This window comes from Adiantum capillus-veneris, chromosome 11 (assembly GCF_014529385.1).
Source record: "Adiantum capillus-veneris isolate H3 chromosome 11, ASM1452938v2, whole genome shotgun sequence".
NCBI lineage: Eukaryota > Viridiplantae > Streptophyta > Polypodiopsida > Polypodiales > Pteridaceae > Adiantum > Adiantum capillus-veneris.
In genome coordinates, this window is record NC_140941.1 from 10,054,541 (window position 1) to 10,198,719 (window position 144,179).

At 43.7% G+C, this 144,179-nt stretch overlaps 1 protein-coding gene across 1 annotated transcript; it reads right to left on the reverse strand.

Annotated features, from left to right (window-relative positions):
- Nucleotides 1-61,316: 61,316 nt before the first annotated feature.
- LOC147446875 (uncharacterized) lies at nt 61,317-113,883 on the reverse strand. Its single transcript, XM_086522820.1, has 2 exons — nt 113,132-113,883; nt 61,317-62,182 (listed from the first exon to the last, which is right to left on the reverse strand). Exons 1-2 carry the CDS (start codon nt 113,710-113,712, stop codon nt 61,690-61,692), a joined length of 1,074 nt encoding a protein of 357 aa, XP_086378946.1. The 5' UTR covers nt 113,713-113,883; the 3' UTR covers nt 61,317-61,689.
- Between the last annotated feature and the right edge of the window lie 30,296 nt (nt 113,884-144,179).

The window sequence follows — 144,179 nt, forward strand, 5'->3', positions numbered from 1 at the left end:
AAAAATGCTTGTTCAAAAGGTTTTACCTTTATCTCTCTCTCTCTGGTAAATAAGCCTAGATGGATTAAAAAGCCACCTCTTCTCACAACTTCCACTTTGATGAAAAGAAGCTAAGTAATCACATTACTTGGCTGGTTGATAATTGTTCTATTCACTTTGGTAGCCAATGCTACAACCAAGCCTTGGTATCCCTATGGGATTTTCTTGCTCACCTCTTATGTACAATTTAAACTATTTTGAATATAAATGGTTTCTCAAAACTTTAAAAGATTAAAAAACCTATCATAAGCTCTCTATGTTTAAACATACATACATATATATGGATGATATTTTGAGCATTAATAACCAATCCTTCTTTGAAGAGTTAGACTTCATTTACCCTAACTAACTTTTGATTGAGCCTACGCACGGAGAAGTATTTAATACGCCTTCTAGATTCTTCTCCACCTCTTTACAATTTCTCAATATCATTATTATGTTACACAATCTCTGTAATGGTGACTTTGACTATCGGTTCTTCTGGAAAAGGGACCAACTTAGCATTTCTTTTATAGAATTTGTCAAAAGAAAAGGTAATAGACCACACATATTGGATCTTAATACTTGTATTAGTCTTCTTCATATGATCATGTATTCCTCTTCTAATTGTTTCATTGCTTGGGAAGGCATTAGACTTCTTATTCAAAAAAAATTCCTCAATGGGTTCAAAAGAAATGACCTAATTTTTACCATCATTAAGGCGATCTCATTGAACCACTGGCCTAGTCAAAATTTTAATTGGACTATTCTTATCTCTTTAATTAGGCAATAGGTCCATACACAATGGGCCTACTACTGACCCATTGTGTATGGTGCCTGGGAAAGGGGCAATAGGCCCATACACAATGGGCCTACTACTGACCCATTGTGTATGGTGCCTGGGAAAGGGAGACGTGCGCATGCACACACGCGCGCGCCCACACACACACACACTAGTTCTTTTACTTCGTTCTTTTGAGGTTTTTTTCACCCACAATTGGAACCTTTGTTACAATATGGACACATAACTCCTTGAAAAAGGTATTTTTCACCATCATTCCAATTATTCGCAACTAGGAAAACTGCACCATTACTTGAAACTTAAACCCCATGTGGGACTATGGCCTTGAAGATGGACTATGACCGAGTACGTGGGAACATGTTCCTTGCATAACACCTGCCTTATCACTTATTATCCCTCGATTTGTGAAATGCTCATTAAGGAGCATCATGCTTTGCGCATTGTCACTATTGACTCTCTCTCTTCCTCCTGCGCTATCTCTGTATTGTCTTGCATACTCACTAATACTCCACCTCTAGCCTACCATAACCCCTTTGTGCTGATCGAATGAATCTTCCATGTGGCACATTCACCTGCGAGACCTTCTATATAAGAAGGTGAGGGTTTCTTTGGCCCCTCACTTAGCCTTGTTGTTTGTGTGTGTGTGGGATAATAGTGAGAGAGGGATTTTCCATCTGTCTGCTTACTCTGGTGCTATGGAGTTGGTTGAACATGTGCACCTTCTCAGGTCGGTAAGTTGCCGAGCTTGCTCTATTTTTGCAAGATTATGTTGTTTTTTTTACTTTACATTGGCCAAAAACATGGGCCTTTGTTTTTTTCAATGTTTACTTAGCATAATAAGGTTGGTTTCTCTAAAACACATACTCTTATGGTTTATGTCTTCACTGTCGTAGATATTTCATCACTGTGGCCATGGTTGGCGTATACTTTGTAAAAATTATTGTAAACCCGGTATCGTGGCCATCTTTTGGTGTATAGGGATACCTAGCATTGGGTCGGATCTCGTGCACTTCACATCTGAGCTTAGTAAAGCTTCTGCGGCCTAAATATTGGCTCGTGTTTTTGCATACTGACTCATAGTTTTAAAGCTACAGACTGTGGTTTGTAATGCTGGTGTCAATGTTGTGGGGTAGGATGCACCTAGCAACGGGGATTTATCTACTTACTCATACTAGCTGATCTGATACACTTCGTAAGATGAGAAGGGGGGTAAGTTTGATATACCCCTTATGTCTTCGGACTATACAATGAATTTTAGCGTATTGCTTTTTAGTGAGTGTGTATTGACAACATTGTATAAGAGGGTACCCGGTCAGATGGGCTTTAGTTGCATTTGATATTTGGTTATTGTGGTATTATTGGCATAATGATGGCGTCGCTTTTGACCGTGCGGCACACTTTTATTGTGGATTGGGTGTTGTACTACAAGCGAATAATTTTGCGATATGGCTTTTATATTTTTTAAATGAATGATCTAGTTGTTACCTTGATTGGTTATGAGGTATCACATTGAAGGTTGGCTCAATAGGACGGTAAAAAGGAGTTTTTCTTCGGTATGGCTTTTATATTTTTTAAATGAATGATGTAGTTGTTACCTTGATTGGTTATGAGGTATCACATTGAAGGTTGGCTCAATAGGGCGGTAAAAAGGAGTTTTTCCTCGGTTTTTATGTTCAGTACAATATATGGTGATGTGATACAAGAAAATCTAAGAAATAAATAGTAGAATGTCACCTCATCCATTTTATCTGTTTTTTTTTTCTTAAATTGAACTAGGATAGAAGAAATCAAGGCCACATTGGTGCTTTTGAAATTTGGTGAAAACTTGGGGACTAAATTAGGGACTATGACATTTGGATCGGAAGGGGTGGTGGCCTTCTGATCAGAATGATACATACTTAACTAACTATTTAAGTTTTTTTTAAAAAAAATGGAGTACATAATAACCTTACGTATAATTAAAAAACATTCCTGGATTTTAAAGTCTCAAGTTGCACAATGAACAAAAACTAAAACAAAACACCTTACATCTAACATAACTAGATTTCATGACTACTTTGGACACTGGTTTAAGTTAGAAAGGTTGTAAGATGGACATGGATAACAAAACTGATATTGTCTGTTGACACCTGTAAAACACATTCAAGGCTAATGTATTTGTTGTCTTGTTTGAATGGATGCGTGAGGACTCTATCCTTTCTTGGAATCTCTTTGGCTTTGTTGTTGTCCATCCTTCATGTACCAGACTAATCCTACTTTTTTGTAGCAAACATAACAACAACTCCTTTTTACTTTTACGCTAGAATGAGACCTCATTCTTATTACAATGTAAAAGAATAATTCTAAGACTGAGTTGCTTTTGCGCTACCCCTGGTCACTTGTCTAAAGCCAGCTGTCTTTTGAAATACTATATTGGCTAAATATTTTGGTTTAATTGATCTTTGTTTTGAATCCCCATTTGAGGTTATTGTGCTACCATATACATGTGGTAGTGATGTGTGTAAACACATTAGGATCGTCGGGGCATTTTTTTCCTCTTTAGGAGGTTTCCCCCCCGTGCATTGTATATATGCCCTTATCTCTAGGGCTATCAATCTTTCCATTGCACACTAAGTAATATACTCTCTGTTGTGTGCCTTGAGCTTCCTTCATCTTCTCCAAACTGTGTGTGTTTTCCTACAATCCTAATTCCAACTATTGGTATCAGAGCAAGCTGCATCCTCCTTGGCTTAGTCATCAGCAGCTTCAACACACGCCTGCTCACTTTCTCTGATTTCAGTGAGCTTTGGCGAGCGTTCGTAGGTCCACAAAATTTTTGGGTGTGCTTGTAAAGCTCAGTCTACTCAGATTTTTGATTCGGGCTCATTTTGGCCTCCGTTTCCACTACAGGTAGTAGTACTGCACAAGCTATTTTGTCATTTAGTGCAGAATTTTTGTTAGTGTATTTTTTTGCATAATAGGTGCCTTACAGTCTTCTACCGTTTGTGCTATATATCACATGTTGTTCCCGCTTCATTTCTCCTCTTTTCGGACATTTTTCACATCAGGTGCAACATTTACCATGGCTGACAACAACACAGATGTATTCAAGGTGTTTGCTGCTGAGGACAGATTGGATGGGGACAATTACCCTATGTGGGCTTACATGATGCAACATGTTCTTGTGTCAAAGGGAATTTTGAATATTGTGCAGGGCATTGATGTACGTCTTGGTTCTAAGGATGTAGGCGATGTTGAGGATGTTGCAGGTCTTGCTTCACGGATTGCTGCTATAAGAGTTGTTTTGCCTACGGCAGAACAAGCTCATTGAGATGTAAAGGATGCGCAGGCTCATGCATTGATTGCGCTGTCTGTGAAGCGCACCATTACTCCTCACCTTTGTTCAGCAAAATCTGCAAAATAGACTTGGGATATTCTGGCTGGTCTTTATGCAAGTCGCAATGAGGCTAAAATTGCATTGCTACGTAAAGAGCTGGAGTCGAAGATTATGCATGAGGAAGATGATATGGACACTTTTCTTGCTGGTGTCAAGGATATCAATGAGCAACTTATTTTCGCAGGTGAAGTCATTTTAGACAGTTCCCTTGTGCAGACTGTTCTTGATGCCTTACCAGATTCTTACCAGACTTTTGCTAGTACTTGGAGATTTATGACCCAAGGAAATCCTAAAGTTGTCAAGTTTGATTCATTGTGCACATTGCTGTTGCAAGAGTCACTTTCTAGAAAAAAACAGGACTAGACAACGTGCAGTTGAACAAGCTTTTATTGCTTCTCAAAGAAAGGGTGGTAACAACAATGCAACCACTTCTTATGGTTCTTCTGCGAGTGGAAAATCACTTAATTCTTCTGATGGCAGTAATTCATCTGGAAATTCTCGTGATAAGAGCAAAAAGAAGATGCGTTGCCATTATTGTAAAGCTAATGATCACTTGATCAAGCAGTGTCCTAAGTTGAAGGCCAAAGAGGCTAAGAAGAAAGAGGGTGGCTCCACTACAAATGCAGCCATTGTTGAGTCTTCTATGAAAGGGGACTGTGACACTGATGTGGATGCAGAATGGGCTTTTAGTGCAGAGTGCACTTACAATTCTGCTATCCATGATGTATGCACGTCAGTTGCTGCAGATTCACATGTGTGGTGTTTCGACAGTGGTGCTACAAAGCACATTACCTCTCATCGTGAATTGTTTACCTCTCTCGAGTCTGTCCCTCATGGGAATTCAGCTACTTGTGCCAACAATTCCTCTTATCCGGTTTAGGGAGTTGGAAAGATTGTGCTTACTGCTGCAAATGGCAGTTCTTTCACACTTGTTGATGCAATTTATGAACCTGGTATCAAGAAGAAGCTTTTGTCTGTATCTGCACTTGCTAGACTTGGACTTGTAGTCAAATTTGTGGATGACAGATGTGCAGTCCATGATCTCAATTTTGGTGATGAAATTGTTGCATCTGGCCTTTTGTGCCGTGGGCTGTATAAGCTCACTTTGTATGACAAGTGTGGACAAGATTTTGCAAATGCAGTTGCAGATTCAAGGGCTGTTTCAGATGCAAAATTGTGGCATGCACGTTTTGGGCATGTGAATCTTACCAGTTTGCTACGTTTGCAAAAATATAATATGGTTGCTTCTTTGCCGCCTCTTGAAGCACTTGTCAAACATGTTTGTGAAGGCTGTATTTTGGGTAAGATGCAGCGTTTGAATTTTCCAAAGGATGGTTCAGTTATGGCCACATGCAAGTTATAACTTGTGCATAGTGATGTTTGTGGGCCCATGCAAACTCCATCCTTGGGCAATTACGTTTACTTCGTGACTTTCATTGATGATTACTCCAGGCATGCATGGGTATTTCCACTTAAAGCGAAGTTCGAAGTTTTTATGTGCTTCATGTTAGGAAATATGACGTGCTTAGTAGATAATTGAGTAGATTACTTAATGGAGAGAGATAATTTACACACACAAGAGATTAGAGAGAGAGAGAGAGAGAGAGAGAGAGAGAGAGAGAGAGAGAGAGAGAGAGAGAGAGAGAGAGAGAGAAAGAGAGAGAGAGAGAGAGAGAGAGAGAGAGAGAGTACACATGATATACGTGGTTCACCCAATGTGGACTACGTCCATGGGAAAGCAGACACTCAATGGCTTTAGTACTTCAAAACAAGAAGTAGGTTACAAAGGGATTATACAGTTTTGGAGCTCCCGCCTTGCTTCACTCTCACCAACTCACACCCACCTTGTTGCATCAACTTCACACTTTCAAATGTGTGTAGAAATGGCCTCCTTTTATAGGCCAAAAGGGTTGCCCTCTCTCATGAGAGGCAGCCATGTGTAGCCGCCCTTGTGTAGATTGTTAGGAAATAAGACGTAGCTAAATAGATAATTGAGTAGATTACTTAATGGAGAGAGACAGATTTATATACACGAGATTATAGAGAAGAGAGAGAGAGAGAGAGAGAGAGAGAGAGAGAGAGAGTACACACGATATACGTGGTTCACCCAATGTGGGCTACGTCCACGGGAAAGTAGCCACTCAATGGCTTTAGTACTTCAAAACAAGAAGTAGTTTACAAAGGGATTATACCCTTAATGGAGCTCCCGCCTTGCTTCACTCTCACCACCTCACACTCACCTTGTTGCATCAACTTCACTCACTATGAAATGTGTGTAGAAATGGCCTTCTTTTATAGGCCAAAAGGGCTGCCCTCTCTTATGACAGGCAGCCATGTGTAGCCGCCCTTGTGTGAATAAGTCCAAATCGGACCCTCCAATCCGTCCATGTGTGGCCGCCCTTGAGAAGACAAGTCCGCTTTTGAAACCGGCCATTGACTTCCGACCACCGGCCAACCGACCGGTTGTTTTCCGACCACTTTCCGGCAGCCGTCCGGCCATAATATTCCGGCGAAAAAGAATATTTTGGCGAAAAAAAAGTCTCGGGGGCGGAGGCCCCTGAGGCCTTTAAAGTTGCCCTTGATTCTTGTCCGTGAAAATTTTGGTTTCCGGTGAGTGATTTTTCTTCACACACGATGGCTTCTCCTCATAATGGGGGCCTTACAAATGTGCGCTTTTACCACAGAAAATTACAAGGGTAAATCATGCTCCATACTTAACATAGATAAGTCCAAATCAGACCCTTCGATCCGCCCTTGAGAAGACAAGTCTGCTTTTCAATTCGGCCACCAGCCACACCGGCCATTGACTTCCGACCACCGGCCAATCGGCCAACCGACTGATCGTTTTCCGATCACTTTTCGACCGCCGTCCGGCCATAACATTCCGACGAGTGATTTTATTTTCTGGCAAGTGATTTTTCTTCACACACAATGGCTTCTCCTCATAATGGGGGCGTTACAAATGTGCATTTTTATCACAAAAATGTGCTCCATACTTAACACTTCAAAAAATTTCTGGCTATAGTTGAAAATGTCTCAAAATGTACTATGGACACCCTTTGTTCCGATCGAGGAGAGGAGTATATGTCTCATGAATTCAATGCATTTCTAGCTAGTTGTGGGATAAAACACCAATGTACAGTGCCTTATACGCCTCAACAAAATGGTGTTGCTGAGAGGAAAAACAGGTCACTTATGGAAATGGCATGATGTATGGTCAAAAGTCAACCTTTGCCGCATTCTTTTTGGCTTGAATCCATCATGTGTGCCACTTATGTACTTAACAGGTGTCCTACAAAAGCTTTGCAATCTATTACTCCATATGAAGCATGGCATGATAGAAAGCCTTCTATTGAGCACATGCATGTTTTTGGCTGTTTGGCTGTGCGCTCCTTGCCGCACTGTCGAAGCAAGGGACTTGCCAATACACCGTGTGCGAGCCACAGACGGCTCCAAGCACACAACAAGCCTAAACTAGCAAGCTCAAGAAAACAAAGGGTGTGTCACTCACCGCTCTACGCTCGCCTTCGTGGTGGATTCCTCGCCGCGATGAAGAAGAAGCTGCAGTCGTGCCGCGCTCAACCGCTTCGCCGCCGTCGTGCCTTCGTAATGCTCGATCGCACACACACTCTCCCTCTCTCTCTCTCTCTCACACACACACACAAGGAGGTGAAGAAGAAGAAGAAGATGGAGATGGAGCAAGAGCACTCTTCAATTGCACAAATGAGAGAATGAGTAAAAATTAGGTTTAGTTGGCTTTTATAGGAGCTCACCCCATTCACACTTGGGCGCCCATGCTTAGCCAACTAATCCCTTGAATGTCCAAGTTAAAGTGCGCCTCTCATCGACGATCACTCTACCTTTCCCTATTGGTCCGACAAGCCCGGTACCTGACTCTACCAAATACATAATACACGTCCATCGTAGGTGATGGGGTGTCCGTGTGCCGTGAGGGTTAACATGCCCCCCTTCCTGATGTAGATTCCGTCCTCAGAAGCTATTGAGTTGAAGCTGGGTCGTTGAGGTGGAAGAGCATTTGAGATGAATGTCCTTAGCCTTCTTCAGTCACTGCAAAATCAAACAACATTGGCACAGTAATTGCATTCTCTTAAAAAGCATATGCAGTTTTAGGTAGACACATTGATTGGAAAAAGAATTTCAAACAATTTGTTAGCAATGAACATTAAATTGCAATGTAATCAAATGCATAAACAGATGTAAAGGCAAAAAATTAAACAAGTCTGGGGTCACTAATTTGACGGTCGAAAAGCACTAGAGATCGAATATTAATACCATGGGTAAGCTTCTTAATTTTTTGTGGTCAATTAAGTTGTTTAATCGCGAGAGCCAAGTATTCATGTTCGAGGGCTGACTAGAGGCTATATCTAGAAAACCTTGTAGTTAAGCTACCATAAAAGGAATTTCTCATGAAATCATCGCCTGACTGATTACTTTTTCTTTGACCCCCCAAGGTCTTTTCACACTGATTCAATTATGATGTGTGTGCTTATTTTGTATGCCTTGGGTTTTTTGCTTCTCAAGGAAAAGCGCCCACACTGGGAACCTCTAGGGCTCTAGTACCATAGGCAATACATGTGAGTGAAGTACCAAATCAAGCTGAGATTTCTCTTCCAGCTTAAAATTTTACATTGTGGCACTTTGATTTTTTGTTTGTTCATTTTCATCATTTTAATTTTGTAACTTTGGGGGGTCATATAACACTGTTACATTCCCCAGGCTCATCACATTAGTAAACTCCCTTTATAATACTTAAGCTAAAGGTCAATAGGGTTAAGCCCACTAGAAAGCCCTAGTACATTTCATACAATGCTGCCTAAATCGGATTAAGAACCTAAGTAACCATTGTTTATTAGGAAGGCATTCCCCATGGTATTAAGAGAAGATTTCTAATACCTAGCTTGGTCAAACTAGCTTAGTCGGACTGCTTGATTTTTACACCTAAACAAGTGATTATGACAAAAGATTGCATTGAATTAAATGTTGGATACTAAGCCAATGCGCTGAATATTATGCTACCAATCACAATCAAAGCAGACAAACATGGATGCAAAAAAGATAACGGCAATGCTAATGGACAAGAAACACCTGTTTGTGTTGATGGTCGCGCTTGATTTGAAGGTTCCATGAAGGTCCAAATCCTATCAATAGCAACACGCTCCTGTACACACTAGGAAACAAAAACAATACCTCTAGGAGGCACATCAGTGGGAAAAGAGAACTTTTCTAATCACTCAACTCTAAAACAGAAACACTCCTATCGTACTAATCTTACCTACCCTCCATCACTCAAGTGATGAGGATCAAAGGTGTTTTATGGCATAGGTTTCTGTTTCACTGTACCAGATGTGACATGTGTAGGTCTGAGTCAATGTTTTGACTTTTATTGTGCATACTCGTTTGCTAATTGCTCTTGCTCTTTTTTTTTTTTTTGTGAGTATAAAGCTTTATATGTACATTCCCTAAGATCGGAGATTAAGAGGTCAGGGAAAAAGGTTGAGAGGGAAACAAATGAATGATGACTGTCAGCAAACACTCCCCCCTTCCTTGGGTAGATCATACCGTTTGAAATGAGCTTGTCACCCTTTGAAACCAATTGTTCCAGTTGGTAATAGGTGAGGATTTTTGCCAGTAGTTTTCTATTACCCTAGGTGCCTCGTCAAGTTGCAAGGGTGGTAAGGTACTCTCCCAGGATCGAACTTGAAGTGGTTCATTAGGTGATTCTTGAACACTGGGAGGTGTGGATTCTTTGGTAGCTTCATGGAGGTCCACTACTATAGATGGAGGCGGTGTAGAAGCTTTTACCTCTATGGATGTATTACATGAGGAGCTAGAATCTTCATGGGACTCCCCCCTTCCTGAGCTAGGTGGAACAAATCGTTCTTTCTTTGGTACCCAAACTAGCTCGGGAGCAGGTGTGTAGCATTCTGTGATTTTTTTCTTTCCATGATCATTGATTCGTTTTGGAGCTACGGGATTGGGCTCGCTTGGGTCAGGTGATAGGTAAGAGCACAATCTACGTTTTGGTACCCAGATTTGATCATTTCCTTCATAGTATCCTTGGGCTTCCAATAGTCATTTAGGAATCCAACGCAGCGTTTCTTTACTTTTCTTGGAGCGAGTGGTACGTTTCTTACAAGGCTTCTGTTTTTTTGCATCAACTATGCTCACTACAGAGGTTTTAGGGACCCACTTGTATGTTTTCTTCGTTACCTTAGGATGAGTCTTGTCAGAAGCGATATGCATTGCTTGTAGCATATTTAAGGGTATAGGAATTTCATCCCCCTCAGGTGTTACCCAAGTCGTCCCCCTATTTCCCCAAGTGTCTATGGTTGATGCTAGGTGGACCCAATCCACATTGTCTGATTCCGTCATACCCGGTAACACATCCATATAAGGAGAATCTTGGCCAATGTCTGTATCCTTCTTACAAGTGTAACAATATTGTAGTGGGGCCGAGTGAACCGTGGTGTCAGAGCGATGATCAATAATGGTTTTACTCCCTAAGGGGTGTACCTTACCAGTCACCAAATCCACTCTAAGGACAGAGTCTTGGAATTGCAAATAGACATGATTTTTAGACCAATCGTGAACCATTTGTGCTTCCCTGATGAATGGTCGTCCTAAAATCATTTCATATGACATAAGGTGTTTAGAGAAATCCATTACAATGAACGTATGTCGTACCTTGTGTCCTAGAACTTTGATCTTAAGATCCTTGAGCATCCCCATAGGTTTGGCTATGGTACCATTTGCCATCTTTACCACAATGTTAGTAACACTGAGGCGGGGTTTTCCCATGGATTCCCAACAATCTTTTGTAACGATGCTAACTCCCGCACCACCATCAAGAATTCCCTTTATAGTTAATCCCTTGGTAGTGATGGGTAGGGTCGCATTAGACTCGTCGCCTTCAAAATACTGCCCTAATTCGTTAATGGGTACCTCGATCACAGACTCGTGTCCATCTAAGTCAAGTGATTGCACATGATTTTCCTCATCAATCATAATCGAGTCAGGCCTATTTGGTTGCGCAAACTGCGGTAATCCCGTTCGTAGCTCTCCGTTAAGGAATGCTCGAAGTGCAAGGAATAACTCAGGATCTCCATACAGCTTTGCTATGATCGTGGTTCGGACCTCAGAAGACATGAAGTCCACTAGTTTGGCAACATTCATTGGCGTTTTGCAGGGTGTAGGTCCTTGACTAGGAACTGGTGAGGATGGAATCTCATATTCCTCAATGGGATCAGGTATTCCTTCGTTAAACATCCTTTCCAACAAGAAGGGTGTATGCTCACTTTCTGATGTCCTGTCCTCACTCCCTTCTTGGATGATACTAGATATGGCTAACGGTCTATGGTTCATGTGGGGTGGATGAACTTGCGTGGGAAACACTGTGTCATGAATTTTGACCTGCATGGGTTCTGGTTCTAGTTTCCTTTGAGTCTCCTTCACTAAACCTCTTAGATGTTTCACCTGCTTAATCTCGTCTACAGGGTTTGGGTACGTCCCAATCTTCTTTTTACGATTCTTCCCTTTTTGCCCCTGCGGTTTATCTTGGGGGTCTTGGATTGGATTTGGAAACACTTGTGGTGTTTTCAGAGGCTCTTTATGGTTTTCTCTCATTCGGTTTTCATTTGGTTCCATGTTACGGTTTTCTTTGTCGGTCTTTCCCTTTGTGGTATTGGTTCTAGTCTCCATTGTCTCGACTGAATGTGAATCATCGTCGAGGTCATTCATATACACGGGGTCATCTCCTGTTCCTATGTTTGTTTTGGAACTTGGCTTTGAATTTTCCGTATTCTGCAACTTCTTCCTTCGTGTCTTCTTTTTCTTTGCTTGGATAACTGACGCGGTATCTCTCTCTTCGAGGATATGTCCTGGCCCTTGAAGCATGGACCGTGTAATCGCATAAGCGGGTGTGACGGGTGGCATTGGTGATGTCACACTAGCAATTTCGACCAAATTCAGGGGTGTGATTTTAGGCGCATTTGGGTTATAGGGGCATTGGGCAATCAAGTGATCTATGCCACAACGATTACATGTGAGTATTGGCATTGCAGACGTGCTCCCTTGATTCACTTGCATCTGTGCAGCATTCTTTTGCAGCCTAATAGGGCACTCCGCTACTCGATGTGGTCCACCACACTCGTAGCATTGAAGAGGTGGCCTCCTAGCCTGGGTGTTGATATTTTGACCTCTGGATGCGAGAGCAGCAGCTTGATAAACCGGCTTGACTTGTCCCCAAGAATCTTCCATGTAGTATATAGGACATTCTTCCAATGTATCAAGACCGTAGGCAATACTAGTGTCTATTTCCTCCTCACAGCTATCTGGATAAGCATTTGATGGCTCGCAACCTACTTGGTTCATAGGGGCGACTCTTGGATGCGGGGGCTGCGGTCCTACCACAGGAGGTGGTAACGGTGTAGCTTGTACAACATTTTGAGATCTAGGGACCATGTGTTGCGGTAGTTGCTCAACAGGTGGAGTAGGCATCAATACAGGAGCTCGAGGCGCATCCGTCCAGGCTACAGGTGGTCTATTTGCCATCATACGTTTGATCATTAAACAATCCTTAGCTTGGTGACCATACCTACCACATGCGTTGCAAGTTCCATTAAATTTTACTCTAAACGTAGGGCACTCACTAGTGCTATGTGGACCTAAGCAAATGGAACACCATTGTTGCTCCCTTCTTGGATACATGTGACTATTTTGAGGGGGTCGATTATCCTTAAGAGACTCTTGGATTGCCTTGGTGAGGTCTGTCAAGAATGTCTCAAATACCTTTGGCTCATTGGCAATGGGCTTTGCGGTCATGGGTTCATACTCAATGGCTTGTGAGCTAGTGGATCTCGTGTCAGTAGACACCCTCATGCCTGCTATCATCAAGTTGTCCTCTAATTGGATTGCATTGGCAGTGACATCTTCCCAGGTTGTGATACCTCTAATCACTAGTCCATTATAGATTCCTTCATTCCTCAACCCTCGAATGAATCGATCAAGCAGTTGGTTATTGTTGAAGCGCTCATTTACAGGGCAGCGAGAGTTTAAGTGCTTTAGACGACTAATGAAGTCCCTTACTGACTCTCCTTCCTTACGTTCGGCCTTCTGTAGCTGAGATGCTACACCCCAAAGCACACCTTCTCGTATGTACTCCTTTAGAAACAACCTTCGAAGGGTAGGGTAGATTGTTTTCTCGTCCACCCTTAGGGTCCTATACCAATCTCCAGCCTTCCCACTTAATGTCAAGCTTAAGGCATTGCACTTATGTAGTTCGTTGCGTTCCCCTAAGGAATCACATACTTGTTCAAACACTTCAATGTGTTTTCTAGCATCTTCGTCCCCATTGAATTTTTGCGTGAGTTTGGCAATTTGTACTGCCTTACTTCTAGGCTCTCTATCAGATGCATGACGCATATTTTCCGCGATAGATCGACCTATGGTTTGAGCAAACGCTGCCAAGTCACCTAGGTGAGGAGGTAGGGCCGGTGGAGGTACTCTTGGAATCATATGTGGGAGAGGAACGGGTACCGGTCTTGGCATATGTGTAGATGATGCAGGATATGGAACATAACCGGGCATAGGTCCACTCGGATAAGAGCTAGGGAGTGGCACTCGAGGAGCATAAGCAAGTGGTACAATTGGAGGTGTGGGGGCCATGTGTGCATAAGGGGCTAGAGGCACATATGGTCGAGGCCCCATATTAGGTACTACGACACTAGGTAGTGGCACTGCGCTAACCGTAGATGTCATCGGTACATTCTCTGTCAGGCTTATCCCTGGAGTGAGCACTATGTTTTCCTTGATAGAGGGTTGAGCCAAGTTAGGGAAGCTAAAGTTTTCGCTCGGAGGCTCAGATTGCATAGAGACCCCAGGCGAAATGACGTAAGATGGGTCCATGGGGCTCATTAGAGGAGTCTCCATTTGAGATAGAGTAGGCTGTTGAGCCTTGCTCGTATCCAGAAATCTCATGGGGCCAATAGAGAGTATATTTACCCCTCGGTTTTGCCTTTCTGATTGAATAATGCCATGGATAACATTACAGATCATTTTCTGTTGATCTTCGATGCTCGTGGCACTAGAGGTGGATTGTACAATCTCTATCCATCCTACATGGTAGGCGTGGCCAGAGTGTAGATCCGTCAACACCTCAGTGTGGAGGTCGTATGTCCAATGATCATTAATGAACAATCCTTCTAGAGTCGACGTGTTAACGGTTTCTTGTGAGGTAGAAGCAATGTTGCTCCCCGTGGTTTTACTTGTCATCAACGGTACTCTAGAGGGAACTTCTGAAGGAGGCAGCTCAACAGGGCCTTCTTGGTAAGAAGTTGGCAGGATATCCACATGGACACTCTTTGGGGGTGTGGGGTCCACGTGCGATGTGAAAGGAGAGTCCACTTCCCCACCCCCTTCGTGTGCTTCATTTGCCTCAGGTTCCGAGCGAGTAGCTCTACCTAATGTTTCCATGAAACGGCTAAACATACTAGTACTAGGCTGTGGAGCTTCGGGAGGTGCATGGCCTTCTCTCTCAGTGTTTTGGGTAGGGTATGCTTCCATGATTTCTGAGTCGGAGGAGGAATCACTAGCGGCTATTTTAGGGTCTTGGGTGGTGCTACCTTGTGTCCCCGCTGAGGGTCTAGAGCTTATCGTGGATGGGTAATGGGTGTCCGTATGAACAGAGGCACTACCAATGTGCTCGTGTTCTAGCACCCGCCCAGAGCGTAAGTGCATGTGCTTTTGATACCCTTAGGTGTCAAAAAGCTGCTCTAGGAGGCCTTATGACTAGTTTTTAGCGTGTTTTTTGTTTGTTTTTTTGCTAGATTTTTTAGAGCGTGTCGTGGAATGAGTCGTGTGATAGCTCAAAAGGAGCGTATCGGTCAGAGGGTCGTGCCGTGCTTTACAGCCCTCCGTTTGGTCACTCTATGCCCTCGGAATCCCTAAAACTGTCAATTTCCAGTAGGGAACTAGGCCCAAACTAGAAAGTCTAAGGGTGCAAGTGGGAAGAGAAAGGAGGAGAGTGGAGGACTTGTCCCACATGCTCTCATTCTCTCTTGAGGGAGTAGGGTATATATATAAGAGTGAGTCTAGTATATATCATAGGACTGAGGACTGAGGCCTGGGCTTGGGCTTGGGCTTGGGCTTGGGGGAAAATGATCCCGATCCCGATCTACCTTTTATACAAACCAAACCGTCCGTTTTAAGAGTCACGTTTTTTATTTTTGAAAAATATCGCCACCCACTCGCTCGCGAAAAACGCAGAAATTGCAGCAGAAATTGAAAACGCCGAACTTGAAAATGCAGAAATTGCAGAAATGCTAACCGAGCTTAGTGTAGGGCATATCCCCGGCAGCGGCGCCAAAAATGTGCGCTCCTTGCCGCACTGTCAAAGCAAGGGACTTGCCAATACACCGTGTGCGAGCCACAGACGGCTCCAAGCACACAACAAGCCTAAACTAGCAAGCTCAAGAAAACAAAGGGTGTGTCACTCAATGCTCTACGCTCGCCTTCGTGGTGGATTCCTCGCCGCGATGAAGAAGAAGCTGCAGTCGTGCCGCGCTCAACCGCTTCGCCGCCGTCGTGCCTTCGTAATGCTCGATCGCACACACACACTCTCCCTCTCTCTCTCTCTCTCACACACACACACACACAAGGAGGTGAAGAAGAAGAAGAAGATGGAGATGGAGCAAGAGCACTCTTCAATTGCACAAATGAGAGAATGAGTAAAAATTAGGTTTAGTTGGCTTTTATAGGAGCTCACCCCATTCACACTTGGGCGCCCATGCTTAGCCAACTAATCCCTTGAATGTCCAAGTTAAAGTGCGCCTCTCATCGACGATCACTCTACCTTTCCCTATTGGTCCGACAAGCCCGGTACCTGACTCTACCAAATACATAATACACGTCCATCGTAGGTGATGGGGTGTCCGTGTGCCGTGAGGGTTAACATTGGCATATGCTTTGGTGCCACAAACACAACGCAGAAAATTGGATGATAAGGATGTCAAATGTATTTTTGTTGGCTATAGTGCTAAAAGCAAAGGTTACAGATTGTGTCATCCGCAAATAAAGTGTATTTTGGTTTCACGGGATGTAGTGTTTGTGGAAGATTATGTCCAGTCCTTGCTGTCATGTACTAGAGACAATAATGTAAGCTCACATGACATTTATGACACTTTGTTGCCTCTTTTCAGTGGTGTAAGTTCGAATGTAAATTCCAATGAGACAAATGTACAACCTATGGGGATTTTCAAAAATGTTACAGATCAACCTATTACTGATGCATATGTACATAATGTACTTGATGAGGAAAGGGCTAAAAATGAGCAGGGCTAGAGGTATGCCAAAATGGCTGGTGCAGACATTGTGTGACAGTAAATTTAATGCACCTTTGTCTAGTCGTACTCGTTCAGGCTCTCGCCATGCATCTTATGCATCAGATTGTTATGCTTTGGCTGTGTCTAGCTTACATGATGTTGAGGAACTTCTATCTTTTGATGAAGCACATAATTCAGAAAATTGAATGGCTGCCATGCAATCAGAATATGATGCACTTATAGAAAATCACACATGGACTTTATGTGATTTGCCTCCTGGCAAAAATGCCATTGGTACGAAGTGGGTTTACAAGTTGAAACGCAAGCTGGATGGTGAGATCGATCGCCATTGTTGCAAAGGGTTATGCACAACAAAAAGGCATGAATTATAAAGAGACTTTTGCTCCCACTTATCATATGACTAATGTGCATTTTCTATGTGCATTGGCAACTCATTTTGGTTGGGATGTACATCAATAAGACATTGTTACTGCTTTCTTGAATGGTGACATATTTGAGGAAGTTTATGTAACGCAGTTGGCTTTGTATGGGTTGAAGCAATCTCCTCGTGCTTGGTATGAGAAAGATGACACTCATTTGGTCAAACGAGGCTCTTGTAACAGTCCAACAGAAAGCACATTGTATATAAAGCGTGAGGCTGATGTACTTCTCATTGTGGTTCTTTATGTAGATGATTTTGCTGATTACTGGAACAAATGAGAGACATATTGCTGAATTTAAGGCTGATTTGAATGCTACTTTAAAGATGAAAGATTTGGGGCTATTGCATGATTACTTGGGTATACAGTTTAAGCAGTGTGATGGTGGTATTGACTTGTGTTAGAACAGTTACATTGAGACATTGCTATGTAAGTTTCGACTTGAGGATTGCAAACCTATTGCCACTCCCATGAAAACAAGTTTAAATTTGAGTCTTCATGATGCTGATGATCCTGCAGATGTCACTCTTTACAAATTGCCGTTGGATGCCTCATTTATGTATGCAACATGAGGTGGGATATTCCGTTTGCAGTCATAGGTCAACAGATTTATGCATAGCCCAGGGTCTAAGTATTGGTAGGCTGTCAAGAGGATTTTCTGCTACCTTAGTGGCACTTTACATCTTGGCTTGTTTTATCCCAAGGGGGATCATTGCCGCCAGACTTACATGCTTTTTCGGACTCAGATTGGGCTTGTTGTTTTGACACGCAAGTGTCCACAAGTGGTTTTCATTTCATGCTTGGCAGTTCATGTATATCATGCTTGAGCAAAAAGCAACCTACTGTGGCCACTTCTAGTTGTGAGGTTGAGTACAAGGTAGTCTTCACAGCTAGGGTTGAGTGTGTATGGCTCAGAAGCCTTATGGATGATTTGGGTGTTGGACAGGACACTGCCAACACTATCTACACTGACAGTCAGAGTGCATTGGCAGTTGCAAGGAACCCAGTTTTTTATGCTCGCACAAAGCACATTGAGGTGTATTACCACTATGTCAAGGAGAGGCTCTTAGCAGGAGAGATCAGCTAGCATTATGTGCCAACACAAGACAACCTTGCAAATCTTTTCACAAAGGCATTGTCTCGTGAGAAGCTCGAAGCTTTCCGCAAAGCTTTGGGCTTACTCCCCTTTGCGGACTGAACATGTCCTCAGGGCATGGCGCTTCCCTTTACTCATGTGCCATCTCTGCATCACTCCAAGGGGGATTTGTTACCATATACATGTGGTAGTGATGTGTGTGAACACACTAGGACCGTTGGGGCATTTTTTCCCTCTTTAGGAGGTTTTTTCCCCAGTGCATTGTATATACGCCCATCACTCTAGGGCTATCAATCTTTCCATTGCACACTAAGTAATATACTCTCTGTTGTGTGCCCTGAGCTTCCTTCTTCTTCTCCAAGTTGTGTGTGTTTTCCTGCAACCCTAATTCCAACATAATGTGTTATTCACCCTATCTTGATGACTCGAGTAACTACATCTAATCATCTTGGTTGGATGACCTTGCATCTTGGAATATAGCTCAGATCATGATAAGTCTCTAGTATCTAAGTGTTTGGATTAGTGACTATGCACTTTATGGTTCATTTATTTTTGAATTACATGTTTGGATGGATAGCCCTCCCAACTTGCATATTTGTCAATGACCCCAGTCTAATAACAAAGTTGCCAAATGGAATTTTCCACTATGGTTATTTTTTTCTAGTTATCTTTCCATAAATTTTTGAGCTCCACATTGTATTTTTCTTTTGTTAAAAGGACACACAACACCCAAAATATGAATCATGTCCAAGGAATCAACCCAAGTTTCTCAAATCTATCTCCTTAATCTAGCCTTTAGTTCAACCACACTTTGCACACGTGTGTTGGGTTTTAAGGGCTAATATGCCTTGGTCTGACATCTAAGAGTCTAGTCGTCCATTAACTCACTTTTCTAACCTTTAGTTTATCTCATTCATGACATACACTGAGAATAAGTAAGGAGCTATAAGATTACATTGCTTGCTACAAGAGATCCACTCTCTCTCTCTCTCTCTCTCTCTCTCTCTCTCTCTCTCTCTCTCTCTCTCTGTGTGTGTGTGTGTGTGCGCGCGCGCGCGCGTGCGTCTGTGCACGCACGTGCTTACACATCACACACTCGGACTATCTAGTGGCATCAAAGCCGAAGGATTCTCGCGAGGTGCAGCGAGTTTTCTTACAAGAACACCTCATTTTGATGTTGATTAGGCATTTTTTTGCAGATGTTTTTCAAAACTGTCCGCTACAACGGCTGGAAATGATGTTTTGAACATGTGTGAATCTCACGAGTACCTGCAAATTGTCTCCCTACAGGGTGCTACACTCGGAAGCCTGGCTGCCCTGCAAAATACTCAAAAATAGCACATAGCAAGACATAAACGACTAAATCTACGTACCTGCCGATTCGTACAAATCCATAATCGAGCACAACACAAATGGAGAGAGACAGGGAGCGGGAGAGAGCAAGAGAGCGCGTGCAAGCGCACCTCCTAGAGTGGAGTGCTATGTCAGCACGGTGAGAGAGAAGAGAAGAGAGGAGAGAAGAATACACAGACACTGGGTGCAATCTCCCCCCGTGCAAGAGTGAGGATTTCCCTCTTGCACGTATTTATTTATAGATTTCTTGAATGCCCAAAAATGAGTACAAATTGGCCGGCCGGTCATAAATAGCCAAAGCTCATAAAGAGCACTTGAATAATCAAATATACATAAAATATAGTATCCTTCCGCATAATTCATTATCTGCTAATGCTTTTGCCACCTGTCAGCTGCAGTAAATGGATAAATATCATTTCCATAACATACCTCTCCGTTGGAAAGCAACTGTCCTTAGTTGCGAAGATAAAAATCTACAAACAATACTTGTCAAAAACAATGATTAGAAATCTGTATCAAATAGTAAAAAAATCCATAAAACTAGACCACAGTGCTTATGCCTGCCGTCATCCACATACTACCTATTCTAGCGTCCCATACCACTAGAATAAGCAGTATATGTCATACCCTGATGAATCAGGATATCATTGGTCGCACTCATCATCAATTCCATAATGTCAAGTCTCATCACATAAACACTGCTGTAATAATCACCAGATACCAAATCCCAATCCAATTCCAATTCCACAATATAAGTCCAAATCCAAATCTCTTTCATTATGTACCCGGGTAACAAAATCATACCAGTTATAGTGGTGGCCAGCCACTTCAGCATGATTTTGTGATCGGTGTTGCGTAAATCGGCGAATCTGCACTAATAAATGCTGCCTAAATCGGCGAATCTGCATTTGATATAAGTTCAAAAAGTATGAATCTATAGTTTGTTGTTGTGCTGCCTAAATCGGCGAATTTGCACTAGATGAGCATTGACACACTGCCTAAATCGGCGAATCTGTGTGTATGTGACCAATGGACCAAGCAAGACATAAAAAGAAAAAATTTGCCACCTATTTGACACAAAATTAGAGTATGTTTCATTGACAAGGCACTTACAAACTGTGGCTCGATATCCGAGAGCACCCTAGCTCAAATGAGGAGCTGCATAGCTTGTTGATTAGTTAAAATGCCGACAATGATGAATATTAACATGGAAATAAAATGCAAATACCTGTGGAACAACAATGCCAAGGTCATTTACAGTATGCTCTCAAAGGTAGTTATGTCAAAGAGGTCCAACATAAATGTAAGCTGAGTATGTTAGTTGAAAAAAACTACTTAAAAATTGATTGTAATTAATGTGAGTAGAGTGGAACATATTCTTATTATACTTGACTTAGAGTAGGGTTTGAGCAAACAAAAAAAGAACTTTTGTCTATGGCAGCACAATCACATGGAATCTCTTATGCATGGGATGAAGATATGAAATGAGTTAGCAAAGACACAATGTACATGAAAAGTTTATAACTAGAAACTTTACTCTTGTTGACAGTCAAGTAAAACTACACTTTACTACTAAAATGTACAAAATGTATCTTGTGTAGACACCGGGAAGTCACACACAATTGCATGCTCAGTGAAAAAAATAAATATAAGTACTTTGACAACATGTAACACAACGGAAATAAGTTAAGGCTCTGTTGTTGAATAAGGAGATGTTGGAAAAGGTGTGTGTGTGTGTTTTTTTTGGAGATGGCAACATAAGAAAGTACGTGAAATAAGGATTGGGGTGGGGAATTAAGTAATATTGCATTCAAATTGATAGTTATATAGGGAGGCAGCTTACTTATCAAGGGGAATTTATCTAGAGGGATGTAGTCATAATTCATACCTTGAGGTTCTCTGACTGTAGCAATGTAGTTGAACGTTATCTGCAAAAGTATTACTAAAAGACAAGGCACCAAAAATAATTAAACGACACATTCATATTGACAAAGTTGATAATGGTAAAACGGATGCAAAGCTAGGATTGAAAGTGAAAAAGTGTAACTACAAACAGGTGAATAATGAAGGTTCTAAATGAGAATACCTAGCGGTCAATTGTTAGTGTTGCGAGCCTTATAGAACGATTGAGAAAATTACAACAGGAAGAGTGACAATAACTGACATACATATCTATAAAAGTCTTGAAAACATGATAGCATGCTAATTAGTAGCTTCTTATGAAGTATCGTGTCTCAGTAAGGACTTAGAGTGAATAGAGTAGTGAATGTGGGTGCAATTGTGGATGATTTTACAAAGAATTTATATTAGCTTGGACAAACAAATAATGTCCATCAATATGTTGTGGGACATGGTGTAAATTTGGAGAATAGGAGAAAAGGTGGGACATCCTAGGGAAATGCAGAAGTGTCACATCAAACTCCCTAGGTTTTTCTTATCTAGTTCATAGCCAGTTTCAAAAATCATTGAATTTAAAGAAAACAGTGACCGATACTGTTGATAAAATGAGATGTTGCTTTTGTGTTTTGATTATGTGTTAACCCTCACGGCTCACGGACACCCATCACCTACGACGGACGTGTATTATGTATTTGGTAGAGTCAGGTACCGGGCTTGTCGGTCCAATAGGGAAAGGTAGAGTGATCGCCGATGAGAGGCGCACTCTAACACGAACATGCTAGGGTTAGTTGGCTAAGCATGGGCGCCCAAGTGTGAATGGGGTGAGCTCCTATAAAAGCCAACTAAACCTAATTTTTACTCATTCTCTCATTTGTGCAATAGAAGAGTGCTCTTGCTCCATCTCCATCTTCTTTTTCTTCACCTCCTCGTGTGTGTGTGTGTGTGTGAGAGAGAGAGAGAGAGAGGGAGAGTGTGTGTGCAATCGAGCATTACGAAGGCACGACGGTGGCGAGGCGGTTGAGCGCGGCACGACTGCAGCTTCTTCTTCATCGCGGCGAGGAATCCACCACGAAGGTGAGCGCAGAGCGGTGAGTGACACACCCTTTGTTCTCTTGAGCTTGCTAGTTTAGGCTTGTTGTGTGCTTGGAGCCGTTTGTGGCTCGCACACGGTGTATTGGCAAGTCCCTTGCTTCGACAGTGCGGCAAGGAGCGCACATTTTTGGCGCCGCTGCCGGGGATATGCCGTACACTAAGCTCGGTTAGCACTTTACGCTTTCTTGTGGTGCAATTTCTATCATAGGAAAGGCAGGGAATGAGTGTGTGTAGTTGTGTGGAGATTTCTGTTTTTTGCGTTTTCTACGTTTTCTGGTTTGCACTGCACAGTTAGCATTTCTTGCGTTTTTTGCATTTTCTGGTTCTGTCAAGTTTCAATTTTTGCATTTTCTGCATTTTCTACGTTTTCTGTGTTAAATTTTTTGTCAGAAAAAAAATCAGAAAAAAAAATTTAAAAAAAAATCGGAAAATAAAAACGCGAGTGAGCGGGCGGTTAAATTTTTCGAAAATAAAAAACGTGACTCTTAAAACGGACGGGTTGGTTTGTATAAAAGATAGATCGGGATTATTTCCCCAAGCCCAAGCCCAGGCCCATGCCTCAGTCCTCAATCTTATGATATATACTAGACTCACTCTTATATATATACCCTACTCCCTCAAGAGAGAATGAGAGCATGTGGGACAAGTCCTCCACTCTCCTCCTTTCTCTTCCCACTTGCACCCTTAGACTTTCTAGTTTGGGCCTAGTTCCCTACTGGAAATTGACAGTTTTAGGGATTCCGAGGACATAGAGTGACCAAACGGAGGGCTGTAAAGCATGGCACGACCCTCTGACCGAAATGCTCGTTTCGAGCTATCACACGGCCCATTCCACGACACGCTCTAAAAAATCTAGCAAAAAAACAAACAAAAAACACGCTAAAAACTAGTCACAAGGCCTCCTAGAGCAACTTTTTGACACCTTAGGGTATCAAAAGCACATGCACTTACGCTCTGGGCGGGTGCTAGAACACGAGCATATTGAGGGTGCCTCTGTTCATACGGACACCCATTACCCATCCACGATAAGCTCTAGACCCTCAGCGGGGACACAAGGTAGCACCACCCAAGACCCTAAAATAGCCGCTAGTGATTCCTCCTCCGACTCAGAAATCATGGAAGCATACCCTACCCAAAACACTGAGAGAGAAGGCCATGCACCTCCCGAAGCTCCACAGCCTAGTACTAGTATGTTTAGCCGTTTCATGGAAACATTAGGTAGAGCTACTCGCTCGGAACCTGATGCAAATGAAGCACACGAAGGGGGTGGGGAAGTGGACTCTCCTTTCACATCGCACGTGGACCCCACACCCCCAAAGAGTGTCCATGTGGATATCCTACCAACTTCTTACCAAGAAGGCCCTGTTGAGCTGCCTCCTTCAGAAGTTCCCTCTAGAGTACCGTTGGTGACAAGTAAAACCACGGGGAGCAACATTGCTTCTACCTCACAAGAAACCGTTAACACGTCGACTCTAGAAGGATTGTTCATTAATGATCATTGGACATACGACCTCCACACTGAGGTGTTGACGGATCTACACTCTGGCCACGCCTACCATGTAGGATGGATAGAGATTGTACAATCTACCTCTAGTGCCACGAGCATCGAAGATCAACAGAAAATGATATGTAATGTTATCCATGGCATTATTCAATCGGAAAGGCAAAACCGAGGGGTAAATATACTCTCAACTGGCCCCATGAGATTTCTGGATACGAGCAAGGCTCAACAGCCTACTCTATCACAAATGGAGACTCCTCTAATGAGCCCCATGGACCCATCTTACGTCATTTCACCTGGGGTCTCTATGCAATCTGAGCCTCCGAGCGAAAACTTTAGCTTCGCTAACTTGGCTCAACCCTCTATCAAGGAAAACACAGTGCTCACTCCAGGGATAAGCCTGACTGAGAATGTACCGATGACATCTACGGTTAGCGCAGTGCCACTACCTAGTGTCGTAGTACCTAATATGGGGCCTCGACCATATGTGCCTCTAGCCCCTTATGCACACATGGCCCCCACACCTCCAATAGTACCACTTGTTTACGCTCCTCGAGTGCCGCTCCCTAGCCCTTATCCGAGTGGACCTATGCCCGGTTATGTTCCATATCCTGCATCATCCACACATATGCCAAGACCGGCACCCGTCCCTCTCCCACATATGATTCCAAGAGTACCTCCACCGGCCCTGCCTCCTCACATAGGTGACTTGGCAGCGTTTGCTCAAACCATAGGTCGATCTATCGCGGAAAATATGCGTCATGCATCTGATAGAGAGCCTAGAAGTAAGGCAGTACAAATTGCCAAACTCACGCAAAAATTCAATGGGGAGGAAGATGCTAGGAAACACATTGAAGTGTTTGAACAAGTATGTGATTCCTTAGGGGAACGCAACGAACTACATAAGTGCAATGCCTTAAGCTTGACATTATGTGGGAAGGCTGGAAATTGGTATAGGACCCTAAGGGTGGACGAGAAAACAATCTACCCTACCCTTCGAAGGTTGTTTCTAAAGGAGTACATACGAGAAGGTGTGCTTTGGGGTGTAGCATCTCAGCTACAGAAGGCCGAACGTAAGGAAGGAGAGTCAGTAAGGGACTTCATTAGTCGTCTAAAGCACTTAAACTCTCGCTGCCCTGTAAATGAGAGCTTCAACAATAACCAACTGCTTGATCGATTCATTTGAGGGTTGAGGAATGAAGGAATCTATAATGGACTAGTGATTAGAGGTATCACAACCTGGGAAGATGTCACTGCCAATGCAATCCAATTAGAGGACAACTTGATGATAGCAGGCATGAGGGTGTCTACTGACACGAGATCCACTAGCTCACAAGCCATTGAGTATGAACCCATGACTGCAAAGCCCATTGCCAATGAGCCAAAGGTATTTGAGACATTCTTGACAGACCTCACCAAGGCAATCCAAGAGTCTCTTAAGGATAATCGACCCCCTCAAAATAGTCACATGTATCCAAGAAGGGAGCAACAATGGTGTTCCATTTGCTTAGGTCCACATAGCACTAGTGAGTGCCCTACGTTTAGAGTAAAATTTAATGGAACTTGCAACGCATGTGGTAGGTATGGTCACCAAGCTAAGGATTGTTTAATGATCAAACGTATGATGGCAAATAGACCACCTGTAGCCTGGACGGATGCACCTCGAGCTCCTGTATTGATGCCTGCTCCACCTGTTGAGAGACTACCGCAACACATGGTCCCTGGATCTCAAACTGTTGTACAAGCTACACCGTTACCCCCTACTGTGCTAGGACCGCAGCCCCCGCATCCAAGAGTCGCCCCTATGAACCAAGTGGGTTGCGAGCCATCTAATGCTTATGCAGATGGTTGTGAGGAGGAAATAGACACTAGTATTGTCTACGGACTTGATACATTGGAAGAGTGTCCTATATACTACATGGAAGATTGTTGGGGGCAAGTCAAGCCGGTTTATCAAGCTGCTGCTCTCGCATCCAGAGGTCAAAATATCAACACCCAGGCTAGGAGGCCACCTCTTCAATGCTACGAGTGTGGTGGACCACATCGAGCAGCGGAGTGCCCTATTAGGCTGCAAAAGAATGCTGCATAGATGCAAATGAATCAAGGGAGCACGTCTGCAGTGCCAATACTCACATGTAATCGTTGTGGCATAGATCACTTGATTGCCCAATGCCCCTATAACCCAAATGCGCCTAAAATCACACCCCTGAATTTGGTCGAAATTGCTAGTGTGACATCGCCAATACCACCCGTCGCACCCGCTTATGCGATTACACGGTCCATGCTTCAAGGGCCAGGCCATATCCTCGAAGAGAGAGATACCGCGTCAGTTATCCAAGCAAAGAAAAAGAAGACACGAAGGAAGAAGTCACAGAATACGAAAAATTCAAAGCCAAGTTCCAAAACAAACATAGGAACAGGAGATGACCCCGTGTATATGAATGACCTCGAGGATGATTCAGATTCAGTCGAGACAATGGAGACTAGAACCAATACCACAAAGAGAAAGACCGACAAAGAAAACCGTAACATGGAACCAAATGAAAACCGAATAAGAGAAAATCATAAAGAGCCTCTGAAAACACCACAAGTGTTTCCAAATCCAATCCAAGACCCCCAAGTTAAACCGCAAAAAGGGAAGAATCGTAAAAAGAAGATTGGGACGTACCCAAACCCAGTAGACGAGATTGAGCAGGTGAAACATCTAAGAGGTTTAGTGGAGGAGACTCAAAGGAAACTAGAACCAGAACCCATGCAGGTCAAAATTCATGACACAGTGTTTCCCATGCAAGTTCATCCACCCCACATGAACCATAGACAGTTAGCCATATCTAGTATCATCCAAGAAGGGAGTAAGGACGGGACATCAGAAAGTGAGCATACACCCTTCTTGTTGGAAAGGATGTTTAACGAAGGAATACCTGATCCCATTGAGGAATATGAGATTCCATCCTCACCAGTTCCTAGTCAAGGACCTACACCCTGCAAAACGCCAATGAATGTTGCCAAACTAGTGGACTTCATGTCTTCTGAGGTCCGAACCACGATCATAGCAAAGCTGTATGGAGATCCTGAGTTATTCCTTGCACTTCGAGCATTCCTTAACGGAGAGCTACGAACGGGATTACCGCAGTTTGCGCAACCAAATAGGCCTGACTCGATTATGATTGATGAGGAAAATCATGTGCAATCACTTGACTTAGATGGACACGAGTCTGTGATCGAGGTACCCATTAACGAATTAGGGCAGTATTTTGAAGGCGACGAGTCTAATGCGACCCTACCCATCACTACCAAGGGATTAACTATAAAGGGAATTCTTGATGGTGGTGCGGGAGTTAGCATCGTTACAAAAGATTGTTGGGAATCCATGGGAAAACCCCGCCTCAGTGTTACTAACATTGTGGTAAAGATGGCAAATGGTACCATAGCCAAACCTATGGGGATGCTCAAGGATCTTAAGATCAAAGTTCTAGGACACAAGGTACGACATACGTTCATTGTAATGGATTTCTCTAAACACCTTATGTCATATGAAATGATTTTAGGACGACCATTCATGAGGGAAGCACAAATGGTTCATGATTGGTCTAAAAATCATGTCTATTTGCAATTCCAAGACTCTGTCCTTAGAGTGGATTTGGTGACTGGTAAGGTACACCCCTTAGGGAGTAAAACCATTATTGATCATCGTTCTGACACCACAGTTCACTCGGCCCCACTACAATATTGTTACACTTGTAAGAAGGATACAGACATTGGCCAAGATTCTCCTTATATGGATATCCTACCTGGGATGACTGAGTCGGACAATGTAGACTGGGTCCACCTAGCATCAACCATAGACACTTGGGGAAATAGGGGGACGACCTGGGTAACACCTGAGGGGGATGAAATGCCTATACCCTTAAATATGCTACAAGCAATGCATATCGCTTCCGACAAGACTCATCCTAATGTCACGAAGAAAACATACAAGTGGGTCACTAAAGCTTCTTTAGTGACCATAGCTAGTGCTAAAAAACAGAAGCCTTGTAAGGAACGTACCACTCGCTCCAAGAAAAGTAAGAAAATGTTGCGATGGATCCCTAAACGACTATTGGAAGCCCAAGGCTACTATCAAGGAAATGATCAAATCTGGGTTCCAAAACGTAGGTTGTGCTCTTACCTATCACCTGACCCAAGTGAGCCCAATCCCGTATCTCCAAAACGAATCAATGATCGTGGAAAGAAAAAAATCACAGAATGCTACATACCCGCTCCCGAGCTAGTTTGGGTACCAAAGAAAGAACGATTTGTTCCACCTAGCTCAGGAAGGGGGGAGTCCCATGAAGCTTCTAGCTCCTCATGTAATACATCCATAGAGGTAAAAGCTTCTACACAGCCTCCATCTATAGTAGTGGACCTCCATGAAGCTACAAAAGAATCCACACCTCCCAGTGTTCAAGAATCACCTGATGAACCACTTCAAGTTCGATCCTGGGAGAGTACCTTACCACCCTTGCAGCTTGACGAGGCACCTAGGGTAATAGAAAACTACTGGCAAAAATCCTCACCTATTACCAACTGGAACAATTGGTTTCAAAGGGTGACAAGCTCATTTCAAACGGTATGATCTACCCAAGGAAGGGGGGAGTGTTTGTGGACATCCATCATTCACTTGCTTCCCTCTCAACCTTTTTCCCTGACCTCTTAATCTCCAATCTTAGGGAATGTACATATAAAGCTTTATACTCACAAAAATAAAAACAAAAAATAAGGAGCAAGAGCAATTAGCAAATGAGTATGCACATTAAAAGTCAAAACATTGACTCAGACCTACACATTCACATCTAGTACAGTGAAACAGAAACCTATGCCATAAAACACCTTTGATCCTCATCACTTGAGTGATGGAGGGTAGGTAAGATTAGTACGTTAGGAGTGTTTCTGTTTTAGAGTTGTGTGATTAGCAAAGTTCTCTTTTCCCACTGATGTGCCTCCTAGAGGTATTGTTTGTGTTTCATAGTGTGTACAGGAGCGTGTTACTATTGATAGGATTTGGACCTTCATGGAACCTTTCTCTCGTTCACACTTCAAATCAAGCGCGACCATCGACACAAACAGGTGTTTCTTGTCTATTAGCATTGCCCTTATATTTTTGCATCCATGTTTTGTCTGCTTTGATTGTGATTGGTAGCATAATATTCAGCGCATTGGCTTACTATCAAACATTTAATTCAATGTAATGTTTTGTCATAATCACTTGTCTAGGTGTAAAAATCAAGCAGTCCGACTAAGCTAGTTTGACCAAGCTAGGTATTAGAAATCTTCTCTTAATACCATGGGGAATGCCTTCCTAATAAGCAATGGTTACTTAGGTTCTTAATCCGATTTAGGCAGCATTGTATGAAATGTACTAGGGCTTTCTAGTGGGCTTAACCCTATTGACCTTTAGCTTAAGTATTATAAAGGGAGTTTACTAATGTGATGAGCCTGGGGAGGGTAACAGTGTTATATGACCCCCCAAAGTTACAAAATTTAAATGCTGAAAATGAACAAGCAAAAAATCAAAGTGCCACAATGTAAAATTTTAAGCTGGAAGAGAAATCCCTGCTTAAATTGGTACTTCACTCACATGTATCGCCTATGGTACTAGAGCCCTAGAGGTTCCCAGTGTGGGCGCTTTTCCTTGAGAAGCAAAAAACCCAAGGCATACAAAATAAGCACACACATCAAAATTGAATCAATGTGAAAAGACTTTGGGGGGTCAAAGAAAAAGTAATCAGTCAGGCGATGATTTCATGAGAAATTCCTTTTATGGTAGCTTAACTACAAGGTTTTCTAGATATAGCCTCTAGTCAGCCCTCGAACATGAATACTTGGCTCTCGCGATTAAACAACTTAATTGACCACAGAAAATTAAGAAGCTTACCCATGGTATTAATATTCGATCTCTAGTGCCTTTCGACCGTCAAATTAGCGACCCCAGACTTGTTTAATTTTCTACCTTTACATCTGTTTATGCATTTGATTACATTGCAATTTAATGTTCATTGCTAACAAATTGTTTGAAATTCTTTGACCAATCAATTTGTCTACCTAAAACTGCATATGCTTTTTCAGAGAATGCCATTACTGTGCCAATGTTGTTTGATTTTGCAGTGACTGAAGAAGGCTAAGGACATTCATCTCAAATGCTCTTCCACCTCGACGAACCAGCTTCAACTCAATAGCTTCCGAGGACGGAATCTACATCAGGAAGGGGGGCATGTTAACCCTCACGGCTCACGGACACCCATCACCTACGACGGACGTGTATTATGTATTTGGTAGAGTCAGGTACCGGGCTTGTCGGTCCAATAGGGAAAGGTAGAGTGATCGCCGATGAGAGGCGCACTCTAACACGAACATGCTAGGGTTAGTTGGCTAAGCATGGGCGCCCAAGTGTGAATGGGGTGAGCTCCTATAAAAGCCAACTAAACCTAATTTTTACTCATTCTCTCATTTGTGCAATAGAAGAGTGCTCTTGCTCCATCTCCATCTTCTTCTTCTTCACCTCCTCGTGTGTGTGTGTGTGTGTGTGTGTGTGAGAGAGAGAGAGAGAGAGAGGGAGAGTGTGTGTGCGATCGAGCATTACGAAGGCACGACGGCGGCGAGGCGGTTGAGCGCGGCACGACTGCAGCTTCGTCTTCATCGCGGAGAGGAATCCACCACGAAGGCGAGCGTAGAGCGGTGAGTGACACACCCTTTGTTCTCTTGAGCTTGCTAGTTTAGGCTTGTTGTGTGCTTGGAGCCGTTTGTGGCTCGCACACGGTGTATTGGCAAGTCCCTTGCTTCGACAGTACGGCAAGGAGTGCACATTATGCAAGAAGTAGTTGCACTCAAATGTTAGCAATAGGTTTTAGAGTGCTTATCGAAATACCTCGATTGTTAGTCCATGAACATATTCTTAAGTAAGGGAAGCAGTTATGAGTAGTGTATCCCACACTATTGGGCCAAAATGGAATGAAATAAAATGTTAGATTTAATGTCTTCAAAAGGCCAAAATGATCTACAAATAATCGTAGCAAACTAATACAATGCTTGTGTATTTAATCCATTGTCTGGGTGTAAAAATAAAATGACATAAAGTGAAAAACTACTAAAAGCCTAAATTCTGAGACTGAAATCATCATCTTCGCTGTCAATGCGCCCCGAATATGCCTGACATCGTGCAGTCGTAGTGGGATGGGGAAGAGAGAGAGAGATAAGAAATGAAATGTTATATTACTTGGCTTCAAAAATGCCAAAATGGCTGATGAGATTAAACGGATACAATCCGTATGAATCGAGTACATTGTTTGGGTAGAAAATAAAAGGAGATAAAAGGAAAGACTAAAGTCAACCTGGCTCTGATCCGCCGCTTGCTTCAAAAGTAGGAAGGTACCATGCATCGTGCCAGTGCCTTTGTCTGCATAGTCGTAGTGTGGTGCCTCTATCATGCACCACTTTGGGCACCACTCGCCCCCAACGGCGGCGCTGCTGTACTGCCATCCTCACAACTCCATCTTGAAACTCCTTCCACGACGACGATTTCACGCTAACATAAGGTGAGCTTCTATCATTGTTGTTGGTAATCATGTTCTGGTCCTGGCTGCATGTAATTCGATGAGAGAGAGTCGGTTGACTCAGGTTGGTTGCCCGAAGAAATATTGTAGAGAGAGTTGATGTAGCAGGTAACGAGGACATGAATCCACTGGCCTTCGGTGCTAGCTGTCGAGGAGAACGATCTCTGCATGGCATAGCACAGTGGCAAGTGGTTATATTGCAAAGAGGTTGATGGTGCTGGAAGAGGTATTGGAAGGCAAGCTCAAATTTCGGTTGAGGAAGGCCGTCAAGGGGGGCTGGGTGGGGTGTGGTCGTTGGCCTCTCGAATGCAGGGGCTTGGTGGACTAAGGAGGCCCGCTAGCTGCAAGGAAAACATCTACAGGATATTGGGTGGGGTCTGCAGGAGTTTTGCAGTTGGGGAAAACAAGGACGCAAGGGTAGCTATGGAGGGAGGAGAACTGCCAGCCATTGCATGCAAGTGGGGCGGTTGGTTCGAGTGATAGCCATGCAACGGACGACAAAGGGTTGGCAGGCGCTAGTGAGAGTGTATAGCTGCCAATTGACGATGGCCATGGAGTGGGATAATAAGAGAAAAAAAAAGAAAAATTGGTGTGGTCGTGAGTAGTTAAAAAAAATTGCGCCGTAAAGTTTACTCAAAGGAGTGTGGTACAATGCATGCAGCCAATCAACACAGCCAGACGTGTTGGTCGAAGGTGTCTAAACGGGTATGATCCGGAGGAGCAAAGTCATACGAAGTCAGTGGGTGAATTGCATGGCGGTAGGAGAGTTGGGGGGGCATCCACGTGGGAGTTGGCCTGCGGGTGAGGCTGAGTAGCCAATCATGTTAGCCCACGTGTGTGTGTGTGTGTGTGTGTTGTTGTTGGCTGGCAGATATTTGGCCAAGCTATGTGTAGTTTTGCAGGTATGCATGTGCATCAGGTTAGGGGTTGTAGGGTGTGTCCGATTAACATCGGCGCTTGCCGTCGGTCGCAGTCAATGCCATGCCAGAGTCCGTGAGTGGGCGGACCATGCATGGTGAGGCGGGCAGGTGTGGTTCGTCGTTTGCAACCCACGAAAGTGGAGGCAGTCGAGGATAGGTCCCCTCTGGTGATGGGTCGGTAAGCAGGTGGAGACATGGTGGATCCGTGCAGGGGGAAAAAAAAACAGTGTCGTCCCCATGCCGACGACGGGAAATTATATATCTAGAGATATATATTAAAAGAAAAGTAAAATTTGGAGGTCGCTCCCACAGAGTTGGGATCAACCACACAGTGACACACATAGGGAGTGTTTGAGGTCGCTTGGGATAGCTTTGTAAGATGTTCAGATTCTCGTCTTCTTCTTCTGCTTATGCTTTTAGGTGTTGTACATCTCTCTAATCAGTGCAATTGCGACCATATATGTAAATCTTTTTCTTCTTAATATACAAAAGCAACTTCAAGAGTCGCTATTATTGATTATTATTCTCCAATTCGTCATAATTAGATCCTTAATTATACTAATCATGTGGTAATTTACAATCATGAAGAAGATTTGTATTGAATGACGAGAGATTATAATTACTAAACAATCTAGGTGCATTTACAATCTTAAGAAATTGAAGATAATCACCTACATATAACTTCAAACAGTAAAGAATTAAGTTTAAGGTAAGCATGACTCATCTCTAATATCGATCATTTCCATAGCTATGACTATTGTGAGTTCAAGAGCGTACCCACGACTCTGATACCACTGCTACAGCCGGAAGCCTGGCTGCCCTGCAAAATACTTGAAAATAGCACATAGCAAGACATAAACGACTAAATCTATGTACCTGCCAATTTTCACAAATCCATAATCGAGCACAACACAAATAGAGAGAGACAGGGAATGGGAGAGAGCGGGAGAGAGCAAGAGAGCGCGTGCAGGTGCACCTCCTAGAGTGGAGTGCTACGCCGACACGGTGAGAGAGAAGAGAAGAATACAAAGACACTGGGTGCAATCTCCCCCCGTGCAAGAGTGATCATTTCCCTCTTGCACGTATTTATTTATAGATTTCTTGAATGCCCAAAAATGAGTACAAACTGGCCGGCCGGTCATAAATGGCCAAAGCTCATAAAGAGCACTTGAATAATCAAATATACATCAAATATAGTATCCTTCCGCATAATTCATTATCTACTAATGCTTTTGCCACTTGTCAGCTGCAGTAAATGGATAAATATCATTTCCATAACACAGGGGGAGGTTTTATTTTTTTTTGAATTCGCAGCACTATTGTGTACATTGTGTAGAGGGTGTGCACTGCGAGTAGCAAGAGGATCCCAATTTGCAGATGTCACTTAGGGATGTGTATTTAGCTTGTGTACAGCTTGAGCAACAAGCCCTTGGCTCGTGGCTCACCAAAAACTTTTTTTCCAATGAGAGGAAGGGGAAAATTTAAAACTCTTTCAATTTTTAGGTCAAAATTTGAAGGATTTGCTGGTTTTAACACAAACTTGTCAAATTTTGATCAGTTTTTGTTAACCCTCATGGGTCATGGACACCCTATCACCTATGACGGACGTTGTATTATTTAGTAGTCAGGTACCGGGCTTGTCGGTCCAATAGGAAAAGGGTAAGAGTGATCGCCGATGAGAAGCGCACTCTAACTGGAATATTCAAGGGATTAGTTGGCTAAGCATGGGTGCCCAAGTGTGAATGGGGTGAGCTCATATAAAAGTCAACTAAACCTAAAATTCACTCATACTCTCATTTGTGAAATAGAAGAGTGCTCTTGCTCCATCTCCATCTTCTTCTTCTTCATCTCCTTGTGTGTGTGTGTATGCGTGAGAGAGAGAGAGAGAGAGAGAGAGAGAGAGAGTGGGATCGAGCATTGTGACGATGGCACGACGGCGGTGAAGCGGTTGAGCGCGGCGAAACGGCGGCTCCTTCTTCTTCGCGGCGAGGAATCCTCCACGAAGCAAGCGTAGAGCGGTGAGTGACACACCATCGCCTTCTTTGAGCTTACTAGTTTAGGATTGTTGTGTGCTTGGAGCCATTTGTGGCTCGCACACGATGTATCGGCAAGTTCCTTGCATTGACACGTGCGACATACGCGTACATTTTTGGCGCCGCTGTCGGGGAATGCCATACATTAAGCTCGAGTAGCACTCTGTGCTTCTCCGTGGTGCAATTTCTATTGTAGGAAAGGTAAGGAAGGAGGGTGTGTGTGTTGAGAAGAGGGATTTGGTGTTATGCTGTATGTTTTTTTTTGTTAATGGAGTTTTCAAAGGTACTGTGTTTATTCTCTGTGTACTAAGGTTGTTAGTTTTCTTTGTTGATGGAGTTTTCAAAGGTACTATGTTTATTCTCTATGTACTAAGGTTGTTAGTTTTCTGTGTACAGTAAGTAGGAAGTAGATCTATGAGAGCTAATAGAGTGTGTTAGTGTGTAAGAGTAGGTGTATTAGTTAGAAGTAGGTAGATAGAGTGTGTATGTGCTCTCGCGCAGGCCGCGGCGACTTTATCCTTTAAATTAAAAAATAATAAATAAATAATAATAATAAAAAATTTAAAAGTAGGATCGGGATCGGGAATATCTCCCAGACCCAAGCCCAAACTCACGCTCAGGTTTAGGCCTCAGTCGCCTTTTAAAAAAACGAAATTTAGCTTCACACGTAGATAAAAATCGATTTTTTAAGGACCAACGAAACTTCAAATACCCGAAAATTGTGCTGTAAAGCACACAGCGATCCTCTAAGTGATACGCTCGTTTCGAGCTATCACAACACTTTAATCAAAAAAATCAAACATTAAAAAATATCTTTTAAAAAATTAAAAACATAAAAAACACGAGTGAAAACGGATGCTTAAAAAATGTAAGGGGTTAATCTTCGAGGTTATTCGTCAACATTTGTAGGGTGCCAAATGTACATGCATCTGCACTTTGGTCGTGTGCTAGAGACGGAGCAACTAGAGAGAATTTTGACTTACGCGAGTTCTCAATATCCACCTACTTTAGGTTCTGGACCCTCGACAGGGACCCAAGGTAGTACAAACCAAGACCCGAACATAGCGGCTAGTGACTCTTCCTCTGACTACGACATCATGGAGGGTTTCCCAATGCCTAATCCCGATAGCTCAAGCCAAGAAATCCATGCCATGGGTCCTCGGTCCGGGCCGAGTGTGCTTAGTCGCCTAAAGGAAACCTTTAGTAGAGCCACTCGCTCTGAACATGGAGCTAATGATGTAAATGAGGGGGGTGGGGAAGTAAATTCTCCATTCGTGAAAAACGTAGACCCTATAACGTTGGAGAATGTGCACGTGAATACTTCATTCACTGCACCTTCTGAATCTTCAAAGTTATTTCCCTTTGAGGTCATATTACCCGATGGTAGAAGCCTTGCCCAAGTGCAAGAGGTTGAGCGATATATCCTTGCAGCGTGGGAAAAGGAAGTCGAGAGCTTACGCAAGGCAGAGCAACGAAGAGAGTTAAAAGCAAAAGCTCCTATGTCAATATCCTTGCTAAGAGAGCAATCAAGTGCTCCTGATTTAGCAACCGCTAAGGGCCAATCCCTAGAAAGCAACATTGCATCTAGCTCAAAGGACACCCCTAGCACCTCAATCCTAGATGGAGTGTTCTTAAATGAGAACTGGGAGTACGAATTACAAACAGAGACTCCGAACGACCTATACACAGGTCACACCTATCACGTGGGTTGGTTAGATGTCCTACAATCCACAATGGGTGCTACTAGTGTAGAGGATCAACAACAAAGATTTTGTGAGGTCATCCATAGGGTCATTGAGTTAGAGAGACAGAACAAGGGGATCAACATGCCTTCAACGGGTCTCATGAGATTCTTGGATACAGGGAAGGCTAAACAACCGACCTTATCGCAAATGGAGACTCCCTCGGTAAGTCCGATGGATCCTCTATATGTTGTTTCTCCAGGGGTCTCAGTGCAATCTGAGCCCACAATTGACAGCTTTACCTTTCCAAGTCTAGCTCATCTTTCCCTTGATGACACCACGGCTACCATACCTACCCCAATGATGGGCATGCCGAAAAACACGCCATGGACCTCATTTGTTAGTAAAGCACCACTACATGGTATCTCGATGCCTGCAATAGTACCTACAAGTGTGTAGCAATCGTATACACCCATGGGTCCTCGTACTCATGTAGTCCCTACCCCTCCCATTGTTTCAACTACCTATGCTCCACAACCACAACATCCAAGGTCTTATTTCCATGGGACTATACCGGCTAGCATTAGCATGTCACATCCGACGTCTGCTATGCCTAGGGCCACCCATATGAACTACGGACCACCACATGGCACAACATCGTACCCAACGTGGAACCCAAGGGCTTCCTATGCGCCAAGCCCAATGCCAATACCTACTCCACATGTAGTCTCTGGAGCGCCTTCACCCACGATGCCTACTCATTTAGGTGACTTGGCAACATTTGCTCAAGCTATCGATCGATCTATTGCTGAGAATATGCGTTACGCGCCTGATAGAGAGCCTAGAAGTAAGGTAGGACAAATAGCCAAGCTCACACAAAAATTTAGTGGAGACGGGGATGTGAGAAAGCATATTGAAGTGTTTGAACAAATATGCGATTGTCTAGGAGAACACAATGACCTACATAAGAGCAATGCTTTAAGCCTAACCTTAAGTGGAAAGGCTGGGGATTGGTATAGAACCATAAGGGTGGAAGAAAAAATGATTTACCCTACTCTTAGGAGAATGTTTTTGAAAGAATACATACGAGAGGGAGTGCTTTGGGGTGTAGCCTCTCAGCTCCAGAAAGCCCAACGAGAGGAAGGAGAGTCGGTGAGAGACTTTATAATTCGCTTGAAGCATTTGAATTCTCGTTGTAACCCAAATGAGCGCTTCAACAATAACCAATTGCTTGATAGATTCATTAGGGGATTACGACATGAGGATATCAACAATGGCCTAGTCATTAGAGGTATCACCACTTGGGAAGCAGTCACCACCAATGCTATCCAATTGGAGGATAATTTAATGATTCAAGGAGAAAGAGTGTCTGTTGAGACTAAATCTATTAGCTCGCAAGCATCAGGGCATCAGCCAATGACCCTAAAGCCTATTGCTAAGGAGCCAAAGATATCTGAGATGACTTTAGCGGATTTCACCAAGGCTATTCAAGAGAGTCTTAGAGACAATCGCGCTCCGCAGAACAATCATATGTATCCAAGAAGGGAGCAACAATGGTGCTCAATATGCTATGGACCGCATAGTACCAACGAATGCCCTACTTTTAGAGTAAAATTCAATGGGAACTACAATGCCTGTGGGAGGTATGGTCATCAAGCTAGGGATTGCATAGTATTTAAGCGCGCGATGGCCAATAGACCAACCTTAGCATGGACAGACACACCTCAAGTGCATGCATTGATGCCGGCCCCACCTCTTGAACAAACATCACAACACATGGTCCCTAGGGCCCAAAATGTTGTTCAAACAACACCTTTACCGCCTCCAGTGCTAGGACCGCAACCACCACATCCGAGAATCACTTCTGTGAATCAAGTGGGTTGTGAGTCATCTATTTCTTGTTTGGAAGGCTATGAGGAAGATATAGATCCTAATATCGCCTATGGAGGACTATTGGGGACAAGTCAAACCTGTATATCAAGTAGCTGCTCTTGCGGCAAGCGGCCAAAATATCAATTACACTGCTAAGAGACCACCTCTTCAATGCTATGAGTGTGGAGGTCCACATTGTGTAGCCGAGTGTCCTATTAGGCTACAAAAGAACGCCACACTAATGCAAACCAATCAAGCGAGCACGTCTACAATGCCGATACTCATGTGTAATCGATGTGGAATAGATAATTTGATTGCCCAATGTCCAAATAATCCAGATAATTTGATTGCCCAATGTCCAAATAATCCAAATGCACCGAAGATCATGCCATTAAACTTGATTGAAGTTACCGAGGAGGCATCACCAAGTATACCCGTGGTACTAGTAAACGTACTCACACGATCGATGCTCCAAAAACAAAATTATATTCTGGAGGAAAGAGACACGGCATCAATTGACCAATCTCATAAAAAGAAGAAAACACGAAGGAAGAGATCGCAAAAAGCAACGAAGTCAGACCCCAGTTCAAAGACCAACATAGGGACTGGTGACGACCCCGTATATATGAATGACACTGAAGAAGATTCCGATTCAGGCGAAACCATGGAGACCAAAACGACCACTAAGATAGAAACCAACAAGGAAGATCTTCATGAGCCACAATGGCCAGGATCCAAGAAGAAGATAGGAACTTACCCAAACCCTACAGAGGAGATTGAGCGAGTCAAGCAATTAAGGAGTTTGGTAGAAGATACCCAAAGGGATCTAGAACCAGCACCTAGGAAGATCCAGATTACAAACACCGTGTTCCCTACGCAACAACAACCTAACCAAGTCCATAGACCCTTGGACATACCTAGTGTCATCCAAGAAGAAAGTGACTTAAAGTCATGGGAAAGTGGGCGTACTCACTTCTTGATGGAAAGAATGTTTACAGAGGGACCACCTTATCCTATCGAAGAAATGGAGATCCCATCTTCCCCACGTCAAGGGACTCAAGGCCAAAAGGTGCCGTTAAACATTGCCAAATTGATGGATTTCATGTCTTCAGAAGTTAGAACCACCATCATGTCCAAACTATATAAAGACCCTGAGCTAGTCTTAGCTCTTTGAGCCTTCCTCAATGGAGAACTGAAGTTTGGGCTACCACAATTTGCACAGATGGATGGAGCTGGAGAGATGCCAATAGAGGAGGAATACATAGATCCACAACCCAACCTAGATGAGAACCTTGTTATAGAGATACCTGTTAACAAGTTGGGACAATACTTTGAGGGTGATGAATCCAATGCGACCATACCAATCACTACTAAGGAATTAACTGTGAAGGGAATCCTTGATGGTGGCGCTCGGGTTAGCATTGTGACTAAAAATGGCTAGGAAGCTATGGGAAGACCTCACCTTGCGACCACAACCATAGTAGTGAAGATGGCCAATGGGTCTATTGTTAAACCTATTGGGATGCTAGAAGATCTCAAGATCAAGGTCTTTGGACATAAAATAAGGATTACCTTCATTGTTATGGATTTCTCCACACACACTATGGCATCGGAGATGATCTTAGGACGTCCTTTCATGAGGGAAGCAAAAATGGTGCATGACTGGTCTAAGAACCATGTCTACCTGCAGTTCCAAGATTCTGTCATTCGAGTGGATCTTGTGACGGGTCGAGCACATCCTCTAGGAAACAGGTTTATAATTGATCATATATCTGACACCACAGTTCACTCGGCTCCATTGCAGTATTGTTATACGTGTAAAGCGGACACTGATGTTGGGGAAGATTCTCCTTATATGGATGCACTACCTAGGATGACTGAGTCGGACAATGTGGATTGGGTCCACCTAGCAGCAACCATAGACACTTGGGGAAATAGGCGGACGACCTGGGTAACACCTGAGGGGGATGAAATACCACCACTTGTACCCTTAAACATGCTAGAAGCAATGCATATAGCTTCAGATGATCTACAAGATGAAAGTTTGACTGGCATTGAAACCAGTAGCGCCTCACAAGACTATAGCCCACACGATTTGGGGTCAGAATCATCAGTTGAAATTGACTCTGAGGATGAAGAATCTGAGTTAAATCTTAGTGCAAATGTGGGGACAAACCATTCAGGGCCCAGTGGTAACCTAGATGACAATATATCCAAGGGAGCCGAAGACACAAGTAGTGATTCATCTAGTGACTCTTCACTAGAGATCGTCCAAAATCAAGAATTAAACAAGAAGAGTAAGAGATATAAGAGGCGACGATATCGAGCAAATGTGTGTGCTAGAATAAGTGAAAAGAAATCTACTGCAGAATGGCTTAATTATATAGGGACATGTGATGCTCATCGGAAGTTGGTAGATAATTGGGGTGAATACCTTCAAAGTGTTACGTGGTGTAGTCCACAACCCATTGACATCGCACAACTAGAGGCTACAGAGAAGCCAAAGTTGAGCCGTACTGTAAGGAGACGAAAAAATCGAGAGTTAGCTCAACAACAAAAGGAATCAGAAGTGAAATCACAGTCCACAGAACAACAGGACTCCACAAACTTACACCCTGCACCTGAACATTTCAAATCCTATACCATAGAGGAACGCAAGGTTGTGTATACAAAGGCTCAAAGAAAACCTATCGATGGGAGCAATGGAGTCTATGATGGTCCAGCGATAGTTAAGGAAATAGAGTTAGCAGACCCAGGAGAAGAGTCTAAACCTGTTTTCATTGCCCAAGATCTGACTGAGACTGAGGAGTGTGTACTTAAAGAACTTCTCAAGGAATTCAGGGATATATTTGCGTGGACTTATCATGATATGAAAGGTGTTCCACCTTCCGTGGTGCAACACACAATCCCTATGAATAGCATGGCTAAACCAGTTCAGCAACGACCCTACCCAATGAATCCTAAATATGCAAAAATTGTTCAAGAAGAGATTGAAAACGACCCCAAATGAATCCTAAATATGCAAAAATTGTTCAAGAAGAGATTCGAGTGGATCTTGTGACGGGTCGAGCACATCCTCTAGGAAACAGGTTTATAATTGATCATATATCTGACACCACAGTTCACTCGGCTCCATTGCAGTATTGTTATACGTGTAAAGCGGACACTGATGTTGGGGAAGATTCTCCTTATATGGATGCACTACCTAGGATGACTGAGTCGGACAATGTGGATTGGGTCCACCTAGCAGCAACCATAGACACTTGGGGAAATAGGCGGACGACCTGGGTAACACCTGAGGGGGATGAAATACCACCACTTGTACCCTTAAACATGCTAGAAGCAATGCATATAGCTTCAGATGATCTACAAGATGAAAGTTTGACTGGCATTGAAACCAGTAGCGCCTCACAAGACTATAGCCCACACGATTTGGGGTCAGAATCATCAGTTGAAATTGACTCTGAGGATGAAGAATCTGAGTTAAATCTTAGTGCAAATGTGGGGACAAACCATTCAGGGCCCAGTGGTAACCTAGATGACAATATATCCAAGGGAGCCGAAGACACAAGTAGTGATTCATCTAGTGACTCTTCACTAGAGATCGTCCAAAATCAAGAATTAAACAAGAAGAGTAAGAGATATAAGAGGCGACGATATCGAGCAAATGTGTGTGCTAGAATAAGTGAAAAGAAATCTACTGCAGAATGGCTTAATTATATAGGGACATGTGATGCTCATCGGAAGTTGGTAGATAATTGGGGTGAATACCTTCAAAGTGTTACGTGGTGTAGTCCACAACCCATTGACATCGCACAACTAGAGGCTACAGAGAAGCCAAAGTTGAGCCGTACTGTAAGGAGACGAAAAAATCGAGAGTTAGCTCAACAACAAAAGGAATCAGAAGTGAAATCACAGTCCACAGAACAACAGGACTCCACAAACTTACACCCTGCACCTGAACATTTCAAATCCTATACCATAGAGGAACGCAAGGTTGTGTATACAAAGGCTCAAAGAAAACCTATCGATGGGAGCAATGGAGTCTATGATGGTCCAGCGATAGTTAAGGAAATAGAGTTAGCAGACCCAGGAGAAGAGTCTAAACCTGTTTTCATTGCCCAAGATCTGACTGAGACTGAGGAGTGTGTACTTAAAGAACTTCTCAAGGAATTCAGGGATATATTTGCGTGGACTTATCATGATATGAAAGGTGTTCCACCTTCCGTGGTGCAACACACAATCCCTATGAATAGCATGGCTAAACCAGTTCAGCAACGACCCTACCCAATGAATCCTAAATATGCAAAAATTGTTCAAGAAGAGATTGAAAACGACCCCAAATGAATCCTAAATATGCAAAAATTGTTCAAGAAGAGATTCGAGTGGATCTTGTGACGGGTCGAGCACATCCTCTAGGAAACAGGTTTATAATTGATCATATATCTGACACCACAGTTCACTCGGCTCCATTGCAGTATTGTTATACGTGTAAAGCGGACACTGATGTTGGGGAAGATTCTCCTTATATGGATGCACTACCTAGGATGACTGAGTCGGACAATGTGGATTGGGTCCACCTAGCAGCAACCATAGACACTTGGGGAAATAGGCGGACGACCTGGGTAACACCTGAGGGGGATGAAATACCACCACTTGTACCCTTAAACATGCTAGAAGCAATGCATATAGCTTCAGATGATCTACAAGATGAAAGTTTGACTGGCATTGAAACCAGTAGCGCCTCACAAGACTATAGCCCACACGATTTGGGGTCAGAATCATCAGTTGAAATTGACTCTGAGGATGAAGAATCTGAGTTAAATCTTAGTGCAAATGTGGGGACAAACCATTCAGGGCCCAGTGGTAACCTAGATGACAATATATCCAAGGGAGCCGAAGACACAAGTAGTGATTCATCTAGTGACTCTTCACTAGAGATCGTCCAAAATCAAGAATTAAACAAGAAGAGTAAGAGATATAAGAGGCGACGATATCGAGCAAATGTGTGTGCTAGAATAAGTGAAAAGAAATCTACTGCAGAATGGCTTAATTATATAGGGACATGTGATGCTCATCGGAAGTTGGTAGATAATTGGGGTGAATACCTTCAAAGTGTTACGTGGTGTAGTCCACAACCCATTGACATCGCACAACTAGAGGCTACAGAGAAGCCAAAGTTGAGCCGTACTGTAAGGAGACGAAAAAATCGAGAGTTAGCTCAACAACAAAAGGAATCAGAAGTGAAATCACAGTCCACAGAACAACAGGACTCCACAAACTTACACCCTGCACCTGAACATTTCAAATCCTATACCATAGAGGAACGCAAGGTTGTGTATACAAAGGCTCAAAGAAAACCTATCGATGGGAGCAATGGAGTCTATGATGGTCCAGCGATAGTTAAGGAAATAGAGTTAGCAGACCCAGGAGAAGAGTCTAAACCTGTTTTCATTGCCCAAGATCTGACTGAGACTGAGGAGTGTGTACTTAAAGAACTTCTCAAGGAATTCAGGGATATATTTGCGTGGACTTATCATGATATGAAAGGTGTTCCACCTTCCGTGGTGCAACACACAATCCCTATGAATAGCATGGCTAAACCAGTTCAGCAACGACCCTACCCAATGAATCCTAAATATGCAAAAATTGTTCAAGAAGAGATTGAAAACGACCCCAAATGAATCCTAAATATGCAAAAATTGTTCAAGAAGAGATTCGAGTGGATCTTGTGACGGGTCGAGCACATCCTCTAGGAAACAGGTTTATAATTGATCATATATCTGACACCACAGTTCACTCGGCTCCATTGCAGTATTGTTATACGTGTAAAGCGGACACTGATGTTGGGGAAGATTCTCCTTATATGGATGCACTACCTAGGATGACTGAGTCGGACAATGTGGATTGGGTCCACCTAGCAGCAACCATAGACACTTGGGGAAATAGGCGGACGACCTGGGTAACACCTGAGGGGGATGAAATACCACCACTTGTACCCTTAAACATGCTAGAAGCAATGCATATAGCTTCAGATGATCTACAAGATGAAAGTTTGACTGGCATTGAAACCAGTAGCGCCTCACAAGACTATAGCCCACACGATTTGGGGTCAGAATCATCAGTTGAAATTGACTCTGAGGATGAAGAATCTGAGTTAAATCTTAGTGCAAATGTGGGGACAAACCATTCAGGGCCCAGTGGTAACCTAGATGACAATATATCCAAGGGAGCCGAAGACACAAGTAGTGATTCATCTAGTGACTCTTCACTAGAGATCGTCCAAAATCAAGAATTAAACAAGAAGAGTAAGAGATATAAGAGGCGACGATATCGAGCAAATGTGTGTGCTAGAATAAGTGAAAAGAAATCTACTGCAGAATGGCTTAATTATATAGGGACATGTGATGCTCATCGGAAGTTGGTAGATAATTGGGGTGAATACCTTCAAAGTGTTACGTGGTGTAGTCCACAACCCATTGACATCGCACAACTAGAGGCTACAGAGAAGCCAAAGTTGAGCCGTACTGTAAGGAGACGAAAAAATCGAGAGTTAGCTCAACAACAAAAGGAATCAGAAGTGAAATCACAGTCCACAGAACAACAGGACTCCACAAACTTACACCCTGCACCTGAACATTTCAAATCCTATACCATAGAGGAACGCAAGGTTGTGTATACAAAGGCTCAAAGAAAACCTATCGATGGGAGCAATGGAGTCTATGATGGTCCAGCGATAGTTAAGGAAATAGAGTTAGCAGACCCAGGAGAAGAGTCTAAACCTGTTTTCATTGCCCAAGATCTGACTGAGACTGAGGAGTGTGTACTTAAAGAACTTCTCAAGGAATTCAGGGATATATTTGCGTGGACTTATCATGATATGAAAGGTGTTCCACCTTCCGTGGTGCAACACACAATCCCTATGAATAGCATGGCTAAACCAGTTCAGCAACGACCCTACCCAATGAATCCTAAATATGCAAAAATTGTTCAAGAAGAGATTGAAAAGCTTGTGGAATGCGGATTCATATACCCTATTGAGCACTCAGAATGGGTGTCACCAATAGTGATTGTGCCAAAAAAGAATGGGAAACTCAGAGTGTGCGTGGATCTCAAGAAGGTCAATGCCGCCACTAGGAGGGACCATTACCCCTTGCCATATTCAGAATACGTGCTTGAAAGAGTTGCAGGGAACGAATCTTATAGCTTTTTAGATGGGTACTCTAGCTACAATCAAATCACAATTGCGCTTGAGGACCAAGCTAAAACAGCCTTTATAACCGAATTTGGAGTGTTCGCGTTTCGTGTTATCGCTTTTGGTTTAACCAATGCTCCTGCTACCTTTCAAAGATTAATAAACACTGCTTTTAAAGAATATTTGAGGGAGTTTTGTGAAGCTTTCTTAGATAACCTTTGTGTTTATTCCTCTTGAAAAGAACACCTATCATGCTTACGAAAAGTGTTTGAGAAGTGTAGATTGTATCGCATCTCCTTAAACCCTTTCAAATGCCAATTTTGGGTTAAACATGGAGTCATTTTAGGACATATAGTGTCCAAAAATGGGATTTCCACAGATGAGAGAAAAATTAAAGCCATTGCTGAATTGCCACCACCTACAAATTATAAAGAAGTTCAAAGGTTCATGGGCCATGTTGGTTATTACCGACGATTTATTTTAAACTTTGCCGAGATAGCTCGTCCTTTGTACAAGCTTCTTATTGAGTTCCAATGGACTGCGGAGTGTGACCATGCTTATGAGTCATTGTAAAAGACCTTGACTAGCGCTCCTATTCTACGAGTGCCCGATTGGAATGTAATTTTTCATGTGCATATTGATGCATCGAACTTTGCTATTGGGTGTGTTCTAACTCAACCAGGAGAATATAAACTGGACTACCCCATTAGCTTTGCAAGTCATCAGTGGAATGATGCCAAAAGAAACTACACCACTATAGAGCGAGAAGATTTACGTATGATTTATGCAGTGAAGAAATTCCGCTACTACCTTCTGGCCAACAAGTTGTGTTCTATGTTGATCATGAAGCATTGTTGTATCTAGTAAATAAACCTTGTTCCACGGGAAGAATTACACGATGGTTGTTAATTCTCCTTGAGTTTGATTTTACCGTTGTGGTGAGACCTGGTAAAAGACGTGTCATGGCTGATCATTTGTCTCGCATACCCAATGGTGAATCCCCTACTGGAGTCGATGATGAATTGCCTGATACTTCTCTAGTCCTAGTCGAAACCATACCTGAATGGAGTGAGAAGATTGTGAACTTTCTAGTTAATGGTTTTCCACCCAAAGAGCTTCGTAAAGATAGAGCTCGAAAACTGTTAAAAGAATGTGAACCTTACTCTCTCATTGCGGGAACACTCTACAGGCTAGGGAAGGATGATATTCTTAGACGTTGTGCCCGTGAGGATGAGTATTTATACATACTACAAGAAGCCCACATGGGTATAGCCGGAGGACATTTCTCAGGGGAACTAACAGCTAGAAAGGTGTTGCAATCAGGCTATTGGTGGCCTACCTTATTCAAGTTGCATCACTTTTTGCAAAAGGATGTGATGAATGCCAACGTTACAAGATCACACAACGAAAGGATAGGATGTCCTTACATCATGTTAAAGTGACTCAACCATTTGAAAAATGGGGTTTGGACTTTGTAGGCCCAATTAGTATGGCAGCTCGTAGCACTCAATCTCGATATATTATCGTTGCCACTGACTATGTGACAAAGTGGGCGGAAGCCAGGGCGACACGTAAGGCCGATGCGAGGTCAACTACCAAGTTTCTCTTTGAGAACATTATTACAAGATTTGGTTGTCCCTTTGAGATTGTGAGTGACAATGGTACTCATTTTATAAATGGAGTAATAAAAGAACTCACTACCAACTTTATGATAGCTCACCATAAATCCACACCTTATTATCCACAAGCAAATGGCCAAGCTAAGAGCACCAACAAGACCTTAATCTCTATCTTGACCAAAGCGGTGGAAGCTCATCACACAGATTGGGATTTAAAGCTTACATCAGCTCTATGGGCTTATCGTACTGCGTACAAAGTTGCCATTAACTGCACACCATTCAAGATGGTGTATGGCCAAGAAGCGGTTATGCCATGGGAGTTTGTCGTTCCTAGTCTTCGAGTAGCTTCTCAAGAAGGTTGGGATGGTAACCCTTAGTTGAGCGATTATATATCCTTGAAAGGCTAGATGAAGAGAGGCAGTTAGCTGTGCAAAATGCACTTGTGGAGAAAAGTAGGAGGAAGAAATGGTTTGACCGTCATCTAAAGAACAAAGATATCAATGTTGGTGATAAATTCCTTATGTATGGAGTGCGTAACGAAAAGAAAAAGTTGAAATATGCGGGAAAAGGACCATATAGAGTATGTGAGATCACCCCACAAGGAACCATTCGTATGGAGACTCTTGATGGAGTTGAAACCATTGGATTCCTCAATGGGAGCAAATTTAAAAGATACTATGATCCTTTAAGCCAAGAGGAGCTACATGCCATCCATACAAAAAAAGCAGCCAAGGCACAAACAGAATTGAAGAAGATACAAGCTCAAGCTGAGGCTAAGAAGCGACAACAACGCATAAGACGAAAACGAGAGGCTAACCTTGGAGTCACACATGCATTCCACGTTGAAACCGACGAGGATTGGTTGGACTCTGACACACCTCTATGATATCCTATTGAGCTAAACAACACCTATGGAAAAGTGTTATATAACGCCTTATTGGACACAGGTGCTGAATATAATCTGCTATCATATGGGGTGTGGTGTCAGTTAGGGAAGCCACCTCTATCTGAGAGTATTATCCAAGTCAAGGGTGTCAACAAGAAAAAAACTACAGTTTTTGGAATCTGGCACACTTCTGTCAGTTATGACAATGGGGTTGTAGCTCAAGACTTTTTGGTCATGCCTGTTGGAACTATGGAGGGTAATATAAACCTAGGACGCACATGGATGATAGCCACCAAATGCACTATTGATTGGGGGACAAGGGGTGTCACAACACAGAAACCAACTCTTAGCCCTGCCATGCAAGCCATAGTCCCTGAGATATTGCCTCTTAAGGAAATAAAACCCAAAACATTGCATGTCCAAGAGGTTGAACCATATGTCCCCATAGCCCAAGTCTCTAGAGCTTCAACTGATGTAGCTGAAATAAAGCTTGAGACACACAAGGCCCATCCCAATATAACAAAGAAAACATACAAGTGGGTCCCTAAATCTTCTTTAGCAACCATAGCCAATGCTAAAAGACAGGAGCCTGGTAAGAGACGTCCCATTCGCCCCAAGCAATGTAAAGAAATGTTGCGTTGGATTCCTAAAAAACTATTGGAAGCCCAAGGCTACTATGAAGGAAATGATCAAATCTGGATGCCAAAACGTAAATTGTGCTCTTACTTGTCACCGGGCCCATGTGAGCTCAATCCTGTGGCTCCAAAACAAATTGAAGATCGTGGAAAGAAAAAAGTCACGGAATGCGACACACCCGCTCCAGAGCTAGTTTGGGTACCAAAAAAAGAACGATTTGTTCCACCTAGCTCAGGAGCAGGGAAAGCAAATGAAGTTTCTTGCTCTTCATGTAGTTCCTATACGGAAATAGAAGCTTCGACACAACCTCCACCTACCATTGTACATATCCATACAAGCAAGAAAGAGTTTACACCTCCCGTTGTAAGTTCACCACCTACAACGATGTTGCAAATAAAATCATGGGAGAGTACCTTACCACCCTTGCAACTAGATGAAACGCATAGAGAGGTCAAAAATTATTGGTTAAAGCCTTCACCTATAACAACTTGGAACAATTGGTTTCAAAGGGTGACGACATCATTTCAAACGGTATGATCTACCCAAGGAAGGGGGAAGTGTTTGTTGACATCCATCATTCACTTGCTTCCCTCTCAACCTTTCTCCCTGACCTCTTAATCTCCAATCTTAGGGAATGTATATATAAAGCCTTATACTCACAAAAACAAGATAAAAAAGTAAAAGAGCAAGAGCCATAACACAAAATCATAAAAACACATTATGCACAAGAACACGACCCTTGTAATATTTGCACTCTAACCATCATCTATTTGCGTGTACATATATGGCAAGTACGCTAGAGTCATCCACTCCTGCCTTGTGTGAGAGGTACCCTCGTTACTTTTCACAAATGTTTCACATGGTCTTTCCGGTGCTTGCATGTGAATGGGATTTGGTAGGTACGCTAGCATGTGAGAGGAATTTTGAGGAGTTAGAGTGGCTAATACGTCTCTTGACCACGACTGATCCATACTTAGTAGAGAGCGTTTCTCCCATTGCACAAGTCTATCCTTTTGACCAAGATGACTATAGGCATCTAGTGACCTTGTTAGTGAACATGGGTACCTATGATGAAGAAGAAGATTTACATGACTACACGGATGGCACATATGGTCTCATGGATGATGACTTTGTTTATCTCGACGATGAGGATAGGGGTTTAGCCTTAGGGTTTCCCCCCAATCTCTACAATATCCTATTCCCTTGACTCTCTAGGGGGAGTGCAAATCATTAGAGTAGGGTTCCTTATGTTTTTTGTTGTGTTCAATAAGTGTTGAGACCTTTTCCCACTGATGTGCCTCCTAGAGGTATTCTTTGTGTTTCCTAGTGTGTACAGGAGTGTGTTGCTATTGTTAGGATCTGGACCTTCATGGAATCTTTATCTCGACTCACTCTTCAAATCAAGCACGACCATCAACACAAACAGGTGTTTCTTGTCCATTACCATTGCCCCTTATCTTTTTGCATCCATGTTTTTCTGCTTTAATTGTGATTGGTAGCATAATATTCAGTGCATTAGCTTAGTATCAAACATTAAATTCAATGTAATTTTTTGTCATTATCACTTGTCTAGGTTTAAAATCAAGCAATCCGACTAAGGTAGTTTGACTAAGCTATTTTGAGCAAGCTAGGTGTTAGAGATCTTATATTTAATGGTTACTTAGGTTCTTAATCCGATTTAGGCAGCATTGTGTGAAAGGTACTAGGGCTTTCTAGTGGGCTTGACCCTATTGACCTTTAGCTTAAGTATTATTAAGGGAGTTTACTAGTGTGATGAGCCTGGGGAGGGTAACAGTGTTATATGACCCCCCAAAGTTACAAAATTAAAATGCTAAAAACGAACAAACAAAAATTCAAAGTGCCACAATGTAAAATCTTAAGCTGGAAGAGAAATCTCAGCTTGATTTGATACTTCACTCACATGTATCGCCTATGGTACTAGAGCCCTAGAGGTTCCCAGTGTGGGCGCTTTTCCTTGAAAAGCAAAAAACCCAAGGCATACAAAATAAGCACACACATCAAAATTGAATCACTGTGAAAAGACTTTGGGGGGTCAAAGAAAAAGTAACCAGTCAGGCGATGATTTCATGAGAAATTCCTTTTATTGCAGTTTAACTACAAGGTCTTCTAGGTATAGCCTTTAGTCAGCCCTCGAACATGAAATACTTGGATCTCGCGATTAAACAACTTAATTGACCAGAGAAAATTAAGAAGCTTACCCATGGTATTAATAGTCGGTCTTTAGTGCCTTTCGACCGTTAAATTAGCGACCCTGGACTTGTTTAATTTTTTATCTTTACAATTGTTTATGCGTTTGATTATATTGAAATTTAATGTTTATTGTTGTTGGAAAATGGTTTAAAATTCTGTTACCAATCAAATTGTCTGCTTACAATTGCCTATGATTTTTAATTGCTTATGAGAATGCAATTACTGTGCCAATGTTATTTGATTTTGCAGTGACTGAAGAAGACTAAGGACATTCATCTCAAATGCTCTTCCACCTCGACAAATGAGCTCAACTCAATAGCTTCTGAGGACGGAATCTACATCAGGAAGGGGGGCATGCTAACCCTCACGGCTCACGGACACCCTATCACCTACGACGGACGAACGTATTATTTACTTGTAGAGTCAGATACCGGGCTTGTCGGTCCAATAGGAAAAGGGTAAGAGTGATCGCCGATGAGAGGCGCACTCTAACTGGAACATTCAAGGGATTAGTTGGCTAAGCATGGGCGCCCAAGTGTGAATGGGGTGAGCTCATATAAAAATCAACTAAACCTAAAATTCACTCATTCTCTCATTTGTGCAATAGAAGAGTGCTCTTGCTCCATCTCCATCTTCTTCTTCTTCATCTCCTTGTGTGTGTGTGTATGCGTGAGAGAGAGAGAGAGAGAGAGAGAGAGAGAGAGAGAGAGAGAGAGAGAGAGAGAGAGTGCGATCGAGCATTGCGACGACGGCACAGCGGCGGCGAAGCGGTTGAGCGCGGCAAAGCGGCGGCTCCTTCTTCTTCACGGCGAGGAATCCTCCACGAAGCAAGCGTAGAGCGGTGAGTGACACACCATCGCCTTCTTTGAGCTTACTAGTTTAGGCTTGTCGTGTGCTTGGAGCCATTTGTGGCTCGCACACGGTGTATCGACAAGTTCCTTGCATTGACACGTGCGACATACGTGCACAATTTTCTTCAATGCAAGCTCAGATCCTAGCCTAGATTTTGCAATTTTAGATGGTAAAAAATATGATAAAGGCCAGTTTTATGAGAACAGGAATTTTTGCAGTTGGTTTTGCACTTGTTTACACGTATAATTGTCACTATTGACAAATCTAGTCTATTCTTTGGTTTAAGAGTTTTCTCTTGTTGTTTTTCGGTTGACTGTCCAATTATTGTCAAAACTGTGTCAAACTTGTTTTGTGAGTTTGCCATAGTATCATGCTTGATCACAACAGCTTTTGGTCATATAAAGAGATTTACAATATCTGTAAGTTTGATAGTAGGAACTTTTCTCTATAGAAAGAGCAAATTTAAGATGCTCTTGTCCAAAAGAAGAAGCTAAAGTCATTGTTTGGCAGTGAATCAAAGCTTGCTGCCATGTTTGATGAAGGATGGTTTGAGATGCATGGGCTAAGTCTATGATTAAACTTCACGTGGCATGTTCTATTTCCTTTGCAATGATCAATGAGAAGACCACTGCATGTTTATGGACAAAGTTGTATATTATTTATGAGAAAGAAACTACAGTGATTAAAGTATAGCTTATGGAGAAACTCTTCAATATCAAAAATTGAAGTTGGATGAGGAAGTAGAAGCCATATGTCTTTTATGCTCATTGCTTTCATCATGGAACACATATGTAACTGTAATCAATAATTCACTCTGGCTATTGGTTCCCTAAAGTTTGATGATGTAGTCGGTAGCTTGCTCTTTAAGGAGATAAGATAGAACTTGCTCTGGCTATTGGTTCCCTAAAGTTTGATGATGTAGTTGGTAGCTTGCTCTTTAAGGAGATAAGATAGAACTTTGTGGATCAAGGCAAGCAAAGTGCCACCCTTAATTTTGATAGAGAGAGAAAGAAATTTAGGGAGAAAATGGAAAAAGTCTAAAGATAAGAAGGATCTTGAATGCTATCATTGTGCCAAGAAGGGTCACATTAAGGAAAACTCCTTTTAAGGGGAAAAACAAGAAAAGAAGGAAAAGTGTGAGGATGGCACGGGAAAAGCAAAAATAGAGGAGATCGATGTTGTTCGTAGTGATGATTGACATTCTATTTGCTTCTTCTTTGCGTGCATGTTATTTAACAAACAAAGATTGCTCATTTAGCCAATATTGGATCTTGGATTCAAGTATATCCTTTCATGTGACTCCTCATAAAGATTAGTTTTCTACCAATGATGTTGTCATAAGTGGATGTGTACATTTTTGCAATAACTTCACTTGTGATATTGGTACTAACGGTGACATAAATTTGAAGCTTGTTAATGGTTCTCCATTTATGTGTGCTTACTCTTAGTGAGATCTTAATTTTCACTAACAGTTTGATGATTGTGGCTATCACATGTTTTTGCAATGGCACTTGGAAGATTTAGAAGGGATCTTTGGTTTTGGCTATACAAAACAAATGTGGTATACACTTTACCCTTTATATGTGTCTATAGTCCAAGATAATTTTGTTAACATAATTGAGGAGACAAATACCTCTTTGTGGCATAGCCAATTAAGCCATTTGAGTTAAGATGGAATCAAAGCTCTTTCTCGTTTGGGTTACTTGCTTATCTTTAACTTTTCAGACTTTGAACTATGTGGGCATTGTATGTATGGTAAGCATGCTAGATTGACCCACTTTAACTTGTCAAACAAGAAGAAGTTGAGCTAGATGTAGTGCATTCAGATGTGTGATGGCCTATGCTTACCAAATCACTAGGTGATGCTACATATTTCATCACTTTCATAGATGATGCAACTTGCAAGGTTTAGGTATATCCATTGAAACATAAAGATGATGCCTTTCATATCACATAGAAGTCGGTTTCATTTGTTCAAAATCCATCAGACAAGAAGCTTAAGTGCTTAATGACTAATATGGATGAAAAATATGTCTCATGAGTTTTGGAGTTTCTGTGGTACACATGGCATTAGGAGAGAGCTTATTGCTCATACACTTACCCAAAATGGGTTGTTGAGAGAATGAATCACATAATTCAAAAAAGAATTTGTAGCATGCTATTTCACACTATCCTTTTTTAGGTTGAAGTTCTTAAAAGTGCAATTTACTTGTATGATCATTTACAAATCTTGGGTTGGGAAGCATTTTTGCATGTACCCAAAGAGCATTGTTGCATTTTTTCTAGGCGTGGTGCTCCATGGTGTGAGCTAGGCACAGAACCTATCAATCCTCCCCTTTTGTATGTGTCTGAGAACAACATAGGTCAAAGTCCTTCTTGTGGGGTCTTAGTCTCCCATCCAGATAGGTACACATAATGTCTGCATCCCCTAGAGAGTTGTGACAATAGGGTGTAGGCCAAAACTCCTCTCCTCAAGAGTAGTAGGCAACAAGGGTGTAGAAAAAATCTCCTTCCCTCGAGAGTAGTAGGCAACAAGGGTGTAGGAAAAAACAAAGTGTGTGTCTCAAAGTACATCCACAAATCATTCTTCTCTGTTGTCTTCATCACTAGATTCTTCAGCTATGTTAACTGTCGTTTCTTTTATCTTTGTACAAACACCAATTAGAGCCATGGTTATTTTTACCACAACACACACAAGGATTGATTTTGTAGCATTTGTCAAATAAGCGATTGGTACGGTTGCACTGTTTGCATCTCTTCTTAGTTAGGGGCTCCTTGATGATGTAGCAACAAAAGATCCTCCTAAGGTCCTTGTGTCTTTGATCTTCTTCTTGTGATCCTGGAGCGAGATGAAGACATCCTCAATGCTGGGTATAGGCTCCTTGTCTTTGAGTACGATGATGATCTGACCGTAGTCGGCATCAAGTGCTGCTTTAAGTAGAAAGACTACTTGGACTTCGTTGTCCAACTGGACACTTTATGTATGCTAATTGGGTGTAGATGCTCTTCATTCTATTTACAAGAGAAGGAATATCCTCTCTTGGTTTCATAGTGAGAACATAGAGCTACATCGTGAGGGATTTTTTGGAGTGTTTGGCTATGGCTCCAAAGTGTCTGCCTAGAGCGATACAGGCATCATAGGAAGTAGCACACTCATCTAGATAGTGGACATAGTTTCCTAGTGTGATCAATGCATCATAGGAAGTAGCACACTCATCTAGATAGTGGACATAGTTGTCTCCTACTATTGTGAGAAGGATGCCCGATGCTTGCTCATCTCATGCGATGAATTATGCTTGAGACCGCTTAGTCTCAATCCTCTCTCCCTCTTCTAATGGATTGACTATAGACCATAATTGCGTATTCATCACATATCCTTTTTTCTTGATCTGCCAAGTGTGGAAACATTGGTCATCAAAGATAGTAAGATTATCCTTGCCCATTAGTGCACTTTAAGTGTAGTGGGAGAAGTTCTTACCCATTTATTTGGATAGTGTCTAATCTCTGATTCGCTTATAGTACAATTAAATTTCATATCCATGAGAGGATCACATACATTTCAAGAGGGGAGTTTCAAGACCTAAGAGTAAACAAGATTTTGTAGAATGTAAGCTTGAATGACCAAAAAAATGGTTGGGTGTTGGTCTTTGCAAAACTGGGGCTTTGGGATCTTATCTAGAGAAGCTTGGACCTAGGTGCTACAGGTTTGCACATAGTGGGAAAGGATGCTAGAGATGCAATGTGAAGCCATGGTATGATGAGGAGAGGAACTAGATGAAACCGTGCTTGATAGAGGGCCATCTCAAGCGCCAAAAAAATTGAGCCGCACATGAAGGTGCTCCATGGACCTCCCATTAAAACAAATCCGATTGAATGAGGAATTGAAGTCTGTCCAAATTGCTTAGAATAGAGCATGCAATTTGACCCCAAAACCTTGTGAATCCAAATATAGGGCACTTCCCCTAAGCTAGGTGCCAAGGGCATCTCTTTGTCGGGCTATGCAACTCCTCTAGTATATGAGCTCGTTGCAGCAGTGACCTGAGAGCATGCAAAAGCTCAAATTGGCTCCAAATTGAGCATAGATGGATCCATTAGGTAGCTATGATCATGCCTTATTTGCACACATCAAATTTTGCAAAGGATTCTATGCTTATACACAACAATCAATCCAAAGCTTGATTTGCAAAAAAAAATTCTAAACTGCAATGCAAGAGGTATGAGTAGCAATTGATACAACCAAAAAGAGAGTGTGAGCTTGAATGGTCTAGCTTGGAAGTGGGTTGCTGAAAATGCAAGCTTACTTGGATCTAGTGCTAGAATAAAAGCAATCTAGCTTTCAACTCTCATACCACATGTTAGGATCCTAGAATCATGGTGGGTAAACTAAGCTCGCATTCATGCTTATTCATGGAGCTAATTAGACCAATGATGATTAGAGAGAGACAATAGCAAGTGCACACAAAGTAGGCTTGATTGATTAAGAGCTGAAATGAAACAAGTACAAGGTCCATTAGCTTCTGGTGACATCACTGACGATGTTTCCAATGTGCAAGAATCAACCAAAAGTGGCAAAGGTATCTCTTATCCAAGTGCAATGTATCTGGTCAAGTTGTGCTAGGGGTGGCGCTCCATGGTGTGAGCTAGGCACAAAACCTATCAACCCCCCCCCTTGGTGTGTTTGTTCGTTTGTTTTTGTGTGTGTGTGTGTGTGTGTGTGTGTAGCTATTTTAGTTAAATACATAAGCACAAAATGAGATAGTATGGGGAGGTCCACAACTCACAGGTTGCATTCAACCAAAGAGAATAGTACCTAATGAGCAGGTATGGTGGTTTTAGAAAAGGACTTTAGAATTCAACTGAATCTTCACCCTAAATACCCAATAGGAGTCCAACATCACACCTTCAGAGTGCCCACTGCAAGAGTTTTCACATTACGATAAAAAAGAAATCAGGTTCAAAAGATCCCAAATGCCATAGATACTTGGATTAGAATCCAAATCCCTGGCTAAAAGGATTTACTTAGGATACCCAATTTCTAAACCAACCCATAAATGTAACAATGTACTATCAGATTAAGCAAGAAGAAACTTGGGAGGTCCCCGGTCACATAAACAAAAACATGAATGGTCTTAATTACTTTGTAGTGTGCGCGTGTGCATATATGTGTGTTTGGGAGGGCAATCTCTCTCTCTCTCTCTCTCTCTCTCTCTCACACACACACACACACACACACACACACACACACACACACACACGCACCTTATTTTGTAGGAAGGAGGGAGGGGGCGAGGGTGGTTGCTAGAGGGAGAATCTTTATTCCAACCGAGTGGGTGGTTGGAGTGATGTCTTTTTCTCCAACAATGCCCCCATCCAAGAAAACAAAAACAAAAACAAGCATAAGAAATGTTAAAGAATTTAAGATGGCTTACTAAAAAAAATGAAGAATAGTATTGTTCAGGATGTATGTGTGAATATGAGTGTGTATAAGATAGAAAAAGAGATTGGGGGAGGGGGAGGGGGGGCGCTGCTCAAGATGTGAGTGCAAAAGCAAAGAGAAAGGGAGTTGTCTTGGTTTTTTCAATCTCAAGATTTATCATTAAAAAACAAACAATGATTTGAATGTATCCACTTACTACCATCATTTCCTTATCTCCAAAGCTACAAAACCACCCAAACACTGAAGCCTTTCCAACTGGCAAGCCAAAAAGAGTGTGTGTGTGTGTGTGTGTGTGTGTGTGTTTGTGTGTGTTTGAAAGCTTGGATAAACGAGGGAGGTGGTGAAGCATTGGTATTCCATCCACATTCAAAGCTTTATAACTTGCTCCAAGCCTTCATCATCTTTGGAATATTGAGCGCAAGCATTTAGTTGTCTAAGAAAGAGTAATTAAGGATTCGTAAGGGATCATGATTTTGACTTTCATATCCTCTTACTTTTGAGAAATGGTGGATTAATAGGTTTTGAATACATTATGCAAAAACATTTACTTATCAATACGTGAATAATTAACAACATTAGTAAGGGATGACGCCCATGTAAGAAGATGTAAGGGTGCCAATTTTGGGACAAGTCCTAAAATAGAAGATGTAAGGGTGCCAATGGCAGGGGACCACCGGGCCGGCGGTCCCTTGCCCCTTGGTTCACCAGCTGAACTTCGAGTACCTAGGGTAGAGGAGTCGATTTAGAGACACTCTAATCATATGCACCAATTTAAGGCTTTCCAACTCAATCTCCCATGATCTTCAATGATTTTGTGATGTCAAAAGATAGCTGATGTGAAACTCTATGTATAAAATCTCTACCTCATCAAGTTATTCAAATAATGTAAAAGATATGGTGGATTTATTCAAACATTGTTCTAGTTTTGGGACCTATCCTTCCATTGGCTCCTCTACCCTATTGGCTAGAGCGTCGGCTCGTCGGTCTTTTTTACACGGGAAAGATTTCACCACTGCTTGCGCAAATGCTGGCAAAGGTGCCATCATTGCCTGAACTTTTGCTGCAACGTGACCTTTACCCCGTCCACCTTCTGTGTTAAAGAAGTCGAAAGCTTGTGGGAGCCAAAAAAGGTGTCGGGCACCCATTTAGGGTTGTTAAATTGGGGGTTTGACCCTAGGGGTTGTCAAGATTGCATCGTCTTGCCATTGGAGGGGTTCCAAGACAATTACTTCACTCACCTAAACTTGCTCATGCAATTCAAGAAATGTGCGTACGGATGGGACTCATAATGCAAGTGAGAATTGAAGGAGAAAGGCAAGATAGAACCTTACCTATCTCCAATTGACGGGCCTACTATCGTCAGGAGGGTATGCCTCAAGAATGAACGGATTAGAATTAGAAAATTGCCTTTGATGTAGTGGAAGTTGCAGTTGTAGCCTTGGTCATATCAAAGCTAAAGACATGCCAGACCAGTATTCCCCGCTATTGAAATATTCATGTGGATGTTGCGGTTGTAGTCTTAGCCATATCAAAGCTAATGACATGCCACGACACTATTTCCCATGGGGTCTTAAATGAACCCTAGGAGGTGGGATCCAAATGGTTGTTGGGATCCGCATGAAATCCGACGTCGTTAAAAAAAAAAGGGGGCCGGTCTCAAACTCATAAACTACCCATCGCAAGGCGTTAACCACATAGGTGTATGGGAATTCTTGTTCCAATGGTCAACCAACAACAATAAAAGGTTAAGATACACAAGAAAAAGTGACTCAAACCAAAATTCTTAAACTTGGAAGGGTCCCCACAAAACCGGATGATTGTGGTGGTCTTTGCTGTTGCCCCCATGGGACATAAATGTTGAGGCCATGCCATGGTGGGGGGGGGGGGGGGGGGGGGGGGTGCTGTGAAAAATTTTGTGAGGAGTAGGCAGGATAAGTGGGGGTGTTGAATGGTGTGCGAGAGCTATTAGCCGAGTTGACAGGAGAGGCTAGCGACCATCGAGATTTGGTCGCACCAACCGATCTTTGAGGAGTGTACGGTTGCCATCCTCGAGCTCGAGACTGTTTGGCAGAACCTCCTCAAGTACGCTTATCTATTCTTGCATCTCCAGCGTCTCTCCCTAGAATAATGGCATGTTGTATACCTCAAGATTGAGACTTGTTGATTAAACAAAACTCAATGCTTGATTAAATCCTTTAACTTTTCCCTGTAGAAAAGGTGAACCAGCAAAGCTTTTATGGCCTCTTTCTCAATCCAAGAGAGAAAGGCAATAGTAGACATTTTTAAACTTGAGCCCGGGAAGAAGATAGGAAGATGATGAATCATCATCCACAATGTATGGTCGAACCATAATACATTCCCACCCTTGCAATGGTCAGCCTGACCACATGTTCACAACCGCACTTCATAAAGGGGTGATGGACATATTAAATTTGTGTGGTGTAGTTTGTTTCCCTACTAGTAATAGAGATCACACCTTTCACCCCAACAACACACCGAAAAGATTCCTTACACCTATTTGTATCAAATTTTGACATGGTGAAGGGGGTGGCTAATAAATAGCTCTCAATAATGTTTGAGGCATTTGACTCCAGAACATGTTGTAAACCAAGTTTCAAGGAGAGCTTGTCTTTACCATTTAATAAGAGTAAGAGGAGTCCCTCTGAAAGCGGTCCCATGAGTGTGAAGTTACCCAATGTCTAGGGTTTGTGTGGGACAGTCTCTGAACAAGCCCTGACTGAAATGAGAACCTCCAGTCGTGTGAAGGCTCCCAGCCATCGGGGTGCTACTGGCTCGAGAGGCGTGAGCCACTCAGCTAGAACTGACTCTAAGATGTCCTGACACATGCTCTGAACCCCTCTCATGCCCTGTAGCTGGATAGCCTGCACCTCCTCTGACAAACCTCTGAACTCTAGCCAGTCACCTAGAGAGCGCGCTGGACCTGCTGCCATGGGACCCCAAGAAACATGAGCCGTACTCCCAACCAAGTGGCCTCTCTGAGTGCTAACCATGGGGTTCCAGACGAGGGGCTGCCGTAGGCTCTCCTCCCTGAGAACAAGGAAGTGTGATGACCGACCAAGCCACCTTGGCTCGGGCAATCTGAGTGTCGCGACCTGACCAAAGGAAGTTCCTGATCAGCCTCTCTACCTGGCTGATACAAGAACTCGAGAAGATCCAGCAAGAAGTGATGTACCACATAGTCGCCAACAACACCTGGTTGGCAACTACTACTCTACCTGCCAGGGAAAGTCGTGCTGAGCTCCAATGTACCAGCTTTCTGCTAGACAAGATAAACCTCGTGGCAGTGACATTTACTTTAACTACTTTTCCTAGCATTGTACTCATAACACGAATTTCTTTTCTTCCATATGCATGACCGTGATATAGACGCTATAAGGGTCCTCACTTGAATTCAGTGTGTGATTGATGGAGAGAAAAATAATTAGCAAAATAATTCACATCCTTACCTAATTTGGAGCCTAGGCCTCCCGGGTTTTGAACACAATGGCTATAGAATGCCAATTGTTTGTAGATGCCTATAACCAATCATCACCATAGGGGTAACTTGCCATCCTTGTAATGCATAAGGAGGTTGGGGCAGTGTGCATAACTACTTGTAAGTAGGTCACATGTAGGATGAGCTTTTGTCAACAAAATTGGGCTGAACAGATGTTTAATTTCAGTAAGCCCATCAATTACATGCCTAATAGTGTGCACCCATCTGCAACGGTCGTAGCTAAACTGGAAATCTATACATGCTCTCATTGATCTACAGTATTCCAAAACTTCAGAAAATTGACCTGCCAGAGAGTTCTCATCGCTCTCCAAAATGTGGGAAGCAAAAATGGTGGGGCAATAAAGAACCATAGAACATCAAAAGTGATGCTGTGGTGAACATGCTCCACAGACATCAATGTCACGACACACAGTTGAAATACAACTTCATAGTCCTCCACTCAAAGTATGCAGCTGTACTGCATACTTTCAGACAAGCAACAGCAGACCATTTCAGCTCATTCGAACTACCGAAGAAAATTACTCCACCAGCACTCGAGTTCGAGTAGTGACCTAAGATCTAGCAATATTGCTTCTGCCTGTATTCAGGTACATATCTCTAGGCATTGCAAATACTACAAAGCACTTCTGTGCCAAGTCTCAAAAGTCTCTCTACTTTTACGGATTGCCTTGATCATATCATCCTTAAATGTCACTGCCCGTTTGTATTCATGGCCTGATATGATACAAATAGCTGTGTCAAGCACAAACAGACCACTTTCATCTCACTCAAAATACCAAAACGCATCACTACGCTGGGCCTTCCAATTCATGAAATAACATAAAATAATGAAATAATCTCATAACCTGTATACAGGTGATTTCCCTTGAAAGTAGCTCTGCCACTTCACTTTGTAAAGTTAAAGTTCGAATGAGTTTAGATGGTCCAGGGCGAGTTTCCTGCCGCCTCCAAGTAAAGGTCACATAAAGCTCTTTATTCATAAATAGTAAGTCTCATTTACAAACCCCCAGCCATAACTAGTATTACATCATCATACTTCAAGTTCCAATCCCCTCTCTATAATATACAAGGATTTTCAGCAAGCCCACCCGATGCAAGACAAAAGGTCAGCACACTAAGGAGCTAAACCCAGTATGTACATGCACAAAACACTTGAATACGTTTACTACAGATTCCCAATAAAGAGTGTCACATTTCCCCTCATCATATAAAGCCAGCCATTTCATTTCAAAACTGGAAGTCCAGCACCTGCATAGGGTGTAGCTGCTGAAGAGTCGGAATCGCACTTGCTCTCTCCTGATTTTACCAGAAATACACAATCGAAATCACACCATGTCCGGAAGTTGATACAACCCCACTGTTCCTTTCAATGCCAAGTAGTACCGCACCCAAGTGAACTGCAGCAGATATGGCAGCAAAATCACCAACAACTCGTGACTCCTTTCGTAAAATGTGGGCTTCGGAGTTGATGGGCATGTCCCCACCCTTAAAAGTTCAGCGACAGTTGGAACCTTGAACTTGGGCCTTGCATTAAGTGCAACATTGTCAACTTTGTGCTCATATATTTTCCCTCGCTTGTCTAGCTTGTACTCCGAAGTTCCATCAAAGATGCCCTGCGCCTCCCATGGCACTCGTGGTATTCCTCGCACTTGCCATCGTACCATAATAACATTATCAGATGGCTGCCAGATCCGCAATATATCCACCCATAGTGCCTTGAAAAATATTCTCCCATGAAAACGAAGGGCCATAAAAATTAGCTTGTAGTTGTCAATTCCGCCGACCGTGTTAGCAGGGTCACGAAACACGATATCCTTCCTGCAAAACGACTGGCTGGTCAGCTAGTAAAAGTAGAATACTGAATGCTGTTTATCCAGAAGAATTTCTTTAAAAACATCCCCTTTCACTAACCGGATGCAAAAGCTAGCTGGAACAGTAGTCTGTGTGATCCATAGGTATTTCTTCATATGGTAAGAGAAGTCTGAACTTACCAATTATAGGAGAGTCTAAAAATTTATACAAAACACATAAGAATATGGGGATAGGGAACAGTTGCTCAGTGACCTTTCCCTGTAATGTGGGTGACCAACTGGTGACCGGCGAGCCGGGAGCCAGCTTGGGAGCGCAGATTACGGGAAAGGTCACTGAGCGACCTTTCCTGGCCTTCACAGTCGGGGGGAGGGGGGCCAGACCCAGAGGCCCTGCACTGCAAGCGAGCAGTTTAGGTGTCACAGGCAGGATTACCACGGCTGAGATGGGGCACCATTTAATTGGAGAGAGTAGAAGCTGCATTCTGGCTGCTCACGTGCTTGAAATCTGATGGTGCATGCAAAAATTATGGTGAGGAATGGGCTGTGGATGAACGGCCAGGATCCCCAGCCCCACGACCCCCGACTATGAAGGATAAAGTAGAAAATATATACCTTTAGGATATCTAAATTGTCTCTAAACGAGAAATGGATCAAACAATACAACATTTACTTGGCTTCTAGAAAAGGTTTAGGAAAAATAGATGAGAAAAACTTAAACTTTGAAACAAGTACTCAAACAATCACAACAATGGTACCACAGCACAAAGACTTAAATCCTACATCGCAGATCCATACGACAAGACAAACAAAAGACAAAAGAGAAAATCCTTAAATCTTATATTAGCTAAAGACTGAATTGAGAACCTACCACGTACTGACCTAGAAGAGGCCAAACATAACCAGGAAACACAATGTTGAGAACTTGACAACAGGCGACTATAATGTCACTGCTTGTCCAAATAGGAAGAATAAGATCATCACCTTTATCGATGCATAGCCTGGACAACAGCTACAGCATCCCTACGCACATAATCTCACATATCCCTAGCCCTAGCCCTGAACCCATCTTCCCGAACAAAACTGTGCCTCTGGTGGTGATAGCTACAAATTACAGCATTGGTAATTACCAGCACTAAAATATATTACCCCCTTGTACATAATTATATATATGCACATAATTATGGCGAAATACCAGTAAAATCGCTCAGGGAAAATTACCACAATACCCTTGTAATTTGTGGAATCCTCAAAATACCCCTCAAATTTCAAAGTTCTCAATTTACCCCTCCAATTTCTCCAAGATTCCCAAAAACCCCTAACAAACCTCACAAACATCTCTGAAACCCATTTTTTTGCAACTCTTCATAGGAAGATTGGTTGTCCATCAATAGAAGATGATAGAACTGGTTAGATGGTATTGAGAGCTCTTACGATGAAATCGTTCATCATTTTTGAACACAGATGCCTCTATTTGTGAGCTCAATGGTCTCAATTGTTAATACTTTTGTCTAAGAACACTTAGAATAGATCTCCATTGTCATAAACATTAGACTATGCAAATATTGGGGCCAATCTATCCAAAAATGATACAAGGTATATTGGGAATTTCTAAGGTATTTTGGTAATTTTCCCAATCATCTATTTATCTTGCAAGTTGTCACAGCTATGATACGGGTGACCAACTTACTATTCTTATCAAAGAGAGAGAGAGAGAGAGAGAGAGAGAGAGAGAGAGAGAGAGAGAGAGAGAGAGAGAGAGAGAGAGAGATGAAATGAAATGAAATGTTATATTAACGTCTTCAAAAGGCCAAAGTGACCTATGAGACCAGAAAGTTACAATGTGGTGGATCTGATACAAAGTCAGAGTCAAAGTAACAAGATGACAACAATGACAAAAATGAAATGACAAATGCCACAATAAAATACTATGGAATCCTAAACTACTAGGTGTGAACAACAGCTAGCTGGGATATCTAGATCACAAGAGATCCAGCATCGGTCGCTGGCGGATCTCATCAATCTCCTCCATGGTCAGTAGTCTGACCGGGCGTCGTGCATGTCGAGCCAAAGTGATCCGAATCCTCTGATGCAGCCTCTGTCGATGCTGTGTAGTCCTCCGCAGTCGTGGGCGTCTGGATCTTCCAAGCTCAGTCGCTCGGTCGATCAGTGTGCCTCTGGTGTGAGACGACAAGCTCTGCTGTGGTAGTAACTCCTCCGGGTGTCCAGTGACAGCTCTAAAGAAATCTGTGATCTGTCTCTGGGACTGGCTAGCCTCTCCTCTCATCAGGCTCTCTCTGTGTCTGCGTAGCTCGAGCAAAAACAAGCCCAAGCATCTCTGATCCTCGTACTGCATGACTCTGGAGAATGGTCCAAAGCCCTCTCTGAACAAGCAATGGAAGCGGCCTCGTATCTCATAGTAGAGAGGGCAGTGGCATGTGTAGTGCAACTCTGTCTCTGGCTCGATGTCACACAGGGGGCATGTCCTAGCCTCTGCTGTATCTCCCAGTCTCGATCCGCAGCTGGTGTGAAGATGTACGTATCTGGCCGATAGCACATCGTATCCCATGAGACAAGTGGGTGTCCATGTATCTCGGCCCCGTCACAAAGCCATCAACCGTAAGCTGGAGGAGATGCTCTCTGTAGAAAGCCATCTTCGTGCCCAGCTCCTGTGCTGGCTGTATCCATGTCCTCCTGGTGTCTAGCTGAGTCAAGTCCTGGCGGATGAGCCTGGTGATCTCGGACTGTGTAAGAGTCAGAGAGGGTGCATCCAGTGAGTACTGGAAGGGAGGCAATCTGTCTATGCTGAACCCATGCGCCTGAAACCATGATGTCATCTCCCCATACTAGCATGTTGTATCTCCCTGCATGGCTAACTGTCGAGAGGACTCAAGTGCAAGGCGAGCATATCTGTCTCTGGGAAGTTCCCACATGCGGTGTATGAAGGAGACCGATCTAGTGAGCGCCTCCACCACTAGTGGGGGGGCAGCTAGCTCTGCTCGAACAATAGCACGTGGTACTGAGGCCTTGGCTCTAATGAGCCGTGAGATCATAGAGACCAGAGGCTTCTCCATGTCCCCCCATCCATTACTGCGGCCTGTCCTCCCGTGATGATCTAATGAAGGTCTCCAGATCTCAGCTCCATAAAGTAATGCAGAAGCCACCAGAGTGTCAAAGAGCCAGAGCTTCGTCCTAGGCTCCTGAAACTGAACCTGTGAACACATCCTTTCCAATCTACCCAATGCTGCATAGGCTCTGGTCAGTCTAGTCTCTGCTGCCCTCCTCAATGAAAATGTTGGCCCACTAAAAACCACTCCGAGGTAAGTGTACGCATCTGTATACTCCACAGTCGCTTGGCCGTATGTGAATGCTGGTGTTGACCTCCTGATCCACTGTGGGGTGGTATTAAATACCATGACCTTGGTTTTACCAAGGTTGACGGACAAACCACTTTCTTGAGCAAACCTATTCAAAGCATCCAAGTGACGTTGCATCCCCTCCGGAGAGTCGGAGATCAACACAATATCATCAGCATATAACAATAATGGAATCCATGTCCCTGCCATCTGTGCACCTCTATCACCATCTCTCTCAATGTAGTCAGAAACCTCATCCACATACATACCAAATAGAGTAGGAGAGAGCGGACAGCCCTGCTTCACCCCAATAGTGGAGTGAATCGAGGTGGATAGACCCTCTGAGGTGCGTACCTGCCCCACTACTGACCTGTATAATGCCATGACCCCCCATATGAGCTCTATGGGTACTCCCATCTACTGTAATCTGCGCATCAATCTAGCTCTAGGCACTGTGTCAAAAGCTTTGCGGAAATCCACAAAGCTACAATAGATCCGTTTCCCACGCGATCTACCCTCCTCAATGATGGCTCTGAGTGTCAAGATATGGTCAAGCGTAGAAAAACCCCTCCTAAACCCTGCCTGCCCGGCTGCGCGTATCCCCTCCCTCTCTGCCCATCTACTCAGCTGCTGCTCAAGAATGGATGCGTACAACCGTGCCAATGTGTGTCCAATCATGATAGTGCGATAATTCCCAGGTTCCATAGGGTCTCCCGACTTGAAGATAGGTACAATAGTAGATAGGCTCCAAGTATCAGGCAAGCCCTCACACATGGCACGGTTAAACATCACTACTAGAAGCTCTGCTAGTAGATCTCTGGCATGTGTGAAATGCTCAGCCACTAAACCATCATGATCATAAGCTTTCCCAGTCCTCATCCTGTCAATGGCCTTCCTCACCATCTCTGCGGTGAAAAAAGCACATGTGTGTGGGCATGGATCGGGGGGGTCAGGAAGGGGGGGCTGCTCAAGAACTGTGTACAAAGATGATGCGTACTAGCCCCAATCCTCTATAGAAGTGATGGCGGGGGGGGGGAGAGTGCTCCTGAAAGAGCCGCCATGCCTCACGTGAATCCAGACTCAAGAACAACTGATATAGATCCTTCTCTAGCCGAGCCAAAAATGCCCTCTTCTTCCGCCACACTAGGCGCCGGAAGTCAGTCTGTGACTGTCTCTGATTGATGTCCCCCAAGAGCACCTCCCTCTGAAGTCTAGCTCTAGTGTCCCGGCATTCCTCATCATACCAACTGTTCTGGGGCATGCTCCCCGAACGGTGTCTCTGCTCAGGCTGGGTATGTGGGTATACCTCTGTTGCTGCATCATATAGTGTCTGTGTCAATATAGTAGTAAGCTCCTCCAGAGGTCGCCCTGGCTCCTCTGTGCATAGGCGTTTGTAGATCCCATCTATGTATACAGAATCTGTCTCCCGCGTGAGGGTGTAGCGAGTAGGGGCTGCTATCCGTAGCCTGTGTGCTACACTAAACTGAAAGGAGATGGTCATTGACACAAGAGCATGATCCACTGCCACACCAACAGGTCTGGGTCCAATCGTGAGATCCTGGATACTAGAGATGAGGCTCGGCTGTGCCATGACATAGTCCACTGTGCTGGCTCCATGTCTGTGTGGAAAGCATGTAAAACCCCCTGAGGCGAGAAATCTCTCTAGGCCATTCAAGATGGCCAATCCATGTGCAGTCCCCATGTCTATCAAGTGTCGTCCAGACTCCATACTCAGTGTGTTCTCCATCTTGTGATACTCTGGATAGGCCTGTCTCTGCAGCATCCAACTCTCTCAGCATCTCCTCTGAATTATCATAAAATACTGTCCGATGATAGGTAGTCCTAGCATTGAAATCCCCTAGAATGACGATGTCACCATCTCTAGAGAACTCCCATATGTCATCATCCAAAATAGAGAAAGGGGATTGTCCTCTGGGTGGTGCATATACTGACGTGCTCGAGGGAAAGTAGCAAATAGCAATGTAAAGATATTTGTCTGCCTCTGCTCTCAGCCTCACCCACATGTACCTAGCTTGCTCATCTCTCCGGGCTATATGTATCAATGGCTGCAACTCCTCCCTGAATAACACTGCCACTCCTCCTGATCCCCGCCCTCTGCGCTCTGATCGTGTCTCCTGTCTATAGGCAGTCTCCCATCTGTATCCATTGATGTGAGGCATAGACTGCCCATGGACCTGATGTGTCTCAGAGTAGAAGACAATGTCTCTTCCCCTGAAACTATCCTCAAAGGCGCCCACATCAAGTCGCATAGATCCATTACAATTCCACGTGGCAACTTTGAGGGTGGTCCCACGGGTCTCGCACCGTCATGTGGAGCGCCGCTCTACAATCACAACCCGGCCATCTCCGTAGAAGGCCGTCTTTCCCTTCTCCCTTGCCGCTTGAATCTCTGGCATTACCTCTCTCATATGTGCAAGTTGTGTGAGAGTGAGGTCATCTCCAAGGAATATGCCCGTTTTCTTCAGTGTAGGACGCTTCTTCAAGAAGTCCTTCTTTGCCTCCATGGATGGGAAACGGATGATTAGAGCTCTCCCTTTTGAAGTCTCCCCATTGCCTTGTGTCTTCTTCCCCACCCTCCATGCCTTTGTATGAGTAGCCTCACTACCCATCATGCGGAGAAGTTCTTCAACTTCCCCTTCCACATCATCTCGGTCTTTTAACCCGGTTACTCTTATATGCAAAGCTCTAGTTTTCATGCGTTGTTCTTCCTCTAGAGTCATGTTGATGAGTGTAGGAGTGGGGACAGATGTGGTTTCTTTCCCCTTGCCTTTCTTAACGACTTCTATCCACTTCTCGGCCTCATCCGCCTTCTTTTGCGTCTTCGTGATCGCATCCATCCACGAAGACGTCTTTACCATCTTTTGTTTCTCCTCCTCTTTGATCATCCGTACTTGCTCTTTGATGACCTTGATTTCCTCTACTACCGACGGCTGGAATTCCCCCTCCTCTAGTCCACTGCTCGCTCTATCGGCAAGTTCTCGCTTGAGAGCTGAGACCTCTTCTTTAAGTGCTTTGGAGTCCGCCTTAATTGCTTGTAGCTCTGCGTGCAGGTCCTCTTTCTCTTTCTTCCACTGCGCGCCTTCGTTGAGAAACATTTGAAGAAGGTTGGCCTTCTCCTTCCACCATCCCTCCATATCGGCTTTCCAATCTTTCAACTCCCTCTCCATTTGTGTAATCCGCTTGTTTGTGAGCACAAAAGTTGCCTTCGGATGGGGCTTACATACCGACAAAGTAGTCATTACGTCCATCAAAAATCAACAGTACAATCTGCACTTCTGCCAAGTCAAACCCCCTATGTCCACATCACACATACATCCCTGTCCCGCATGATGCATACATAAGTGTTCCCCATATCAATCATACATTTTTTGTTTTCTGCAATTTCCTGTCAATGCTGCAAATTATTTAAATCCTGAGATTCTGAGCTTTCCCTGCACGAAATCTGAAAATCTGACAATGTTTGCACTGTAATGCACCTGCGGGCTTTGGGGGGGGGGGGGGGGGGCGCGTGGGGTGCAGTTCAGATGATAGTAATCCCGTGTGGTGGAGAGAGAGAGAGAGAGAGAGAGAGAGAGAGAGAGAGAGAGAGAGAGAGAGAGAGAGAGAGAGAGACGACCCAATTAAGCGCCCCCCCCCCCCCCCCCCCCCCCCCCAAATTACTACAGTCATATATTGCAAAAACAATGACAAAAAAAAAGTGTTACGTCCTCAAACATCATGATGGGCACTTGAGCTATGTCCTGCAGAATATGGCCGAGGGGCCCTAAGGCCTAAATCTCTTTTCGAAAAAGCAAACGAGCTGCTGATGTGGCTGCCGTACGGCCAAGCCGGAAAACGCGGAACCTATGTGACATGACATCCATACAGACAGGCCGTAAAACCGGAACCAGTCCCAAGAACGCAAGCTTTTGGGCATAGAGATTTCGGGAGAAGAGCTATCCAGGTTGTAGCTTTTGGGGACACCTGCTTTAGGGCCCCTTGTTTATAAGCAAAGACAGGGCCTCTCTCCTACCTTGTGAAGCACCAATAAGAAAGAAATACCGAAAAGAGCACCAGTCTATGGGACCAATGCATTTGGAAATGGAACTCCACCGCTTCATGTTAAATCTGTCTGTGTGTGTGTGTGTGTGTGTGTGTGTGTGCGCGCGCGCGCGCGCGTGTGTGTAATGTCAAGTTAAGTTGTTTGCCGTTTTCTCACGTGTTGCTGTAGATTTCTCGCTTAGAGTGTACAAGCCTGTTACAGTGGTATCAGAGCTTAGACGGTTCTTCTTTTTTTGCGGAGGATCTGATCCCTTTTCCCGCAGCACAATGGGTTCTAGCAGTGAATGGGTTCTAGCAGCACAATGGGTTCTAGCAGTGAATCGGACAGGTTGGAAAGTGTTCCACCGGCTACCCATCTTCAAGGAAATGAAGAGCACTCCAATCCTAACTAAGGAGTGGAGGAAAACAACAGAAATTCCAACAGGAATGGACCTCCTTCCAAGGAATTGGGAGAAGACCATGGCCTGTCCTCGAGGGGAGGTCTCGACCAGATGGAGTATCGGCGTCACCAAATATATGATCAAATACTCATAGGACCCGAAATATGTAAAGTATCTGAAAAATCACCCGCTTAACAAGGTTCACTCACGTTATCAAGATGCCATTCATTCACCTCTCAGGTCGGCAATGAAGAAGAAAGTAAAGCTAAGTGTAGAAACACAAAAACTGTACTCAGGAGAAGAGTTTGACAAAAAGAAAATCAACCAGTGATGAAGACCACAAAGCATTCTCGGAAGAAGAATAATTCAAAGGGATATCCCGACTACCTACGCCGGAAATCCACTTTCGAGGAGGCTAGTAAATGGTCGGCACTGGAATTCGTATGGTAAGAGGATGTCTAGGCTCAGAGCAAGATCATATAGGTCCCCCCGTCGCACTTAGCAAGTTGGTGGATACTAGGAGTGAACTCAATTAATGCGTAAAGTCAAGGTGGGACTACCAACAAAAAGTATCTGACAGTTGGGCCACATTGCACTTTTGGATGCGGTCCCAATGAGGATAGATGGTCAGAAGACCAGTGGGAGCCCAACGGAAGCATCTCCTAAAATTTAGGGAACTGCTAATTTTGGGCCGTGAAATGTGTTCGCGTCATTACCTCCGGTATGACTAGGGGAACATTTTATAACTCTGCCGCGAAGTCAACTGACGCGTCGGTTGGGATATTTTTAAGCGACGAACCCGAAACGAGAAAATGCTTGTAAACGCGCCAAGTGTCGATTTTTCTTGGACTTTCCTCATGCAGAAGAAAGGGCGCTGAATTTAGAGAAGGGAGAGGCCTCATTATGCAATCTGTCAAGTTAAGAGCTATGGAGTGCTTCCTTTCCCTCTCATGTACAGTGTGGTGCCAGGAGTGATGCCCTACACGCTACGCACTGCCCTCTCTCTCCCCTACGTGCAGTTATGTGATGCCCCACTAGTGGGCTTTTCATTTGACCAATGTACAGTTATGTGGGTTCATGCGCGATTGCCGAGGCAAGAGCCTCTTGCACAGGTACTAGATTAGCTAGCGGCTAATCCCCCGTAGGTACAGGTGAATTCGGAGAGGTTTCACGCTAGAAATCTCGTCCGATTCAAAGGGCAAGTAGCCCTACAGGTGCGGGAGCTCGAGGTCTTGCTACGGATGCGACTGGCACGCGGAACGGAGCGCAAAACAGGGAATTACAGTCTGCTGTGTATTTTTGCAGGTTTAGGGTTTCGGCCCTAAACGGACCCTAATACCCCCAGGAGGTTCGAGGACGCAAGGGGACCGCTGTACAGGTGAACTGGCGCATTTTTGGGGCAGAAAACAGAGAATTCAGCGTGCTGTAGATTCTCGCCAGGTTTTGCAAAGTGTCCGTATGAGTCGGGAAAGTCACCTATTGCGTGGGGATACTGACTGTGAAGCGTCCTAGTACAGTTATGCCGCCGAAATCGGGCCAGAACATGTGTTTCTTAGCCTAGATTGTGCGGGGCAGCTTGTGGGAGATCATAGGTTTTATTCCCTTTGATAAAGAACAAAGAAATACCGAAAGGGGCGCCAATTTTGGGGCCTACGGGTTGTCGGTGTCTGCTCGGAGCATTCTAGCTTCCGAGTTGTGTGTTCAAGTGTTAATTCCCGTCGCAGGTTTCCTTTGCAAGGTGCTCTGTGTGAGTGTTTTAAGTAAAGAATTTCGGGTGAAAGCCAACGCCTACCACCCTACGGGCCGGTTTCAGTATGAGCACCAAGCATGGACATGTCCATTGGGATTTGCCACAGTTGATTGATTTCGATCAAACAGAAAAGATTCGATCGCATTGTTTGCATGTGTTTGATGAACGGGTTGTCACTCCGTCTCTATGTTCATCTACATTGGATACACAGTCTTTAGAGACGACACGATTTTTTTCCTTCACTTTACATGGAATGGGTATGTTCATGGTTTTGTGTTGGAGATGATTTCAAGAATTTTCAGCCATGGAGATTCTTGAAGAAGAAGGAAACAGGACTCTAGACGAAGTTGAAGCAAGAAAGGAGATTCAGAAGACTTTGAGTCGCTTTCGGCACGGCCCAAAGAAGCAAGCGTTGCAGACCTTTATGTAGTTCAAGTACCGCTCGACCCACACAGCAGAGTCGGCCGGCGAAGAGTCCCTTCCAGGATTCTGGATGCTGTTGGCGATCTCCCTCGACGCCATACAGTTCGGTACCAATACCTCACTTTGAAAAGGAGGGGATGTCACGTAGCACATCCCAACCCTATGTGTCCGTGGACAAGCTACACCACAGCAGGGTTCAGTCAGTCCGATCAAGTTTAGATTAGCACTAATCTAGCACTTTTGTGAGTCTATTCGTAGACCATGCATGCCCACTCACTTAGCATAGATGCATATCCTCCGGTTGCACACAGCACGATCATCGGAATTCCCATCAGAATCCATTAGCATCAATTAGGGGAATTTTCCGATGCATTTAGCCTATTTTCTTATTTATTGGGATTTTCACTTATTATTTTTAAGTGACTTTCAAACAAAAGTAGATAGGGCAATTTTGCTAAGTTAATATATAAGCAAACCCAAGTTAGCACTTTCTGGCAGAAGAGGCAACAGGAGCTTCCCGCTCAACACACACCTTCTCAGCAGTACCCCCCCTCATGACCCCCCATCGCCATACCTCCCACTTCCTTGGCGTTTTCACAGAGCATCAGCATCGCTTGAAGTCTTCCCCCTTCTGGCGTTAGTCCCTTGCAGATCAGCCATCCTCAATTTTTTCCCGCGACAGAATCACTTCAAGCCTTAGCGTTTTTGTGCCTCTGCAGCACCAACGTTTTTGGCAAGAAAAGGGACAGCCTAGCGTTAGTAAATTCCAGCCACATAGCATCAGATCTGCAGCGTTTCCCAACCAGCAGAACCTCAGCCATGACAGCGTTTTGGTGGCAGATACTCAGCCCATTAAAACGCAGATTTGGACCTAGAGCCTCAGCGTTTTTTACACCAGTTTTCAGCAGGTACATCAGCCATTAAAAACGCAGCCAAGATGGACAGCAGATCAGCGTTTTTGTCCTTGGCATGAACCCTGACGGAAACAGTCATTTTCAGCCACCAAGAAGACCACCGAATTCAGCCCTAGAAGATCACCGATTTCAGCCTTAGCCGTCGTCATCACCGTCGTCGTCATCGGCATAGTCCCATTGCATCAGTCCATTGTACAACCTTGTGCAATCAAAGTAGACCACTCTCGCCGACGAGAGTGGGGCCTTCGGAGGAGGGTTTTACAACCTCTCGGTCGTATTTCTTCTCTCTCCTTCTCTCAATCTCATTCACTTGGCACGCACAATATCCACCCATTTGTTCGTGATCACAGCACTCTACAAGACGGAAAGCTCTCTCTTTCCCTAAGAACCAAAAGGAACCTTGAGCAATAAAGATCACTAATCTTGAGAAAATACAACATTCATTCCGTTGCAGCTTACAAGGTGTTGCGAAGGTTCCACCCTTCTTAAACACGAAAGATAAGATTTTTGGAGCTGATGAGTATACGTGCGACTTAGACACGATTTTGCCAAGGTCCGCGAGGCTTTGCAGAAATCTCAGGAAAGACAGAAAAAGGCAGCGGATCGCAATCGTCGCGATTTGAAATTGAAGGAGGATGATTGGGTGCTCTTATGTTTTGAGAAGGCACGCTTGAGAGAGAAGAAGGGAAAGGAGAGACTTTTTCCAAAGCTTAGTATGAGATATTACGGACCTTTCCATATCTCTAAAAAGATCAATGATGTCTCCTTCCGACTGAAACTGCCTGACACTTGGAGGATTCACAATGCATTTCATGTGAGTCTCTTGAAACCTTTTAAAGGTGATGTGCCCAAAGATGGGAGCCCGATGAGCAACCCAAAGTGAAAGAAAACGAAGAGATCCTTGTTCCTGAACAGATTTTGACACATAAGGACACAAAGAATAAGGGTAAAGTAAGAAGGCGGTTCTTGGTTAAATTCAAGAACTATCCTGCATTGGATGTAAAGTGGATAGAGGAGGAAGACTTAGCAGATACTCCTCAGATTGTGAAACTTTACCTTGAAGCTTTTGGTTTAGCATAGTCTATTCCAAATGGAACCCAGAATTCAGCTTGGCCGCAAATCTGCTGCAGTGGGATGCATAAGAGGGGAGTTACTCCGCTTCTTTGTCAACAGATGCCTCGAATTTTTGAATACTAGAGTCATTGATGTCTCTTTGAGCTTCAGGGACTGAACAGGTGACGTGGCTGCTCATATACACACACCCTCTGGTAGGAAAAGGCGACGTGGTTGGCTGGCTGCAGTGATGTCGTGGCTGCACACTACGGTCAGGCCCGCAAATCGCGGCGCAGATTGCGGAGGTCCGTATTGCTGACGTGGCAGCACTGTACGGCAGTTTTTTGCTTTTGTCTACGCGTGAGAAAATCTTACGCAAAGCTGGAGATTTTTACTTGCTTTAATTTATGCAAGTTAGAGAGAGGGAGAACTTTACTGAACTACTTTATTTTACTCAAGAAGGCTTGAGAGAGAGAGCTTTTGGATCTCTTGCTTTATTTTAAGAGGCTTTTGAGTTTAACAGCTTTTGGGGCTCTGCTTTTGGTAGCCCTTGTATTCTTTAAATAAGCTAGCAGGGGCTTCACAAATCAGAGCATCTGGACGCAGAGTCCGAGTGTGAGCGCATGCCCGCACTCTTGTACTTTGAACACAGATTAACACAAAAAGAAATACTAAAAGGGGCGCTAGTCTTTGGGGCCAATATCTCTAGACACGGAACTCCGCCTGGCCAGTGTCGAATCAATCGTGAACTGTTTTGAAGTGGTTATTTGTGCTGTCGTCCCGGAACACACATACACTTCGTACAAAAAAGGGGGTGACGTGGCTGCCTAGTACTCACACACACACACACACACACACACACCCGTGGCAGCAGTCCCGAAAATTACGCCCTACTAACATGTGGCAGCATGTACGGACCTCCGCGATTTGCGGCGCATTTCACGGACAAGCAACAGTTTGCGGCAGCTTTGGTCTTTTGCTTTTCTACGCAATTGAAAGAGAGACAGAGCTAGCTTCTGCTTTTTGGGCTTGCTTTATTTTATTAAAGCCTACGAAGGAGAAGAAAGAACTCCTTTGCTTTATTTTGGGGGACTCTCTTGAAAGAGAAAGCTTTTGCTTTATTTTAAGCGCTTTTTAATTTCAGCTTTTGGGGGCTCTGCTTTTGGCATCCCTTGTACTCTTTAAATAAGTGGGTAGGCCACTCACAACTCAAAGCATCTGGACGCAAAGTCTGAGTGTGAGCGCTTGCCCGCACTCTTGTACTTTGAACACAGATGAATACAAAAAGAAATATCGAAAGGGGCGCCAGTCTTTAGGGCCAATATCTCTAGGCACGGAACTCTGCCGGGCCAATGTTAAATCAATTGTGAACTATGAACTGTTTTGAAGTGTTTATTTGTGCTTAGATTCTCGACTTGGAGTGTCCAAGTCTGTTACACGGCTCGACTAGGAATAACACTTGAAGAAATGGGACCACAAATGGATACGCTTTTCGCGGGACCAAACCATGATGTTGCCATTACACCTGTCATTGGCAAACTACGATTGCATTGTTAGGGGTGTCTAGGGCACGAGGACTTCTATATCATGCCCCTAGAGGAGTGTGATGTACTCTTGAAGTACATCACTAGAGGAGTGTGATGTACTCTTGAAGTACCCTAGTTCCACAAGAACCCTATCGTGGACGATTATTGGGCAAGGAAAGCAACATTGAAGAATGAGAAAGACAGAGACATCATCCTAGATGTGAAATTAAAGGGCGAATCCATCCCACTTGTATTGGCCTCGACCATTTCCAAATTAATCAATCGAGTCTTTTTGTTTACTCGATCTATCTATCAAACTTGTCAGAATTAGAACAAGAACGACGAGAATTTTTGCAAGCTTAAGCTCGACTCTCTCTCTCTCAGGGGTTTGCCTGGAGAGATACTTTCTAAGAGACTTGAAGATCACACAATTGATTTGATACTCGGTAATACGCCACCCAAGCGGCCACCTTATAGAGTGAGCAAAGCCCAGAATGAGGAAATAATGTGTTATAGGCTTGGAGACTCTAAGTGAGGAATCAATAGCAACACACAAACAGAAACTGCAAAATCATTGAACTTGACTCTAGAGAGAGAGAGAGAGAGAGACTGCATGGCGGAGTTCCGAGCCAAGACACACTGGTCCCAAAGACCGGCGCACCCCTTTCGGTATTAAACTCCCAAAGTACATTTCTTGGGGGTCAAACTCTCTCCTAGACGACGTTCGGATGCTCTCTGAGAAGTGGTCCCAAGGATCCTTATAAACAGTACAAGGGATGCTTAAAAGCAGAGCCCCAAAAGCATCTCATCTAGAAGCACTGCACTTCAAATTTCTGGTCACCAAAGCGTTATGTAAGGCAACCAAAACTGCCATTACAAATTACGGAGATCCGCCACGTCATCACTGCAACGCAATTTATGAAGTTCCATACAGTCTTGCTACGTCAACAGTCCGTAGGTTCTGCCACGTCAGCAATCAACATGATTTACGGAGGTGCAACCCAGAGTTCAAGCTTTTGAGTTTGTAGGGTTAGGCCACTTAACTTGTCACAGTGACGTGCACAAATGCCAACGGAAAAGAACAGATTGAACAACTTTAAGTACTTAAAATAACAACTGAACAGAAAGAGATGCACGACACAAGATGGGAAGTGGCAGAGTTCCACCCCGAGCAAGCACTGGCCCCAAACCTTGGTGCCCCTTTTGGTATTTCTTTATTTTGCTTGAACAAGGTACAACGCCGGTACTCCATCCTCTGCACCTCCACGCGGGAGTGTGCCAAAGAATGAACCCTTGAATCATATTTAAAGGCCCTTGGCCATGAAAAGCTTTAAACTCAAAAGCAATTGGTCCAAAAGCTGCCAGCACAATTTCAGGGAATTTCGTACAGCCTGCCACTGTTGAGCGCAGGGAGTGTGTGAGAGGAGGAGGAGATAGGCACACACTACAAGAAGTAGGATGCGCAACAGATCGAAAGAGAGAGAGAGAGAGAGAGAGAGAGAGAGAGAGAGAGAGCGTAAGAAACCCACGATTGTCATTTTGAGGGTTCTTTGGCTGGACGACTAATAAAAAATGTGTGTACTCACTTATAAGTGAGTTTTAAGTATAAGTATGTGTACACTATACAAGAAGGGGGGCCACAGGGGGCCTTTACCCCCAACAACCTCCCACTTAAAGGCCCAATGTGGTACCTTTAAGCAACTCCCACTAAACGTATGCAATGCTCATGTTGAGACTTTGCAAGACTTTTAGTGAGGACATTTGCAGGGTTGTCTTGTGTTTTGATCTTTGTCAATGAGACAAGACCATCATCCAAGACTTGTCGTATAAAGTGGTACCGCACATCTATGTGTTTGGTACGAGCATGAAACATGGCATTCTTAGCCAGGCATACAGCACTCTGACTATCACAAGCAAGCACTGGAGCATGTGCAAGAAGACCAAAATTCTTAACCAACCTGCCAAGCCATATGGCTTCCTTAGAAGCCTCTGTGGCTGAAATATATTCAGCCTCTGTAGTGCTCAATGCGACAATCTTTTGCAACCTTGAACACCAAGAAATAGCACCTCCAACAAGTGTGAAAACATACCCACTGGTAGATTTCCTAGTGTCAAGATCACCTGCCATGTCCGAATCACAATAACCCCGCAGCGCAAGTGTACTCCCAGCATAGCATATACATATGTCCTATGGACCTTTCAAATATCTAAAGATGCATTTCACTGCCTCCCAATGTGGTTTGCCAGGGTTGGACATAAACCGGCTAACAACTCCCACTGCATGAAGCTTGCTAAGCTTTGTGTGTGGCGGTAAAGGCACACCAAGAGGCTTAGCATCAACCATATGAAAACGTTCAAGTACCTTCTTGATGTACTTGTCATGTGAGAGAAACAACAATCGTTTCTTTCTATCTCGCTTAATGCGCATGCCCAAAATATTTTCAGCTGCACCCAAATCCTTAATAGAAAAGGCTGAATTCAGCTCTTTCTTCAATGCATCTAATGTCTCTCTATGCTTTTCTACAAGTAGCATATCATCCACATAAAGGACCAACACAATAAGGCTTCCATCCTCAGCCTTTATAGTGTAAAGACAGTGATCTGCATGACTGCGTTTGAACCCATGGTTGAGCATAGAAGTATCAAACTTCTTGTACCACTGTCTAGGGGATTGTTTCAACCCATACAAGCTACGTTTCAATTTGCATACCAAATGCTCTTTCCCTGGAATGACAAAGCCCTCAGGCTGCTGCTTATACAGCTCCTCATCCAAGTCACCATATAAGAAAGCAGTGATCACATCCATTTGATCCAGCTCCAAATCCAAGATAGCACATAAAGCAAACAGCACACGGAGAGTGGACATCTTCACCACAGGTGAAAAAATCTCCTGGAAATCAATGCCTTTCTTCTGTGCATAACCCTTAGCAACTAGATGTGCTTTGTACTGAGGTTTGTCATCAACACATTTGACCTTATAAACCCACTTGTTAGGAATAGCTTCCCTTCCTTTGGGCAAAGGCACAAGCTCCCATGTATTATTTGCATACAATGATTGCATCTCAGATTTCATAGCAAGCTCCCACTTACTCTTATCTTCACATGAAGAAAACGCTAGGGGTACTGATGGGGATTCCTACTGAGAAGGTGCCTCTTGAGCCGGAAGCTCCTGCTGCCTCTTCTGCCATTTAGTGCTAACTTGGGTTTGCTTATATACAAACCTAGCAAAATTGCCCTACCTACTTTTTTTGGGAAGTCACTTAAAAATAATAAGTGAAAAATACCAAAAATAGGAAAAATAGGCTAAATGCACTGGAAAATTACCCTGATGGAATCTGATGGATTCTAGTGGGAATATTGATGATCATGCTGTGTACCAGAGGATATGCATCTATGCTAAGTGAATGGGCATGCACGGTCTACGAATAGACTCACAAAAAGTACCACATCACTTCTCTAACTGGACTAACTGAACCCTGATCATACTGTAGCTTGTCCACGGACAGATAGGGTTGGATGTGTCTCGTGACATCCCCTCCTTTTCAAAGTGAGGTACTAGTACCGAACTGTATGGCGTCAAGGGAGATCGCCAATAGCATCCGAAATCCTGGAAGGGACTCTTCGCCGGCCCACTCGGATGCGTGGGTCGTGCGGTACTTGAACTTCATAAAGGTCTGCAACGCTTGCTTCTTTGGGCCACGCCGAAAGCGACACAAAGTCTTCTGTGGCTCCTTCCTTACTTCAACTTCGTCTAGAGACCGCTTCTTTCGTCTTCAAGAATCTCCATGGCTGAAAATTCCTGAAACCATTTCCAACACAAAACCATGAACATACCCATTCCATGTAAGGTGAAGGGAAAAAATCTTGTCTTCTCTAAAGATTGTGTATGCAATGTAGATGAACATAGAGACGGAATGACAACCCATTCATCAAACACATGCAAACAATGAGATCGAATCTCTCTCTCCACGCTTGGTGCTCATACTTTCATGTGCTCGTTCGGAAACTGTGTCATGCCAAGGAAGAGACAAGGAATGTGATGTCCTTGAATGCGTACTTTTCAGCGTTTCATGAACATACGCACACATTCGTGCTCATCCATGAGTGAAACATGCTCAACGTACAATATGTCATGCCTAGAAAAAGGGATCACATAAAGGCGCTGACTAAAATACAGGAAACGATCACGAATGAAACACTCGAACAATGCATGCGTATCAATCATGCGAACACATAATACTTCCTGTGAGGGTTCTTTGGACCTAGGCTCGAGAGCCAAGATCGATCCTTCGGGATCTATCGAATCTTCTTGTGGGGGATCTATGGACCTTGACTTGAAAGGTAAGATTGATTCTTCGTGATGGATCGAATCTACAACGAAGTTAGTTTCGCTAGAAAAAGCATCCACTAACACATCATCCTTGTGAACAATCACATCATCTTCATGCAACTCATCATGCTTGTGAGAAATCACATGTTGATCATGCAAATCATCATGCTTGTGAGAAATCACATCTTGATCATGCAAATCATCATGCTTGTCATTGTCATCCAAATCATTGGCATCCAAATCATTATGCTTATCATTGTCATGCAAATCATTGTGAATCAAATCATCATCGCTTCACACAATCATGCAAATCCTGTGTATCATGCTTTGGAGAAGAAGAGACAGAGAGAGTCTCCTTTCCCCAAATCTCTTGCATCTGTGTCTGAACTTGAGAATAGAGTCACAAGAACTCTTCCCTTCTTGCTTTGATCTCACGATCAAATTCTGCTTGTGTTACTTTGTTCTCTGCTTGTCTTTCTGCTTTGTCTTCTGCGTGTCTGCGTTCCATTTCTGCTTTTCTATCTTTGCATTCACGATCCAATTTGGCTTGTCGTTCTTTGGCTTCCAAGCGTGCTTGTTCGCTCTCACGCGCTATGGCTGCCATTCTTTCTTGGTATTTGCGCTCTATGGCTGCTATTCTTGCGGCATTTCTTGCTTCGAGTTGTAAATTCTGTTCCATAAACAACAGCTCCAACTCCTCCATTGGAGTTAGTGCAATCGTTGTCGTAGATGGGGAAGGGGGAGGGTCGGAAAAACCTCCTGGTGGGGAAAATTTTTCTTCGCCTCTCTCATGCTCATCACCTCCAAGCTAAGTATCCATTCCGCTTCGAGTGATGATCATTCTGAAGCCGTGGGTTCTTGTGGTCTTGGGTTCTTAAGTTCGCGAGGAACTTGGGTTCTTGGGAGTCTTGGTTCTTGGGGTTCTTGAGGGTTTCTTTCGCTTGCAAACCGCGTTTGAGAAGGATTTTCTCTTCACCCGAGTTCTGCTCTTTTCCGCAGCGCACCCCTTGGCGGCCTTGCGCTCACACCAAGGTTGCTTTTTCCCACCTAACGTCGATTGGCCAGCCGCTAAGTGCACGGTCCGCTCTCAATGAGTGAAAAGAGACACAAGGGGAGACTGGACAAGCCCTTCTTTCCTGGGATTCCTGTCACTCTTCAACAAACACGATTAGGAATCGACACGCCCAAGCCAACTTGGGTTCGTGCGACCTCAACAAGCAAAAAAAATTCTTGTGGTTCTTGTGGTTCTTTCCTTGAGTGATACAGAACACTGCCAAAGCTCTGATACCAATGTTAGGTGCAACGGAATGAATGTTTGCGATTTGCTCAAGATGAGTGCTCCGAACTGTGCTCAAGGTTCCTTTTGTTTTTTGGAAGGGAGAGCCTTCCTTTCTTAATGAGAGAATGCTATGATCACAAACAAAGTGAATGGACATTGTGCGTGCAAGTGTATCAAACTGAGAGATAGAGAGAGAAGAGAGATACGACACCAAAGATGTTGTAAAACCCTCCTCCGAAGGCCCCACTCTCGTCGGCGAGAGTGGTCTACTTATGATTGCACAAACTGGTACAAACTGAATGCATGTGACTGATGCAAGTCTAGTCTATGTCGACGACGATGCCGACCTAAGGGCTGAAATCTGCAATCTTTCTACTGCTGTCCTAAACGCTATGGGCGGAAATCAGTGGTCTTCTACATGCTGAATTTCGGGGCTGTTTCGGTGGCTAAAAATGACTTTTATGGGCTGAAAATGGCGGTCTTCTATCTGCATCTAGGGCTGAATCTACTAATGTGGGGAATACTGAAAACGTTGCTGCAAGGACTTGAATTCTGGCTGAAACTGAAAACGCTGATATGCCCTTCTAGCGTTAGTGAAAAACGTTGGCTTTTCTGGGACTATTGGCGATCATGGAATTGTTGAAAACACCAGGGCTGTGGAGATGCTGAGGATATGCAAAACGCTGGCTGAGTGAGGTCTTGGCGATGAAGAAAACGCTAGGGGTACTGATGGGAGTTCCTACTGAGAAGGTGCCTCTTGAGCGGGAAGCTCCTGCTGCCTCTTCTGCCATTTAGTGCTAACTTGGGTTTGCTTATATACAAACTTAGCAACATTGCCCTTCCTACTTTTGTTGGGAGTCACTTAAAAATAATAAGTGAAAAATACCAAAAATAGGGAAAATAGGCTAAATGCACTGGAAAATTCCCCTGATGGATTCTGGTGGGAATACTGATGATCATGCTGTGTGCAACCAAAGGATATGCATCTATGCTAAGTAACTGGGGATGCACGGTCTACGAATAGACTCACAAAAAGTGTCAGATCACTTCTAAATCTAGACTGACTGGACTGACTGAACCCTGATCATGCTGTAGCTTGTCCACAGACACATTGTAAGGTGCAGCGGAATGAATGTTGTCTTTTCTCAAGATTAGTGATCTTTATTGCTCAAGGTTCTTTTTAGTTCTTAGGGAAGGAGAGAGCCTTCCGTCTTGTAGAGTGTTGTGATTACGAACAAAGTGAGTGGATATTGTGCGTGCAAGTGAATGAGACTGAGAGAAGGAGAGAAAAGATACGACACCCGAGAGGTTGTAAAACCCTCCTCCGAAGGCCCCACTCTCGTCGGCGAGAGTGGTCTACTTTGATTGCACAAAGGTGTACGATGCGAATGCAATGGACTGATGCAATGGGACTATGCGGATGACGACGACGACTTCGTGGCTGAAAATTTGGATCTTCTATCTGCTGATTTTCATGGATTGTTCGGGGCTGAAATGGGCTGTTTCTACTGCTGTCTTAAATCTGAAAATGACTGTTTTGTCGGGCTGAAATGGTAAGGGCAAAACGCTGATGTATCTGCTGATAAACCCTGACAAAGGGCTGCGTTTTTCTTGCTGAAAAACCTGCTGTACAAACGCTGATGTGCTGCAGTCAAGGGTGCGTTTTTTAAGGCTAAATCCACTGCTGAATATCAAGCAAAGCTAGCGATCATGGGATCTTGGTACTGCTGCCTTTGAAGGTTAAAAACGCTGCACTTAGGGACTGCTGTCAGGCGTTAGTAGTGGCTGAAAACACTGATGGAGATCAGGCATGTCTAGCGTTAGTGGTTCCTGGGGGGGCTGCTGCCAGTGGATAATGGAAACGCCAGGCCTGAGGGTTGAGGGATGGCGATGGCACGTCCTGGAAACGCCAAGGGAAGGGAGCACTGTGGCGATGAGGAAAACACTGGGGGAAGGGAGGAGCCTCGCCAAGGGATTGGAGAGGGTCTTGCTGAGAGAGGGTGGGATGCTTGTTGCTTGGAGAAGCCTGTTGTGTCTTTGCTCATCTCCAATTTGTGTTAACTTGGGTTTGCTTATATATTAACTTACCCAATTTGCCCTACTGAGTACCCAACAAAAGTCACTTAATAAATAAGTGAAAAATGTCAAAAATAGGGAAAAATGGGATTAGTCATCTGAAAAATCCCCAAACTGACTCTGATGGAAATGCTTATGCTTATGCAATGTGCAACCAGAGGATATGCATCTACACTGAGTGACTGGGCATGCACGGTCTAGGAATAGACTCACAAAAGTGCCAGATCACTTCTACTCTAACTTGACTGGACTTGAAGGAAATCCTGCTATGGTGTAGCTTGTCCACGGACACATAGGGTTGGGATGTGTCACGTGACATCCCCTCCTTTTTAAAGTGAGGTACTGGTACCGAGCTGCATAGCTTCCTTGTAGTCTGCCAACAACTCTGGATAATCCTTGAAGAACTCTTCGTCTACCCACACAGCTTCATGGGTTCCTCGATCTTTGAACTTCAAAAACTACTGTCGTACTTGTTTCTTCGAACCATGGCAAAACCGATGCAACAAGACTTGCTCCGGCTCCATGACTTCTGCTTCATCGATGATCTCTGGTTCTTCTTCCTCTGAAACGTCCTTTGGAGGCGTTCACTGAAACACTTTTAACCAAGAAACATGGAAAACGTTGTGCATTGACCATGAGTTAGGCAACTTCAATTTCATTGAAACCTCATTAATCTTTTTGATGACTGGAAATAACAAATATGCCTCCCCCCCCCCACCCTTCCCTTTTCTTTCTTTCCCCCCCCCCCCCCCCCCCCCCCCCAAAACTAATTAATTAATGCCTTTGTGAAAAAGTTGTTTCGGGTACCTACTGGACCATACATACGACAAGATAACTTCGGACATTTCTTTCCAACTTGCTTAAGACGTTATTTCATGATTCATAGATACACCCAATCTCCTTGCTTGATCGAGACCTCCTGACGATGCTTGTTAGCCTGTCGAGAATAAGATTCCTGAGCCTTGCTTAGCCGAAGCTTAACACTCTCACAAATCTCATCCAATGACTGACTCTCAGCATTGGCATCAGGCATTTGACTGACCAAACAAGTCAACAGTGACTGGAATCGACGGCCAAAAGCTGCCTCATACGGAGTTTGACCAATAGCAGAAGAGAAGGAATCATTGAGAATAGCCTGAACCAATGGGAGATAGAGCTCCCATTGAGACTGTTGATCATGAACATAAGACTTCAACACATCAAAAGCCAACTGATTATAAATTTTTGTTTGACCATTTGACTGTGGATGAAAAGCGGATGAAAAATTCAACTTTGGGCCAAAATTTTCAAAGAGTGCACGCCAAAAGTTGGACGTAAACTAAACATCCCTATCTGAAACAATGGACTCTGGCAAAACACAGAGTGGCAAAACACAGAGGGGGTACCAATGCTTTATGAACAATCGTGCAATAATTGTGGCCTTACAAGGAATCAACATACAGAATTTGCTGAAACGATCAACAATAGTTAAACATTGAGTGTTCCTTGAATACTGACTTGGTGGTAAGTTAGTCACAAAATCCATAGAGATATCTTGAAAAGGTCCCTCTGGAATAGGCAACGGAAGCAAGAGGCCTTGCTACTTACCCCGAGGAGCTTTTACTTTTTGACATATAATGCAATGTGCGACATAACTAAACACATCTTTTCGCATTTTAGGCCAATAGAAAAATTATTCAATCTTTTTCAATGTGGTGTTCATACCCCTGTGCCCACCCGTGAGAGAATCATGTGCATCATGCAATATGGCTGGCCTGAGAGAGGGCAACACACATAGACGCTGACGAAAAAATAGCAATCCATCACGAATGAGATAGTTGCTGGGCCCTTGGGAAGCAAGAGCCTGCAACCAATACTTACCAAATTACAAATCTGCATACTGATTCTTCATGCTGTCAAAAGACTCACCCTGTATAGAAAATGTGGTTCTTGACTCAAGAGCCAAAATCTGTCCTTTGCGACTCAATGCATCTGCAACAACAGGGTTAGCTTTTCCAAGCACATACTAATCAAACCTCCAAATTGCTCAAAAAATTGTGACCACCGCGCTTGGCGATCACTCCAATGTGCACTAGGCATAGACTGTAGCCACTTGAGGGCTTGATGATCGGTGCGCACTGTAAAACTCTACCATGCAAAAAATACTTTCAATGCTTAAGAGAGAGAATGACAGACAAAAGTTCTTTATCATAAACTGAATAATTCTTTTCTGCACTATTGAGCTTTCGGCTAAGGAAAGCTACAGGACGACCATGCTGCCGGAGTACAGTGTCTATGGCGACATTGCTCGCATCCGTCCATACCTCAAAGGAATCATCCCAAGAAGCAAGGATAAGACACAGAGCTTCCGTCACCTCAACCTTGAGAGCTGCGAAAGCCTCAATGGCTGCCTCGGGCAAGTCCACGCGCTGACGGCGAGTCTTTACCCCTTTCAAAACATCAATCATAGGTGCAACAATGCGTGCAAAATTCTCTATGTGCGAACTATATGCTTGGCATAAGCCAAGAAAAGAACACACATCATATGTAGTTTTGGGCAAATCCCAATTACGAACATATTCCACCTTCGCGGGGTCTAGCTTGACGCCTTCTGCAGAAATGATATAACCCAGATAAGTGACTTCAGTAAGAAAAAATTCAAACTTCTTAGCTGCAATGTACAATTGACACTCATCCAAACAAGTTAGTACCCTTTCAACATCTCTTTCATGTTGTTCCCACGATGCAAAAAAAATAAGAATATCATCTAAAAAGATGAACACACATACACCTACCATGTCGCCGAAATGACCTACCATGAGACGATTGAACGTACCCACGGCTCCTGTCAATCCAAAAGGCATAACAATATACTCCCATTGCCCTCGCTCAGTGCGAAAGGCAGTCTTGAAAATGTCGCCTTTGAATACCCGTACCTGATGGTATCCACTTTTGAGATCGACCTTGTTGAAAACCTTTGCCCCATTGAGCCTATCCAAGATATACTCAATGCGAGCCATCGGAAACTTGTTCTTGACGGTCATCTTGTTTAATGCCCTGTACTCACACAAACGAGACGAACCATCCTTCTTACGAGCGAACAAAATAGAGGCAGCAAAAAGAATTACACTAGGAAGTATGAGTCCTCTAGTCACCAACTCCGTGAGTTGTCGCTCTAACTCTTCCTCCTGTGACTTGTTCAAATGGTAGGGAGCCTTACTGACAGGCTACGCTCCCTCCATAAGCTCGATGCGATGGTCCTCCGGCCGCTCCGGTGGGAGACGAGGTGGAAGATCATCCTGCAAAAAGAGATGTTTAAATTTCGTAAACAACTCCGAATACTTACCTGGAGCTTGAATGCTCTGGGAAACTGGGCAGCATAAATGAATACCGCTAGTGTTCCTCGTCGTAATTCACGCTTCACCTGTACATGCGAGATGAGAGGCAAAGAATGCAAGCCCTCCTCAGCACGAATGATGAGGGGGGAATCAAATTTGGCATGTAAAATGAGAGTGTTAGCTTCAAAATCAATGAGAGCGTTGAGTTCACGAAACCATTTAATGCACAAAATCACATCACATCCTAAGAGAGGAGACACAAGAAATTTCCTACGAAAAGAAGCTTGTTGAACGATAAACGTCACATCAAGGCACTCCTTCGTGATGAGAGAGTCCATACCAAGAGCGAAGCCAGAAACCTCATGAGGAGATTTCTGACTAACCTCTAGGCGGGCTCTCTCAACAAGAGGGGGACTAATCACATCAGGCATACTGCCTGGATCAAACAATATGATAAAACGTTGTCCTTTTACATGACCATAACACTTCTAGAGAGATCCATCAATGTGTGTGTCAGAGTCATGAGAAGATGCAGGTTGTGTTGTGACAGAGTTTGTGGTAGTTGTGGGTGCCTTTGGTTCTTTAGGTGGGACTGTCTTAGGACAGGCCTTCTTAATGTGACCCTTGACATGACATTGAAAACATCTACCTTCTTTAGCATAGATCACTTGTTCTTCCGCCGTGATGTATCCTCCTATAATTCCTTGAGAAGCTTTTTCATCAGGGGTTAGCTTAGGTTTTGCAGGTGTTTTAGCTTTACCCTTAGATTCATTGTTAGAGTTCTTTTCCGAGGAATTAGAGGAAGAAGGGCTAGAAGAATTACCATTCTTACCGTTATTACCATTCTGTGTGTTCTAAGAATTCTGAGATGTACCTTGAGAAGACTTGTTCTCCTTAGGCTTTCCCTTGTTGTGCTTCATCTCTTGAGCGAGAGCGATTGCTACCGCCTTGTTGAGATCCGCGGGATCAAAGACTTCAACATAAAACTTGATGTATTCGTCTAACCCAAAGAGAAAAGCCTCTTTGCGCTCATCATCCGACTTGCGTAGTTGAGTGCCTAGCTACAAAACACGTTTAGAAAAAGGCATGGCTGGCATACCATGGTGCTTGAGATTACGCCAATCCTCTTTCAAGCATGCAAGGTACTGAGGTGGCATAAACCGCGCCTTGATCTTGTCTTGGAAATCAGCCCAACTAAAAGAGAGGGGAGTGAAATCGTCGGCTGCCTCTAGGTGCGCGGCTAGCTGTGCCTCTTGCCATGCATGGTACCAATTGATGGCATCACCGGCAAGGTGCATAGCTGTCGTCAAAACTTTGCTATTTCTTGTTTTCTTAGTTGTCACAAAATAAGCATTAAATTGATGTAACCAAGAATGAATCACCGTAGCATCCATCTTACCATCATACTTACTGAAAGTCACTTTTTCGGTGACTGGGTTGTTGGAATCCGCATCGTGGCTTGCACCACGAGAGGAACTCCCATGATCTTTGGGTGGTTCGGTCTTCGAGGCTAGCAAGTGGGAAATAAATTCTTGATGGCGAATCTCCCGTAGAGCTTCTCATTCATCGCGCTCGCGTTCAAAAGCAAGCCGATTTTCTTCTTGTTTTGCGGCAAGAGCAAGACGATTTGCTTCTTGTCTATCCATCATGGCCATCATCTACTTGACCACTGCCTCCATAGGGTTTGGCGTAGATATCGAAGGGGGAGGGTTGAAGAGATCATCTCCGGGTGGGAACGAGTCTTCATCGCCTCTCTCATGCTCATCACCTGTATGCGAAGTATCCATTCCGCTTCGCGTGACGACCATGCACTATAATCTTGGGGTCTTAAGCTCGCGAGGAACATGGGTTCTTGAGGGTCTTAAGGTCCTTGAGGTCCTTGATTCGGGAGAATCTTGGGTTCTTGAGGATCTTGAGGTTCTTGAGGTGTTCTTTCGCTTACAAATCGCGTTGAGAAGGATCTTCTCTTCACCCGAGATCTGCCCTTTTCTGCGGGCGCACCCCTTTGCGGCCTTGCGCTCACACCAAGGTTGCTTTTTTCCACCTCACGTCGATTGGCCGGCCGCTAAGTGCACGGTCCGCTCTCAATGAGTGAAAAGAGACACAAGGGGAGGCTAGACAAGCCCTTCTTTCTTGGGATTCCTGTCACTCTTCAACAAAACACGATTAGGAATCGCCACGCCCAAGTAAACTTGGGTTCATGCGATCGCAACAAGCAAAAAAAACTTGTGGTTCTTGTGGTTCTTTCCTTGAGTAATGCAAAACACTTCCAAGGCTCTGATACCAATGTAAGGTGCAGCAGAATGAATGTTGTATTTTCTCAAGATTAGTGATCTTTATTGCTCAAGGTTCCTTTTAGTTCTTAGGGAAGGAGAGAGCCTTCCGTCTTGTAGAGTGCTGTGATTACGAACAAAGTGAGTGGATATTGTGCGTGCAAGTGAATGAGACTGAGAGAAGGAGAGAGAAAAGATACGACACCCAAGAGGTTGTAAAACCCTTCTCCGAAGGCCCCACTCTCGTGGGTGAGAGTGGTCTACTTTGATTGCGCAAAGGTATGCAATGGACTGATGCAATGGGACTATGCCGATGAAGACGACGATGATGACGACGACGACTTCGTGGCTGAAAATTTGGATCTTCTATCTGCTGATTTTCATGGATTGTTCGGTGCTGAAATGGGCTGTTTCTACTGCTGTCTTAAGGCTGAAAATGACTGTTTTGTCGGGCTGAAATGGTAAGGGCAAAACGCTGATGTATCTGCTGATAAACCCTGACAAAGGGCTGCGTTTTTCTTGCTGAAAAACCTGCTGTACAAACGCTGATGTGCTGCAGTCAAGGGTGAGTTTTTAATGGCTAAATCCACTGCTGAATATCAAGCAAAGCTAGCAATCATGGGATCTTGGTACTGCTGCCTTTGAAGGTTAAAAACGCTGCACTTAGGGACTGCTGGCTGGCGTTAGTAGTGGCTGAAAACACTGATGGAGATCAGGCAAGTCTAGCGTTAGTGGTTCCTCGGAGGGCTATTGCCAGTGGATAATGGAAACGCCAGGCCTAAGGGTTGAGGGATGGCGATGGCAGGTCCTGGAAACGCCAAGGGAAGGGAGCATTGTGGCGATGAGGAAAACGTTGGGGGAAGGGAGGGGCCTCGCCAAGGGATTGGAGAGGGTCTTGCTGAGAGAGGGTGGGACACCTGTTGCTTGGAGAAGCCTGCTGTGTCTTTGCTCATCTCCAATTTGTGTTAACTTGGGTTTGCTTATATATTAATTTACCCAATTTGCCCTACTGAGTACCCAACAAAAGTCACTTAATAAATAAGTGAAAAATGTCAAAAATAGAGAAAAATGGGATACAGTCATCTGAAAAATCCCCAAACTGACTCTGATGGAATCTGATGGAAATGCTTATGCTTATGCAATGTGCAACCAGAGGATATGCATCTACACTGAGTGACTAGGCATGCACGGTCTACGAATAGACTCACAAAAGTGCCAGATCACTTCTAATCTAACTTGACTGGACTTGACGGAAACCCTGCTATGGTGTAGCTTGTCCACGGACACATAGGGTTGGGATGTGTCACGTGACACACATAGGGTTGGATGTGTCACGTGACAGATTGTTAGGTATTCAAGCCCGAGTTCGGCTAATTTGTCAGTATACCCGTGGGCACATGCCCATATGGCATGCAGATAAACAAGCAGTTACAAGTTAATTTGCATGGAAGCCTCTTTTGGCTATATATGTAAGGTTATTGTTTACACAATCTATCAATCAAAACTATAGCGTATCGTTTTCTTCTTGCTGTGTCGACCTGCTCTCTCTTTCTCCATCTTTTCCCTACACGCTACTGCAGGCCATGGCTCATCGAATCCATCCACCATAGCTCTTTGTTTCCCAACAGATTCTATGTACCCATGCACCAGACTCCACCAATCTAGCACTTTTACAAAGACATCAATCACTAATCAATCACATTTTTGTCGAGGTGTCTCAGATACAATCAAGATCATTGTAACCATGTAGCAATCGCATCCAGACGGCGCTAATCTTTTCCACGGATTTCTTGATCTACTAAATCATGTGAAATTATGTGGTGGACCTAGCTTACCTTTCTGCTCTTTTCTTGTGCCTTCTGACCTGTTGGTAGCCTTGTTGGCCTCCCCTGTCCTCTAGCACCTCATTTTTAAATTGTCGGAGTTCTCTGATAAACCATCAACTAATTCCCCCACTAGGTCGGAGCCCTCAGATGCACTATCATATGGTTCCCTTTCTTCTTCGGAATCCTCTAATCAACTTGCATTTGGTTACCTTTGTCACGGGGACGGGCACCATGCGCCAACGGAAAAGGACAGATTGAACAACCTTGAGCACTTCAAATAGCAACTGAACTGAAAGAGATGCATGACACACGAGACGGAGAGTGGCACCCCAAGAGAGCACTGGCCCCAAACCTCGGCGTCCCTTTCAGTATTTCTTTATATTGCTTCAACTCAGTACAATGCCTGTACTCGCGCTCTGCACCTTCACCCAAAAGAGTGTCAGAGGTTGAGCCCCAGGCTCATATTTATAGACCCTTGGCCATGAAAAGCAATTAAATGAAAAGCTGCAAGTTCTAAAAGCATCTGGCCCAAAAGTAGCGCCCAAAAAGCTACCAATGTAAAATCAGAAAACCCGTACAGTCTGCCACGTCAGCACCATCAGCATAAAAATGCGAGATTTCTTCCATCTGCCACGTCAGCAGGCCAGCGCAATTTTCGGACTGTCCGTACAAGCCTGCCACGTCATCAACTGGCTGCGCATAGGTTTCTGTGTGAGTGCGTGAGTCCGGTTTTATTTAATCCCTTTAGGTCACTTGGGCCCCATCGAATGGGGTCTTGTAAGTTGGTGGGAACTCTTCTTTAAGAATAGGCCACTCGGCAAGACTTTGCAAGTTGGTATAGGCTCCTCCGGCCGGGATCTGCAGGTTGGCTCTGTTCTACGTAACTTGACACATTGATAGACCGCTTTTTGCGTGTACAAAGTAGCGTTTACATGCATGATCATATGTACAAAAAGATGTAAATACATGCATTTGGGAGCTTTGCAAAGCGGTTTCAAGTTCGAAAAAAGGTGCAACGTGTGCACATTGTAAATATGCGTGCTTGCATGTCGGCAGTCGAGCATATGTACATGCCTGGATAGGATATTGAGGCCTTGGATATGGTTCTAGGTGGCTTATTTTGGCTCTAGATAATGTGTTTGAGCTTTCTAGACTGTAAATAATGCAAGTGACAAGTGTGGGTACTCTCATCCCGCTCGAGAAGTTTGACACATGCGGTAACTGTCTATTTGCGGCGCCTGATTTGCGATGATACGTGCATCGCCTAGAAGTGATCAAAAATGGAATGTGGGGATGTGGAAATGTGCTTTGGGTATCGAGGATCAAGCGTGCGAAATTTGGTGAATTTTGGAGTCCGTTTGGGGTTTATCCTGCGAAAAATGCTCGTTGAGAGTCAAAACTGGCCAAAACTGGGCCAAAAAGGTCAAAAAATGGTTAAAAAAGGTGTGAAATGGCTTAAAATTGCCACATCACTCACGGTGCCGTGATGGTCCAAGCTGAGGGAGGACTTTGGAAGAGCAATATCAACACTTTCACCCATCTGTGTGTGGGAGCGAGCAGGGTTCCTACAAGTGGTGTAGTGCAGTCCCGTTGCGTTCGCGTCCTGTTTTCGAGTGTGTGGAGTAGTGAATGAGAGCTTTCTCTCTTCACTTTTGCACTTGAGAGAGTCTATGGGAGTTCTGAGGTTTCCATGGATGTGTGTGTGCAAGGAATTGAGGGAAGAAGGTGCGGCTTTCTGCAAGACTATGTGACCCTGTATCGGTGCCATTAGGGTTGGCGCTACTCCAAAGAGGCCAACAGAGTGGAGTTTGGTGAAGCTTTTGCAATGGTTTAAGAGTGGCCTTTTGTGGCTGGAGTTTTTGGTTTTTTGATGGTTTTTCTTGTATATTTTGGTCACCATCAAGCGTGATTTCAAGTGTTGATCACCTCCACTCACCTTGTAGTGTCTGCGGGCAGGCAAGGGCTTGTAGGTCGAGGCGTTTGGAGTTTGAATTGAGCTTGTGGGTAGAGTTTTTAGGGAGCTTTTGAGTGGTAGTGAGTGAGGTGACGAATTCAAGTAAATTCCTTGTGTTGTGTTGAGTTGTCTGGGTGTGTGAGTGTGCGCACGACATCTTTTGCTCCATCATCCTTTGGCGATCCCGCTGGGGAGAGGAAATTTGCCGGTTGTGCACCGAGGTGAAGTGGTTTTGCTGTGAAGTTCGAGCTTCATTGAAGAAAAGTGGTGGTTTGGTTGAGATGCAAGACTTCAAATTTCGTGGAATTACTCACGCAAGGGAGAAGCAACTTCAAAGGGATGGCGTATAGTCGGCCAGTGTTTACAGGGAAGGAGGATGTGAAGGACTGGATTGCGGACTTCGAATGGCATACGCTTGGTATGCACATTGTGAATGACGAAGCCAAGCTTCATGTATTTCCTCTTGCGCTCAAAGGAGAAGCTCGGAGTGGTTTGAAGGTTTAGAGGAAGAAAAAAAGCAAACATGGGAGCAGGTGAAGCTAGCAATTTTTGACAGGTTTAGAAAGAAACTAACCGCAACAGAAGCGACAACAAAATTGAGAGGTTTGCAGCAAGATGTTCATGCTATCTTTAAAGAGTTTTTGCAACACTTCAAAGGGCTTTGGGTTCAATTAGAGGCGGCATCCCAAGTACCTCCAAGGGATTTCTTTAAAGTGCGTCAGTTTATGGATTGTCTCCATCCAAGTGTAAGGGAGAAGGTCGATCAAGAGGAGCCTACTACATTTGAAAGAGCTGTGGAAATTGCCGAGGCCAAGAGCAAGAAGATCAAGAGAAGGTGGGAGCAAGGCCTGACACATACTAAGCCAGTTGTGGTGCAACCAATGGTCCCTGTGACAACGGATGATAGAGTGGAGCGAATGGTTCAAGGTCCAGATCCTGTTACGGCCCGAGTTTTGCATGATCTTGCTGGTCAGTTGCAAGAATTAAGAATTAACATAATGAATAGGAACCAAAGAGAGGAGCGGCCAACTGGGAGAGGCAGGGGACGAAGGCTACAAGGTAGATGCTACAATTGTGATGAAGAGGGCCATTACGCCCCTGATTATCCTGAACCACCAAGGGAGAGAGGAGGGATATACCCCCTATATAGACGTGGTCGAGGAAGAATAGAAGAAAATCATCAAGAACGGGCACTAGAAGCACCGCCGCCGCAACAACAACCGCAACCGTTGCCTGCAAATGGAGAAGGTAGGGCTATCAACATCATTACCCTTGAGCATCAAGATGTGGATGTTTTGGCCAATAAGAGAGCTAGGCATGATAGGGAGAAAGAGACAGAAGAAGAGAGGGAAACAAGAGCAAGGAAAGGAAAGGCTAAGGTAGAAGACAAACCAGAAAGTAGCAAGAGGCGGCGAAGAAGGAAAATTGGCCCAAAGGACTACCTCCTTGGCCAAGGTGTTGAAGACTATGATATTGTCGACGACATACGAAATCAAAAGGCAAATATATCTTTTGGTTAGTTGGTGGCTTTGAATGCTAAATTGAGGAGACAGTGGACCAAGTGTGTGAGTACGCGGCTTCCTTCTAAGAAGGAAAAGCATCAAAGCATGGTGTCATCTTTGAGGGTTGGTCACCCAGTGGATATTGTGCCAATAGTTGAAGCTATGCTGGGAAATAAGACGGAAGTGCAAGCATATGTGGATGGTGGTGCCCAGGTGTGTGTCATGACCGAGGCTATCATGAAAGTAGCAGGTGTCAAGATGTCAGTGAATGCTTCGACCCGTATGAGAATGGCCAACCACAAAAAGGCAAGGTGTCTTGGAATACCTGAAGATGTGAAGATAAAAGTCTTGGGGATTGAGTGCTTGGTTGATTGCTACGTGATGCAAGCAGGTGAGAATGCGTATCCAATCATTTTAGAGAGGCCATGGCTTATAACCCTTGGTGCTAAGCAGGATTGGGGCACGGGCTTGATCACTATCCCCGACAAAGAGAAAGGAAGGACCATTGTCTACAACATGAAGACACACGAGAGCCGTACACAGACCCTAGTGGAGATGCAAGATACGGATTCGACAGAAACCACATCATACGATAGTGATGCTTCGTCTACATCATCAGAAGAAAGTATAGAAGAAGGCTTGATGCAATTATGTCCTGATCTTTTTGGGATAAGTGTTGAAAAGGAAGCATCGATGCATGATGTGAAGGTCAAGGAGGAGAAGGATAGTCCAAAAGCAATTGTAGAGCCTGCCAAAGTGAATGTAAGGAGCAATGCTAAGAGAGGACTTGACAAAAAAAGAAAAAAAAGGAGTATGAAGACATGTTTACAGATTTTCCAAAGCTATTCGCCACTGAATATACAAAGTTGCAAGGAGCTAAAGGAGTCGAGCATAGAATCAATCTAAAAGAAGGTGCCAAGCCAAAGGTTCAAAAGCTTAGGAGGTGCGGGGTCATTCATGAGAAGGCACTTCATGAAGAGGTGACGAAGCTTTTGGAAGCAGATTTCATTTTTCGAGTGGAGTCGTCCGAATGGGTCTCTCCAGTTGTTATTGTGTCCAAGAAGAACGGAATATTTAGGATATATGTCGATTTCAAACCTTTGAATGCTGCCACAAAAAGGAATCATTATCCACTACCCTTTTTAAATGAAATCCTCAATCAGGTTGCAGGTCATGAACGTTACTCAATCATGGATAGATTTTCTGGCTACTTTCAGATCTTGATAGCGATTGAAGATCGATTGAAGACGACCTTTATTACTCCTTGGGGTTGTTTTGCCTACAAAAGAATGCCTTTTGGGCTCGTTAATGCATATGCTACCTTCCAAGGATGGATGAATAGAGTGTTTGGTCCCTACTTGGGTAAGTTCATTCGTGTTTTCATGGATGACATTGGGTGTTATAGCTCAAGGGTCACACATTTGGAGAAGCTAAGGTTGAGTTTTGAAAGGCTTCAACAAGAGGGTGGGAAACTCAACCCAAAGAAGAGTAAGTTTGCTCATGCCAGAGTCCATTTGCTAGGACATGTGGTTTCCCAAAATGGAATAGAAGCTGACCCAGAGAAAGTTAAGGCTTTATTGCTTATGGATCCGCTCAGCAACACAAAGAATTTGGCATCATTTGTGCATAAGCTCAGGTACTTGTCACGTTTTTTCTGGATGCTATGTCAGTATGTGTATCCTTTCCAGTGAGTCAAAGAATTCAAGGATTTGAATGGAATGAAGACATGCAACAGGCTTTTGATGGCATCAAGGAGGTATTGTGTGCTTTACCAACAAAGAGTCCTCCCGACTTGCAGTCAATTTTCTATGTATCTATTAGTGTGGGGTCAGTAGCTTTTGGGTCGGTTCTCTTACAAAAGCAAGGAAGGAACTTCAAGCCAGTTTATTTTGAGAGCAAGATGAAGAATGTAAGCGAGTTTTCCTACACGAAAATGGAACAGTGGGTATTCGCCTTGGTTCTTGCTTGTCGCAAGTTCAAAACCTATCTATTGCCCCAAAAGTTCTATGTGCTCACCACATCGAATCTTTTGCCGGATGTAGTACAACATTTGAAACCTAGCAAGCGCATCTTCAAATGGACTTTGGAGCTTCAAGAGTATGAGTTTGAGTTTAAAGTGGATCATTCTGTTAAAGCTCACTTGGCAGACATAGTGGTACATAAGGGGGGGAACTTCCATCTTACCCAAGGGTTGACAGGGATGATCATGAAGAGGAAGTAGATATTACAGATGCGTATACAATGATGTTTGATGGTGCATACAGGAAAGTTCTTCAAAAGGCAAGTGGTGGGGTAGTCATTAAGAACCCAAAAGGCGATGTAATCTTTTCTAGAGCTTACGATCTTGATGAAGCTGAAAGTAACAATGAGATCGAGTATCTCACGCTTTTTCTTGGGTTGAAGCAGTGTGTTGAGTTTGGATTGAAGAGAGTCATTGCAAAAGGGGATGCATTGCTAGTCATGAGTCAGTTGCTTGGTTTGTGGAATGTTAAGAAAGACAATTTGAAGAAGTGGTTTTATGACATCAAGAAGATTTTGCATGAGTTTGAGAAGATACAATTTAAGCATGTTCCTCGTGAGCAGAATAAAGAAGCTGATGAGTTGGCTAGGGACAAGTTGGATGCCTTGGTAGCTCCTTTAAAGGTCAAGGAAGCCTTGTATGCAGGAAGGGAATCATTGCAAGATGTAGAAGTATTTCTTGGTAAAGGGCAATGTCCAGAGGGCATGTCAAAGGTTCGGCGTAAGAGAATAGTTGCAAAAGCAAGAAACTAAACATCGGTAGGTGACGATCTCATGCTTTATGGCAAGGATAGCATTTTGAGAAAAGTGCCGTACAAAGAAGAGATAGGCTTGATTTTGGAGCACTGCCATGAAGAAACAGGCCATCAAGGCAAGGATCAGGTTGTATTTCGTGTTTTGAGAGAAGGTTACTGTTGGCCCTCTATGATGAGAGATGCTTATTTTTTATGCAAGTCATGCCATGAATGCCAAGTGTTTGCAAATCGGAAGCTTTTGGCTAAGCCTCAGAAAGCTATAATGTCTTTTGATGCATTTGCAAAATGGGGAGTAGATACTGTAGGTCCAATGCCAAGGACCAACAATGGTGAAAGGTATATCTTTGTGGCTGTGGACTATTTGACAAAATGGGTGGAGGCAAGAGCAGTAAAAGATGTAACAACAGGAAGAGTGGCCTCTTTTTTATATGAACAGGTGTGTTGCAGGTTTAGAGCTCCTATGGTTATTATTTCTGATCGTGGACCAGGGTTTAGGGGAAAACTTGTTGCTGCTCTTATGGAGAAATTGAAAATTCAGCATAGGCATTCTTCTCCTTACTACCCACAATGCAATGGGTTGGTTGAGAACTGCAATGGTCAAATTGTGAAGATGCTATCAAAGTATGCTAGAGAGCATCCTAAAGAGTGGGACTTGGACTTGGAAAAGTGTTTGTGGGCTTATAGAATTGCGTATAGAGTGTCAACACAGTTTACACCATATGAGCTTGTTTATGGAAAAGAAGCTCTTATGCCCATACAAGTGCAGTTGGATGCCTTGAAGTTGTTGTGCAAAATGCAAGGTGAGCATAGTCACAAGCTGCAAGAAAGAATTCTTGCTCTAGAGTTGTTGCGAATGAATAGAGAGAAAGCAAGTAATTATTATCTTCAACAAGCAGAGACAAAGATGAAGAAAATGAACAAGAGGCTGCCAGAGAAAGAGATCAAAGAGGGAGATCTGATGATGAAGTATGATTCTCGCTTGGATTTTACTTTTCAAAAGAAGTTGAGGGACAAATGGTTGGGTCCATACAGAGTGAAGCATGTATTTTCTAATGGCACCTATGAGTTGGAAAAATTGTCTGGTGAACGTTTGCGCTACAGAATAAATGGGTGTCGATTGAAGAAATATTTTGCGAGGGATGTGGTTCCAGATGCAAATAGTCTCTTGGTTGAGCATAAATGCTCTACCTAGAGGGTGGGCAATGATGATAGACCGCTTTTGGCGTGTACAAAGTAGCGTTTATATGCATGATCATATGTACAAAAGATGTAAATACATGCATTTGGGAGCTTTGCAAAGTGGTTTCAAGTTCGAAAAAAGGTGCAACGTGTGCACATTGTAAATATGCGTGCTTGCGTGTCGGCAATCGAGCATATGTACATGCCTGGATAGGGTATCGAGGCCTTGGATATGGTTCTAGGTGGCTTATTTTGGCTCTAGATAATGTGTTTGAGCTTTCTAGAATGTAAATAATGCAAGTGACAAGTGTGGGTACTCCCGCTCGAGAAGTTTGACACATGCGGTAACTGTCTATTTGCGGCGCCTGATCTGCGGTGATACGAGCATCCCCCTAGAAGTGGTCAAAAATGGAATGTGGAGATGTGGAAATGTGCTTTGGGTATTGAGGATCAAGAGGATCAAGCGTGCGAAATTTGGTGAATTTTGGAGTGCGTTTGGGGTTTTTCCTACGAAAAATGCCCGTCAGGGGTCAAAACTGGCCAAAACTGGGCCAAAAAAGATCAAAAAATGGTAAAAAAAAGGTGTGAAATGGCTTAAAATTGCCACATCACTCATGGTGCCGTGATGGTCCAAGTTGAGGGAGGACTTTGGAAAAGCAATATCAACACTTTCACCCCTCTGTGTGTGGGAGCGAGCAGGCTTCCTACAGGTGGTCTAGTGCAATCCCGTTGCGTTCGCGTCCTGTTTTCGAGTGTGTGGAGTAGTGAATGAGAGCTTTCTCTCTTCACTTTTGCACTTGGGAGAGTCTATGGGAGTTCTGAGGTTTCCATGGATGTGTGTGTGCAAGGAATTGAGGGAAGAAGGTGCGGCTTTCTGCAAGACTATGTGACCCTGTATCGGTGCCATTAAGGTTGACGCTACTCCAAAGAGGCCAACACAATGGAGTTTGGTGAAGCTTTTGCAATGGTTTGAGAGTGGCCTTTTGTGGCTGGAGTTTTTGGTTTTTTGATGGTTTTTCTTGTATATTTTGGTCACCATCAAGCGTGATTTCAAGTGTTGATCACCTCCACTCACCTTGTAGTGTCTGCGGGCAGGCAAGGGCTTGTAGGTCGAGGCGTTCGGAGTTTGAATTGAGCTTGTGGGTAGAGTTTTTAGGGAGCTTTTGAGTGGTAGTGAGTGAGGTGAGGAATTCAAGTAAATTCCTTGTGTTGTGTTTGAGTTGTCTGGGTGTGTGAGTGTACGCACGACATCTTTTGCTCCATCAACGTCAGCACTTTGTGACATCCCCCCTTCTTCTTGAAAAGAAAGTAATCGTCCTTGATTACCCTAAATCTGCAAAAGAACTCAAGTTAGCTTAAAAATTTCCGACAGACATTCCAAGGGACATTTCGAGAAACAAACAACTTTTCTCATTCCAAATTGGAGCTCTTGATATCTTGGGTCGTTAGCTTCCTAGAAAAATCTCATCCAATGAGATCCCAAATCATAGCTCTTGATATTTTGGCGTAGTAAAATTAGTCATCACACCCATACCGCGCTGATCTCCAACAGGTGTCTTGATGCACTAAAACTACATACCCGTCAATCTCATCCAATTAAGAATATTCACTGGTTGTGTCACGTGACACATCCAACCCTATGTGTCCGTGGACAAGCTACAACATGACCAGGATTCAGTTCATCAAGTCAGTCGAGAATAGGAAGTGATCTGGCACTTTTGTGAGTCTATTCGCAGACCGTGCATGCCCAAACACTTAGATTAGATGCATATCCTCTGGTTGCACACAGCATGATCATCAGCATTCCCATCAGATTCCATCAGGATCATTTTACAGAGAAGAAACCTATTTTTCCTATTTTTGACGTTTTTCACTTTACTTTTGTTGGGGAAACTGGGTAGGGCAAAATGAGCAAGATAATATATAAGAATATATACCTAGATGAATCCAGGATAAGCCAAGATTCACCCTTGAAGGAAAGTGCAAGGTATAGACCCATGGTAGTCACCCACAAGACAATATAACCATCAGCTCCATCATGCATAGTATTGACTAAATGCCACGACATCCCCACTGACGTCGTCAGTGCCCAATAGTGGGTGTAGAACTAGGTACTAACATATGCTCCCCTACACAACACACACCACACGCGCGCACACATGAGCATACATCAACACAAAGTTCAGCGTACTGAGTTTCTGTCATGACTTCGGAGATCAAGGGCAGACTCAGCCATAATGAAGCCTAGCACTAAAAGAAGCATTAAATCGAAAAAATTAGCACAGGAAAGTGATTGCAACAGGTACCTCCCTCTCTCTCTCTCAATCAAGGACTTGAAGGCCTAGCGTTTTCCCAACAGTTAATCCAGCATTTTCAACAAGAAAGCCAGCGTTTCCAACACAGGTCTCCTGGCGTTTTTCAAGCTCCACAGACCAGCAATTTCAGCCCCTACACTTGGCGATTTTCAGCAGCACAGCCAGCGTTTGAAGCCTCTATCCACAGCGGTTTCCAGGACCATAGACTTGGCGATTTCAGCAGCCTTAGACAGCGTTTTTCCAGCCATTGATCCAGCGTTTTCAGTCACTGATCACAGAACTAGTAAGAGTTAGCGTTTTTAGACCAGCAAGGGGCAGCGTTTTGCGACAGAAAATCAGCCCATAAGGAATAGCAGAAGGAAAGCCAGTTCAGCCAATCACAGTTGTCGTCCCGTCGTCTGTACAGCATTCAGTTTTCAGCCTTAGCACCATCGACCTCGACATAGCATCACTTAGATTTGCATCAGCATCTTGTACCAGATTGTGCAATCAATAGAATAGACTTCTCTCGCCATCAAGAGAAGGGCCTCCGGAGGAGGGTTTGACAACTTTCGGGTGTCGTATTCTTCTCTCTCTCTCTCTCAGACTCATGCACCTTCATTCACAGTGTTCACTTTGTTTGCGTCCATTGCACTCTCTCACTAAAGGAACGGAAGGCTCTCCCTTTCGTAAGTAAAAGGAACCTTGAGCACAGTTTGGAGCACTCATCTTGAGCAAAGTTCAACATTCACTTCCGCTGCACCTTACATTGGTATCAGAGCTTTGGCAGTGTTCTGTATCACTCAAGGAAAGAACCACAAGAACCACAAAATTTTTTTTGCTTGTTGCTGTCGCACGTAACGCAAGTCCTCTTGGGCGTGTCGATTCCTAATCGTGTTTTTGAAGAGTGACAGGAAACCCAAAAGAAGGGCTTGTCCAGCCTCCCCTTGTCCATCTTTTCACTCATTAAAAGCGGACCGTGCACTTAGCGGCCGGCCAATCAATGTGAGGTGGGAAAAAGCGATCTTGGTGTGAGCGCAAGGCTGCCCAGGGGTGCGCCCGCGGAAAAGAGCAGAACTCGGGTGAAGAGAAAATCCTTCTCTAACATAGATTGCAAGCTACCGAAGAACCTCAAGAACCTCAAGACCCTCAAGAACCCCAAAAACCAAGACCCCCAAGAACCCAAGTTCCTCGAGAACTTAAGAACCCACAAGAACCCACGACTTCAGTGGATGGTCATCACCCGAAGCGGAATGGATACTTCGCATGGAGGTGGTGAGCATGGGAGTGGTGAAGAAGAGTTTCCCCACCAAGAGGTTTTTCCAACCCTCCCCCTTCCCCATCTACGTCAAGGATTGCACTAACTCCTATGGAGGAATTAAAGCAGACGTTTATGGACAGCAAGTTAGAACGCGAAGCAAGAAAAGCAAAAATTGATCGTAAGTACGAAGAAAGAATGGCAGCCATAGCACGTGAGAGCAACGAAAGAGAAGTAAAATTTGATCGCGAGAACAAAGCAAGAATGCAAGAAATGTTGCGACTCTTTTCTCAAGTTCATGCACAGATGCAAGAGATTCGAGAAAAGGACTCTCTCAGTCTCTTCTTCTCCAAAGCATGACACACAGGATTTGAATGACAATGACAAGCATGATGAATTGCATGATAATGACAAGTATGATGATTTGAATGATGATGACAAGCATGATGAATTCCATGATAATGACAAGCATGATGATTTGCATAACGATGATGTGATTGTTCGCAAGGATGATGTGTTAGTTGATACTTTCTCTAGTGAAGCTAAACCTCATTGCAGAGACGATCAGTCACGAAGCACCGATCTTGGCTCTCGAGTCGAGGTCCAAAGAACCCCCTTAGGAAGAACCGATCTTGGCTTTCGAGTCGAGGTTCCAAGAACCCCCACAAGAAGATTCTATAGATCCCGACGAACCGATCTTGGCTCTCGAGCCTAGGTTCCAAGAACCCTCACAGGAAGTATTATGTGTTCGAATGATTAATCAGCACGCATTGCTCGAGTGTTTCATTCGTGATGCTTTCCTGTATTTTAATCAGCGTCCTTATGTGATCCTTTTTCAAAGGCATGTCAAATTGTACGTTGAGCACGATTCACTCATGAATGAGCACGGATGTATGCGGATTTCTCATGAAAAGCTGAAAGTATGCGTTCACGGTAGTCACATTCCATGTCTCTTCCTTGGCACAACACAGTCGTAGAAAGAGCACAAGAAAGATTGAGCATCAAGCATCATCATTTCCATTATGATTTGCCACACTTGATAGATTTAGATCAGAAAGAAAAGATTAGATCTCATTGTTTGCATTTGTTTAATGAACGGTTTGGCACTCCATCTCTATGTTCATCTACATTGCATGCACAGTCTTTACAGAAGATTGGATTTTTTCCAGTCACTTTACATGGAATGGGTATGTTCATGTTTTTGTGATGGAAGTGGTTTCAAGAATTTTTAGCCTCAAAGATTCTTGAAGAAGGTAGACGTATGACTCTAGACGAAGTTGAAGCATTGAAGGAGCCACAGAAGACCGTCACTTTCGACGCGGCCCGAAGAAGCAAGCGTTGCAAACCTTTATGAAGTTCAAGTATCGCATGACCCACGCATCAGAGTGGGCCGGCGAAGAGTCCTTCCCATGACTCCGGATGTTATTGGTGATCTCCCTCAACACCATACAGTTCGGTACCAGTACCTCACTTTGAAAAGGAGGGGATGTCACGTGACACATCCAATTCTGTGTGTCCGTGGACAAGCTACAGCATGACCAGGGTTCGGTTCAGTCAAGTCAGTCCAGAATAGGAAGTGATCTGGCACTTTTGTGAGTCTGTTCGTAGACCGTGCATGCCCAGACACTTAGATTAGATGCATATCCTCTGGTTGCACTCAGCATGATCATCAGCATTCCCATCAAATTCCATCAGGATCATTTTACAGAGCAGAAAACCTATTTTCCCTATTTTTGACGTTTTTCACTTATTTATTTTGTTGGGAAACTGGGTAGGGCAAAATGAGTAAGATAATATATAAGAAAACCAGTGCTAGCATTATGTGGCAGAAGAGAAGGAGTGCATAGGCAAGTGATTGCAGCAGGTACCTCCCTCTCTCTCTCAATCAGGGACTTGAGTCTTGAAGGCTTGGCGTTTTCCCAACAGTTAAGCCAGCATTTTCAGAAAGAAAGCTAGCATTTCCAACAGAGGTCTCCTGGCGTTTTTCAAGCTCCACAGACCAGCGGTTTCAGCCCCTACACTTGGCAATTTTCAGCAGCACAGCCAGCGTTTGAAGCCTCTATCCACAGCAGATTCCAGGACCATAGACTTGGCGATTTCAGCAGCCTTAGACAGCGTTTTTCCAGCCACTGATCCAGCGTTTTCCCAGCCACTGATCCAGCGTTTTCCAGCCACTGATCCAGCGTTTTTCAGCCACTGATCTAGCGGTTTTCCAGCTTGCAGAACCAGCAAGAGTCGGTGTTTTTAGACCAGCAAGGGGCAGCGCTTTCCGACAGCAAATCAGCCCATAAGGAATAGCAAAAGGAAGGCCAGTTCAGCCAATCACAGTCGTCGTCCCGTCGTCTATACAGCATTCAGTCTTCAGCCTTAGCACCATCGACCTCGACATAGCATCACTTAGATTTGCATCAGCATCTTGTACCAGATTGTGCAATCAATAGAATAGACTTCTCTCGCATCGAGAGAAGGGCCTTCGGAGGAGGGTTTGACAACTTTCTGGTGTCGTATTCTTCTCTCTCTATCTCTCAAATTCATGCACCTCATTCACAGTGTTCACCACTTTGTTTGCGTCCATTGCACTCTCTCACTAAAGGAACAGAAGGCTCTCCCTTCCGTAAGTAAAAGGAACCTTGAGCACAGTTCGGAGCACTCATCTTGAGCAAAGTTCAACATTCACTTCCGCTACACCTTCCAGGTTGGCACATCACAATGCAACACAAATGCTCACATATGCATGTTACAAGACATAGAACACCAAAGCCACAGATGAACACTCCTCCCTCCCTCTCTCTCTCTCTCTCTCTCTCTCTCTCTCTCTCTCTCTCTCTCTCTCTCTCTCTCTCATGTATTCTCCCCATTGCTCTACGCTTCCACATCGTCGACTTTGACAAATGCAAGGAAAGAAGTAAAGATTTGTGGAAGTGTAAAACCTAGATCTTCACCATTTCAATTCCACTGCACTTGACATAAAAGCAGAGCCCCAAAAGCATGTGATCCAAAAGCATTGCACCCAAAAGCTCTGCTCCCCAAAAGCCTTGCATAAAAGCTGCCAAACTATTGATCTCCAGGAACTCTTGGAATAGCCAACGCTAGACCAAAAGCGTCAAGGTAAAGTTCCAAATCTGAGGAGTATCTGCTAGGTCCTCCTCCTCCATCCACTTCGCATCCAATGCCGGATAGTTCTTGACTAAGAACCGCCGTTTGGTGAGCCAGTATGTGTTCCGGAACGAGTATCTCCTCGCTCGCTTGCACTACAGGTTGCTCCTCACGCTCCCTGTCGACTGACACCTCACCCTTGAAATTTTTAAAGAGACTCGCATAAAAAGCATTGTGAATCTTCATGTTTTCGGTAACTTCAATATGAAGGATATATCATTTATCTTCTCTAGAATCTGGAAAGGGTCATAGTATCACATTCTTAGCTTTGAAAAAAGCCGCTCCTTTCCCTTTCGTTTCCTAAGGCGTGCCTTCTCAAACCATAAGAGCACCCAAATCATCTTCCTTCAGCTACAAGTCGCGGTCAAATCATGTCGGTTGCCTTCTTATGCCATGCTTAAGACTTCTCAAGAGCCTCGTGCACCGTGGTAAAAGTAATATCCATATCTAGATCATACTGACCTGCTTCAAAAATCTTATCCTCGGTTTGGGGAATCTCTAATCCACCAACACTGTATTTTTCCTTTCTTTCCTTATGCCCTGGGACCTGTCGGTAGCTTCGCTAGCTTCCCCTGTCCGTGGCACGTCAGTCTCAATCATCGGAACCCTAAGACGCACTGTCATCTGATCCCCTTTCTCTGGAATCCTTTGATGAACTTGCTTGCATCTGGTTCCCTTAGTTCGTCGGAACCTTCGGATGTGCTACCATCTGATTCTCCAAAATCTTGCGATGAGTTGTCATCCGGTCCCCTGATTCATTCTTGTCAATTTGACGGACTCTTGCCTTGTTGAGGTGGATACTATCTTCTGGTTTAGACAATAGTCTCGAATCACTTTTAGCAAACCACAACAAAACCACTCAATCTGATCTTTCAAAGTACTCGTTCAAAACGAAGACAGTGGTAAAATAAGTATCACAAAACCTCTAGCAGTAGTCATCCAACGTATCGTCTCAATCATTTTCAAGTGATGCCAAGCCGTGATGACATATGTTGCATATTCATATGATATCCAATTTGACGTGAAAATTGACTTGAATTTTAATCACGTTGCAGGTGCTTCTCTGCATAACAACAGAGTAGACCACCATGTCTGTACAATTTCTTTCAAGTAAGATGCCGCCTTTCGCACTCTAGAGTCTCCTAAAAACTGATCTCTGCATAACGACAGAGTAGACCACCATGTCTATACAATTTCTTTCAAGTAAGATGCCGCCTTTCGCACTCTAGAGTGTCCTAAAAACCGTCCTCCAGAGAAGGCAACGTCAAACTGTAGTACAAACTCAAGGGCTCGATGATAGCAAACCACAACAAAACCACTCAATCTGGTCTTTCAAAGTGCTCGTTCAAAACGAAGACAGTGGTAAAATAAGTATCACAAAACCTCTGGCAATAGTCATCCTATGTATCGTTCTCAGTCATTTTCAAGTGATGCCAAGCCGTGATGACATATGTTGCATATTCACCTGATATCCAATTTGACGTGAAAATTGTTTGGATTTTAATCACGTCGCAGGTGCTTCTCTGCATAACAACATAGTAGACCACCATGTTTGTACAATTCGGGTCTCCCGAATAGTGTTTCATTGACAAACAGATGGGCCATTTGGCAAAGACCTGTCCTTGCAGGACATCTCGACCCACAGCGCATGCGCAGATTCCCAAGGCTAAGCATGCCCAACAGCCAGATTCACAGGACGCACATGCTGGTACCTCGACTGAGACCAGCGATCAGACAACTGACGGTTGGCAACAGCAGGTGCCTGGCCGTTGCCGACAGGGGCAGGCTCGCCCCCACTGCTCCCCATGGTGGTCGACCTTCTGCAGCTCAACAGCATTGGAATCCGACTGGGAACTGTTTTGACCCCCTTCAGCGGGACCCCCCTAAGGAGACTCCATCCTCTTCAGTTCCTCACCTCCACCTCCTCCTCCTTCAAACGTTGTCGCTCCGCCTCCCCAGCCTCCTCCCCCTCCGCCTCCCCCCACCCCCACCTCCCGTCCCTCCTCTCTCTCCGGTGGGGCCCACAACCTCATCTCCCGACCCCTCCTCCACTCATCCTTGGACGCACGGGACTGGACACGCGTCTATCGCGAGGCGATCTCTTGGTAATGGTTTCGCTACAAGCCGTGTGGCTCACTCGCTCTTTTCCACATTTATAAGCAATTTATGCTTCCTCAGTGTCTGAGGAACCCGCAAATGATCGGTACTCTCTGAAAATCCAAAAAGTCATAAAGCAATCTCGTAGACGTCTCCAGGAGCAATATAGATCTGATGATAATCACTCTTCATATCAATTCGGCAAGTAGAATTCTGAAGTCTGTCAAGTATATCATCGATCCTCGTAATGTGGAAATCTGTTCTGGTTCATTTTGTAACTTGCTTTGTGCGTCTTCAGAGAAACAGTCAGCCCCTATTGCAGACAATCTTGTCGTTCTTTTTCGAGGTCAAACATATTCGACCTTCAATCATCATTCAGTTCTCTCAAGAAAATCACGTAAAGAAACTGAATTTCATCAAGTATAATCTCTTTGCCCTTCAATTGTCAAAGTCGCTTTCTTCTCTCAAAAGTCAACCACGGTGTTGTTCTAGTGGTACCAAGGGATTCCTCGGAGGACATCACACCCTTCCAAAGGCATGATATAAAAGTCCTTGTGCCCTAAACGCCCCTAACATTGCAAACGAAGTTTGCCAATGCTCGATGTAATGGCAACATCCCGTCCGGGTACCCCTAGAACTGCCTCAGCATGTCGGGCGTAATTCCAAGTCGAGCTGCACCACCATTTCACATGAAATGAAGTTGGCCTTCGCTCCTCCATCAAAGAAAATGAGGGCTTCCTGATCTTTCACTTTGCCCCAAGTGCGGCAAAGTTTTGTACTTTCGTTCATCTGATTCGGGTCGGGCCCACGCAATGTGGTACCAGTTCTGCTTTCATCTTTCCTTTTCTTCCGCACTCGGCTGCTGCTCTGTAACTCTCAAAGTTTAGGTTTATCTTCTTTTCAAGAGTTCTTGTCCATCTCTTTCTACAAGTACAGGTTCCGCTTTTTTGCACTCGTCTATCCTTTCGGCTTTCCTCCCTACCTGAGAGGAGAAGCAAAGGCCACACGCCATCTCGAGTAAATCTTATGAATCGGGTAATTCTTCAGGTGTTTCGCCAATCTCGGGTCCCTAGAGTACTTAATCAATCTGTTCACACATATGCCAATCTGCAGTTGACGTTTGTACTCCGTTCTGGCAAACTTGTCCGCCGAAAAAAAAATGCCCAAATCTTCATTCTTTTCTTCAGTTCCAGTGCCAAATTTTCAACTTTTCTTTGCCTTCCCACTGAGAGTTGTCATTTATGTCAAATTAACCACGAGAACTCATGTCTAATCTGGGATTCTTTATGGCTTTATGCCTTGTAAGACAGAGCGATCAAGACGGGAGCGCGCCCAATGCGCCATGTATGAAGGGTGGGAGTGGCTAATAAGTCCAGGGTCGGGACACGAAGATTCTTTTACAGAAAACTGTGTGCTCAAAACACACGAACAGAAACTTCATAATCACTGAACTTTAATGGAGAGAGAGAGAGAGAGAGAGAAAGAGAGAGAGAGAGAGAGAGAGTCGACACGACCCGACGGAGTTCCCTGCCCAGAGGTATTGGCCCCAAAGACTGGCGCCCCTTTCGATATTTCTTTTCAAATTAATCTTTGAGAGCAAAGTATAACTTCCCGCGAGTGCTCGCTCTCAAACTCTGCGTCCAGATGCTGTCACAAATTGCTGAGGTGTCCAGCCACTGAAGACCTAACCCAACTTGCAGATCCCGACCAAGGGGCCTAAACCCTAAGTAAAGAAGCAGGTTGTACGGACGCCCGCAATTCGCGTTGGCATGCTGACGTGGCAGCTGTATGAAATTCCGGATTTACCACTAACAGATGACGTGGTAGAACTGTACGGATTTTCGCAAGTTGCCTTCCAGTTTGAAGCTTTTCACTGTAAGTGCTTTTCAGGCCAAACTTGCATAGTCACAAGGGACGCATTCCGGGACGGGGGAACGGGGGACGGGGCTGAAATGGATTTTTAGTGTAAAAAAGAGAGCGGGACGACAAGTGGGGACGGGAAGCCCGAAAAAGGGCGTCCCCTGTTACTATGGGCCAAAGGCCTTTAAATAAGAGGCTAGGGCTCATTCTCTGGCATGCTTCTGGACGAAGGTGCCGAGGATGGAGTATCGCCTTGTACTTTGATGATGCAATATAAAGAAATACCGAAATGGGCGCCAAGGGTTGGGGCCGATACTCTCTGGGGTGGAATTCCGCCACTCCGTGCCGCGTGTGCTCTCTCTCTCTTTCAATCTCAATTGTTATTGAAGTGCTAAAAGTCTGTTCAGTCTGTCCTTTTCTATTGGCACGTGGTGCCCGTCTTGTGATTGAACAGACTTTTAGCACTTCAATAACAATTGAAACTGAAAGAGAGAGAGAGCACACGCGCACGGAGTGGCAGAATTCCACCCCAGAGAGCATTGGCCCCAAACCTTGGCGCCCATGTCCTTTTCGGTATTTCTTTATATTGCATCAACACAGTACAAGCCGGTACTCCACGCTCTGCACCTTCTCCCAGAAGAGTACCACAGAATGAGCCCTAGCCTCATATTTAAAGGCCCTTGGCCATTAAAAGCAATTTACATGAAAAGCCTTTATACTCTAAATTATCTAGTCCAAAAGGGATGCCTAAAAGTTGTCAACGTAAATCACGAAAATCCGTATAACTGTCTCGTCAACAGTCAACGCAAAATGCGGAAATCCGTACAGTCAGCCATGTCATCATGTCAGCGCAAAATGAAGGTTTCCACGTCATCAGACCGACGCAAATCCTTCTATGTGTGTAGGTTTTGCTTTATTTATATCCCTTTATGTCATTGAGGCCCCATCGAACACGGTCCAATAAGTTGGTAGGACTTGTTCTTCTGCTGTAGCTTGTTCTTCTTAGGGTTTAGACCCCTCGGCCGTGATTTGAAGGTTGGCTCTGTTCGTCACTGACTTGACACGTCAACAGATTGTGACACCAGCCAGCGTAAAATGCGGAGAATCCGTACAGTTCTGCCACGTCAACCTATCAACGTAAAAAGCAAGATTTTCGTACAGCCTGCCACACCAATAGCTGTCAATGCCAAATGCGACAATCCGTCCATACTGTCAAGCCACATTAGCACATCCATGAGTGTGTGTCCGGGCACTGCAACATCATCAATTTGTGACATGCGGCGGGTTTGAAAAATTGGCCATTCGCAAAGCGAGAGATCTTCAAGGTATCAAGCCAGAGATAAACAAATGGACGGGAGATTTTACCAATGAGTGGATGAGTGATATGTTCAACCTTGCACTTCAACATGGTATGCCTTATGATTGGAGCACTGATTGGGTCAAGCCTTTGCATAAAAGTGGGAATGTAAAGAATGTAAACAACTATCGGACTATAATAATTAGGTCTCTTATGGCAAAGTTGTTGGGTGCATAATGGAGATGACATTGAGTGATTGGGTTGAAGAGAATGATGAGTGTGCAAAAGGACAAGCGGGTTTTCGTTGATGCCATAGCACCATTGATCATCTTGTCACTCTTCGTGTTCTCATGGAGGAAAGTCGGTTGAAAGGTAAGCGATTGTATTGTTGTTTTGTGGACTTTAAAAAAGCCTTTGATATAATTTCACGTACCAATCTGTGGAGAAGGATGAAAGAACCTAAGTGAATTTATACTTGTGGGTTCTCGAATATATGAGAAGGTGATGTGTCAATTGCGCATGGGAAGAGGATTTTCAGAAATTTTTGTGAACACTATTGGGGTTAAACAAAGATGTTTGTTGTCATCGACTCTCTTTGGTCTATGCATCAATCAGATGAAACAAATGGTACTTGACTTTATGCAAGAAGAAGGCATTGAAAATGTCACTATTTGCAATGCGATAATCATGCTTTTGTTGTATGCGGAATCCGGATGATGTAGTGCTTCTAGCACACACTTTGGAAGATGCATAAAAGATTATGGTTATTCTTGAGAACTTTTGCTTACATAGTGGGCTGATAGTGAATGAATCCAAAACAACGGTTATGCTTGTGAAAACCAACTGTAAGAAGAAGTCATCCATTGTGTACAACAGTGAGACACTTGAAGTTGTTAAGAGCGTTAAGTATCTTAGCGTCCAAACACAAGTGGCATGAATGTGCTATGCGTCCTTTGGAAACGGGAAAGAGAGCATATTATGCATTTGATAACATGTGTAATGCGGAAAACATCAAGTGTTGGGTTCTCAAGAAGTACCTTTTCGATGCATTGGTGACACCAGTTCTTCTTTATGGAGTTTGAAGTGTGGGTTGGAAGGGAGCATCTCAAAGTCTACTTGGAAAGAGTTTGAGAATGTCCAAAAGCCGTTTCTTACAAACTTTCTCCAAGTTAAGACACAAACACCATATATGCTCCTACTTCTTATGTCAGGATCTCTTCCAATTGAGGTTATGGACATGGAAAGGATTGTGGAGTACAAGATAAAGATACGTCAAAACCCCTCACATCGACTTCCTACAATTGCATGGGAAGCAAGAAAAAAAGTTCAAAAGACGCATAAAAGCAAGATCTTGAGCACGGGATGGATGCAAGACATAAAGAAGTGGTTTGGGAGTTGGGATGCATTACACTTGATACATGATGCTTCAATTGACTCCCAAGTGGATGAAGCTTTTCTACAACGCCAATGTATTACGGCTTGGGAGAAATCTGGTGAGTCACGCTTCATACATTACATCACCCATATTACCCCCAACTACAAAACCATGTTCTTCGCCGAAAGAGGAAACCGTCACATTTGGTCTTCTGAAGACGATAATAAAATCTCTCTCTCTCTCTCTCTCTCTCTCTCTCTCTCTCTCTCTCTCTCTCTCTCTCTCTCTCTCTCTCTCTCAAACACACACACACACATGCGCGCGCATGCACTCTTGCCACACAGGCCCAGATCTCTATCTGCATTTTAGCAGTACCACCCACAGCCATTCAATCTGGAGTATAGTTGCACCCTCTAACCAAGTAGCCTCTCACAGCAATTTCAAGTAGTACCTCAGCCTCTTGCAGTAAAACACCCAGTAAGTCTCAGCAAAAGGCAGCCTTGAAGACCCCTGACATAGATCACCAGTCCTTTGGATCTATTTAATCAGCTTGTCATTTTCAGCTGACAAGTAGCCTCCAACTAAGGCTGGAATATAAAAAAATTGTGCCAGTTTTGCTCATCTACATTGTGCCATACTACTTAAATCAATCTTATGATACAAAATGCATTTAGAACGCCTGCAATGTAAGGGTTCAATGTAAGGATTCACTAGAAGGAATCTCAATTAGTACTTTTGGCAAACATACACATAAAAAACATGTTTAGATGATTCCTATAAGATATTGCAGAAATCTGAGGGCAGTTCCAAAGCAATCGAAGATTATAACAATTCACAAATCGACATACCTCAAATTCGTTTGCACAAAACAGTCAAGCTTACTATTCACAAAGAACCCACACTTACACTGTACACTGCATTTCAAAATTCATTTACAGAAAAAAAAAAGGCTTAGATACAAGTTACACATGGCAAAGACTCAAGGTGGCCTCAAAAGTTTTACAAGCATATGAAACAAGTTCTAATGCAAAACTATACATCAGCAGCCTCCAAAACTTTACTATTAAAATTTATCTGCACTAGACATGATCAACTAATGTAAAACCCCATGTTTAAACAGCTCGTAGGACCAAGAAAAAAGTACAAATAAACCCCACTAACAAGTGCCCATGTTCATGTGTGTAATATGTCCACAGGTTGACAACACATCTCATAAGTTGACAACATGAAACATCTAATAAAGCACTTTTGACTAAAGGAGTTATCACAAAAATTCATAGCCACATCCTGGCTCATTTTGGCCAGTGTAAGACTCTTGGAGCTGCTGTAGCTATAACGAGTCTGATTGTGAAAACCTGCTAAAATCTAAGATCATTTAGTATCTGCACCATCAAAGACAAGTGAAGCAAAGGTACTCTCAACAACAAGCCCCTCATCCATGTATTTGAAGCAACTTGAAAACTTGAGCTCTTTTTCAGTACAAAATGACTAGTCACTCTCCCTAACAGCCTTTCTAGTATGAGTCAAATCATTAGTGTGAACTCCACATTATGGACTACAAAAGATCAGCAAACAGAAGTGTATAGGAAAATGAGCCAATGTGGCAGTTCCTTTGCAATAAAGAACGAAAAGAAATGACTTTAAATACCTGTAGATGTCATAAGAGAGGTCTTTGTAGAACATGCAAGGCAGCTCTTCCCTTAGAGTCCGGATGGCATAACCGATATTGACATGAAAATCCTGCTCCTCTGGGTCCTCTTGCTTCTGCTTAGGAGGAGGAGTAGACTGAACTGCAGCAGTGGCACTAGCCCCACAAACATTTCCAAGAGGCACCTCATTGGCTGCATCATCAGAGCAGAGGATGTAACAAAAAGGGCTCCATTGATATTCATTTGTGCCATCTATAGTTGAAGCTGTAACAAAGCAAGCTGAAGCTTCGCCTTGTGTAGCAACCGGCACCAGCTGGCTAGCCAATTTGAACCAAGAAGGAGAACTTCCATCCTCTTTCCGGTGATGCTCAGAACATTCCAGAATTGTGCTGGTTCTCGGCTCCTCACTAATACCACCTGTGCAATTCAGTTTCTCCTTTGAAAGCTTGTCGTGGGCAATTCCGCCATCAATTGCCCGAAAGAGCTTAGATGGGCGCCCGCGGGAGATTCTTTCTGAGAGGTGAGGCAAAGGGGCAAATGGAAGAGAGGAAAACCCAGCATCGACAGCCATTGAGGGCATCGTCTACAAGCCCATAAAAGTGTTGAAAAACAATCTTCGACTCGAGAAACAGTTGTGGGTGGGAGAATGATCTCTCTATCGAGCGTGCTGTACAATTACCGAAGAGTCGGCAGGTTTTTGATGATAGCCAAGTCGAGCATATGCGCTGCGAGCAAGAGATGATGCGTTAACTTACCCTCCTGGGTCCCGCCTATTTCTCCACATCCACCACAACCAGATAATACCAATTTGGACCGGAAATCCTCTCCACATATCCTTGTCATCACTACATTATGCAAAACCCCCCCCCCCCCCCCAACACTCCAATTAGAGGGAAAGGAAAGAGAGTGCGGCCTGAAAGAAAGAGAGCAGGAGAGAGAGAGAAAAAGATTTGAACTACGTATAGGATAGTACGTGAGAGAGAGAGAGAGAGAGAGAGAGAGAGAGGAGCATGGGCATGTTGGTCTAATGGAAGGCGAACTCGAACGTAAAGGTGAGTTAATGTGTTGTGAGAGCATGATCCTTAATTTTCTATAAGAGCTAGGCAACATCACTTCATTATTGAGGTGGTAGTTTCTTAGAGCCTCATAGCATAGGTGACTGGAATGAGTTGGTCTCTTCAGACAACTTTTTCAGATTGGGTTAAGAGTTAGTTGTCAGTTCAGACTGACAAACTTCCGACAACAAATCGGGCAAAGACACTTACGTTGAAATGGAACTGGAAATAGTAACTTAAATAGAAATGACACATACACTGGAATTAAAACTGGATTAGATTTAACGGGAGGGGTTTTTAATGCAAAAATTTTAGTGAAATTAACAAAGAAACATTAACAAAAGGGGTTTTTATATTCAAGTTTGAGAAAAAATTATAAAATAAGGGATCATTTTATTCATTCAAACATGTTCAAAAAAGGGGGTTTTAAAATACCCTCCGAATGCATGTTATATAGGGGGGTTTCTCAATAGTGCACCCTCTGAGATCCAACACTTCAATTGAGTTAGTGGAGTAAAGAATGGGTTAATGGTGTTTAGATCAATTCCCCTATGAAGTTTGGTGGTCATATGTTAAGTATTTGGCCCACTATCACAAAATGATGTTTTGTATCCTACGAGGGGTCAAGTGGTTGGATCTCTTCGTTTGTAGCTCCAATTTTTCCCGACTTCACCAAGCATCTTCTAAAGGTTATCCTCACCAAATTTGTCAAAGTCACTTCCCCAATATGGCCCTCCAAAATAAGCATGCCTATTTTCCTAGGTTAGAAAAATGGACGCCATTTTGGTCTTTGAGCTTAGGAGTGGGTTCTATACATTGTGGAGATGCTATGGTTCAATTTCTGGTGTGATTTGGTCAAGTGGTCAAGCCGATGAGGAAGTTTTCCTACCCAGACTTCTACATTCTACCCTACGTTGCCTGGAGCCATAGCATGTAGTCTTCCTCATGCATGACCTTTTATCCTAGCCATTTGCGCAAAATTTATATTTTTGCCTCACTGTGACTTACATACAAGCCACCTAGAATGTCCAAAGCCTATTTTGTTATTTCGGCTGAATCAATGTGAGGAGTAATGTGTTAGGGTTTTGGCATCTCAAGCGCACTACGCAATGTGATCCCATTCTTTATTTTGGCTTTTACGTATTTATTTTACTTATTTGTTAAAGTCTGGGTAGGGCAATTTACTGAGGTTGGTATATATGCAGCCCCTTGCCTCCATTGTATTACACATTCAATTATTCATTGCCAAGGTTGATTGGTTTAGGAGTCTCTCTCTCTCTCTCTCTCTCTCTCTCTCTCTCTCTCTCTCTCTCTCTCTCTCTCTCTCTCTCTCTCTCTCTCTCTCTCTCTCTCTCTCTCTCTCTCTCTCTCTCTCTCTCTCTCGGGCAGCCCCTGGGAGGGCGTTAAGACCTGAGCCCTGCCCCCCTTGCCTCAGTTCGACAGTCTGGGACACACACATTTCGCAGCTAATGCCCAGCTTTGTCGTACCTCCAGGGCAACGCTGTTTCGGTGCCGACTTTGCCCTTTCGGCCTTAGACAGCAGACGACGGGCCATGCTTGTGATCAGCAAACGATGCGCCCCTTCGTCCAGTGAGCAGAGTCATCCCTCTCGACTTCAGTGAGCAGACCCTCTCGACTTCAGTGAACAGAGCTCGCCATGATTTAACACTAAGGTCATTTTCAAAAGTCACAAGAGTAGGTTCTCACAGCAGGTTTTCAAAGTAGAGCTTAGCCACAGACAAAGGTTTTCGCACAGTAGATCGAAGATTCTTCAGTCATGACTTCTTTCAACACACCAATTTCTGACACACGCGAGAGTTTTCTTGTTGTGGCAACTGCGCCCACGAAAGATCTCGTCGCTCGCCAAGACGCACGGATCACGGCCCTAGAGGCTCAGATCCAAGAACTTGCTTTGGAGAATGTTGAACTGAAAAACGCTTGTGTAAGCTCGAGGATACAAAGGCAACGGAGAGTGAAACTTTGCTTGCAAATACCACTTGCTTTGTTGAAGCCTAAAAGGGTTTTGCATCTTGGCAATGTGGTAATAATTTATATTACCCTATGCAGCACCAAATTATGTTTCCATAAGCTCATCAGAGGCCTTACCAATTTGGTTGTCTTCCTCCACATGCACATTAAACACAGTTGCCACCAATTCAGGACTAAGCCAATAACTGCCAAAGATGTTGCCTTTACTATTCTGTACATGAGTAAGGATGTTCATCAAAGTGGGGTTATTCCTCCAATGTTGCCATGGAAGCATAACATAATTCAAAAGACCAATTTTTTGCAGCCATTCCTTGTGTACAGTAACTTGGAAGTCGATATTTTGCTTCATTTCTAAGAAGTTTGTACTCAATTGGTCCCATTGAAGGGCTCAAAGCTATGGAGGGTGCAAGTGGGAAGCCATGGTTGCACCAGTCTTGCAGAGGAGCACGAGAGAGAGAGAGAGAGAGAGAGAGAGAGTAGTAGACACAGCTTGAACAAAATTTCACGCATTGATTGATTATTACAATGTATATATTAAGCCTAAAAAGGCCATGCAAACTCTACTTTAATTGATGGTCTATAGCTGCATGCCTTGAGACTTGTTCTCATAGGGCTTAGACTCTAGCGAATCCGGGCTTGCATACCCAACAACCCCCCCCCCCCCCCCCCCCCCCCCCCTCAAGCCCAAACCATTGACAAAGGACTCGAGACAGACAAACCATGGTAGAGTTCATTTGCCTGAAACCATGAGTAGAAGCCCCCCCCTTGACAATAACATAGGTGTGTGTGTGTACTTCCCTCAAATAACTATCATTGTGAGACATACCAAAACTCGACCAAACAACAAAGGGTGGTCTTACCATTTTATTTTATGTGGCAGTGTCTATAAGTCGTACAAAGTTTTTTTAGCATGACAGTAACCGACAACTGAGAGGCTAAAACAAGGCTTTGACAAGAAGTATAGGATTGTGTTTGACAATAGACAAAACCAACAAACATACTTATGACACTAAATTAGTAAAAAACAACTGTTAACCTAGTCTTCAAAGAGTTTCCATATTCAGACGTCCTGGCATTGATGCTATCTTGCATGCACTGATCAAGTAGGTAGCCAAAAATCTTAGTTGCATCGAGCTTGTTGATTCCAAATCTGTCGCACCTAAAGTCGGCATCATCAAGAGTACCAATACCCGAACCCACAACGTAAGTTGAGAGATCATTCCAATCTCATTCCAAAGTCCCTCTGGAGCAACCGCTAGTAGACAAATGCACTTCAAACATTGACCGTGTTTTCCCAAACACCTCCTTTTTAAAGCAGTAAACTCCTGCTCTGATACCATCTGGTGGATGGATGTGCAGGAAAGCAGAGAACGAGAGAGGAGAGACATAGAGAGTAGTTGACACAGCTTGAACAAAATTGCACGCTTTGATTGATTATTACAATGTATATATTAAGCCTAAAAAGGCCATGCAAACTCTACTTTAATTGATGGTCTATAGTTGCATGCCTTGAGACTTGTTCTCATAGGGCTTAGACTCTATTGAATTCGGGCTTGCATACCCAACACCCATCTCCATTTCCAAAGGATATCCCTTCTGAAAAGTCCCCAAGTATCTCAACTTCAATTTTCCTCATCGCTTCCCCAACTTGCTATTGTACATTAGTACCCAATCACCTTTTGCAAAAGATTTGTACTTTAAATTCCTATCTAACCAAGTGCCACGTCCTTGAACCCTTTTCTACACCGCATCAATCATGGTGCCGTGACTATTGTGGAGGGAAAAGGGGGTAAAATAAAGAGGATTTTTTTGGTCCCTTCTTACGATATGTGTGAGAAGTGTGAGGGGAAGCTCTCATTTTTTGGGAGCTCTCTCTCGCTCTCATTGGAGGATTCCACTCTCTCTCTCTCTCTCTCTCTCTCTCTCTCTCTCTCTCTCTCTCTCTCTCTCTCTCTCTCTCTCTCTCATTGGGCAAGCACCTAAGAATTTTAATGGACATGTAAATTTGGGGATTGAAAATCGCACAAGAATGACAAAATATTAACCACAATTCAAAGTGACATAGTACCTAGTAAGTGCTAGTACAACGAGTAAACTTTACAATATGAAATGCGAGTGAAGCCTCAAGTGAGATCCTCTTGACATTGTCGGAGAGGGAGAGAGCTTTGAATTCCCTAGCCAACAACTTTGAGAGCAAGAGCTCTCTCCTACCAATCCCTCCTCTTCCTTTTGCTTCCCCTCCTCTCATAGCCTTCTTCTTCGTTGAGGTAGAGAGTGAAAGAGAGCGAGAGAAGATGTCCATTTTCCTTGCCTTCCCACGACCTAGAGGTCTTGGGAGTGAGAGAAGAGAGCTCCTCCCTATTCACCCTCTCCTTTCTTTGCCTTCTCAAAGTTAAGCAAGTTCTAGTAGTTCTGATCCTACTACTAGTGTTGCTTTACCTATATTTGAATAGGTTCATTGAGATAGTAGAGATGCACAAGTGCATGTGTTGATTGTGTCATCTATTAAACCCATCATTATGTCAAAGTTGACGATGCGAAAGCATCTCAAGTGAACTGCCCAATGTGATCCCATTATTTATTTTGGCTTTTAGGTATTTATTTTACTTATTTGTCAAAGTGATCTAGCTAGGGAAATTTACTAAGGTTCTCTCTCTCTCTCTCTCTCTCTCTCTCTCTCTCTCTCTCTCTCTCTCTCTCTCTCTCTCTCCCCCCTTTGGTCTCTATGCTTTCGCATCGTTGACTTTGACATGGTATCAGAGCCCTTGGTAGAGCTTTGTGCTTGAAGTGGCCTTGGTGGAGGAGGAGCAGTGGCGGTGAGAAGAACCGTGAAGTAAAGCGCCTACCTCTATAGTATTGTCGGCGCTCCTAACCTCTACATTATTGTCGGCACCTCTGCTGGTAGCATTTTAAAATGCTATACAAAGATACCCTCCCGACGCCATTTGGTTCCCAACCCCCCGTTGTCGCTATTGTCCCAGCCGCTAGCATTCTAAAATGCTAGTCGACAACCCCCTGCTTGGCATTGGTCATGACACCTTGCCATTTTTTTGATACGTTGCTAGCAGCAACACCTGACCTCTCGCCACCTCTAGCGTTTTGAAAGGCCCCCGACATTGGATTTTGACACGGCGATCTCTAACTCCCACACCCGTGTAGTTAGTGTTTCAAAATGCTATGGCTTTTCCCCTTGCGGACGATGGCATGTTGAAACGCCATCACCCCCTTCCTCCTTGCGACACACAAAAGCTTGTTGCCAGTGTTTTATTAGAAAACCTTGTCATTTGTGCGACGTCCCTTTTTTGGAGGCAAGAAGAGTCGGAGCCCTGTGTGTAGAGTGTGCAAAAATGGCTAGGGATTTGTTGCGGCCACCCTTTCGGAGTGCGAGAAGGAACAAATTTCTAGATCTTGTAACTCGAACATGCCCCCCCCCCCCCCCCACCCCCTTGCTCAAGCACCAGCAAGATCAACCAAATCCAAAAAATGGCTATGAATAGCAGTTTCAACCATCCAGTTAGTGGCCTATGCTCAACCACAGTTCTCAAGGAAACTGGCAAGTGTTGGCTCGACATTGGGAAGCCAAAAGCAAATGAACAAGTTTGCTAGAGAACAAAGGCAAAGGCAAGCTTGACTAGGATGACAGTACCAGTACTCAGTTCATTGCCTCGATACCCACAAGGTCCGACAATAGTCGTTCTAAATGTGAGAAGACACTTTGTTTGGCTTGGGAATTTGAAGCCAAAGACAAACGCAGGAGCTCACAAGAAGACAAAGACAAAGGCAAGCTGGACAAAGATAACGATAATAAATATGATAGAGGAGATCGGCATGGCACACGTGGTGGCGACCATAGTGGCTGCAACATCAGATTTCTAGTGAGGGGCAATTGCTGCCACTAGCTTCAACCAAGGAGAGGCTTGTGAGCGGCAAAGAGGGGCAAGAAGTGCTCCGTATAATTAATTTGGGCCCTTGTCTTTGAGTTCAAGTTATCAGTGTTTGAAACCGTAGGTCGGAGTTCAAGGCACATGCATCTGGAAAGGAATCGATCATATGTATCTAAAACACTATGGTTTAGTGCACCAATCCATTGTTGTTGGTCGGATCATGGACAGGATGTGTTCCACAACTCATTACCTTGGAGTATTATTTTTGGACATGATGTGTTTATAGTTCACGAATGGAGATTCTTCGACGTAGTGTGGTCTACATTTCAATTCTCTAAAAAGGAAATCAATGCTCAAGATGGAATTCTTCTAAAAGCCAAATTAAATAATGGGATCACATTGGGCAGTTCACTTGAGATGCCAAAACTCTAACACCCTCTTTGCAGCTCATAGTGGACATAAGTAGTGAGACCAAGTTGAGGAAGAAGCTACCATGGAAACCCCAATAGAAGGCCTTGGACTAGTGGATACACCTCGATTTTGCTACCCTCAACTTTGTACCTTCGACAAATGTCATCCTGAGCATCAATTGCCTTTTTACAAAATTTGAATCGTAGACCAGACTACCTCCAAGAATCCCTATTCATGAACTGTGAACTCATCACGTCCAAAAATAATACTCCAAGATAATGAACTGTGGAACACATCCTGTCCATGATCCGACCAACAACAATGGATTGGTGCACTCATCCATAGTGTTTTAGATACGTTTGATTGGTTCCCTGCTAGATGCATGTGCCTTGAACTCCGACCTACAGGTTCAAACACCGGTAACTTGAACTCCAACACAAGGGTCCAAATTAATTATACGGAGCACTTCGTGCCCCTCTCTGTCACTCACAAGCCTCTCTTTGACTAAAGCTAGTGGCGGAAACTGCACAGTACCTAAATATCTGATGCCATGGACACTGTGGTTGCCTCCACGTGTGCCATGCCGATCTCCTCTGTCAAATCTTTATTACCGTTATCTCTGTCCAACTTGCCTTTGTCTTTGTCTTCTTGCAAGTTCCTGATTTTGTCTTTAACTTCAAACTCCCAAGCCAAACAAAGCGTCATGTCACATTTATAGCATGTGTTGTCGGACCTCGTGGGTATCAAGACAGCTAACTGAGTATTGGTACTCTCATCCTTGTCAAGCTTGCATTTGCCTCTTTTCTCTAGCAAACTTGTCCATTTGCTTTTGGCTTCCCAATCTCAAGCCAAACAATTTGCTGGTTTCCTTGAGAACTATGGTTGAGCATAGGCCGGTAGCTGGATGGTTGATATGCTATCCACAACCATTTGTTGGTTTTGGTCGATGTTGCTGGTGCTCGAGCAAGAGGGGGGCCATGTTGAAGTTACAAGACCTGGAAATTTGTTCCTTATCTCACTCCAAAAGGGTGATCGCAACAAATCCCAAGCCACTTTCACAGACTCTGCACACAGGGCTCCAACTCTTCCTACCTCCAAAAAAGGGATGTCACACAAATCACAAGGTTTTCTTCAAATCTCCTTTGTTGCCCTTTGCAAGCCACTTTCTATGTTTTGAGTTTCAAAACTTGTTCCCAAGATGCTTTCGCACCACCCACAACCGATTAGAAGTTCCCTCTATGGTGCCCCTCTTATAACTTCAACCTTTCAAAGAAAAGCTGCCTGCAACGTATGAAAACACTGGCAGCAAGCTTTTGTGTGTCACAAGGAGGATGGGGGGAGATGGTGTTTCAGCACACCGTCGTCGGCAAAAGGAAAAGCAATAGCATTTTGAAATACTAATTGCATGGGTGTGGGGGTTAGAGATCGCCACGCCAACGTGCCAAAGGCCAATGTCGGGGACGTTTCAAAACGTTGGCGGTGGCGGGAGGTCAGGTGTTGTTGTTAGCAACATATCGAAACGATGGCGAGGTATCATGACCAATGCCAAGTGGAGGGTTGTCGACTAGCGTTTCAATATGTTTCCACTAGCAACTTATCGAAACGATGACGAGGTCTCGTGACCAATGCCAAGTGGGGGGTTGTCGACTAGCGTTTTGAAACACTAGTGACTAGGACAATGGCGACATCCGGGGGGGGGGGGGACCAAGCGGTTCCGAGAGGGTATCTTTGTGTAGAGTTTTAAAATGCTACCAATAGAGGTGTGGGAGGTTAGGCACCGACAACTATGTGCAGGTAGGCACTTTACTTCACGGTTCTTCTCTTCGCTCCCCCTCCTCCACCAAGGGCTCTTCAAGCACAAAGCTCCACCAAGGGCTCTGATACCATGTCAAAGTCGATGATGCAAAAGAGTAGACACCAAGGGGGGGGGAAGAGAGAGAGAGAGAGAGAGAGAGAGAGAGAGAGAGAGAGAGAGAGAGAGATACATGGATAGATTTAATTATCATCCACGGAGGTCAGATATGACCCATGGGACCAAAACAAAACATTACATTTGTTCTTTCGCGGTGGAAGCGTTAGATACATATTAGTTAGGGATTGAGGGTCCATCAGGGGTAAAGGAAAAGGAAAGGATACAAACAAAAACAAAACCTAGAGGGGGTCAGGTAGAGGGGGAGCTGGCTTGGGAATTCGAAACTCTTGAATGATGGCTTTACCGCCACGATAGACTGCCCATTTACCTTTACCTTGTTTACGAGCTTCATGCATCTATTTGAGCTGGCTTGCTTTGTGCTTGAGTTGATTTGTAGTCAATTCCTCGGCAATCCAAAGCTTTGTCCCCTTGAGGTGATAAGATTGGCGTAGCAACCTCGTCCGTTCTTCTTTGTTCTTGAAAGTGAGGATTACAATACAATCTTTGTGTTCCTTGTGACCTAGGTGATGCAATGAAGACGGAAAGCTTCATGCATCACAAGCATAACATAAACTTTGTAGAAGCATTAACTATCCCAAGGCCTCAAACACCTTCGAAGGTGGAGAGAGCTAGCGGGGAATGAGGATAGGGAAGAGGAAGAAGAAACATTCCATAGGAGAAAGGAATAGTTCCTCACTTATCATCACTCTTCTTGCTAGCGTACATAATAGCATAGTAATGAAGATGGAGAAGATGGCAAGCTTAAGCATTGAAGCATGGCTCTTGGTTAGATTTTCATTCCATAGCCAAGAGTGTTGGTGTAGGCTCTCACTTCTCACAAGCTTGGAGAAGGAGGTGGAGTTCCTCAACTTTCACCAACTGAGAATGAATCCACAAAATGAGTGTGTGTGTGTGTGTGTGTGTGTGGTGTATATCCCCCCAGCACCCCCCTTGCTTGCTTGGGGCGAGTTGTAGCTTTTACACCTATTTCAAGCTCATTGGACCCCTCTCCCCCCTAGCCAATCACATGCCGCATGCATTCAAGTACATGGGTAGTCTTTGGACAAGTGTCCTCCTTACCCCTTAGAGAGAAAGAGCTTGAAAATATTTAGATATTTGTTGGATGGAACTAGAAGCTCATTGGACCCCTCTTTAGCCCAACCAATAGCATTCAAGCACACCATGTGGTTAAACATAGGGAGAGTTTGACATGTGTCCCACGTGCCTTTTGAGAAAAGGGGTGCCCTTTGGGTGAGTGGAAGGTTAAGTCAAAGATTTCCCTAATTTTGAGACTTTCATGAATAGGAAGCTTCTCAAGCACCTTCCTCATTAAGTTTGTAGGGTCTCTTTTTGACTCAAGCACCTTACCCCCCCATGCATGGGAAGCTTCTCAAGTACCTATCTCATTAAGTTTGTAGGGTCTCTTTTTGACTCAAGCACCTTACCCCCCATGCATGGGAAGCTTCTCAAGCACCTTCCTCATTAAGTTTGTAGGGTCTCTTTTTGACTCAAGCACCTTACCCCCCCATGCATGGGAAGCTTCTCAAGCAACACCTTAGTCATCAAGCATGACAAGCACCTCAAGAACCTTAGTCATCAAGCACGACAAGCACCTCAAGCTTAGGTTAGGTTCCCACCTGAAGCTCAGCCCTAGCCTTTAATCTTTGGACAAGATTCTTGTGAGTCTTGGCTATATTCATCAACAGTGAAGATCTTCCCATGTACTTTAAGTAGTAAGGGACTTTTGGATCTTCTCTCTTTAACCTCGAAAGGTGCTTTCCCCATAGAAGTATGTACAATGTCATTGTACGCATACTCTATAAGAGGTAGGTACTTCTATCATTGAGAACGTTGATCTACTTCCATGACATAGGCGTTTAGTAGATTCATGAATCGTTAGATTAGTTATTTCACTTTGGTCATCCATTTGTGGACAATAGGCCGAAAGAGAAACTTAACCTACTTCCTAGATTCTCAAAGAGATCCTTCTAAAAATTATTGATCATTCTAGGATCTTTGTCCGACAATATGTATGTTGGAAAGCCGTGATGCTTGAAAATTTGAGATCTGAAGAACGTTGCCGTATAGTCTTTTTGATAGGCATAGAGTGTATTTTCTTATTAAGCCTGTCGACTGAAACAATCCAAGTTGCTTCCCTCGATCAAATTTCAACTCGTGGTATACTGCACATTTTGAAACATACTCTTGTATGTTTACTTTTCATGGTAGACCAACAGAAATACATTTCTACTCCTTGAAGAATAGATTATGGATTCCCTCTTTGCCCCGCATAAGGAGAAGTATGGGATTCATACATGACTTTCTTATTGTATGGGTGAGTAACACATAGCTTATTGCCGTTTGGAAGATAACCATCCTTCAAGGTGAATAGTTCTTTTTTCTTCCCTATTGCAAAGGCTGTAGTTACGTACTTAAAGTCTCGGTCATTAGCATACTCATCTATCATAAAAGATAGATCATTGTGAGTTGCTATAGACTCCATATTTACCCTTGGTCGTTGTGAAAGTGCATCGACTACTTGATTGTGCTTGCCCAAATTGCAAAAGAAAATTTTCCCACCTCATTTATTTGTCGGAGAGCTTGGTTTGCGTCATGAAGTTCTTGAGGATTTGTGATCCATTCGCAGGATGAATGGAGTCCCCAAGAGATAGTGTTTCCACATGTTTAGGGAATATAGAATAGCTAGTAGCTCTTTTTCGTATTTGTCTAATACTCACTTATCGAAGTTGAGTCTTTGACTCTCATATACTATGGCATGCCCTTCTTGAAGCAAAATAGCTCCAAGGCAATCACCACAAGCATCATATTGGACCTCAAATGTCTTTGAGAGATCTAATAGTGTGATCACACGTTGAGAGATAAGCTTCTCAAAAGCTTCTTGCACTTTTGCAATCCATGAATACTATTAACCCTCACGGCTCACGGACACCCTATCACCTACGAGACAGACGTTGTAACCTACGGTGGACATTGTATTATTTATTTGGTAGAGTTAGGTACCGGGCTTGTCGGTCAAATAGGAAAAGGGTAAGAGTGATCGCCGATGAGAGGCGCACTCTAACTGGGACATTCAAGGGATTAGTTGGCTAAGCATGGGCGCCCAAGTGTGAATGGGGTGAGCTCATATAAAAGCCAACTAAACCTAAAATTCACTTATTCTCTCATTTGTGCAATAGAAGAGTGCTATTGCTCCATCTCCATCTCCATCTCCATCTCCATCTTCTTCTTCTTCACCTCCTTGTGTGTGTGTGTGTGTATGTGTGTGTGTGTGTGTGTGTGTGAGAGAGAGAGAGAGAGAGAGAGAGAGAGAGAGAGAGAGAGAGAGAGAGAGAGAGAGAGAGAGAGAGAGTGCGATCGAGCATTGCGGCGGCACGACGGCGGTGAAGCGGTTGAGCGCGACGTAGCGGCGTCTCCTTCTTCTTCGCGACGAGGAATCCTCCACAGCAGGAGCATAGAGCGGTGAGTGACACACAATTGCCCTCTTTTGATCTTACTAGTTAAGCTAGTTGTGTGCTTGGAGCCGTCTGTGGCTCGCACACAGTGTTAGGCAAGTCCCTTGCTTCGACAGTGCGGCAAGGAGCGCACATTTTTGGCACCGCTGCTGGGGAATCGCTCTGCACTAAGTCCAAGAGGCACTTTGTGCTTCTCCTATGAGTTGTTTGTAGTAGGAAAGAAGAGGAAGAGGAAGAGGAATGAGTTATTTTTCTGCAAGTTGTTAATTTCTATATTGTCTGCAAGTTTTGTGATTTCTGCATAATGTTGTGTTTTCTATTTGCACACAGTCTTTGCACAATTAGTAGTCGTTAGCTTGTTCGCAGTGAATGAATAAGTAGGTAGACAGTTAGCAATTTCTGTTTGCACACAGTCTGCACACAGCTTTCTGTCAAGGTTTGCCTGCACACAGTCTTTGCACAGTAAGGTAGTGAGAGAGGAAGTAGGTGGACAGTTAGCCCACTGTCAGTAAGCAGTTAGCAGAGTGGTTAACAGATTAGTTAGTGGTTAGCAGCACTGTTAGTAAGTAGATAAGATAGTGAGCTGTCTGTGAGTTGTTGACAGAGAGGTTAGGTAGGTGTTGACAGTGTGTGTGGCCAAGAAAGGGTCGCCTAACCCGCGCGCGGTCATCGCCTCAAAAAGAAAAAAGGTAAAAAAAAAACCGAAAATATTTAAGCGTGAGTGACTGGGGGGCCACACTAAAATTTTGATCGGGATCGGAATCATTTCCCCAAGCCCAAGCCTCAGTCCTCAGTCTTATGATATATACTAGACTCACTCTTATATATATACCCTATCCCCTCAAGAGGGAATGAGAACATGTGGGGCAAGTCCTCCACTCTCCTCCCTTATCTTCCCACTTGCACCCTTAGACTTTTTAATTTGGGCCTAGTTCCCTATTAGAAATTAACGGTTTTAGGGATTCCGAGGGCATAAAGTGACCAAACGGAGGGCTGTAAAGCACGGCACGTCCCTCTGACTGAGACGCTCGTTTTGAGCTATCATACGTTCTATTCTATAGCTGGGTTAGAAAAAAAGGACCAAAAAATCAAAAAATAAATAAATAAGAAAAGACTTGGGTTGCAAAACACCCAAAATTACTAGGTGAGCAGCCTTCACGGGCACTCACTGACACTTCTAGGGGATCCAAGTCATATGAACCTACGCTCTGGACGAGTGTTAGAGCACGAGCATATTGGTAGTGCCTCCATTTACGCGGGCACCCATTATTCCTCCACCCTAGGTTTTGGACCTTCGGCTGGGACTCAAGGTAGCGCGACCCAAGATCCTCATATCGCGTCTAGTGATTCTTCCTTTGACTACGAAGTCATGGAGGGGTATCCTACACCAAACCCTGATAGTTCAAGTCAAGACATGCATGCCATGGGCCCACGGCCCGGGTCCAGCATGTTTAGCCGCTTAAAAGAGACCCTTAGTAGAGCTACTCGCTCCGAACATGCGATTAATGAATTAAATGAAGGGAGTGGGGAAGTAAATTCGTCATTCATGCCTAAAATAGACCCTATGCTTCTTGAGAGTGTGCATGTGAATATTCCATCCACTGCACCTCCTGATCCTTTAGGACTATCTCCCTCTGAGGTTTTACTACCCGATGGTAGGAGTCTTGCCGAAGTACAAGAGATCGAACGCTATATGCAAGCAACAAGGGAGACGGAAATTGAGAACCTACGAAGGCTAGAACAAATTCGAGCCATGAAAGCAAAGGCTCCTATGACAACAAGCATGCCAACCGAGCAACCGAGTGCTCCCAAGGTAGCAGTCACGGAGGGGCAAGCGATGGGGAGCAATAATGCTTCCACTTCGAGGGAAACCTCCAGCACGCCAGGCCTAGATGGGATATTCCTAAACGAAAATTGGGAGTATGACCTACAAGCAGAAGCTTTAACTGATCGGTACACAGGACACACCTATCATGTGGGTTGGTTAGATGTTCTACAATCCACATCGGGTGCTACTAGCATAGATGAGCAACAACAGAAAGTCTGTGATGTCCTCCATAGGATTGTCGAGTTAGAAAGATAGAACACAGGGATCAACATGCCTTCAATAGGCCTAATGATATTCTTGGATACGGGAAAGGCCAACCAACCAACCCTATCACAAATGGAGACTCCCTCAGTGAGCCCCATTGATCCTCCATATGTTGTTTCGCCAGGAGCTTCAGTACAATCTGAGCCCACAAGTGGCAGTTTTACCTTCCCAGATCTAGCTCATCTTTCTCTTAATGACACTACGGCTACCATGCATATCCCAGTAGTGAGCATGACAAGAAGTACACCATGGAGTTCATTTGTTAACACTGCGCCGATGCCTAGTAGCACAGTGCCCCCAACTATACCTACATGTATGTATCAATCATGTGCACCTGTCGTACCTCAGCCTCATGTAGCTCCTACACCTCAGATTATTCCAAGAGCTTACAATCCACAATGGCATTATCCAAGCTCTTATACAAGTGGAGCCATGCCATTTAATAATAACATGCCATATCAGGCACCCCCTATGCCTAGGGCCACGCCTGTAAACTTTGGACCACCGTCTGGTACACCACCATACGAAATATGGGACCCAAGAGCCGCGCATATGCCAAGGCCAAGGCCAACTCCCATCTCACATGTGGTTCTAGGAGCACATACACCCATTATACCTGCTCAAATAGGAGATTTGGCAGCATTTGCTCAAACTATCGGTCGCTCTATTGCGGAAAACATGCGTAGTGCACCTGATAGAGAGCTTAGGAGTAAGGCAGTTCAAGTAGCTAAGCTCACACAGAAATTCAGTGGAGACGGAGATGCTAGAAAGCATATGGAAGTCTTTGAACATGTGTGCGATTCCTTGGAAGAGCACAATGAGCTACATAAGTGTAAGGCTTTGAGTTTGACCCTAAGCGGAAAGGCTGGAAATTGGTATAGAACCTTAAGAGTAGAAGAGAAAACGATCTACTCTACTCTTAGGAGATTGTTCTTAAAAGAATACATACGAGAGGGAGTACTTTGGGGTGTAGCCTCTCAGCTCCAGAAAGCCCAACAAGAAGAAGGTGAATCCGTGAGAGACTTTATTAGTCGCCTAAAGAATTTGAATTCTCGATGCAATCCAAACGAGCGATTCAACAACAACCAATTGCTCGATAGATTCATTAAGGGACTACGACATGAAAGTATTTATAATGGCCTAGTCATTAGAGGTATCACTACTTGGGAAGCAGTCACCATGAATGCAATCCAATTGGAGGATAATTTAATGATTGCAGGAGAAAGAGTGTCCGCCGAGCCGAAGTCTAGTATCTCGCAAGTGTCAGGGCATGAGCCAATGAAGATAAAGCCAATCGTGAAAGAGCAAACGATATCTGAGATGACTTTGGCATATCTCACCAAGGCCATCCAAGAAAGCCTTAGGGGTAATTGTGCTCCACAAAACACTCATATGTATCCAAGAAGGGAGCAACAATGGTGCTCAATTTGCTTGGGCCCACATACTACGAGTGAATGCCCTACTTTCAGAGTAAAGTTTAACGGGACTTGTAACGCGTGTGGTAGGTATGGTCATCAAGCGAAGGATTGCCTAATGCTTAAACGCATCATGGAAAATAGACCGCCTATAGCTTGGGCAGACTCACCTCGAGTTCCTGCATTGATGCCTACCCCACCCATGGAGCAACAGTTGCCATTACAGCACATGGTCCCAAGAACCCAAAATGTGGTGCAAACCACACCGTTGCCACCTCCAGTGCTAGGACCGCAACCCCCTCATCCAAGAGTTACACCTATGAACCAAATAGGTTGCGAGTCATCTAGGACTTAAGTAGATTGTGAAGAGGACATAGACTCTAGTATCACCTATGGAGTCGACATGCTTGAGGAGTGTCCCATGTACTATATGGAAGACCATTGGGGACAAATCAAACCGGTATATCAAGCTACTGCGCTAGCAGCAAGAGGCCAAAACATTAATAGTTTTGCCAGGAGACCACCTCTTCAGTGCTACGAATGTGGTGGACCACATCGAGTAGCTGAGTGCCCCATTAGAATGCAAAAGAATGCTGCACTAATGCAAACAAGTCAAGGGAGTGCATTGGCAATGCCAATACTCACTTGTAATCGTTGTGGCATAGATCATTTGATCGCACAGTGTCCTAACAATCCAAACGCACTGAAAATCACACCATTGAACTTAATAGAGATTGTTGATGGGACACCACCAACTATAAACATAGCACCAGTGAATGCACTCACACGGTCGATGCTCCAAAAGCAAAATTACATCCTCGAAGAGAGAGATGCTGCATCCATTGGCCGAGCGAGAAAGAAGGAAACGCGAAGAAAGAAATCCCTTAATGCTTCTAGCTCAAAACCTAGTTCAAAGACTAACATAGGGACAGGAGAGGATCCCGTGTATATGAATGACCCTGAGGATGACTCAGATTCGATAGAGACCACGGAGACCAAAACTGTTACTACAAAGGAAAAAGCCAGTGAGGAGGATCACGAGAGGGAATTACGACGAACACCAAAAGAGTATTCAAAGTTAAACCACCCAGTTGTGAACGCCCAAGATAAGCCACGAGAGACAAAAAATGAGGATTGCAAGAGAAAGATTGGAACCTATCCAAACCCAACAGTGGAAATTGAACGAGTCCAACAACTAAGGGGTTTGGTGGAAGAAACTCAACGAACATTAGAACCTGAACCCAAACATATCCAGATGTCGGACACAGTGTTTCCCACACAAGCTCAACCTCACAAGAACTACAGGCCGTTAGCTATACCCAATATCATTCGAGAAGAGAGTGAGGGTATGACATCTGAAAGTGGACACACACCTTTCCTACTAGAGAGAATGTTTGGTGAGGGAATGCCCAATCCCCTTGAGGAAGTGGAGATTCCATCTTCACCATTCTCTCTTCAGGGTCCTACGTCCCACAAGATGCCATTAAATGTTGCCAAATTGATGGATTTCATGTCTTCAGAAGTTAGAACCACCATCATGTCCAAACTATATAAAGACCCCGAGCTAGTCTCAGCTCTTCGAGCCTTCCTCAATGGAGAATTACAGGCCGGATTACCACAGTTTGCACATATGAACAAACATGACTCGGTAATGAATGATGAGGAATATTTAGCACCACCATCTGACCTAGCGGGACATGAATCTGTAATTGAAATACCCGTTAACAAGTTGGGGCAATACTTTGAAGGTGATGAATCTAATGCTACTCTACCAATCACTACTAAAGGATTAACTGTAAAGGGGGTCCTTGACGGTGGTGCGGGAGTCAGCATGGTGACAAAGAGTTGTTGGGAGTCTATGGGGCGACCTCACCTTGAAGCCACAAGCGTAGTGGTAAAAATGGCTAATGGATCTATTGTTACGCGTATTGGAATGCTAAAAGATCTTAGGATCAAGGTCTTGGGACACAAGGTAAGGCAGACTTTCATTGTTATGGATTTTTCCAAGCATCCTATGTCATTTGAGATGATCTTAGGGCGTCCATTCATGAGGGAAGCAAAAATGGTGCATGATTGGTCCAAAAACCACGTCTACTTACAGTTCCAAGACTTTGTCATTCGAGTTGATCTTTTAAGTGGTCGAACGCATCCTCTAGGAAATAAATTCATCATTTATAATCGATCAGACACAACAATTCACTCAGCTCCATTACAGTATTGTTACACGTGTAACGAAGACACGGATATTGGGGAGAACTCTCTTTATATGGATATCCTACCCGGAATGGCTGAGTCAGACAATGTCGATTGGTCCTAGCGGCAACTATAGATACATGGGGAGCTAGAGGAACAACCTGGGTAACACCAGATGGGGAAGAGATACCACACATTGCACCAGTAAACATGTTAGGTGTAGTGTATGTAACATCCGATGATAAGAAAGAGGCACACCTACCTGAGAGTGAAACCGATGATTCCTCAAAGGCTTCAGGCCAATACACATAAGAAATGGAATCTCAAGGAGAAATGGATTCAGAACCTAAGGAAACATCGAGTGAACCAAGTATAGAAACTGAACACTCAAGGCCTAGTACGACCATCTATGGTAATTTATATGAGAGTGAAGAAGATACAAGCGAAGACCTATCATGCGAGTCGAGTTCAAAAATTTACCAAAATCAAAACCTTAACAAGAAACAAAGGTCATATAAGAGACGACGATATCGAGAAAATGTGAGAGCTAGGATAAACAAGGAAAGATATACTGCAGAATGGCTTAGCTATCTAGGGGCATGTGATGCTCATCGATATCTAGTAGACAATTGGGGTGAACATCTCCAGAGTGTCATGTGGTGCAGCCCGCGACCCATTGACCTCGCTCAATTGGAGGTTACAAAGCCGAAATTGAGTCGAACTATAAGAAGACGTCAAAACCGAGAGTTAGCACAACAACAAAAGGAGGCAAAACTAAAAGAAAGGTCTCCGTCAGGACAAGAGCCTGCTGACTTACATACGGCTCCTGAACATTTTAAATCTTATACCACGGGGGAGTGAAAGGTTGTGTATGCCAAAGCCCAACGAATACCTACCAATGGAAGCAGTGGAGTCTATGATGGTCCAGCGGTAGTTAAAGAGATAGAATTAGCAGAACCAGGTGAGGAGTCTAAACCAGTCTTTATTGCTCAAGACCTTACCGAAATTGAAGAGGTTGTACTTAAGGAGCTCCTCAAGGAATACAAGGATATCTTTGCTTGGACATATCATGACATGAAGGGCGTTCCACCTTCTGTGGTGCAACATACAATTCCCATGATCAACATTGCTAAACCCGTCCAGCAACGACCCTATCCAATGAATCCTAAGTACGCCAAAATTGTACAAGAGGAGATTGAAAAACTTATCAAATGTGGATTCATATACCCTATTGAGCACTCAGAATGGGTTTCTCCAATAGTCATTGTGCCAAAAAAGAATGGGAAACTAAGAGTGTGCGTGGACCTCAAGAAAGTTAATGCAGCCACTAGGAGAGATCATTATCCCTTGCCATATTCAGAACATGTGCTTGAAAGAGTTGCGGGCAAGGAAGCTTATAGCTTTTTAGATGGGTACTCTGGTTATAATCAAATCACAATTGCATTAGAGGACCAAGCTAAAACTGCTTTTATCACAGAGTTTGGAGTGTTTGCATTTCGTGTTATGGCTTTTGGCTTAACAAATGCCCCTGCTACATTCCAACAATTAATAAACACTGCGTTTAAAGAATTTCTAAGGGAGTTTTGTGAAGCTTTCCTAGACGACCTTTGTGTTTATTCTTCTTGGGAGAAGCATTTGTTATATCTATGAAAAATATTTGAAAGGTGCAGATTCTATCGCATCTCATTGAACCCTTTCAAATGCCAATTTTGGGTTAAGCATGGAGTCATTCTAGGGCATATAGTGTCCAAGAACGGGATATCCACATAAGAGAGTAAGATTAAAGCCATAGCCGATTTGCCACCACCTACTAACTATGAAGGAGTTCAAAGATTTATGGGCCATGTTGGTTATTATCGAAGGTTTATTTTAAACTTTGCCGAGATAGCGCGTCCATTGTACAAGCTTCTTATCGAGTTTCACTGGACGAAAGAATGTCATCAATTTTATGAGTTATTAAAGAAGGCCCTAACAAGTGCTCCAATCCTGCGAACACCTGATTGGAATGTACCTTTTCATGTGCATATTGATGCATCAAATTTTGCTATTGGGTGTGTTCTAGCTCAACCAGGAGAACATAAATTGGACTACCCTATTAGCTTTGCAAGTCGCCAATTAAATGATGCTGAGATGAACTACACTACTACAGAGCGCGAAGGTCTAGCTATGATTTACGCAGTAAAGAAATTTCGCTATTACCTTCTTGCTACCAAGTTTGTGTTTTATGTTGATCATCAAGCATTGCTATATTTGGTAAACAAGCCGTGTTCCACGGGTCGAATTACACGATGGTTGTTAATTCTTCTTGAGTTTGACTTCACCGTTGTTGTGAGGCCTGAGAGGAAAAATGTCAAGGCGGATCATTTATCTTGTATCCCTAATGGCGAAGCTCTTACGTGGGTTGATGATGAATTGCCTGATACTCCTTTGTTCATTGTTGAGACAATGCCTGAATGGAGTGAAAAGATTGTTAACTTCTTAGTTAATGGTTTTCCACCCAAAGAGCTGCGAAAAGATATAGCTCGAAAATTAATCAAGGAATGCGAACCCTATTGCTTACTGGCTGGAACTCTCTATAAGAGAGGAAAAGATGATGTTCTTAGACGTTGTGCCCGCGAGGATGAGTATTTATATATTCTACAAGAGGCACACATGGGCGTAGCTGGTGGTCACTTTTCAGGAAAGTTGACTGCCCGAAAGATCTTACAGTCAGGCTATTGGTGGCCCACTCCGTTTAAGGATGCACACTTTTTGCAAAGGGATGTGATGAATGCCAACGCTTCAAGAATCCACAAAGAAGGGATAGGATGCCTCTACATCCCATCAAGGTAACCCAACCATTTGAAAAGTGGGGCTTAGACTTTGTAGGACCGATTAGTCCGGCTGCACGTAACACGCAATCACGATATATCATTGTGGCTACCGACTATGTAACCAAATGGGCTGAAGCAAAAGCAACACGAAAGGCGGATGCAAAAACAATAGCTAAGTTCCTCTTTGAGAACATTATCACACGTTTTGGATGCCCCTTTGAACTTGTGAGTGCCAATGGAACTCATTCTATAAATGAAGTAATAAAAGAACTCACATCAAACTTCATGATATCTCACCACAAGTCTACACCCTATTATCCCCAAGCAAATGGCCAAGCTGAGAGTACCAACAAAACTCTCATCTCCATTTTGACAAAGACAGTTGAGGCTCATCACACTGATTGGGACCTAAAGCTTACATCAGCTTTATGGGCTTATCGTACTGCGTATAAAGTTGCCATTAATTGCACACCGTTTAAGATGGTGTATGGCCAAGTAGCAGTTATGCCATGGGAGTTTGTCATTCCTAGTCTTCGAGTAGCTTCTCAAGAAGGTTGGGATGGTAACCCCTTAGTTGAGCGATTATATATCCTGGAAAGGCTAGATGAAGAGAGGCAATTAGCTGTGCGAAATGCTCTAGTGGAGAAGGATAGGAGAAAGAAGTGGTTTGATAGCCATTTAAAGGATAAAGACATCAAGGTTGGTGATAAAGTTCTTATGTACGGGGTACGTAATGAAAAGAAGAAATTGAAATACGCTAGTAAGGGACCATATCGAGTGTGTGAAATTACCCCGCAAGGTACCATTCGTGTGGAGACTCTAGATGGAGTTGAAACCATTGGATTCCTTAATGGGAGTAAATTCAAAAGATATTATGATCTTCTAAGCCAGGAAGAGTTGCAAGCCATCCATCAAAAGAAGGCTGCCAAGGAACAAGCAGAGCTTAAAAAAATCCAAGCAAGAGTTGAGGCTCAAGAACGACAACAACGTCTTAGACGCCAACGAGAGGCTAATCTGGGAATCACGCAAGCATTTTTCGAGGACACTGATGACGACTCATTAGAATTTGAGCCACCGCTACGATACCCAATTGAGCTAAATAGCCCCTATGGGAAAGTACTATACAATGCCTTATTAGATACGAGAGCTAAACACAATTTGTTGTCCTATGGAGTTTGGTGTCAATTAGGGAAACCGACCCTATCCTCGAGTACAATGCAAGTCAAGGGCATTAATAAAAAGAAAATTGATATTCTTGGAGTCCTTTAGACCCCTGTTGTCTATGACAATGGAAGCATAGTGCAGAGGTTTCTAGTCATGCCCGCGGGAGCTATGGAAGGCAACGTAAACCTGGGACGCACGTGGATGTTGGCAACCAAATGCACTATTGATTGGGATACTGGTAGTGTCACGACGCGACCACTGACTCTTACCCCTATCATTCAAGCAAAGTCACCTACGTTGCAAACTCTAGCAAAGTTGAAGGATAGCCAACATTCACAAGCCAAGGTGGTTAACTCGTCTTTGCCGGCTACCCATGAACCTAGCACTTCAACACTTCTAGTTGCAGCAAGCAGTAATATTGCAAGTACTCAACCTGCACAACCTAAGAGTACATATCAATGGGTCCCCAAGGCCTTACCTTCAACTACCTCAACCCTCCCATCCATTCCAAGAAAAAATTCCCTTGGAAAACCAAGAGCGCGCTCTAGGAGAGTCAAGAACAAATCACGATGGATTCCAAAACGACTATTAAAAGCCCAAGGCTACTATGATGGAAATGAGCAAATCTGGGTACCTAAACGTAAAATGTGTCCTTCCCTATCGACAACAAACCCATATGAGTCAAACAGTGTAACGCTAAAGCCAATGGCAGACCGTGGGAAGGGAAAGATCACAGAATGCTACACACCTAGTCCAGAGCTAGTTTGGGCTCCAAGGCAAAACCAATTTATTCCACCTAGCTCAGGAAGGGGGGAGTTCCATGAAGCTTCTAGCTCCTCATGTAATACATCCATAGAGGTAAAAGCTTCTACACAGCCTCCACCTACAATAGTGGACCTCCATGAAGCTACAAAGGAATCCACCCCTTCCAGTGTTCAAGAATCACCTGATGAACCACTTCAAGTTGGATTCTGGGAGAGTACCTTACCACCCTTGCAACTTGACGAGGCACCTAAGGTAATAGAAAACTATTGGCAAAAATCTTCACCTATAACAACTTGGAACAACTGGTTTCAAAGGGTGACGACATCATTTCAAACGGCATGATCTACCCAAGGAAGGGGGGAGTGTTTGTGGACATCCATTATTCACTTGCTTCCCTCTCAACCTTTCTCCTTGACCTCTTAATCTCCAATCTTAGGGAATGTATATATAAAGCTTTATACTCACAAAAACGAGATAAAAAAGGAAAAGAGCAAGAGCCATAACACAAAATCATAAAAACACATTATGCACAAGAACACGACCCTTGTAATATTTGCACTCTAACCATCATCTATTTGCGTGTACAGATATGGCTAGTACGCTAGAGTTATCCACTCCTGCCTTGGGTGAGAGGTACCCTCGTTACTTTTCACAAATATTTCACATGGTCTTTCCAGTGCTTGCATGTGAATGGGATTTGATAGGTACGCTAGCATGTGAGAGGAATTTTGAGGAGTTAGAATGGCTGATACGTCTCTTGACCACGTCTGATCCATACTTAGTAGAGAGCGTTCTCCCATTGCACAAGCCTACCCTTTTGACCAAGATGACTATAGGCGTCTAGTGACCTTCTTAGTAAACATGGGCACCTATGATGAAGAAGAAAATTTACAGGACTACACGGATGGCACATATGGTCTCATGGATGATGACTTTGTTTATCTCGACGACGAGGATAGGGGTTTAGCCTTAGGGTTTCCCCCCAACCTCTACAATATCCTATTCCCTTGACTCTCTAGGGGGAGTGCAAATAATTAGGTTAGGGTTCCTTATGTTTTTTGTTGTGTTCAATAAGTGTTGGTACCTTTTCCCACTAATGTGCCTCCTAGAGGTATTCCTTTTGTTTCCTAGTGTGTACAGGAGCATGTTGCTATTGATAGGATTTGGACCTTCATGGAATCTTTATCTCGACTCACTCTTCAAATCCAGCGCGACCATCGACACAAACAGGTGTTTCTTGTCCATTAGCATTGCCCCTTATCTTTTTTGCATCTATGATTGTCTGCTTTAATTGTGATTGGTAGCCTAATATTCATTGCATTTGCTTAGTATCAAACATTTAATTCAATGTAATTTTTTGTCATAATCACTTGTCTAGGTTTAAAAATCAAGCAGTCCGACTAAGCTAGTTTGACCAAGTTAGGTGTTAGAGATCTTCTCTTACTACCATGGGAATGCTTTCCTAATAATCAATGGTTACTTAGGTTCTTAATCCGATTTAGGCAGCATTGTGTGAAATGTACTAGGGCTTTCTAGTGGGCTTGACCCTATTGACCTTTAGCTTAAGTATTATAAAGGGAGTTTACTAGTGTGATGAGCCTGGGGAGGTGTATCAGTGTTATATGACCCCCCAAAGTTACAAAATTAAAATGTTGAAAATGAACAAACAAAAAATCAAAGTGCCACAATGTAAAATCTTAAGCTGGAAGAGAAATCCCAGCTTGATTTGGTACTTCACTCACATGTATTGCCTATGGTACTAGAGCCCTAGAGGTTCCCAGTGTGGGCGCTTTTCCTTGAAAAGCAAAAAACCCAAGGCATACAAAATAAGCACACACATCAAATTGAATCACCGTGAAAAGACTTTGGGGGGTCAAAGAAAAGGTAATCAGTCGGGAGATGATTTCATGAGAAATTCCTTTTATCGTAGCTTAACTACAAGGTCCTCTAGGTATAGCCTCTAGTCAGCCCTCGAACATGAAATACTTGGCTCTCGCGATTAAACAACTTAATTAACCAGAGAAAATTAAGAAGCTTACCCATGGTATTAATAGTCAATCTCTAGTGCCTTTCGATCGTTAAATTAGCGACCCCAGACTTGTTTAATTTTTTACCTTTACATCTGTATATGCATTTGATTACATTGCAATTTAATGCTTATTGCTGACAAATTGTTTAAAATTCTGTTACCAATCAATTGTCTGCCTAAAATTGCATATGCTTTTTAATCGCTTATGAGAATGCAATTACTGTGCAATGTTGTTTGATTTTGCAGTGACTAATGAAGGCTAGGGACATTCATCTCAAATGCTCTTCCACCTCGACCAAAGAGCTTCAACTCAATAGCTTCCGAGGACGGAATCTATATCAGGAAGGGGGGCATGTTAACCCTCACGGCTCACGGACACCCTATCACCTACGAGACGGACGTTGTAACCTACGGTGGACATTGTATTATTTATTTGGTAGAGTCAGGTACCGGGCTTGTTGGTCCAATAGGAAAAGGGTAAGAGTGATCGCCGATGAGAGGCGCACTCTAACTGGGACATTCAAGGGATTAGTTGGCTAAGCATGGGCGCCCAAGTGTGAATGGGGTGAGCTCATATAAAAGCCAACTAAACCTAAAATTCACTTATTCTCTCATTTGTGCAATAGAAGAGTGCTATTGCTCCATCTCCATCTCCATCTCCATCTCCATCTTCTTCTTCTTCACCTCCTTGTGTGTGTGTGTGTGTGTGTGTGTGTGTGTGTGTGTGTGTGTGTGTGTGTGAGAGAGAGAGAGAGAGAGAGAGAGAGAGAGAGTGCGATCGAGCATTGCGGCGGCACGACGGCGGTGAAGCGGTTGAGCGCGACGTAGCGGCGTCTCCTTCTTCTTCGCGGCGAGGAATCCTCCACAGCAGGAGCATAGAGCGGTGAGTGACACACCATTGCCCTCTTTTGAGCTTACTAGTTAAGCTAGTTGTGTGCTTGGAGCCGTCTGTGGCTCGCACACAGTGTTAGGCAAGTCCCTTGCTTCGACAGTGCGGCAAGGAGCGCACAAATACTTAACATTTTTTTCGTTAAGTCATGTAATGAGCCTGCTATTAACGAATTTTTTTCTATGAAGCATCTATAGTATGCACACATACCTATGAAGCTTTGTACCTCATGTAGACTCCTTGGATTAGGACATCCTTTTATTATCTCTAACTTTGTTGGATCCATGCGGGTGCCATCTTTAGAGATAATGTGACCTAAATATTGAATCTCTTATAGGAAAAATTCACCTTTTTTGGGATTAATGAAAAGCTTATTCTCTCTCACAACTTGAAAGATTACCTGGAGGTGTCGCTTGTACTCCTCAAGAGAATTTGAATGGCCTGAAGATTTTTGTCCATCATGATTTTGAATGCGTCTAGGGCAATTGTCAGGCCAAAACTTGTAAATTATCAAATAGATCTTCTACCCACGGCACGGGAAATCTATTTTTGATAGTGATCTTATTTAGTGCTCTATAGTCAACACACATGTGATATGTGTCGTCTTTCTTTTGCACTAAAAGCAATGGTGAACAAAATGGAGAGGAGCTAGTCCTCATTATCCCTTTTTCCACCAATTCATGCACTTGCCTCATGATCTCCTCTTGTTGAGCTTGTGAAACTCGATAAGGAGGCTTGTTAGGCAGTGAGCTTCCTGGTAGGAGCTCAATTGCATGGTCATCATCCCTCATTTTAGAGGTAGCTCACTAGGATGTCATTAATGAAAACATCTTGGAATCTATTTAGGAAATTAGACAACTTTCCTCTTGATTTCCTTTATTGCAGGGATATGGTGTTCCCCAACTCATTAGCATCTATGTACATGCTCTTTTCCCTGTAGTAGGTGAAGTAGATTCTCCTTTCAAGGAACTTCATGTTGAAAGCCATGCGGTTAAACCGTGGTACCTCAATGATAATATTCTCATGTTTGAGAGGGGAGATAAAGAAATCCTCTTTGTCCACATAACTTTGGACATGAAGCCTTAATTTTCCAATTAAGGAAGTAAGTGAGACGTCTTGTCCCTTGAGAGTTCCATTGGCTTTCAATGCATCTCCCATCTCATGGGCTTGTATGCCTAGCTTAGTGGTCAACTCCGTGGAGATGAAGTTTTGAGTTGAACTAGGGTCAAACAAAATTAAGGCATCATGCTCTTCCATCTTCCCCAAGCAGAAAGGAGAAATCCTTGGCAATGAGCATCCTCTTTTAGAGCTTCAAACATAGAGGCTCTAGGAGTCTCATTGCGGGCAATTCTCTTGGGGCAAGGACGATAACCATGTCCTTGCTCCCCACACTTAAGACATTTGTGGTCCTTACAAAAAGCTTCTAGCTCTTTAGGAGAGAGTTTCTATTTACCTCTGTAAACTCCCTTCTCCTTGGACCGATTGTTGTTGTTGTTGGAATAGCTTTGGTAAGAATTTTGGGCATTGGTTTTCCTCTTGGCATCACTTTTTTCTTTATTTTCCATGGGCTTGACATTCCGTCTAGCTCCTTGTTGGAAATTGATGCGTGAAGCAACCATGGTGTGGTAGATTACTTCGGTGATAGAACCACGCCGTTGAGAGTTCACATACTCGGCCATCTCTTTGGGTAATCCCGCACAAAATTGTTGCTTTTGCTCAGTGAAGTCTACCTTTTGAAAGACAATAGCCTTGAGATATAAATCCCAAAACTTGTCCACATATTTGTGGATAGACTCATGAGAGAGAATCCTCAAACTCCGTCATTTGGTGAACACTTTGTTCTTTGCATTGCTTGCAAGGAATTGCTTCATGTCTTTGGGCTTTGCCATTGCCACGAAGGCTAGCCCACTATTGACGAACCGATTTTTGGAAGTGCATAGCTACATGGTGTTGCTTGGAGGACTCCATGAAGCCCTCTTCTCCAAAGGCCGCATCAAATTGTTGGATGAAGGCCCATACTCTGTCGGTAGCACCAAAGGTGCCATCATAGGTAAGGAAAGAGATACTCTTTCCTCCCTCTTTGGACTTCTTGAGCTTTTGTGACCTTCGCCATGCAGGGTAAGATTTGCGATGTCCTCCCCTCTTGTATTCTCTAGGAGAATAGCCATAGCTTTCATCGATAGAGGAGGAAGGTGAAGAAGAAGGAGAAGAGGGTGACCTCTTTCTTTCACTTTTCTTCCTTTGTTTCCTCTCTTTCCTTTTGGCCGTTTCCTCTTGGGAGGAGTTGGCGATCATTTAGTCCGCCTTCTTCGTGGAGCCACATCTTCGAAGGAATTTAGGGATTCATTACTTTCTTGATCTTTGGATTCCCTCTTCTTGTATGGGAGAGTCTTCTTTTGGGGGTCTCATCAAGAGGCCTCCTAAGCTCTCTCTCCTCTTGGAGAGGAAAGGAAATCCCATAAGCACGAAGTTGTTGAGTGACTTCGGCTTTCAAAGCAAGGTTTGCCATAGCTTGTTGCAACCTAGTGACAAGATAATTAACAAACATGGGGGCATCATCATTAGCACCTTCATGTGCAAAATCAAAGTTATAAATGTTTATTCTACTATCTTGGTTATTGTCAACCATGTTAATTAAACTTATGTGTTTACTTAGTGTATGCTTTGGTAATTCAAAACCTTAGTTGCTACTCCTCTCAGCCTTTGAAAATAGGGACTTAAGTATCTACACCAATGGCTCGAATTGGTTAATTATAGAGAGTAGTGGAGTGAGTCTAACATAGCAAAGTTGCCAAGGGATAGCTCCTTTTGGACTTCTTATGGCTCAATAATGGTAAAGCCATAGGCAAGTCTAAAAAGACTCCATTATTAAGACCAAAGCTCCCAAGGTGTGCACCATATCCCACATTGTGGGCTCAACAAAACCGATAATAGATCCTAGTACCACTTACCCTAATATAAATAACAAAAACAACCATTAATAGGCTACTTAAGGACCTCTCTTCTTAAGCAAGAAAAGAGAAACCAAATGCTCTGATACCAATGTAATGGAAATGGCCTATGGACTTTGAGAGTAGCAGAATTAGGAAATTAGATGAAGCACTTTTGTGAGATTACTTTGTGAGCATAGCGGGTGAACTTAATTGATGGTAGCAACATAAACATGGTACTTAGTTAACTTGGCACGAACAATACTTTCGCAAGAGAGAGAGTTTAGAGAACATGACAACAGTTGAGGACCGGATTCATACGGAGCCGATCCCCCTCCAATAGGCATTTGTATTATAGTTTCTCCCATCAAGAGAGACTTGGTACAATACATCTTTGTGTTCCTTGTGACCTAGGTGATGCAATGAAGACGGAAAGCTTCATGCATCACAAGCATAACATAAACTTTGTAGAAGCATTAACTATCCCAAGGCCTCAAACACCTTCGAAGGTGGAGAGAGCTAGCGGGGAATGAGGATAGGGAAGAGGAAGAAGAAACATTCCATAGGAGAAAGGAATAGTTCCTCACTTATCATCACTCTTCTTGCTAGCGTACATAATAGCATAGTAATGAAGATGGAGAAGATGGCAAGCTTAAGCATTGAAGCATGGCTCTTGGTTAGATTTTCATTCCATAGCCAAGAGTGTTGGTGTAGGCTCTCACTTCTCACAAGCTTGGAGAAGGAGGTGGAGTTCCTCAAATTTCACCAACTGAGAATGAATCCACAAAATGAGTGAGTGTGTGTGTGTGTGTGTGTGTGGTGTATATCCCCCCAGCACCCCCCTTGCTTGCTTGGGGCGAGTTGTAGCTTTTACACCTATTTCAAGCTCATTGGACCCCTCTCCCCCCTAGCCAATCACATGCCGCATGCATTCAAGTACATGGGTAGTCTTTGGACAAGTGTCCTCCTTACCCCTTAGAGAGAGAGAGAGCTTGAAAATATCTAGATATTTGTTGGATGGAACTAGAAGCTCATTGGACCCCTCTTTAGCCCAAGCAATAGCATTCAAGTACACCATGTGGTTAAGCATAGGGAGAGTCTGACATGTGTCCCATGTGCCCTTTGAGAAAAGGGGTGCCCTTTGGGTGAGTGGAAGGTTAAGTCAAAGATTCCCCTACCTTTGAGACTTTCATGCATAGGAAGCTTCTCAAGCACCTTCCTCATTAAGTTTGTAGGGTCTCTTTTTCCATGCATGGGAAGGTTCTCAAGCACCTTCCTCATTAAGTATGACAAGCACCTCAAGTACTTTAGTCATCAAGCATGACAAGCACCTTAGTCATCAAGCACGCACCTTAGTCATCAAGAACGACAAGCACCTTAGTCATCAAGAACGACAAGCACCTTAGTCATCAAGCACGCACCTTAGTCATCAAGCATGACAAGCACCTCTAGCTTAGGTCGGGTTCCCACCTCAAGCTCAACCCTAGCTTGCCTAAGGTCAAAGGACTTTTAACACTAACTATTGGAGGTCTTTAATGAAGCTAACCCTAAGGTCTTTAAAGTTCCATTAGATGCACATTGCTCTTTGATAGACTACCTCCTTTTGGACTCGTATTGAGATGTAACCATCTCTCCTCTTGATACCCTGTTGAGATAAGTCTAGAAGCACTTATTGCACATTGCTCTTTGGTAGACCGTCTCCTTTTGGACCCCTATTGAGATGCAACCATCTCTTCTTTTGGTCCCCTGTTGACATAGGTCTAGAAGCACATGTCTCTATTGTAACTCTTGTTCCCATATATTCTCCCACATTAAATGATCAATTTAATATGAGAAAATCATTTGGGTTTGTTAGATATTGGATTTTATGACAAATTCATCAAGAGAGAAAGAAGAGGGACATGACTACAAAGATTGGAGAATTTTTAAAAGCCTTGCAAATACATGCCATCAATATGTACTCTCTGGGGGGGAGCACTCCTAGGAAGAGGGAAATGCAGTTGTTGGCAGGTAGGGCTTCTTCCATGTCAGGG

Bases quoted from the DNA above. Each gene is read 5' to 3' on its own strand.
- LOC147446875 (XM_086522820.1), bottom strand. From the start codon at position 113,712: ATGCCCTCAATGGCTGTCGATGCTGGGTTTTCCTCTCTTCCATTTGCC. The intron at 62,183-113,131 runs GTATTTAAAGTC...GTCGTTTTGCAG, and splicing joins CTCTCTTATGACATCTACAG to GAAGGATATCGTGTTTCGTG.